Here is a 144,179-nt window from a genome sequence, read left to right as displayed (position 1 = left end):
GAGATCAACCAAGGAGAATATTTTGCTTGTTTTGCGGTGAAAACAAGGGCCATACCACCAGGATGTGCCATGTTACCATCCAAAAGCAAAAGGAGATAGCCGAAGCTGCAGCACAACAAGCTCAGCCGAAGCAGGTCATGCATACTGCTTCGTACCATGTGCCTTACATCCCAGAATACGTAGGTAACCACCCTGCAGTTTCTGTTGCTTCGGCAAGTCAACCTCAAGCTTCCTGGCAACAACCTCCACCTCCACCACCGCTGCAACAAGGCCAACAGCCAGAAGGGAGCCAATATGCTCCACACCAAAGGGATTTCAGAGAGCAGTCCGAAGCTCGTACAGTCAACAGCACCGTGCCGGAGTTAAAGCACATTTATTGACAAGTATCCTACCTTGATAGCAGTCTTTTCCATTTAGTTCTATTTTCTGTATAATAAAGAACATTTCGATTTTCATGTAATGGTTTTGTGGTTGGTCATAAGGGAAATCTATTTTCTCCGAAGGCTTAAGTTGCTGAAGCTTGAAAGTTTGCGGAGGACCTTCGAATTATTAAAAATCCTTCGAAGTAACAAAAAGTCGTTCTAAGGAACGCAGAGTAAGTTGCTGAAGTTACAAAAAGCCGTTCCAAAGGGAGCGCAGTGTAAGTTTTTTGCTCCAAAGACGTTCCTAAGGGAATGCAGAGCTTATACCGCCTAAGTAAAAGGCGAAGAAGCTCCAAAGACGTTCCTAAGGGAATGCAGAGCTTATACCGCCTAAGTAAAAGGCGAAGAAGCTCCAAAGACGTTCCTAAGGGAATGCAGAGCTTATACCGCCTAAGTAAAAGGCGAAGAAGCTCCAAAGACGTTCCTAAGGGAATGCAGAGCTTACAGCGAAGAATCAGCGCTGATACAAAAATATTGTGTGGGGATATGTGTGTATCTTTCGGAACAAATGTCATCTACGTAACATAACATCATCACATCATTTTGCATAGCATAAGCATCATACATCATGATTGCATATGGCACAAGAAGGGGACACAATATTGATCTTCGGAAGTATGCTTTGAAAGAGTGAAAATCGTGTTAAGTCACAAGGAGACACAATCTTCATCTTCGGAGTATAGCTTCGGAGAATGTTTTCACGAAGCTTGGATATTCTTCATCTGAGCACTATGGACATTGTTGTGATACATAAAAATTTTTCTTCACGAAGCATGAAAAGAAGGGAAGGTGTTTTTTCGCCGAAGGCTCAAAAGCGGTACGTATGAAAAGTTTCATGCATCGTAAAGAATTGAATAATGAACAGAGACTTGTATATTACATTCAAATGTACCAAATATTACATAAATCACACTTCAACTGTTTTTCCTAATAACACCTAGTCTTCTCTTAATACTACTTCGGCAGCCTCATTTAGAAGCTGTTCAACAACTTTATCCACGATAGTTTCGGCCATTTGTTTAATTTCGTCATCCCCTTTTGTGTGAAGGTCAACAAACGATCCAGCAGGTTCTGAGGGAAGAGAATATTTTTGCATTACTATTACAAACCACGAACAAAGTTTGAAATAAAAATTACAACACGATACAAACTATTAATTAATACCTAATTGATCTTCGGGCTCTGCGCTCTTTTCAGCAGCCTTAGCCACTTTTCTAGCATCGTGAATGCCCTTTTCACTTCTTTGAATAATTTCTCCTGCCATTTCTCGGCCACCATTATCCCAGACGTCGGTGAAAAATTTTCCACCAACTTGGCTAGCTTCGGTCGAGGGGTCTTTAATATCTTCAGCGGATAAAGTGGCTTCGGATTGCGCAAGCAGCTTAATATGATCACAACCTTTCTTCTCTAGAACAGTAGCAATTCCTCTGGCGCCCGAAAATGCGCAGATATCACCGCGGCTGCTCAGGATTTCCTCGAAAGCTTCTGCTTCATGACTAATCCATTCCAATGGACCTTCGGGATTGCCTCTGGAGAAACTTTCTTCACTAGAAAATGCGCCAACGCTGGCGAAGCTGGATTTTATCTTTTTGACGCATTCTATAGATTTAACATAGCATTTCCTCTGGGATGCACGAAGCTCCTGAGTACTTAACTCTAAATGATTAACCAACTGATCACTAAGCTCTCGTTTTGTTTCTTCAAGCGCACGTTCCTCTTTAGCTCTAGCTAGCTGTTTCTGAAGATCTTTAATCTCACGTTTTTGGGCTTCGGCCTGGATCTTTGAGGCAGCTTCGTCCTTTTTTACCTTGTCTACCAATGTAAGCAAAATTTTATCCTTTTCCAGAGCTTCGTTTCTCAGTTTAATAACTTCTGACCGAAGGTTGTTGAACGCAATTTCATAGCTCTCGTCTTCGGCACTCTTTTGTGCTCTTAATGCGTTGCTTAGGATTAAGCCCTATATATAAAGACTTGGTATAAGAATAAAATAATGAATTACGTATTGTAAATTTTTTTCAAAACGTCTAATTCCCATACCTTTAGGCTGTTATACGCAAGACTGTCCGCGAGATCCTCCTTCGTCATAGCACATAATCCAGCTTCGAGCTTCGGGAACCCCATACTTCTAGCCATCTCTCGGCAAACAGATAATTCTTTGTTATCAGGGAGGCAGTATAGGAAGTCATCCTCATTTGTCCCATTGAACACCACTGCTCCCTTTGGATATTTTAACTCTTTGGCATAGTGATTGGCTTCATAAGTCTCTTCTTCAGATAATTTTTTCCCCGAAGCATGTCGTATGATATAATCGCATGTGCTGGCAGGAGCTTCGGGGACGGCAGTGTCAATCTTCTCAACCAAAGCTGGTTCTGATGTTTTTTCGGGTTCCAAAGATTGTTCCTTGGTGGGCTCTGAAGGCCCAGCTTCAGCTTTAGCTCCAGCTTCAGCTTGTTGCTTCGAAGTTTCAGTAGACGCTTCAGCAAGTTCGACAGTCTTCTTTGGAGTTGTGCTTGAAGACATAATTGTCTCCAAGACATCTAGTACGTTCACCATTCTTTTTCTTTTTGGGGTCACCAATGGGCCCTTTTGGATTTTTCCTGTTTCAGCATTCGCTGAAGGGCTTAAGATTTCCAATATTTTTTGTCCTTCAATTCTCGATTTTTCCGCCTTCTCTGCTAAAGGCGCTTCAGATTTCTCTTCTATCTTCGGCACTGGAGCTGGTTCTGTAGCTTCAGAGGCCAGGGAAACTTCACCAATGAATTCTGGCACTGTGGCCGGCTCAATAAAGCGCGCTCGGTGGGTGAGCACCTTCATCTTTTTCCTTTGCGGCGCTGGCTCATTAGTGGCACTTGTGGTAGTTTCTATTGCAGAAGAAGTATTCTTTCTTTTGCGACCCAACACCGGATAGTGGTAGTCAGGGTAGACAAACCCGACTGCGTCAAATACCCGGTTGAGTCTTTTCTTCTTTCGGCCTCCGAAGGCTGCTGATAATGCAGTGTTCTCGGCCTTCGAATATGCCCCAAGCAGTTCGTCACTTAATGTTTCAATGCTTTTCAGCCAGTCGTCATCAGGTTCAACAAATTTATCCCCGTATTTGAATGTGTATTTTAGTCTGACCAGTCCGCCTTCGTCAGACTCCTTGATGGTCTCCTTCGGCATTTCCCACTTTCCTGCAAGTGGCCACACCCTGAAGGCGATGTGTTCTTGAATCAAGTCCCTTGTCCCAATAAAAGAGCAGACTACGCCGAAGGCTCTTTGGCATTCCTCGGCTGCTTCATCCATTTTAACCTTCGGCCTTCGAAGTCCGAAGCGTTGCCAGATGGGGCGCATAATGATACTCTTGACATCTTCTTGCGTTGATAGGTCATTCTTTACATAGAACCATTCAGTCATCCAGGCTCCGGGCCATCTCTTCCGAAAGGTCGGCACAGGGCAGCTTGACCCGGAGCGGGCAACGAAGCTGTAGCACCCAAAGTTGTTGTGATATTGTTCTTTCCCCCAGGGCTTCGTCTCATATAACAACTCATGAATGTTGCAAAAGCTTTTGGCATTTGGTTCTAAACCTTGGCTTCTCGCAGCCCAGACAAACATCCCCATTCTTATGACAGCTTCGGGAGTAATTTGATGAAGGTAGATTTGAAATGTTTTCAGAACTTCAACAACAAAGTTGCTCAGGGGGAATCGAAGCCCAGCCTTAAGAAAGCTTCGGAAGATTACGACTTCATCTTCTTCGGGGGTGGGAGAAGTTTTTTCTCCAGCATCAGCTCTCACAATAGATATATCTCGAAAATATCGGCCCCTCATATTATCAATATGACTCTGCTTAATGGAGGTTTTCCCGAAAACCGCGTGACTTGGCCGCCATGGCCGATCTTCGGACTCTTCCCCACCACTTTCTACATCGTAACTGTCGCTGTCACCAGTATCTTCAGACAAGCCTTCCAGTATCTCCTTGGTAATTTTTTCCGTGTTGGTCTCCGCCATCGCTATAAGGAACCCCAGGTTCTTCTCTTCAGAGAGACTCAGCTTCATCTCAGGACTGGCCTTTTTGTCTTCAGACATCTTCGGAAATGCTAAAAACTGTTTTCAATGCCGAAGCTTCAAAACTAAAAGCTCAGTAAATTTTTGCGCGCAAGAGATAAAAATTGAGTAAGCAGGGGCAGATGGCAAGTGTGCGTACCAAAATGAGTTTGTGGTATGATCTTATTTATACGCCCAGTGCGTTGAAAGTTGAAAGACCCACTTGTCAGTGAATGTTGCTATTCTAGCAAAGGGAAGGTGTTTTTTCGGACCTTCGGCATAAAGCCTTCGTCTAGGTCGCAATCTGAATTCGTTATTATAAACAAATTAATATTGCGAGGGGCTACTGTTGGGGACCTTCGGCATCCGAAGGTCCTCAAAAACAGGATTTAACAGTATTTCTGGAGTACAATGTGTGAGCAGGAATCCTCGGACAAGTCGGCGTTGCTGTAAACCGGATTAATACGAAGGTTGATACAGAGCCGAAGGTGTGAGCAGGAAAGCTTCGGCGTGACAGCAAAGAGTGGAACCGACTTAAAGATGAAAAGGCTATTCAGACCTCGGTAGACTACTATAGAATTATTATCAAATGTAAAGGGCATGAATGTAATTTTGTAAGGGCTGTGTCCCGTGCCTATAAATAGGTGAACAGCATCCATGTACTGTTCACGCTGACTTGGCATTCGCTTTTTGCGTCACACTTGTATTGTTATTTCCTTCCGATTGAAGGTACACTTGTGATTCAATAATATTTTTATTTATGCTCAATAATAAATGATTGTTCATGTTTTCTTTTATATTATTTATATTTTATCACCTTCGTCATTGTCTGATGAGTTTATGAAGGTATGTCCTTCATAACCTTCGTCCGCAAGTCATTATATCCTAAGGGAAATAATGCTTCGGAGGACGAAGGACATTAACGATTAACATTTTCTATGTTGCCTTGTTCTTAACTCTTGAAGTGCTTGAGAACAAGTCCCCAACAGGGCATATCTTTCAACTCCCAAGGTCGTTTAATGCAAGTAAGTACTTGTTGGAAAGCTCTCTTCGTCTACTTGCTGGTGGATCAAGAATTAATGGGAGATCAGACCCGAGGCATCTAGAAACTGCCAAGAGAGATTCATGACACCACCAGATTTCCTTTTTCTATTCATCTATTTAAGCAACTAGCAGCCGACAAAGAACTTAGGTTTTATTTGATGTAAGTTTAGCCTTTGCTACTTCCTTGTAAACGTGTGTGTCGGCTAGACCACACGGTTACTTGAAATAGGACTCCAACCCTATCAAATTCGTGAGTGTCGGCTTGTTATTTTTTCTCTTGCTTATTCTCGATTGCTTTCTTGTTAAAGGTTGTTCTTGGCACGGCAAGAGCAGCAACAACAGGAGCCAATGTAACTATCACTAAGGCGCAGCACCCTTGAGGTTGTTGTAGTCGGATAGCACAACGTCGACCTCCACCCCAAATTGTAGTCATTAGGAGACGGTGTACTTGTCGCTCAAGGCGCCAAACCATCTTGGTTGTGGTAGTCGGGCAGCCAACGTCGGCCTCCAACCAAATTTTCACCTCCATCATCTCTCATCGAAAGATCAGGCTCTCTCCCACTCGTCGGGTTTATCAAGTGGTAGCAGATTTCAGGTTGCTTGGTGAGAGATCTCCATCTTCCTTTGTTTTTATTTACCTAAAGTCCACTCTTACCAAAAAATCGATCTGGAAATTCTAAAAATATTTTGAGCCTTTGCTTTGCTACTTAGTTTTCGACTTGTTAAATTCATGGTTGCTGCATTTGTGTCGTGTTATTGGTCTAAATGTTGCATACCACTAGAGTTTCGAGTTTGTGCCACCTTATTCCAATCACCATTTTAGACCTCTAGTTGCAAACAAAAAAGAGAAAGGAAAAGGCTAGTGTACAAAAAAAACCGGACTAATCATAAAAAGCACGTAAAAAGAAAAGAGAAAAATTGTAGCAAGAATATTGGTAGATAAAGTTTACAAGTGCAACAAAACAAAAGACAGTATGTGTGCATTTATTTTATAGTATTAGATTTCATATTGCTATTCTGAGCTTTTGGTGATACCATTTGTGTAACAGCTCATGTCTCTAGTACGGTTTGGACTAGGACCGCGTATCACCGTTGTGGAACGTTTATTCAACTTGTTGTGGATAACGTGGTACTAGCTATTCCTTGAAACTATTGCTTTAGCACCCACCTATAAATCCACAAAATTTCCTACAACGTCACCAGGTTATGCTAGCATCAACTATTGTTGTTGTTCTTGTTGTTTGTCGGCACCTCCTGCATCACGTGGTAAGTACTTTGAAGGAAACGGTGACGCCTAAGAGGGGGTTGAACTAGGACTTCTAAAAACTATCTCGCTAAACTAGGCCACAAATAAATCCCTAGAGCAAAACCTATGCAAATAAATAATCTAGAATGTGCAAACTAGGTTTTGTCTGAGTGCTGCTATCTCTACCACAAAGGCATTAGTCCACAGGTTATGTTGATCATCAAACACCAAAATCACTTAGCCAAATGGCTCGGGGTCCATTTTCCTTATAATCTCCCCTTTTGGTGATTGATGACAACACAACCAAAGCAAGCAAATATAACAAACATTTTGATTAAAATACACAGTCTACTTGCTAGGATGCATGAATGTCCCCTAAAAGTGAGAATATGGACTTAAGCCTCCACCTAACTCCATAATTCACTTACTTCTTATTTTAGACCAAAGATACTTGAAAGACCAAAACCACTTGTAAGATCAAAGATTTAAAAATTTAAACTTGGTGGTGTTTGGTGTTTGATATATTTTTCAATTGGGTGGTGTTTGATATATTTTTTATTGCTTTGGTCCCTAAAATTTCTCCCCCTTTGGAATCAAACACCGAAAAGGAAGACATTAAAAGCATATAGGAAGCAAATAAAAGTCTTGCCCTCTAAAAAGATTATTCCCCCTAAAAGAGTATTCTCCCTTTTGAAAGAATATTCTCCCCCTTTGTCATAGACGAAGAAATATCCCCCTGATGGAGATCCTCTACTCAGGAAAAGCAAATGAGAAAGAGAGGTGCAAGATGTGATTTGATTAGTCTAACTCCCCCCATGCATAGTTAAAATATATATTTTAACAACATATGCATTTATAGCAACATATATAGCATAAGATATGAAATGTAGTCTAATCAAAGTCTGGAGAAGACATGTAAATGATAACAATTGTGGAATGAAACCACTTGTGGAATCAATTGAAAATTCTTGTAGATTTGCAATGGAAGCTTATTGTCTTTCTCCGGTGACTCCATTTTCCTTCAATGAGACTTACTACATATAATAAATTTGAAAACAAGTATTAGTCTCAAATATTCAGATTATAGAGTGACATCCCCCTGAAAGTGTGCATACAAGTTTTGAATACTTGTAGGAGACATGCACTTTGATTTTGATATCAAGAGGGGCAAATTATCTATAATCCGAGCTTTGGGACATATAAGTAAAAATGACACCACTTGTGGAATACCACTGGTTGGATATAAACTTTGAAGCATTAGTGTCATTTACTTAGGAATGTTAAATAAGCTATTTGTCATACTTAACTAAACATTTTAAACCATGTAGGTTTGCTCAAGAATATGAATCGAAAGCGAGCATTCCTACCATATGATTGACCTAGTATGCATGAAATTATAATCAAAAGTAAATATCACATGTAAAACTAGGCATGTAAGGTAAAAAATAGAAATAAGAAAATAGATACACATATCTAAAAACAAAGAAATGCAATAAATCTAGTTACCTTAGTCATGGGTGGGGAATTTGGGTTCAAAGTATTCACTAACCCACTTGGCAATAGACTTGATCCAATATGATGCATCCCATGATATACATCCCAATTTTGTCAAGTCTCCAATTTCCCCGAAGTCCTTCGGACTTCTCACTTCCCTCCTAGGATCCAAACCTTCTTGGTGCTTTTCATGGTTGAGATAATCTCCTTTGGCACCCAGATGATTTGGCCCCTTTTCCTTTGTTGGCCTGCTCGTTGGCCTTGATTGCTATCACCTTTCCATTCTTTTTCTTCTTGATCAAATATGGCGTAGCAGCCTTTTTGTCCACCTTGTTGATGTAGGTGTTGGAGATTTTGCTTGTTGGCTTTTGCTTGAGCTTTTGCTTATCCCTGGTCTTCACCTTGCATTGGTATGACTTGTGGCTTTCCTTGTGGCATAGCCTACAAATCATAGTTTCTCCCTCCAGAGGCTTTTTTCACTCCGCAGTGGTGTTATCCTGAGAAGGTTGGATTTGTTTGGCTTTGCCTTTCTTGTCATACAAAGCCTTGTCAAGGCGAGCCACTTCTTGCCTTAATTGCTCATTCACCTTTGCAACCTCATTCGAACATGTTTCTATAACAACATTCTCAACAAGAACTTGATTGCAGGGGTTAGAATCATCAATTAAATCAAAGTAAGAAGTAGAAGCATCTTTCTTAATGATTTCAGGTATTTCAACTAAAGATACTATAGCTTAGTAGTTAACTCATTATTGTGTATGCTAAGAATTTCCATTTTCTCTAGCAAGTTTTCAATTGCTTCTTGAGAGCTAGCTAACTTAGCCTTAAGTTTTTCGTACTTTTTAATAAGGTCATCATCAGTAGCTGAGGATGGAGCATTAGACTCTAATCGCTCAATTTTAGTTGTTAGCTCACAGTTTAAATTTGCAAATGTTTCAAATTTTTCTAGCAAACATTTATAATTATTTTGAGAGCTAATCAACTTATTTTTCAAAGTTTTAAGTTGAGCCTTTTGTTTAGTGCATACATCCTCCAAAATTTAACGGCTTCCGCAAGCTGATCTAAGGAGGGCTTTCCCTCACCTTCACCATTGTCACTACTGCTATCATCACTAGAAGATGGAATACTCATTTTACCTGTTGCCATAAGGTACTTGCGTGATGACCATGATGAGCATGATGAGGATCGGTGGCTACGTGTCCTTGGAGGTTCCTCTTTGCTTGAAGAGTCATCCCAAGTCTTGAAACTTGTAAGTGCCTTGCCTTTGCTCCTCCTGTTTGTGGGTTCATCCATATTTGGACAGTTGTCCCAGAAGTGGCCTTTTTTCGCATGCAAAGCATCCTCTCTTTCTTTGCTTTTTCGTGTTAATGTTAAAGAGAAGATCCTCGACCTGCAGAGGTACACCCATTAGATTAATTTTGCGGATCATGCCCATTACCTTTTCAACACGTCGAAATGTTTCTTTGTCCTCGAAGGATGATGTTGATGGTTGATTATCTTCATCGTCATCACTTTCTTCTTCTTCCTCTTCTTCACTTGAGGAGCTTGAAGTGGGAGCCTTCTTCTTTCTCTTGTTCTTTTCATCACATGCAAAAGCATATGGCCTTAAAGAAGTTGGCTCCTCTTGTTGACCTATTTTCGCGACATCTCAAATGCTGCAATTTTTCCAATCACAATGGTTGGGGTCATTTGACTCAAGTCCTCCATATTGTGAAGAATAGTGATGATACTCCCATATTTTTGTTATGGTAGAAGGGATATAATCTTCCTCACAATGTCCACATCAACTAGCTTATTACTGCTAATAGAATTGAGCTCATTGATGATTAGATTTAAATGAGAATACATGTCTCTAACAAGCTCATTTTCTTCATAACAAAAGAATTGTACTCATTTAAAACTAGGCAATGTTTTTGCTCACGGACATTGGATGTGCCGTCATGGAGCTCATGCAATTTTAGCCAAATCTCATTAGCAGTTTTTAATGTGAAAACTTGCATGAAAATTTCCATGCTAAGAGATTCATACAAGCAATTTTTGGCTCTAGCATTCAAATGAATTTCCTTTTCTTCACTCGTGGTGAGCTTCTCGGGGTTTTTAGGTGGTTTCATCCCGTCACGAGTGACTCTCGAAACACCTAGATCAATGGCCTCTAGGTAACAAGCCATTCTAGCACTATAATATGGGAAGTTAATGCCGTCGAAGTGTGGTGGCCTATGGGTATACATCCCCTTCCTTTAAAAAGTGTCGGCTCGATTAGTGGTGAAGCTAAAACGTTTAGCCAAACCAGCCTCTGATACCAATTGAAGGAAAATGTGACACCTAAGAGGGGGATGAATTAGGACTTCTAAAAACTATCTCGCTAAACTAGGCCACAAATAAATCCCTAGAGCAAAACCTATGCAAATAAATAATCTAGAATGTGCAAACTAGGTTTTGTCTGAGTGTTGCTATCTCTACCCCAAAGGCTAAGTTCCAATCTAAATAATCTAACCAAAAAGGAAAGATTGAAAGTTAAATACTTAATGTAAATACAGAAGGTAAAGAGCAAGGTAGAGATGCAAGCTCTCGTGGATGACGCCGGTATTTTTACCGAGATATCCGGAACCACGTAAGGTCCTGACTAATCCTCGTTGGTGCCCCTACGCAAAGGGAAGCCCACGTGAGGGCCAAGCACCACAGTCGAGTAACTCCGTAGAGAGTCGCAGGCCTTCTCCACATGTAAGTGGTGCTCCGCTTCTGGCTCATCTTGGACGCTCCCTGCCGTTTCCACTATCGAGTTTCTGGCCGAAACGTCGTGGGCCTCGTTCCCTCCGGTACATGGTGGCAGCCGTGACACAAGTGCGGTTGTCGCAAGATTCTTGCCCCACTCAATACAATTACAATGACTCGCGTAAGAGCCGAGGGGTTGTATGGGTTTTCTAAACTCACTCAACAAACTAGGATTCACCTAGAGCAAGCGCTAATGCGGTCTAACTAACCAAAGCACCTATGCTAATCACCGAGTGATTCTATTAAGGACTTGGGTGTTTGAGCACTTGGAAATGTCTACAATATGCCTTAGTATATTGCTTGGGCTCCCACACCTTCAAATCGTCAGTTGGAGGGGTATGTGGCCTCCCCTCAATTATAGTCGTTGGACAAAAAAGCTGATGCCTGTGTCCTTGGATGCACCGAACAGTCATGTTCACACCGGGCATCACTGTTCACTGTCGGGTGCCCTGGCCACGTCAGCTGACCGTTGGGGTCTATAGCAGTCGACCATTGGATCTGACCGTTACCCAGACTGTCCGGTGTACACCGGACAGTCCGGTGCTATAGCCCGAGAACGCCTAGTTGTGAGCCTCTCTGCGCAGACTGCCCGGTGTCCCACTGGACAGTCCGGTGCATACCGGACAGGTACTGTTCACTATCCGGTGTGACACCAGTGCGCTAGCTGACTGCCCACTTCATGGATTTCTTCGCTGTTTTCTTGGGCTTATTTTGTTCTTGAGTCTTGGACTTCTACGCTTCTTTTATGTCTTCTTTTGAGGTGTTGCATCCTTAGTGCCTTAGTCCAATCCTCTTCGCATCTTATGAACTATAAATACAAACACCAGCAAACACATTAGTACATAGGTTATGTTGATCATCAAACACTAAAATCACTTAGCCACATGGCCCGGGGTCCATTTTCCTTACATACTTGTTTGACCAGTTTGAGAGTGAGCGATTAAAATAATGATTCCTAGTAGTTTATAGGATCAAAGATATTTTTATGTTTGTTTCTTGTTTTTACTGAACATGGCAGGTGATATAGAGATGTTTGAGCCAACCGAACTTTATATTCAAGACATCATTCAACACATGCCTTCATATGCTAGTAAATTCGATCTTCATGCATACATTGATTGGGAGCTTAGAGTAGATAACGAATTTGATGAGCATGATCTATCTCATAAACAAAAGATTTATATTGCCTCTAATGTGTTAACTAAGCATGCATTGATGAAATGGAAACACATTTGTAGGCATAACCAACTTCCACGGCCTTGGAAAGAAATCAAACTTCATTTTAAAGATACATTCATTACTACATAGTATGTTGATCACTTACTTTCTAAATTTGGCACCTTGAAGCAAGGTGCTAGGACTGTGAAAGAATATTATCATGATTTTAAAATTTGTACCATGTTTGTTGGTTTAGATGAATGCGTGGAAGATTTAATGACTAGGTTTATGAAAGGACTCAATTCTGAAATTCAAACTATGGTCATGCATGAAGCTTATGGACACATTTCTCACTTGTTTTTGCTTGCATGCACTGAACATGTGTCACATAGTTCAAAAGGAGATTTGAACATGTGTCATTCAAAAGGAGATTGTATTATACAATTATACATGCACTGAACATGTGTCACATAGTTCCTCTGTTTTGTCTACTCTGCATGTTGAACAAGAGCACAAAGTTAAAAACTTGTTGTTGTTTTTCTATCATCTCAAGAAGAATTCTTTGTTGACCCTTGTGATAGCGAAGAGTTGTGGGATAATGATTCACTTGTATTCAGGCAACAACTAGCAAATGAACATGTTACATCTGATATTGAATCAAATATTTTGGCTAAAAAGGAACATGTCATTTGCATTGCAAATGAAACTAGAGAACTAAAGTTGCTCTCTTCTTTAAATACTTGGGGCTATATTGAGTTTGATGGTCATTGTGAGCTCGGTAATTTAGACAATATTTTATTTGCTAGATCAAATATGCCTTGTCCTTCTCATGCTATATTTTACATTGTTGGCAAGTACAACAACATAGGACAATTTTTAGAGCATAGAGTTTATATGTCATCACTATATGGTGTTTCTTCACATTGTGAAAATAAGATATAGGTATGCTCCCAAGAAGAAGAGTTCTTGTTTCCATGTAATTTAGTAGAAGTTTTAGGTTTATTTTTGAAAGACCATGATAAAGCCTTAGTCACGAACATCAATCATAATGCAAAACCAAGGATGGTTTGCTTCCAAGAAGGGGAGAATGATGAGAACATTACCAACTCAGATATGACCATGTCAATAGCTCCTGTTACAAAGGTGAAACTCTTCCCTATTGTAACTACCTTTAATATACTTAAAGAATTGAGCAGTAAAGTGTGTGTGTTTTTATTTGTAGAACTTCTTACATTGATCAGGCAATGTGTTAAGTGTACAAGGAAGGCATTGATGAACAAAGAAGTTGATTGGGGGCCAAGTAATGATATTTCCAACATCCCCAACCAGGAAACCACGTCATCAGATTTGAAGCCATACTTGGGTGAGGAGTACACACTAGAGTCAAGGAAGACTCTACTGCAAGAAGGGGAGGATGATGAGGACATCCCTGCCATTGATATAACCACAACGACAACCCTTTACAAGTTATGACTAAGCAATGACTTGTACCAGTGCACGTGAACTTAATTATCAGGTGTTGGGGACTTGTTCTCAAATGCTAAGAATTAAGAACAAGGCAACATAAAAAGTGTTAAGTGTTAAAGTCCTTCGTCCTTCGAAGCACTATGTCCCTTCGGGAAATAATGAGTTTCGGACGAAGGTCATAAGAGACATACCTTCGTAATCATAACAAGTAATGACGAAGGATTCATATAAAGCATGAAATATAATATAAGCATCATCATAGAATCATTTCTATTTTATTGACATGGAAAAATAGAAATGATTTTAGATTACAAATGTACCTTCGGTCCTGAGAGAAGATAAAAAGCACAAGCGTGACGCAAAAGTAAATGCCAAGTCAGCGTGAACAGTACGGGAGTACTGTTCATCTATTTATAGACGCGGGACGCAGCCCACGTAAAATTACATCCATGTCCACTACATTTGTTAACGGCTTATGGAAATCTGTCGAGGCCCCCGAAGTCTTTTCATCTTTAAGTCGGTTCCCCCTTCTGCCATCGCGCCGAAGCTTCCCTGCGCACAGCTTCGGCTGCACTCGACCTTCGTCTAGTTCAGGCTTCGTCCTGGCCGTGCTCCATATTCATAATTCTGGATTCGAAAATACCTGTTCACATAATCCACTCGGAAAACATTGTCAAATCATGTTTTTGAGGACCTTCGGAGGACGAAGGCCCCCAACATCAGGTTAACTCGTTCCGTGCTGTTGAAACTAATGTGGTACTAAAGTCTTGTGATCACTATATTATTCTTATGTTTTTGGGAGGTTAACCATCTTGGAGTGGAGAAGGCAACAAGGCAATAAAAGTTGTTGCACCCGAGAGGATTTCATAATTGAAGCAAATGCATGTTTAAGAGAGCATATTTTTAACTCCTAAGGTTGTTTAATGCAAATAAGCACTTGTTGGAAAGGTGTCTTTGTCTACTTTCTATTGGATCAAGAATCAATGAGGGATCACACCCGAGACATCCAGAAACGATTGAGACAACTTCGTGACTCCACCATTTCGAGGGGATTTCGTAGCTGCAACAAGTACAAGTTTAAATGGGGCATATCTTTCAACTCCCAAGCCCGTTTAATGCAAATAAATACTTGTTGGAAATCTCTCTTCGTCTACTTGCTGGTGGATCAAGAATTAATGGGAGGTCACACCCGAGGCGTCTAGGAACTGTCGAGAGAGCTTCATAACTCCATCAGATTTCCTTTTTTCTATTCATCCATTAAGCAACTAGCAGCCAACAAAGAACTTGGGTTTTGTTTGATGTAAGTTTAGCCTTTGCTACTTCCTTGTAAACGCGTGTGTTGGCTTGACCACCCGGTTACTTGAAACAGCACCCCAACCTTATCAGATTTGTGAGTGTCGACTTGTTATCTTTTTCTTGCTTGTTCTCGATTGCTAGCAGGGTCAAGGTTGTTTTTGGCTCGACAAGAGCAGCAACAACAGGAACCAGTGTAACTATCGCTAAGGCGCAGCACCCTTGTGGTTGTTGTAGTCAAATAGCGCAATGTCAACCTCCATCCCGAACTGTAGTCATCAGGAGACGTTGTACTTGTCGCTCAAGGCGCCACACCTTCTCGGTTGTGGTAGTCGGGTAGCCAACGTTAGCCTCCAACCAAATTTCCACCTCCATCGTCTCTGATTGAAAGATCAAGCTCCCTCCCACCCACCGGGTTTATCACGGCGGGAGTGTGTTCTCCTAAGCGGTGGCTGTGCGCGTTCTCCTGGGCAGTGGTTGTGTGCGGTTATGGGCAACTGGAGTCGGACACCTATGTGAGGATTAGGTTATAGAAGTTGTGTTGGCTGGTGGCTTTGATGGACCTTTAACTCATTTTCCTTTTCTTTTCTTTTTCAATTTTATAATAATAAGGAATTAGAAAGGTGATCGACTAAGGGACAAATTAGTGAAGGTGTGGAAAGTGATCAAATTCTATACTATTTGGTCTAAGTGATATTACTAATTTGTTATTTTATTATATAATTAAGGTGTCGCCTAGCTTTACGCTTTACCATTTAAAAGGTAAAAAGTGGGTCGAGCGTCTTATGTCACCTTACCACCTTAATAACTATGCTAGCAAGAAACTCGAAATAGATGTCTATATTTAGATAACCATTTAAATAAGTTGTAGGAGGGTATTTAAAAATCTTTGTTTATATCGATTAGGAAGAATATAGAGAGCCTCTTGGTGTTGCTCTTATATCGGACAAATTTTAGGCATTTGAAAAAATAATTGTTCTAGTTATAGGATTTGGTTTGTTACCAAAACTTGGGTGGTACGTGAGCCGCCCTGTGGATGGTCGGTACTAATGGGTTCTGTTCCAACAGAGTCGATCATATCATATGGTTGGTTAGACTGTCTGTGGGGGATGGATTTCCCTCGGGTCATCATGGCATGGTTACGCTTCGTGGGCCACCTACAAGGCCTCCGATGGGTCGCTCATGAGGCGCCTCATGGGCCTCAGCTAGATGCAATCGAGGACAACTGAATGAGTCACACGCTGAGCCGAGAAGATCTCCGAAAGCACGTCTTGTGCATGCAGCCACGCGCAGGCCTCGCGAGGACCAAGTGATCACCGGAAGATGTGGCACGTGTTGGTCACTTGTTCTCAATTGCTAAACACAGTTGAAAACAAGGCAATACAATGTTAAAAAGATAATTAACCTAATTATCTCTTCAAGATAACTCCTTCGAGGATGAAGGTTGAAATTTGATTAAGTGGATCATACGTAAGTGTATGGATGAATGCATAAGAGATGTAAAGAGGTTAAACATGTTAACTCATCTTAAATGTTTGATACCTTATTTCTTCCTTTTTACATAGTAATTTTACAATCGTACCTTCGGCTCTAAGAAGCAAGCTAGAACGAATGTGTTTCAGAAGGTAGATTACAAAAGCCAATTATCCAACCACCAAAAGGTACTTTATGCAGGGCATTGTTCATCTATTTATAGGGGAAAGTACAACTTCGTATAAAATTACAAATATGTCCACAAGGCTGATACATATGATTTACAGAATAACACGAGGGCAATATTGTAACACCCTGATTTTTGGGGGTATAAAATTTCTTTCTAATTATCACCCAAATTCATGTGTTACTCTTCCTTTTCTCACTCTAGGCTTTCTCTCTCTCTAGATCCTCTCTCCCTTTTTCCTTTTGATTAGAAATAGCTTAAACTAGTGGAGATTAATTATTTATTTTTGTTAAAACCTTATGAGTCATGACATGTTGCATCATGTTGAGCTTAAAATATTCTTTGAGGTGTTGCACAAGTTTGAATTTATTTGAATTTGAAACCTAGTTTGAATTTGGATTTGAAAACCCTATAGAAAAGGAAATAGAGAAGGAATTAGTAAATCCAGAGAAAAAGAAAAAGGGAAAGCAGCCCAGTCGGCCCACTAAGCACAGCCAGGCCACGCGCCCGCGTCGTCTGACAGGTGGACTCTGCCTGTCAGCGGTAGTTCTCCCTCGCGCGCGCCCTCCCTCTCTCGCTCGCTGCCCAGTGGGGCCGATCTGTCGACGCCAGTTTCCTTCGCCCGCGCGCTCCCTCTCTCTCTCTGTCTCGCGGGCCCGGATTGCCAGCCGCCGAGCCGTTGCCCCGCGCACCCCTTTCTTCTCTCTCTACGCCGTGGGCCTACCTTGTCAGTTCCGCCCCCTCCGCGCTCGTTGTGGACCGGCGCGTGCGCACTCGCGCACGTCACCGGATTTCTCGGCCACGACGCCGCCCACGCGCCTAGCTCCCTTCTTAGAGCCCGCCAGTGCCCCACGCACACCCCTCGCCTCATTTCGCTCAGCTGCACCCTCTCTCGTGCTCTGTCCATGCCGCCAGCCGCAGTCGGAGACCCGCGCCCGCGTTGCCGGCCACACAGCTCGCCGGAGACCGCTCCAAGCCTCCCCGAGCTCCGCCCCGAGGTGAGACACCCATCCCCATGCCTAATTTCCCTTATTGTGCCCTGTGTTCGGCCAATTTCGCCTTCGCCGGTGCTCGGCCGCGGCGGTCCGCCGTGCTCGCGCGGTGGCCGACCGATCTAGCCCGGTCTAGTTCACTGGAGTAGGTCCCTGTGTCACCCCTGCCTCTGCTGAAGTTAGCCTAGGCCTTAGCGCGCCTTAAGTCCCCTCCCCGTGGCCGGAATGGCTCACCAGAGTTCCTCCGGCCCGCCCGAGGCTTACTCACCACCGTTCTCCCCTCTCTGCGCGTGGATTCATGGCCCCTTCCCCGCCACTGAGTTCGCCGTGGCGCCCTCTTCCTCTCTTCTCAACTCCGGCGACCCCGGACCCCCCTAGCTCACGCCTGCCTCAACTCCGGTGACCTCACCGCCGCAGAGAGGAGCAGCGCCGCCCGCAGCCGTTCACCCCTCCCCGGTCTGATCCCCTCCGTCCGATCCTGATCGCACGGCCTGGACCGCGGGTACCGCTTCGCGCACACGCGCCCTACGCCCTTGGCCTGCCTGTCAGCGCCCAAGTCCCCTGGCACTGGGCCAACTCGGTCGCTGATGCCCCTGGCCCGCCTGTCAGCGCTCGCCTGCCCGCGCGCGCGCCCTCGGCCGCAGATCTAATCTTAGCCGTTGGTTTTAGATCTGACGGTTAGATTCACCCGATACCCCTTCACACGGTAGTTTTCTTAAAGAGACCCTCGGTTTACTGGAAATCAACCCGCCGTCCCTGGTTTTCGCGCGCAGACCCCTGTAATCTTGCAGATTTAGCCCTGGACTTTTAAATATTCACAGAATTGGCCCTAATTTCATATTTTGAATTCCCAAACTTGTTTATTTCATAACTTTTGCATATGAACTCCAAAGTTAGTGATTCAAGTTGCAAAATGTTCATAGAATTATTCTCTGTTTAAATAAAATGGTTTCACTTACTGTCTTCACACTCTAATTTTTAGGATTGAATATGAACTAATGTAGGTGTATGTTTTATTTATTTAATAAATAAATAAAGGAGAACCTTAGAGATTTAAAGCTGTTTAAGCTTGTGAAATTAATGATAGGTATTGCATGAGTTCATCTCTATTCTAAATTATAGGTCACAATAAAATAAATTGATCTATGATTATGTACTTGTAAATAACACTTAGGGAAATAATAATCTATTTTCAAATAAAGTTAATGTATGCCATAGTGATAGTCGCCTAGAGGGGGGGTGAATAGGGCGAAACTGAAATTTACAAATATAAACACAACTACAAGCCGGGTTAGCGTTAGAAATAGAAACGAGTCTGTGAGAGAGAGGGTGCAAAACAAATCGTAGGCAAATGAAGAGTGTGACACGCGGATTTGTTTTACCGAGGTTCGGTTCTCGCAAACCTACTCCCCATTGAGGAGGCCACAAAGGCCGGGTCTCTTTCAACCCTTCCCTCTCTCAAACGGTCCCTCGGACCGAGTGAGCTTTCTCTTCTCAATCACTTGGAACACAAAGTTCCTACAAGGATCACCACAAAATTGGTGTCTCTTGCCTCAATTACAAGTGAGTTTGATCGCAATGAAAGAATCAAGAAAGCATGATTGAAAAAGCCAAGCGACAAGAGCGACGAATAACACACGGATCACTTTCTCTCTCAAGTCACTAATCACTAATGATCTCTTTTCTCAATTGTGAAACTTGGAGAGATGGAGGCTTTGAATGTGTCTTGGAATGGATTGCTAGCTCTTGTATTGAATGTTGAAGGTTGGAATGCTTGGGTGTCTTGAATGGAGGTGGTTGGGGTTGTATTTATAGCCACCAACCACTTCCTAGCCGTTACTCCATTCTGCTGAGCGTGGACGGTCCGCCCGCCAGGTCCGGACAGTCCGCCCCTGTAGATCAACGGCTGAAAATGCAACGGTCAGCAGTAACGGCTATATTGCATTTAATGCGTCGTCAGATGTCAGACAGACCCAGTCGCGGACGGTCCAGTCGTGTACCCCGGACGGTCCGCGAGGCCGCTATAATTCATTCTTCCGAACCCGTCACCTTCGGGTTTTTCGGATCCTTGCCTACCGGACGGTCCGCGCCTGAGACTGGACGGTCCGAGCGAGGTCTCCGACGGTCCGCGCTTATCCTCCGGACGGTCCACAGTGCAGACTCGGATTTTTGCATTGGTTCTGTCCGAGGGTCATCCTTGTGTCGCAGACTGTCCGCCGCAAGGGCCCGGACGGTCCGCGCTTGGCCTGTTTTTCCAAAAAGCTTCTCCTGTCCGGAATAATCTACGGTATTCCAGACAGTCGATTTAGTATAGTTGTAGATGAACCTTTGGCACCTGTAGAACATATAATCTAGAGCAAACTAGTTAGTCCAATTATTTGTGTTGGGCAATTCAACCACCAAAATCAATTAGGAAGTAGGTGTAAGCCTAATTCCCTTACAATCTCCCCCTTTTTGGTGATTGATGCCAACACAAACCAAAGCAAATATAAAAGTGCATATTTGAACTAGTTTGCATAATGTAAGTGCAAAGGTTGCTTGGAATTGAGCCAATAAGAATTCTTGTATGGATTGTTTCTTTATTTTTAACATTTTGGACCACGCTTGCACCACATGTTTTGTTTTTGCAAATTATTTTTGTAAATCCTTTTCAAAATTCCTTTTGCAAATAGTCAAAGGTAAATGAATAAGATTTTTTTTGAAGCATTTACAAGACTTGAAATTTTCTCCCTTTGTTTCAAATGCTTTTTCCTTTGACTAAAAACAAAACTCCCCCTCAATCAATTCTCCTCTTAGTGTTCAAGAGGGTTTTAAGATATCAAGTTTTGAAAATACTACTTGCTCCCCCTTTAGAACACAAAGAGATACCAATTTGAAATTTACCAATTGAAAATCAATTTTTTAAAATTAGGGTGGTGGTGCGGGGTGGTGGTGCGGTCCTTTTGCTTTGGGCCAATACTTTCTCCCCCTTTGGCATGAATCGCCAAAAACGGATACTTGGAATGAAATATAGGCCCGTTCTAGCTACTATCTCCCCTTTGGCAAATAAAACATTTAAGTGAAGATTATACCAAAGATGGAGAGTGATGCGGAGCGACGGCGAAGGATGAGTAGTAGAGTGGAGTGGAAGCCTTTTTCTTCGCCGAAGACTCCAATTCCCTTTCAATATACCTATGACTTGGTTTGAAATACACTTGAAAACACATTAGTCATAGCATATATCAAAGAGACATGATCAAAGGTATATTTATAAGCTATGTGTGCAAATTAGCAAAAGAAGTTTCTGGAATCAAGAATATTGAGCTCATGCCTAAGTTTGGTAAAAGATTGTTCATCAAGTGGCTTGGTAAAGATATCGGCTAATTGATCTTTAGTGTTAATGTATGAAATCTCGATATCCCCCTTTTGTTGGTGATCCCTAAGAAAATGATACCGAATGGCTATGTGTTTAGTGCGGCTATGCTCAACGGGATTATCCGCCATGCGGATTGCACTCTCATTATCACATAGAAGAGGAACTTTGGTCAATTTGTAACCATAGTCCCGAAGGGTTTGCCTCATCCAAAGCAGTTGCGCGCAACAATGGCCTGCGGCAATGTACTCGGCTTCGGCAGTAGAAAGAGCGACCGAATTTTGCTTCTTTGAAGCCCAAGACACCAAGGATCTTCCCAAGAACTGGCAAGTCCCCGATGTGCTCTTTCTATTGATTTTGCACCCCGCCCAATCGGCATCCAAATAACCAATCAAATCAAATGTGGATCCCCGAGGGTACCAAAGCCCAAACTTAGGAGTATAAGCCAAATATCTCAAGATTCGTTTTACGGCCGTAAGGTGTGATTCCTTAGGGTCGGCTTGGAATCTTGCACACATGCAAACAGAAAGCATAATGTCCGGTCGAGATGCACATAAATAGAGTAATGAACCAATCATCGACCGATATACCTTTTGATCCACAGACTTACCTCCCGTGTCGAGGTCGAGATGCCCATTTGTTCCCATGGGTGTCTTGATGGGTTTGGCATCCTTCATTCCAAACTTGGTTAGAATGTCTTGAGTGTACTTCGTTTGGCTAATGAAGGTGCCCTCTTGGAGTTGCTTGACTTGGAATCCTAAAAAATACTTCAACTCCCCCATCATTGACATCTCGAATTTCTATGTCATGATCCTACTAAATTCTTCACAAGTAGATTCGTTAGTAGACCCAAATATGATATCATCAACATAAATTTGGCATACAAACAAATCATTGTCAAGAGTTTTAGTGAATAAGGTAGGATCGGCCTTGCCAACTTTGAAGCCATTTGCAATAAGGAAATCTCTAAGGCATTCATACCATGCTCTTGGGGCTTGCTTGAGCCCATAAAGCGCCTTAGAGAGCCTATAGACATGATTAGGATACTCACTGTCTTCAAAGCCGGGAGGTTGCTCAACATAGACCTCTTCCTTGATTGGTCCATTGAGGAAGGCACTCTTCACGTCCATTTGGTAAAGCTTGAAGCCATGGTAAGTAGCATAGGCTAATAATATGCGAATAGACTCAAGCCTAGCTACGGGTGCATAGGTTTCACCAAAATCCAAACCTTCGACTTGGGAGTATCCCTTGGCCACAAGTTGAGCTTTGTTCCTAGTCACCACACCATGCTCGTCTTGTTTGTTGCGGAAGACCCACTTGGTTCCTACAACATTTTGGTTAGGACGTGGAACTAAATGCCATACCTCGTTCCTCGTGAAGTTGTTGAGCTCCTCTTGCATCGCCATCACCCAATCCGAATCTTGAAGTGCTTCCTCTATCCTGTGTGGTTCAATAGAGGAAACAAAAGAGTAATGCTCACAAAAATGTGCAACCCGAGATCGAGTGGTTACCCCCTTATGAATGTCGCCGAGGATGGTGTCGACGGGGTGATCTCGTTGGATTGCTTGGTGGACTCTTGGGTGTGGCGGCCTTGGTTGTTCATCCTCCTTGTCTTGATCATTCGCATCTCCCCCTTGATCATTGTCGTCATCTTGAGGTGGCTCATCTCTTTGATCTTCTCCTTCATCAACTTGAGCCTCATCCTCAATTTGAGTTGGTGGAGATGCTTGCGTGGAGGAGGATTGTTGATCTTGTGCATTTGGAGGCTCTTCGGATTCCTTAGGACACACATCCCCAATGGACATGTTCCTTAGCGTGATGCACGGAGCCTCTTCAATACCTATCTCATCAAGATCAACTTGCTCTACTTGAGAGCCGTTAGTCTCATCAAACACAACGTCACAAGAAACTTCAACTTGTCCAGTGGACTTGTTAAAGACTCTATATGCCCTTGTGTTTGAATCATATCCTAGTAAAAAGCCTTCTACAGTCTTAGGAGCAAATTTAGATTTTCTTCCTCTTTTAACAAGAATAAAGCATTTGCTACCAAAGACTCTAAAATATGAAATATTGGGCTTTTTACCGGTAAGGAGTTCGTATGATGTCTTCTTGAGGATTCAGTGTAGATACAACCGGATGATGGCGTAGCAGGCAGTGTTGACCGCCTCGGCCCAAAACCGATCCGAAGTCTTGCACTCATCAAGCATGGTTCTTGCCATGTCCAATAGAGTTCTATTCTTCCTCTCCACTACACCATTTTGTTGTGGAGTGTAGGGAGAAGAGAACTCATGCTTGATGCCCTCCTCCTCAAGAAAGCCTTCAATTTGAGAGTTCTTGAACTCCGTCCCGTTGTCGCTTCTGATCTTCTTGATCCTTAAGCCGAACTCATTTTGAGCTCGTCTCAGGAATCCCTTTAAGGTCTCTTAGGTTTGAGATTTTTCCTGTAAAAAGAATACCCAAGTGAAGCGAGAATAATCATCCACTATTACGAGACAATACTTACTCCCGCCGATGCTTATGTAAGCAATCGGGCCGAATAGATCCATGTGGAGTAGCTCAAGCGGCCTGTCGGTCGTCATGATGTTCTTGTGTGGATGATGGGCACCAACTTGCTTCCCTGCTTGGCATGCGCTACAAATCCTGTCTTTCTCAAAATGAACATTTGTTAGTCCTAAAATGTGTTCTCCCTTTAGAAGCTTATGAAGATTCTTCATCCCAACATGTGCTAGTCGGCGATGCCAGAGCCAGCCCATGTTAGTCTTAGCAATTAAGCAAGTGTCGAGTTCAGCTCTATCAAAATCTACCAAGTATAGCTGACCCTCTAACACTCCCTTAAATGCTATTGAATCATCACTTCTTCTAAAGACAGTGACACCTACATCAGTAAATAGACAGTTGTAGCCCATTTGACATAGTTGCGAAACGGAAAGCAAATTGTAATCTAAAGAATCTACAAGAAAAACATTGGAAATAGTATGGTCAGGTGATATAGCAATTTTACCCAATCCTTTGACCAAACCTTGATTTCCATCCCCGAATGTGATAGCTCGTTGGGGATCTTGGTTTTTCTCATAAGAGGAGAACATTTTCTTCTCCCCTGTCATGTGGTTTGTGCACCCGCTGTCGAGTATCCAACTTGAGCCCCCGGATGCATAAACCTACAAAACAATTTTAGTTCTTGACTTTAGGTACCCAAACTGTTTTGGGTCCTTTGGCATTAGAAACAAGAACTTTGGGTACCCAAACACAAGTCTTGGAGCCCTTGTGTTTGCCCCCAACAAACTTGGCAACTACTTTGCCGGATTTGTTAGTCAACACATAAGATGCATCAAAAGTTTTAAATGAAATGTCATGATCATTTGATGCAATAGGAGTTTTCTTAGGCAACTTAGCACGGGTTGGTTGCCTAGAACTAGATGTCTCACCCTTATACATAAAAGCATGATTGGGGCCAAAGTGAGACTTCCTAGAGTGAATTCTCCTAATCTTGTCCTCGGGATAACCGACAGGGTATAAAATGTAACCCTCGTTATCCTGAGGTATGGGAGCCTTGCCCTTAACAAAATTAGATAATTTCTTAGGAGGGGCATTAAGTTTGACATTGTCCCCCTTTTGGAAAGCAATGCCATCCTTAATGCCAGGGCGTCTTCCACTATAAAGCATACTACGAGCAAATTTAAATTTTTCATTTTCTAAGTTATGCTCGGCAATTTTAGCATCTAATTTAGCTATATGATCATTTTGTTGTTTAATTAAAGCCACGTGATCATGTATAGCATCAATGTTAACATCTCTACATCTAGTACAAATAGAAGTGTGCTCAACGGTAGATGTAGAGGGTTTGCAAGACTTTAGTTCTACAACCTTAGCATGCAATATTTCATTTTTACTTCTAAGGTTGGAAATAGTAGCATTGCAAATATCAAAATCTTTAACCTTAGCAAGCAATTTTTCATTTTCATTTCTAAGGCTAGCAAGAGAAATGTTCAATTCTTCAATCCTAGCAAGCAAATCATCATTAACATCTCTAGGATTGGAAGTTGAAACATTACAAACATGAGAATCAACCTTAGCTAACAAATTAGCATTTTCATTTCTAAGGTTGTCTATCGTCTTATGGCAAGTGCTTAGCTCACTAGATAATTTTTCACATTTCTCAATTTCTAGAGCATAAGCATTTTTGACCTTAACATGCTTTTTGTTCTCCTTAATAAGGAAGTCCTCTTGAGAGTCCAAGAGATCATCCTTCTCATGAATATCACTAATCAATTCATTTAATTTTTCTTTTTGTTGCATGTTTAGGTCGGCAAAAAGGGTACGCAAATTATTTTCCTCATCACTAGCATTATCATCACTAGAGGACTCATATCTAGTGGAGGATTTAGATTTAACCTTCTTTCTTTTGCCGTCCTTTGCCATGAGGCACTTGTGGCCGACGTTGGGGAAGAGGAGTCCCTTGGTGACGGCGATGTTGGCGGCGTCCTCGTCGGAGGAGGAGTCGGTGGAGCTCTCGTCCGAGTCCCACTCCCGGCAAACATGGGCATCGCCGTCCTTCTTCTTGTAGTACCTCTTCTTTTCTCTCCTCTTTCCCTTCTTGTCGTCGCCCCTGTCACTGTCACTAGATATAGGACATTTTGCAATGAAATGACCGGGCTTACCACACTTGTAGCAAACTTTCTTGGAACGGGATTTGTAATTCTTCCCCTTCCGTTGCTTGAGGATTTGGCGAAAGCTTTTGATGATTAAAGCCATTTCCTCATTGTCGAGCTTGGAGGCGTCAATTGGTTGTCTACTCGGTGTAGACTCCTCCTTCTTCTCCTCCGTCGCCTTAAATGCCACCGGTTGCGCTTCGGACGTGGAGGGTTCGTCAAGCTCGTTGATCTTCTTTGAGCCTTTAATCATACATTCAAAGCTCACAAAATTCCCGATTACTTCCTCGGGAGTCATTAGTGTATATCTTGGGTTACCACGAATTAATTGTACTTGAGTAGGGTTAAGGAAAATAAGTGATCTCAAAATAACCTTAACCACCTCGTGGTCATCCCATTTCTTGCTCCCGAGGTTGCGCACTTGGTTTACCAAGGTTTTGAGCCGGTTGTACATATCTTGTGGCTCCTCCCCTTGGCGAAGACAGAAGCGACCGAGCTCCCCCTCGATCGTTTCCCGCTTGGTGATCTTGGTGAATTCATCACCCTCGTGCGCGGTCTTGAGTAGGTCCCAAATCTCCTTTGCATTCTTCAATCCTTGCACCTTGTTGTATTCCTCCTTGCTTAGAGAGGCGAGGAGTATGGTTGTAGATTGAGAGTTGAAGTGCTCGATTTGGGCCACTTCGTCCGTATCATAGTCTTCATCCCCTACCTGTGCTCCAAACTCAACAACATTCCATATACTTTTGTGGAGTGAGGTTAGATGAAATTTCATTAAATCACTCCACCTAGCATAATCTTCGCCATCAAAGGTTGGCGGTTTGCCTAATGGAACGGAAAGTAATGGAGTAGGTCTAGATGTACGAGGATAGTGTAAGGGGATCTTACTAAACTTCTTGCGCTCTTGGCGCTTAGAAGTTACGGACGGCGTATCGGAGTCGGAGGTCGATGTTGATGAAGTGTCGGTCTCGTAGTAGACCACTTTCCTCATCCTCTTGTGCTTGTCGCCTTTCCGATGCGACTTGTGAGAAGAAGATTTTTCCTTCTTCTCTTTGTGGTGAGAAGAGGAGGATCTTTTCTCCTTCCGTTTGGAGGAGTCCTTCTTCTTCTCCTTCCTCTTGGTGTGGGACTCTTCCGATGAAGTGCTCCCATGGCTTGTAGTGGGCTTGTCGCCGGTCTCCATCTCCCTCTTGGTGTGATCTCCCGACATCACTTCGAGCGGTTAGGCTCTAATGAAGCACCGGGCTCTGATACCAATTGATAGTCGCCTAGAGGGGGGGGGGTGAATAGGGCGAAACTGAAATTTACAAATATAAACACAACTACAAGCCGGGTTAGCGTTAGAAATAGAAACGAGTCTGTGAGAGAGAGGGTGCAAAACAAATCGTAGGCAAATGAAGAGTGTGACACGTGGATTTGTTTTACCGAGGTTCGGTTCTCGCAAACCTACTCCCCGTTGAGGAGGCCACAAAGGCCGGGTCTCTTTCAACCCTTCCCTCTCTCAAACGGTCCCTCGGACCGAGTGAGCTTTCTCTTCTCAATCACTTGGAACACAAAGTTCCTACAAGGATCACCACAAGATTGGTGTCTCTTGCCTCAATTACAAGTGAGTTTGATCGCAATGAAAGAATCAAGAAAGCACGATTGAAAAAGCCAAGTGACAAGAGCGACGAATAACACACGGATCACTTTCTCTCTCAAGTCACTAATCACTAATGATCTCTTTTCTCAATTGTGAAACTTGGAGAGATGGAGGCTTTGAATGTGTCTTGGAATGGATTGCTAGCTCTTGTATTGAATGTTGAAGGTTGGAATGCTTGGGTGTCTTGAATGGAGGTGGTTGGGGTTGTATTTATAGCCACCAACCACTTCCTAGCCGTTACTCCATTCTGCTGAGCGCGGACGGTCCGCCCGCCAGGTCCGGACGGTCCGCCCCTGTAGATCAACGGCTGAAAATGCAACGGTCAGCAGTAACGGCTATATCAACGGCTATATTGCATTTAATGCGTCGTCAGATGTCAGACAGACCCAGTCGCGGACGGTCCGGTCGTGTACCCCGGACTGTCCGCGAGGCCGCTATAAATCATTCTTCCGAACCCGTCACCTTCGAGGTTTTCGGATCCTTGCCTACCGGACGGTCCGCGCCTGAGACCGGACGGTCCGAGCGAGGTCTCCGACGGTCCGCGCTTATCCTCCGGACGGTCCACAGTGCAGACTCGGATTTTTGCATTGGTTCTGTCCGAGGGTCATCCTTGTGTCGCGGACGGTCCGCCGCAAGGGCCCGGATGGTCCGCGCTTGGCCTGTTTTTCCAAAAAGCTTCTCCTGTCCGGAATAATCTACGGTATTCCAGACAGTCGATTTAGTATAGTTGTAGATGAACCTTTGGCACCTGTAGAACATATAATCTAGAGCAAACTAGTTAGTCCAATTATTTGTGTTGGGCAATTCAACCACCAAAATCAATTAGGAAGTAGGTGTAAGCCTAATTCCCTTACACATAGTTTATGTTATACTTTGAATTCATTATCCCTTATGTAGTATTATGTCTTCTTAAGATGTGTTCCAATGTTTGTACATGTTTGGTGTGATGTTCATTTGTACTTTCCAAATGTATTGAATGCATGCTCGCTTTATTTAGACAACGAGCAGTCTGAGGTTCCTGAGTGTGTTGTTGGAGACCTCCCTGAGCAGCAACCTGGTGAAGGCAAGTGTCCTCTGACCCATTATGTCCTACATACTTTATGATTCACTGTCCCGCATTACTTTATGAAACCTAAGGATTGACTAGTCTGTATTCACTTATCCTTGTTTACCTTTTGGGGTTATCATGGTCAGCATGTTGCTACTGCCCTAACTTAATCAATGAACATGATTTGAACATTTATGATACGATACTGTTATCTTGATTATGTGGATGATCTTGTGATACCTTAGGGGGCTCAGGCCTTTTTCCTGAGTACCTCTCCGTAAGGACCTATTCGTGGAGTGACCACCCGGGATAACAGTACAACCATGAGGGTGAAATGGGACGCCCTTAGCTGATTAATTAGATGAACCTAGGGGTGTAGTTGGCTTTGCTGGAGGGCCGTCAATGGGGGTCGGGGCGTAGTGCTCGCTCTGCCAAGGTTGGGGTGCAGAGGTTCTTTCGATTTGGTTTTGTTAGTCACCCACCTTGGGGAGGTGTACTGCATTTGTACGACTGACGAAACCTAACGAGCATCTATGCACCAGGGGAGTCTTTGTAAAGGCTACGTAGTGTATCCCTGGCCATTCACCTTGGTAGTGAAGATCGGGTCTGTACAACCCAGGCTGGAAAGGGATCACGACTTGTGGGTAAAGTGTACAACCTCTACAGAGTGTTAAAAATTAGTATATCGGCCGAGCTCACGGTTAAGAGCAGCCTTGGGATCCTCTTTGATTAGAAGAACTTTGGATACTATTCTGTTGATGATTAACAATGATGTTATAAAATCTGATCTCTGGTGTTTCCTCTTTTGAGGAGGTACTTCTGGGTAATAACTGGGTTATTTACTAAAACTTGGCTCTACTACTAATAATAAATACTTGATCAACTAAAAGCAACTGCTTGACCTCAACTCCATATACAACTAGTCCACTTTAGCCAAACGGGACATTTGCTGAGTACGTTGACGTGTACTCACCCTTGCTTTACACACCACCACCACCCCAGGTTGTCCCCAGTGTACCCAATGCTCAGAAGGTGATGCTGGCAACATGGATGACTTCGAGGAGTTCCAGGAATATGACGAGTTCTAGTTCTTTCTTAGTGGCAAACCCCCAGTCAGCTGCCTGTGTAGGCTTAGCTTCTACGTTTCGTAATTCCGCACTTTGATAGTTATGTTGAACAATGGTTATGTAATAGACTCTGTGGATGTATTGGACATCTTGATGTAATCAAGTACCTTTCCGCTATTTATTTCGAGCGTTGTGTGATGATGTCCAATTATGTAATCGCTGTGTACGTGAGTTTCTGATCCTGGCACGCACATGGTTCACATTCGGTTTTCCTTCCAAAACCGGGTGTGACATAAGTGGTATCAAAGCCAGGTTGACTGTAGGACTACTAACCTAGACTAGAATGGTCACCCTAAGGACTATAGACCCCTACTCTTACCTTGACCTTAAAGTTCTTTCAAAAGTTGGTCATCTTGACGAACTCTATGTTATATACTTATCTCAAAAAGTTTTGTTTCACTTTTCTTTATGTTTGCTTTCTGGTCTCATAGTTCTACTCTTGCTCTTATGCATACGATGTCCTTTGTAGATGGCCCATATCAGGTGCACTGCACGTAAGTCTATGATTCCCTTTTTGCCTTCTCGCCTGGCGGAGCGTCCCCTACGTCGCACGGTGCCAGGTCAGTCCGGTCACCTGGAGAGACTGCATCTTTGCCTGCATGAGGAGCAGGAGCACCGACGCGAGGAGTAGGAGCAGGAGCAGCAGGACTCTTCCCCCTCGCCTCAGCGGGAGGTGGAGTCTGAGAGGCCGCTTTCCCCTGCACCTCAGCCAGAGATGCCCCCTACACCAGCTCAAGGCATCCCGGCTGCTGGAGGAGACCCTAATGGAGACGGAGACGACAACGACGCCGGTGGCAGTTCGAGTCACGACACTGAGCTTTCGGAGGAGCCGGAGTCGGAGGGATGGATCGCTAGACCCATCACTCGTGACGCCGCTCGTGGGTGTCACTTCCACGACGCTCTCGATACCCTGCTGCGTCGGGCCTTCGACCGACACACTTGGTCCATCGAGTACCATTGTGTAGTCTACCAGCATCGTCGCGAGTTATACCCGGACCAGTGGGAGGCTACTTGCTTGGTGCGCCATCGGGACGATGATCTCCGGGGTGCAGAGGCCTTCTCAGAGCACTATTCTATTACTGAGAGGGATACTGCCGAGGCAGCCATGCAAGATGCAGCACGACGGGCACTTTCTCAGTATTGCTCGTTGTTCAGCGGGGTAGCTGATGGCCTCGACCTGAAGTACTACCCTCGCCGTTCGACCGGTAGTGCTGGAGGAGTGATTGCCTCGCTAGTTGGTGACGGCAATCCCAGGTTGAACAACATGGTCAACTTGGCTGCCATGCTCAACACAGAGTTGGACCACGCCCTCGACGTGTTGGGCAAGGTTCGGGCGGAGGTTGCGGAATTGCGTGATGAGTGCGCAGCATGCCAATATCTGGATGGTGGTTCTCCCGCCCCTGTCGAGATTCAGTACCGTTACCGTTCACCGCCCTATGGTCGCTTCGACTATGGTACCCCAGACTACAGGACCCGGATATATTTGGATCCCTAGATCGACAGAGTTGGAGTCTGTAATAAGGTTTAATTCAGTGTCTTAGTCTAGTCAGTATTAGTTAGAGTTAGTTTGCTTATTTTATGTTGGATGCTTGTTATTATGGACATGTACTGAAGTCAGACCTTTGTAATGATTGTCACCAAGGTGTGGGTATCCCCTGCAACTTGGTGTAGTTATTAATAAAGTCAGTTATTTAGTTGGGTAATCCATTTATTTCCACTTTCCTCTTTATCTGAGAAGTTGTCAGTGAAGATGGTCAATTGTTCAGTTCTACGAAGATCTTCTATACATCTTTTCTTATGCTGAAAGGCTGCAAAGTCAGATTTGATATATGTGTGTGATTTCTACAGATGTCTGAGAATAGGCGCAGAGGTGCGAGGCGTGCTCAGCCTGAACAACAGGCACCCCAAGAGGAAGCAGCCCCGCAGCAGCATTTGCCACTGCCACCCCCGATGACTATTGAGCAGATGTTCTTGATGCAGACCCAAGCAGTCCAGGCAACTGGTCAGACCTTAGCAGCCATGCAGCAGGTGCAGCAGCAGCCACCACCACCTCAACCTCCAGTGCAAGTCCAAATGCCTCAAGTGCCAGAGACAAGCGGGCAGAGTTCATGAGGGGCCATCCCCAAGTCTTTGCCCACTCTGCTGATCCCATGGACGCTGAAGATTGGCTGCGTACCATGGAGCGTGAGTTGCACACTTCCCAGTGCAACGATCGTGAGATGGTGTTGTATGGTCCCCGACAGCTGAGAGGAGCAGCACAGTCTTGGTGGGAGTCTTACCTCGCCACCCATGCCAACCCTGAAGCTATCACTTGGGAGGAGTTCAGGGATAACTTCCGTCGCTACCATGTGCCTGAGGGGCTGATGATAGTGAGGAAGGAGGAGTTTCTCGCCCTGAAGCAAGGTCTCTTGTCCGTCAGTGAGTACAGGGACAAGTTTTTGCAGCTGTCGCGTTATGCCCCATAGGATGTCAACACGGATGCCAAGAGACAGTACCGCTTCTTGAGAGGATTGGTCGATCCCCTCCATTATCAGCTGATGAACCACACCTTCCCTACCTTCCAGCATCTTATCGACAGAGCAATCATGACAGAAAGGAAGCGCCGAGAGATGGAGGACTGGAAACATAAGATTGGTGGACCTCAGGTTGCGAGTAGCAGCCGCCCTCGCTACTCAGGCAACCCACCTCAGCCATTCAAGCAAGGTCACCAGCACCAGCACCAGCATCAGCGTTAGAACCAGCCGCAGCAGTACCAGAGGTAGTTTTCTCAGCAGCAGCAGTACCGTCAGAGCAACCAGCAAGGAGGAAATCAATACCAGCGCCAGAGCAACCAGGAAGCCCGTCTTCCTGCCCCAGCAACCAACTAGAACAATCAAGCAGCGCCAGCTCAAGGAGGAAGTCGTGCATGTTTCCACTGTGGTGAACAACGCCATTAGGTGAATCATTGCCCAAAGAAAGCAGCTCAGCAGCAGCCAACTCCCAATGCCCCAGTCAGGCAGAATGCAATGCAGTAAGGAGGCAACAACTGTGGGCAACCTCGTGCCCAGTATGGAAAGGTGAACCACCTGGAGGCCGACATAGTCCAGGAGACTCCAAGAGTGGCACTAGGTACGTTTTCAGTCGAGTACCATTCCGCAAATGTCTTATTTGATACTGGAGCAACACATTCTTTTATGACTGCATCATGGGTAGAATCACATAAAATACCAGTAGCACCCATGTATCCACCTATGAGAGTTAGTTCAATTGGTGGAAGGACCCAAACTGATAGATTTTGCCCTAGTGCAAAGGTTCAAATAAGGGGATAGAGTTCCCCGCTGATCTAATAGTTATGGGTAACCAAGATACAACTATAGATGTCATCCTAGGGATGAATTGGCTAACCAAGTACCAAGCCAGTCTTAGCTATGACAAGAGAACAGTGAAGTTAGTGTCCTTATCAGGAGAAGAAGTGTTAGTAGAGTTGGTCTTGTTAGGACCGAGGAAAGGGAGTTGTCACCAAGTCACCGCTCATATTGAGGAGATTAAACCATCAGAGGCTATCAGTGTAGTATCAGATTTCCCATATGTGTTTCCCGAGGAGTTACCAGGTATGCCACCTGAAAGGAAGGTTGAATTTGTCATAGAGCTTATTCCAGGCACCACCCCTATTTCCAAGAGAGCCTACCGAGTGTCCAGACCAGAGTTGGTGGAACTCAAGAAGCAGATTAATGAGTTGTCAGAGAAAGGCTACATCAGACCGAGTACCTCGCCTTGGGACGCCCTAGTGTTATTTGTGGAGAAGAAGGATGGCACAAAGAGGATGTGCATCGATTATCGAGCTTTGAATGAGGTTACTATCAAGAACAAGTACCCCCTGCCCAGAATTGAAGATTTATTCGATCAGTTGAGAGGAGCCAGTGTGTTCTTGAAGATAGATATGAGGTCAGGCTACCATCAGCTCAGAATCTGACCCTCAGACATACCGAAGACAACCTTCATCACTAAGTACAGACTATATGAGTTCACGGTCATGTCATTCGGTTTGACGAATGTGCCAGCTTACTTCATGTACCTGATGAACAGTGTGTTCATGGACTACCTCGATAAGTTTGTAGTAGTGTTCATTGATGACATTCTTATATATTCCAAGAATGAGCAAGAGCATGAGGAGCATTTGAGGAAAGTACTTCAGAGGCTACGAGATTGTCAGCTGTATGCCAAGCTTAGCAAGTGCGAGTTCTGGATCAGTGAAGTCCTATTCTTGGGTCACATTATAAACCGAGAGGGATTGGTTGTAGATCCAAAGAAGGTAACAACTATCTTGGACTAGAAAGCACCAAAAGATGTCAGAGGAATCAAGAGCTTCATCAGAATGGCCAATTATTATCGGCGGTTCATTGAAGGTTTCTCCATGATTGCTAGGCCAATGACAGCTTTGTTGGCAAAGAAGGTTGAGTTCAAATGGACCCCAGCATGCCAGAAGTCCTTTGAGACATTGAAAGAGAAGTTGACAATGACGCCAGTACTGATTTTGCTAGATGTTCACAAGCCATTCTCAGTGTATTGTGATGCTTCGTATACCGGACTGGGATGTGTGTTGATGCAGGAAGGGAGAGTAGTGGCATACTCGTCCTGACAGTTGAAGATTCATGAGAAGAATTATCCTACTCATGATCTGGAATTAGCAGCCGTGGTTCATGCATTGAAGACCTGGAGGCATTATCTTTATGGGCAGAAGTGTGATATCTACACTGACCACAAGAGTCTCAAATACATATTCACTCAATCAGAGTTAAACATGAGACAACGAAGATGGCTAGAATTGATCAAAGATTATGAGCTGGAGATTCATTATCACCCAGGCAAAGCAAATGTGGTTGTAGATGCTCTTAGTAGAAAAAGTCAAGTCAATATGTTGGCAGCTTACCCGATGCCGTATGAGCTAGCGAAGGAGTTCGACAAATTGAGTCTCGGATTTCTGAACAACACGCAAGGAGTGACAATTGAGTTGGAACCCACTCTAGAGCAAGACATCAGAAAAGGTCAGAAGGAGGATGAGAAGATCAACGAGATCCGACAGCTGATCATAGATGGGAAAGGCAAGGATTTCCGTGAAGATGCAGAAGGAGTGGTATGGTTCAAGGATAGACTGCGTGTTCCTGACATCAAACCGATCCGGGAACTGATTCTCAAGGAAGCCCATGAGACAACATACTCTATACACCCCGGTAGTGAGAAGATGTACCAAGACCTAAAGAAAAGATTCTGGTGGTACGGTATGAAAAGGGAGATAACAGAGTATGTGGCTGTATGTGACAGTTGTGAGAGGATTAAAGCAGAACATCAGAGACCTGCTGGTTTGTTGTAACCATTGCAGATTCCTCAGTGAAATGGGATGAGATCGGAATGGATTTCATAGTCGGTTTGCCCCGCACTCGTACTGGTTATGACTCCATCTGGGTAGTAGTGGACCGTTTGACAAAGGCGGCCCATTTCATACCAGTCAAGACCACCTACAACAGTGCGGTGTTAGCCGAACTATACATGTCTCGAATTGTGTGCTTGCATGGCGTTCCGAAGAAGATAGTATTAGATAGAGGCACCCAGTTCACCTCTCATTTTTGGCAGCAGTTGCATGAAGCTTTGGGCACACACTTAAAGTTCAGCTTAGCTTATCACCCGCAGACAGATGGTAAAACAGAGAGAACCAATCAAATTCTAGAGGACATGTTGAGGGCTTGTGCTTTGCAAGACAAGATAGGTTGGGACAAGAGATTACCATATGCAGAATTCTCTTACAACAACAGCTACCAAGCCAGTCTGAAGATGTCACCATTTGAAGCGCTCTATGGGAGGAATTGCAGAACTCCATTGCATTGGGACCAACCTGGTGAAAGACAGGTGTTCGGTCCAGATATTTTTCTTGAAGCCGAAGAGAACATCAGAATGGTCTGAGAGAATTTAAAGGCAGCACAGTCCAGACAGCGAAGCTATGCTGACACCAGAAGAAGGGAACTCAGTTTCGAAGTAGGAGACTATGTCTACTTGAAGGTGTCACCCATCAGAGGAACCAAAAGGTTTGGAGTCAAAGGCAAGCTAGCACCCCGATATATTGGGCCATATCAGATTCAAGCAAGACGTGGAGAAGTGGCTTATCAACTCAGCTTACCAGAGAATATGTCCGCTGTGCATGATGTGTTCCATGTGTCACAATTGAAGAAATGCTTGAGAGTGTAGAAGAGCAGTTGCTAGCAGAGGATCTTGAAGTTCAAGAAGATCTGACTTCTTTTGAGAAGCCAACTCAAATTCTGGAGACAGCAGACTGGGTCACTCGGAGAAGTACCATTAGGATGTGCAAAGTCAAATGGGGTCACCACTCAGAAGAAGAAGCAACCTGAGAAAGAGAGGATGAATTGAAAGCCAAGTACCCTAAGCTCTTTTCTAGCCAACCCTAAATCTCGAGGGCGAGATTCTTTGGAGATATAAAATTTCTTTCTAATTACAGAATAACACGAGGGCAATATTGTAACACCCTGATTTTTGGGGGTATAAAATTTCTTTCTAATTATCACCCAAATTCATGTGTTACTCTTCCTTTTCTCACTCTAGGCTTTCTCTCTCTCTAGATCCTCTCTCCCTTTTTCCTTTTGATTAGAATAGCTTAAACTAGTGGAGATTAATTATTTATTTTTGTCAAAACCTTATGAGTTATGACATGTTGCATCATGCAGAGCTTAAAATATTCTTTGAGGTGTTGCACAAGTTTGAATTTATTTGAATTTGAAACCTAGTTTGAATTTGAATTTGAAAACCGTATAGAAAAAGAAATAGAAAAGGAATTAGTAAATCCAGAGAAAAAGAAAAAGGGAAAGCAGCCCAGTCGGCCCACTAAGCCCAGCCAGGCCGCGCGCCCGCGCCGTCTGACAGGCGGACCCCGCCTGTCAGCGGCAGTTCTCCCTCGCGCGCGCCCTCCCTCTCTCGCTCTGCCCAGTGGGGCCGATCGGTCGGCACCAGTTTCCTTCGCCCGTGCGCTCCCTCTCTCTCTGTCTCACGGGCCCGGATCGCCAACTGCCGAGCCGGTGCCCCGCGTGCCCCTTTCTTCTCTCTCTGCGCCGTGGGCCTGCCTTGTCAGTTTCGCCCCCTCCGCGATCGCCGTGGACCGACGCGTGCGCACTCGCGCACGTCGCCGGATTTCTCGGCCACGACGCACGCCCACGCACCCAGCTCCCTTCTTAGAGCCTCGCCAGTGCCCCGCGCACACCCCTCGCCTTATTTCGCTCAGCTGCACCCTCTCTCGCGCTCTGCCCACGCTGCCACCCGCCGCCGAAGACCCGCGCCCACGTTCCCGGCCACCCATCTCGCTGGAGATCACTCCAAGCCTCCCCGAGCTCCGCCCTGAGGTGAGACACCTGTCCCCGTGCCCAATTTCCCTTATTGTGCCCTGTGTTTGGCCAATTTCTCCTTCGCCGGTGCTTGGCCGCGGCGGTCCGCCGTGCTCGCGTGGTGGCCGGCCGATTTAGCCTGGTCTAGTTCACCGGAGTAGGTCCCTATGTCACCCCTGCCTCTGCTGAAGTTAGCCTAGGCCTTAGCGCGCCTTAAGTTCCCTCCCCGTGGCCGGAATGGCTCACCGGAGTTGCTCCGGCCCGCCTGAGGCTTTCTCATCGCCGTTCTCCCCTCTCTGCCCGTGGATTCATGGCCCCTTCCCCACCACTGAGTTCGCTGTGGCGCCCTCTACCTCTCTGCTCAACTCCGGCGACCCCGGACCCCCCTAGCTCACGCCTGCCTCAACTCCGACGACCTCACCGCCACGGAGAGGAGTAGCACCGCCCGCAGCCGTTCACCCCTCCCCGGTCTGATCCCCTCCGTCCGATCCTGATGGCATGGCCCGGACCGCGGGTACCACTTTGCACACGCGCGCCCTACGCCCTTGGCCTGCCTGTCAGCGCCCAAGTCCCCTGGTGCTGGGCCAGCTCGGTCAGTGCGCCCCCTCGGTCGCTGACGCCGCTGCCCCGCCTGTAAGCGCTCGCCCGCCCATGCGCGCGCTCCCTCGGCCGCAGATCTAATCTTAGCTGTTGGTTTTAGATCTAACAGTGAGATTCACCTGATACCCCTTCGCGCTATAGTTTTCTTAAAGAGACCCTCGGTTTACTAGAAATCAACTCGTCGTCCATGTTTTTCGCGCGCAGACCCCTGTAATTTTGTAGATTTAGCCCTGGACTTTTAAATATTCACAGAATTGGCCCTAATTTCATATTTTGAATTCCCAAACTTGTTTATTTCATAACTTTTGCATATGAACTCCAAAGTTAGTGATTCAAGTTGCAAAATGTTCATAGAATTATTCTCTGTTTAAATAAAATGGTTTCATTTACTGTCTGCACACTCTAATTTTTAGGATTGAATATGAACTAATGTAGGTGTATGTGTTGGGGACTTGTTCTCAAATGCTATGAGTTAAGAACAAGGCAACACATAAATATTAAATGTTATTGCCCTTCGTCCTTCGAAACATTATTTCCCTTAGGATATAATGATCTTCAGACGAAGGTCATGAAGGACATACCTTCATTATCACAGTATATGTTGATAAAAGGGGAAACATATGAAATCATAAGAGATAACATGAATAATTATATGACATAATCAATTCGTTCTCATTTTATTATTATGGAGAAATAGAAATGATATGGAATTACAAAAGTACCTTCGGCTTGACAGAAGATAAAAGTACAAGAGTGACGCACGAGCAAATACCGGTCAGCGTGAACAGTACGTGGGTACTATTCATCTATTTATAGGCACAAGACGCAGCCTGTGAGAAATTACATTCATGCCCTTCACATTTATTATTGACTTATATACAAATCTATGAGGACTAGATAGCCTTTTCCCCTTTAGGTCGGTTCCTTTTTCTGCGATTGAGCCGAAGCTTCCTTGCATGTAGCTTCGGAGCAATGGCAACCTTCGTCACGATCATGCTCTTCTCATCGTATATGCTTTTATTCTGAGTCCGAAGGTACCTGTTCATAAGCCATGCTTGGAATACATTGTTAAATTACGTTTTTGAGGACCTTCGGAGGACGAAGGCCCCCAACAGTAGCCCCTCGCAGTATTAATTTATTTAGGATAACGAATTAAAACTGCGACATGGACGAAGGCCTTAAGCCGAAGGTCCGAAAAAACACCTTCCCTTTGCTAGAATAGCAACAGTCAATGATAGACGGGACCCTCCAATTTGGAGCGCGCCGAGCGTATAAATAAGAACTCACCCTGACCACATTTGGTACGCTGTTTGTGCCACTTTCTTTGTTTGCTCAATTTTATAGCTCTTGCTCACCAACACTTGCTTAGTTTTTCAAGTTTCCTGAGCTTCGATTAAAGAGACACGTTTTCGTCATTGCTGAAGGAAAAATGTCTCAAGACAAGAAGGCTGTTGCTGAGACGAAGCTAACCGAAGAGGAGAAGCTCTTTGAACAGAAGAAGGCGGCGAATCCTTATATAGCTGGGTTTTTAGAATCAATGGCAAAATCAAATACAGAGAATATTACAAAAGAGATATTGGAGGGCCTGTCTGAAGACACTGGTGACAGTGACAGCTATGATGCAGAAAGTGGGGTGAAGATTCCGAAGATCGACCGTGGAGGCCAAGCCATACAATTTTCGGAAAGTCGACAATTAAACAAAGTCATCTTGACAATATGAGGGGAAGGTACTTTCGAGATATGTCTATTGTGAGAGTTGGTGGAGACAACAACGTCCCTGCCCCTGAGGAAGATGAAGTTGTGATTTACCGAAGTTTCTTCAAGGCTGGGCTTCGGTTTCCATTGAGCAGGTTTGTAGTTGAAGTGCTAAAAACCTTCCAAATTTTCCTTCATCAACTGACCTCCGAAGCTATATTGAGGATGGGAGTCTTCGTCTGGGCGGCAAGGAGCCAAGGTATAGACCCAAGCGCAAAATGCTTCTATAGTATGCATGAACTTATGTATGAAACAAAGGCCACGGGAAAAGAACAGTATCACAACAACTTCGGTTGTTATGGATTTATTGCCCGTCCCAACTCAAGCTACCTAGTGCCAGCATTTCAGAAAAGATGGCCGGGAAATTGGATGGAAGAATGGTTTTATGTGAAGAATGATTTGGTGGCGAGGGAGGATGTTAAGGAGGTTATTATGCGCCCCATTTGGTCCAGCTTCGACCTCCGAAGGCCAAAGGTTGAGATTGACGAAGCCGCCGAAGCATGCCAAAAGGCTTTTGGTACTGTCTGCTTTTTTATTGGTACAAGGGATTTAATCCAAGAGCATATAGCTTTCAGAGTATGGCCGCTTGTAGAGAACTGGGAAATGCCGAAAGAAACTGTCACCGAGTCTAGCGAAGGTGACCTGGTTCGACTGAAATACACCTTCAGATACGGAGATAAATTCAATGAACCAAACGATAACTGGCTAAACTGCATCGATGCTACCAGTGATGAACTGCTTGGATCATACTCCAAGGCAGAAGATAATGCATTATCCACAGCCTTCAGAGGTCAAAGAAGAAAGAGATTGAACAGAGTTTTTGACGCTATTGGCTTTGTCTACCCCGACTACTGTTATCCACTACGAGGTCAGGGAAAGAAGAGTAAAACTGCTGCTTCGGCCACTCCAGTCGATCCTGCGCCGAAGGGCTAAAAGTTGAAGGTCCTTACCCATCGACCATGCTATATTGAACCGGCCGTGGTGCCTGAGTTTGGCGGGGAGACCTCTTCAGTTGCTGAACCAGAAGAGCTCATTCCTCCTACGCAGAAAGCTGAAAAGCTAGTTACAATGCCGAAGGAAGCTTCGGTTGAACATGCTGAATCAAAGACTGAGGAAGATAAAGCTGAAAAACCAAATATTGAAGAAACAAAAACGCTAGAAATTATAAGCCCTTCATTGGAAGTAACAGTGCTGAAGGCACAAAAAGGTTCCGCCGCAACTCCTAAAAGGAGAAGGATGGCGAATGTACTAGATGTGTTAGAAACAGTAAAGACTTTAAGCTCTACTCCTTCAGGGAAAATTGACGATGCTGGGCCAGCTCGGTCAGTGCACCCCCCTCGGTCGCTGACGCCCCTGGCCCGCCTGTAAGCGCTCGCCCGCCCACGCGCGCGCTCCCTCAGCCGTAGATCTAATCTTAGCCATTGGTTTTAGATCTAACAGTGAGATTCACCTGATACCCCTTCGCGCGATAGTTTTCTTAAAGAGACCCTCGGTTTACTAGAAATCAACTCGTCGTCCCTGTTTTTCGCGCTCAGACCTCTGTAATTTTGTAGATTTAGCCCTGGACTTTTAAATATTCACAGAATTGGACCTAATTTCATATTTTGAATTCCCAAACTTGTTTATTTCATAACTTTTGCATATGAACTTCAAAGTTAGTGATTCAAGTTGCAAAATGTTCATAGAATTATTCTCTGTTTAAATAAAATGGTTTCATTTACTGTCTGCACACTCTAATTTTTAGGATTGAATATGAACTAATGTAGGTGTATGTGTTGGGGACTTGTTCTCAAATGCTATGAGTTAAGAACAAGGCAACACATAAATATTAAATGTTATTGCCCTTCGTCCTTCGAAACATTATTTCCCTTAGGATATAATGATCTTCAGACGAAGGTCATGAAGGACATACCTTCATTATCACAGTATATGTTGATAAAAGGGGAAACATATGAAATCATAAGAGATAACATGAATAATTATATGACATAATCAATTCGTTCTCATTTTATTATTATGGAGAAATAGAAATGATATGGAATTACAAAAGTACCTTCGGCTTGACAGAAGATAAAAGTACAAGAGTGACGCACGAGCAAATACCAGTCAGCGTGAACAGTACGTGGGTACTATTCATCTATTTATAGGCACAGGACGCAGCCTGTGAGAAATTACATTCATGCCCTTCACATTTATTATTGACTCATATACAAATCTATGAGGACTAGATAGCCTTTTCCCCTTTAGGTCGGTTCCTTTTTCTGCGATTGAGCCGAAGCTTCCTTGCGTGTAGCTTCGGAGCAATGGCAACCTTCGTCACGATCATGGTCTTCTCATCGTATATGCTTTTATTCTGAGTCCAAAGGTACCTGTTCATAAGCCATGCTTGGAAGACATTGTTAAATTACGTTTTTGAGGACCTTTGGAGGACGAAGGCCCCCAACAATATGTTTTATTTATTTAATAAATAAATAAAGGAGAACCTTCAAGATTTAAACCTGTTTAAGCTTGTGAAATTAATGATAGGTATTACATGAGTTCATCTCTGTTATAAATTATAGGTCACAATAAAATAAATTGATCTATGATTATGTACTTGTAAATAACACTTAGGGAAATAATAATCTATTTTCAAATAAAGTTAATGTATGCCATAGTTTATGTTATACTTTGAATTCATTATCCCTTATGTAGTATTATGTCTTCTTAAGATGTGTTCCAATGTTTGTACATGTTTGGTGTGATGTTCATTTGTACTTTCCAAATGTATTAAATGCATGCTCGCTTTATTTAGACAACGAGCAGTCCGAGGTTCCTGAGTGTGTTGTTGGAGACCTCCCTGAGCAGCAACCTGGTAAAGGCAAGTGTCCTCTGACCCATTATGTCCTACATACTTTATGATTCACTGTCCCGCATTACTTTATGAAACCTAAGGATTGACTAGTCTGTATTCACTTATCCTTGTTTACCTTTTGGGGTTATCATGGTTAGCATGTTGCTACTGCCCTAACTTAATCAATGAACATGATTTGAACATTTATGATACGATATTGTTATCCTGATTATGTGGTTGATCTTGTGATACCTTAGGGGGCTCAGGCCTTTTTCCTGAGTACCTCTCCGTAAGGACCTGTTCGTGGAGTGACCACGCGGGATAACAGTACAACCATGAGGGTGGAATGGGACGCCCTTAGCTGATTAATTAGATGAACCTGGGGGTGTAGTTGGCTTTGTCGGAGGGCCGTCAATGGGGGCCGGGGTATAGTGCTCGCTCTGCTAAGGTTGGGGTGCAGAGGTTCTTTCGATTTGGTTTTGTTAGTCACCCACCTTAGGGAGGTGTACTGCGTTTGTACGACTGTCGAAACCTAACGAGCAACTATGCACCAGGGGAGTCTTTGTAAAGGCTACGTAGTGTATCCCTGGCCATTCACCGTGGTAGTCAAGATCGGGTCTGTACAACCCAGGCTGGAAAGGGATCACGACTTGTGGGTAAAGTGTACAACCTCTGCAGAGTGTTAAAAACTGGTATATCAACCGAGCTAACGCTTAAGAGTAGCCTTGGGATCCTCTTTGATTAGAAGAACTTTGGATACTAATCTGTTGATGATTAACAATGATGTTATAAAATCTGATCTCTCGTATTTCCTCTTTTGAGGAGGTACTTCTGGGTAATAACTGGGTTATTTACTAAAACTTGGCTCTACTAATAATAATAAATACTTGACCAACTAAAAGCAACTGCTTGACCTCAACTCCATATATAGCTAGTCCACTTTAGCCAAACGGGACATTTGCTGAGTACGTTGATGTGTACTCACCCTTGCTTTACACACCACCCCACACCAGGTTGTCCCCAGTGTACCCAATGCTTAGGAGGTGATGCTGGCAACATGGATGACTTCGAGGAGTTCCAGGAATATGACGAGTTCTAGTTCTTTCTTAGTGGCAAACCCCCAGTCGGCTGCCTGTGTAGGCTTAGCTTCTACGTTTCGTAATTCCGCACTTTGATAGTTATGTTGAACAATGGTTATGTAATAGACTCTATGGATGTATTGGACATCTTGATGTAATCAAGTACCTTTCCGCTATTTATTTCGAGGATTGTGTGATGATGTCCAATTATGTAATCGCTGTGTACATGAGTTTCTGATCCTGGCACGTACATGGTTCGCATTCGGTTTGCCTTCCAAAACCGGGCGTGACAAATATTGTCTTCTGCCTTCAGTGCTTTGGCACAGGATTATATGAACACCTTCTCCCGGCTTGGTCGATCCTCTGTCCTCGTTTCCTTGTTGTCATGATGAAGCTAACACCTTCATCTTTCTCTACGCCCTTGCTCCAAGGGTATTCTAGCATCGAAGCTCCTGCGACACTTAAGGACATGTTGATGATCAATGGTTAAATGTGTTTTTGAGGTCCCTTGAATGACGAAGGCCCCCGAAAGCACGCTTCTAGCAGAAGTGGGTAGATACAAGTCGCGCTCTAAGATTGTATGAGGTGATCTCTTCAACCGGCTATATAAGGATGAAGGGTACCCCTAAGAAAATGTTAGACCCTTGTACCGTGTTCGTCTCCTACCCTCTTCAACCACCTATAATCCTCAAACTTAAAGGAATACAACCACCAGAAACTCACAGGATGTAGGGTATTACACATCTAAGTGGCCCGAGCCTGTATAATATGTTGTGTTCATCGTGCCTGGCTCAAACTATTGAGCTACGACCGACTACATGTGTTTCGAGTGACAGATATATAAGAAATTCAAAACTCACAGGATTTGAGGGTGGTTTTTGAGTGACTTGTCTTGGTTTGAAGTCCCTTGTGAGAGATAGATAAGCAAATTCAAAACTAAGGGCGTAGTAGTAATTCCCCCTACATGTGTGCATGATATATCCATGTGAAGATTGCACACACATATAATATCAAAGATTTGGCGGATTTTCTTCCTACAATCATGATCATCGAGGCATACAAGAGTTATGGAATTTAAGTTCCATAGTTTAATCATGCGAGAGTCCTGAGCTGCTCTTGACCGTGAGCTCGGCTAGTATACCAGTTTTACACTCTGCAGAGGTTGTACCCTTTACCCACAAGTCATGTTACCCATCTACCAAGGGGTCATGAATCCCATACACCTCTACCAAGGAAGCGAGGCAGGGTAACACTACGATGCCTTTACAAAGTTCCACTAGCTTCCGAAAACCCACTACAGTTTATGGGAAGAGCGATTGCAAGAATCCCTCATCTGACCGCCATCGCCGCAAAATCAAACCGAGAACCTCCCTGCATGCAACTCCCCTACTGCCCTTGCCCCTTTTGGGTAAGGTAGTCTTCCACTAGCTTTCCTAATTAGTCAGCCAAGGGGTCCCATTCCTCCCTTGTGGTGGCACATGTTTCTCAATTAAGCTCCATGTTCCAATTAAAATAATATAATGATCTTGACATGAACATGAATAACACTTCTTTGCCTGGCCATCCTGCTTTTCTTGTACCAGCGCTGCACTGACCGTAGCATGGGAAGCAGCTACATACAACAACAATGGAGTTCCTGACGAAGGTGGGGTTAAGGTTGTTCGAAGGCTTTTTGCTAAATTGGTCCCCACTGGAAGACTTCAACTGACTTCAGCACTTCGAAGAATGGCAAGTTCCTTTCTGCTGATCTTGAAATAAATCTATTCAATGATGCCAGCCTTTCTGTTAACCTCTAGGCACCTTTTCATGACTTTGATGGCTCCATCTGAAGTATAGCTTCTATCTTACTTGGATTGGCTTCGACCCCCTTTGTTGATACCAAACAACCAAGAAATTTTCCCTTCTTCACTCCAAAGACACATTTTCTGGATTTAGCTTGAGACCAGCTCTTCTGAAATTAGCAAATGTTTCTTGCAAATCAGCAATGTGATTTTCTTGCTTCGTGATTTTTACTATGATACCATCAACATATGTCAGCACATTCCTGCCAATTTGGGAGTGAAGGACTTTGGCAGTCATTCTGCTGAAGCTTCCTCTAGCGTTCTTGAGCCCCTCGGGCATCCGAAGGTAACAGTAGGTTCCACTGGGGGTTATAAAGCTTGTCTTGGGTTCATCTTATTTCTTCATCCAAATTTGATGATAGCCTGAATAACAATCCAATAGACTCATTAGCTCCGAAGTAGCTGCTGCATCCACCAGAGAGTCTATTCTGGGTAAAGGGAACTCAACCTTCGGACATGGTTTATTAAGATCTGTGAAATCAATTCATATTCTTCACTTTCCATTAGCCTTCTTCGCCATTACAGTATTGGTTAGCCACTCTGAATATGTTACCTCTCTGATTACTCTGGCACTCAGAAGCCTTTTGACTTCGTTTCGTGCACCTTTGGCTTTGTCTTCGGACATCTTCCGAAGCTTCTGCCTTCTTGGCCTAATAGCGGGATCTACATTAAGTGAATGCTCGATGATGTCTCTGTTGACACCATAGAGATCATTAGCTGACCAGACAAAGACATCCTTGTTGTTGAATAAAAACTTCAACAAGATTTTTTTCTTGTTCATCAGACAGTTGTGACCCCAGCAACACCTTCTGCTCGGCTATGTCCTTGCATAAAAGCATAGGCTTCGGCTGGTCTGCTGAGGCAGCCTTATCTCTTTTATGTTTGTACTGTTGATGAGCTTCGGCTTCATCTATGTTATGGATAGCCTTTGAATCTGTCCAATTCCCTTCGGCCCTTCTAGCAGCGTCTTGACTCCCATGCACAGCTATGGGACCTTGGTCTGATGGTATCTTCATGCACAGATATGCTGGATGAAGTATTGCTTTGAAGGCGTTTAATGTTCCTCGCCCAATGATTGCATTGTAGGGATACTCCATATCAATAATGTCAAAGACAACCTGCTCTATCCTTATATTGTGAACATAGCCGAAGGTGATCGGCATAGTTATCTTGCCGAGTGCCACTATCTGCCTTCCTCCGAAGCCACAGAGGGCGTGTGTTGCATCATGTATCTTTTCATCCTGCTCTTGCATTTGCCTAAAAGCTTTCACACAGATAATGTATGTTGCACTGCCTGTGTCTACTAGGACATTGTGAACCAGGAACCCCTTGATGACACAAGATATAACCATTGCATCATTGTGAGGATAATCCTTGAGCTGAAGGTCTTCCTGGGAGAAGGTGATTGGTATATGAGACCACTTGGACTTGATGAAGGGTCCTTGCACTCCAACATGCTTTACCCTTCTTTGTGCTTCCTTCTTCTGCTTCTTATTGGCTGGTTCAGAACTTGAGCCGCCTGTGATTGGGAGCACCAGCTTCGTAGGCGAAGGTGCCACAACTTGGTTACCTTGTGAAGCCATTGTCACAGTCGTGGAAGTGAGTTCACCGGAGGTGGGCGCCAATGTTGGTCACTTGTTCTCAAATGCTGTAGATCAAGAACAAGGCAACACAATTGTTAATCATTACAGACCTTCGTCTTCTGAAGCATTATCTCCACATGGGTATAATGCTCATCAGACGAAGGTCAATAAGGACATACCTTCATCATTTAATATGTGAATAAGAATACAAAAGAATGAAGACAGTAACTGCATCTTATTAATTCATTCATATTTGTATTCCATGCAGCACATATGAATAATAACATGATTAATATTACACTAGGTGTGTGCCCGTGCATTACAACAGCACACAAATTGATGAGCCTCCAACATCTTAGGGCCTTGACGACGAACGGGGTGAGTGCAATGGTGATGGCAAAATTCGTGATTAAACAATACCCGTGTGTTACTACGACCCATAAATTGCATGACGACTATATGAATACATCGACATTGATATCTTTTGCTATACAGTGTTTCTTTCTGATTTTATATTAGATATTCGAACTCCATATCACTGTTCTAGTAGTATACCAACTAGGTCCACCGATACATAGTGTGAAATGATCCCTACAATATACGAAACATTTTTTATGCCTTAGACATCTTGTCGTTCGTAGAGTTTTTTAGGAGCTCAAAATTCAGATAGAAAATTGAGAAATCAGAAGTTACGGTCACAATAATCAATGATTAAAGAATAGCTCGGCTATGGTGAAAGCATCCCCAATTAGATCTGTTATCTTCTAGGAAGATCAGAAAGGAATGGAAGAGCACATATGCGCCAGTACAAGAAGGAACCGAGACATAAAAAATCGTCAGACTTGACTTGCTGCATCATATCCGTGTCTTCTACTTCAACTTGTACCTTTATATCACTGATGGAGATAGGATTAAATCAATAGAGGAGTTTCTGCACACCAGCAGTGTGATGGTGGCACCAACGACTGTAGCCGAACAAAAATATAAAAGACAATGTTCCGCGGGTCAAATTCCCTCATGAGAACTACACAAGCTACTATAGCACTTATACGCAGTTTCACTCTTTTGATCCAAGAATATATACGCAATTTTATTCTTGGATCAAAAGAGTGAAACTGCATATAAGTGCTATAGCAGCTCACTGGATATTGAGTATCAATCATTCAAAACAATTTTATCATTAGGTTGGCAAAAGGTTTTATACAAGCTACTCAGATCACTGGATATTGATGCCAACCTAATGCATCTAATTGAATGATTGATCTCTACTATGTTTGAGAATTCAAACCCAACCCAACCGCCTCGACCATGCGCAAGACATGGCACGTCGAATGCCACAAGGACTCAGTCCACACTCCACAGGGAGGGAGGAGGGACTGAGGGAGCAGGAGAGGCAGCCGAGAAGATCGGTTCTAGCGGTAGGCGCGAGCGAGGCGTGACCGATGGCGGCCGCGTCGCTGCTGAGCCGGGCGCGGTAGCTCCTGGTGAAGCACCCGGCCGTGGCCTCGTTCCACTGGCAGTCAGGCCGCACGGTCGACGCGACTGTGTCCTTCGCGGCCACCGTCATCTGCGGCTACCTCACCGCGGTGCTCGTCCTCCGCTGCCTCGTCCTGCCCCGCCTCCCGGCGCTACCTCTGCCGGCTCTCCACGCGGCATCCGCCGCCCACAACGCGGTTCTGCTGACGCTCTCTGCCACCATGGCTGCTGGGTGCGCGCTCTCGATGGTCGCGACAGCGCCGACGCCGTGGTGGGCATGGCCCTTTTGCTTCTCGCCGCGGGGCACCACGGAGGCGTCGGGGCCCGTCTTCTTCTGGGCGCACGTGTTCTACCTCTCCAACGTGTACGAGCTCGGCGACACGCTGCTCATCCTGCTCGCCCATCGCGTGATGAGGACATCACTTCTATACATACAATGAATGGACCGATAACATGATCACATGCACAACAACTAAATCTCCAGGTACGTTCTACCCTAGTCAATTGTGTTTCAGAGCTTACGTTTGGGGCCATGGATGTTTTGATGATTAGGAACCTTGGAGAGGACCAACAAGGACTTGGGAAAGGCCTAGGTGTTGAGGAGGAGCAGCAAGGGTGCCCACAATAGGAAGGGGATCAAGTCCGACTCGGCTGCGGCTCCATCTCGGGTTCCAGGACCAGTCTGCACTAAAATGGACGCCCAAGATGCATCCAGACTCTGATTGCGACGAACTTGATATGGTTGGAAAGACAAGGAGATTATCTAACCAACCCAACTAGTTCCACCCTAAAATTCTTCCGGAGTCAACGGGAATCGTCGAAACAAGTCAGCGTTCAGATTCTGTTTTGGTGCTGCGACACCGTCTGTTGGGTCGTTGGGCTGTGTATCGCGTCGAAGCCCATTAGGGGCGAGTCCAGGGGTCACGCACGCCCTAATACTCTATTTATTCAGCAGCCGCCGCCATGTTAGGTTTGGGTTTTGCTTAGATCAATTCTGTCATCGAACATTATCGCCGTTATCGGTTTGTGAGACCCCATCCCGTAATCAATACAATTTTGGTTGCGTTTCTTTCCTGTTCTTGCTTGTATTCTTGATTGCGCTTGCAGGGATAAGCCTTTGTGGCGAGGTCATTCGTGTGTCACGGGTGATAACCAACGGAGCCGTGGTGTAGTGATTGCGAGGAACCGTTCGCTTGGAGCCTTGGATCATCAACGTCGAGATCTCCACTCAATCAAGTTATCGTATCTCACGGAAGATCGGGCCGCGTCTACTATCAATTGGTATCAGATTTCCAAGTTGCCCGTGAGGTATAATCCTACCTTTAGATTAGTTTTGTTTCGTCCCATAGTCCACAAAAAGCCAAAAAAATTATGATCAGTTTATTCCGACCTAAAACCATCGCCTTAGCCTTTGCACAATTCAGTTTTAGAGTCCGCAGTTCTGAGTTTGTGTTCTAGTTGAGTTTGGTTGCTGGTTTAGATTTGTTTTGGTTCAGTTTGATTGTGTCCATCGCTTCCATCCTACAAAACCGACCCTATCTACAAAACAGATCCTATCTCTACAACCGACCCTATCCACAAAACAGATCCTATCTCTACAACCGACCCTATCCACAAAACAGATCCTATCTCTACAACCGAACCTATCCACAAAACAGATCCTATCTCTAAAACCGACCATATCCACAAAACAGATCCTGTATCTAAACCAACCATATCCAGAAAACAAATCCTATCTCTAAAACTGACCCTGTGCTCCATAGCCTCCGCTTTGGTTCCTGCCGATTTGTGCCTTTGAAAACCATAACTTGAGGTACCTTCCATAAAACGGGCATAACTTTTCGCTCGGTGCTCTGTTTGAGCTCAAATTTTTACAGAAGATTCCTGACTCCATACTGGGGTGATCGAAACTTTTCTCTACGGCCTGTTTGGTTCGGTCAAAAAATTCAAAAAAAAAATCGGGAAGATAATTAAAAAATTTGTTTAAGTGTTTTCAGGAATTTCCGAGATCCTTTGTGAATTTCTCTAGGCCACAATACAACTCTGTTTCGAGTGAAATTTTGTGTGCTTCCATCCTTTGTGTTTTTGGATCAGTGGTAAACAATTCAGAATATTTTGAGCTCTTTTGATGGTACTCCTTTTGAAACGTGCCTTTGATTTCTACTAGTGCTGAAAAATCTGCCCTATTTACAGAATTGCCATTCCCACTAGACACTTGTACCTCCTTTCTTGTGCTTTGGTCCAACTGTTATATTATATTTTCTAGGACAGCAACTAGGACGAGTAGTTGAAACACTTATTCAGCATTGCTATCTGTTACTGACTTGTGTGCCACATATATATATTTAGTCAGCCTTCCCATAGCTCCAATTTTCTCTCGAGCAGAACAGGTACTCCTTTGCAATCACACCCACGCTCGTTGGACAGTCACACCAATCACCGTTTGCCACCTGTAGTGCTGGTAAGAACGTTGTAAGAGCGGGGTAAGACGCTTCATAATTTGTATTCCACTACCACCTCCACCACCACCCTGAGAGATAATTGTAGGGTTCACATTGTTTGTTGCCTTTTTGACTCTGTTTTATGCTAACAATGACAGGACCAAAGAATCAAATGGACAAGGACAAGGGGCCTAAACTTAACGACGATGAGTGTGTCTCTCAAATGGAATTGAAGGAGATGATGCGCGCGATGACTGAAGCTTTTAAAAAATACTAGGACTCTGCCTCGACATCCTATGAGCAGCTTGATAGACGAGTTGCTGAACTTGTTACACGCATGGATGTACTGGAGGCTCGTCCCCCACCACCAACTCTAGCCCCAGCTCACTCTCCTGTGGGCGACGACGACGATGATGACGATGTTTATGCACCGCTGCGACAACGCCTCGCACGTAATCGACAAGGTATGGGAGGTATTGGTAGACATCGTCATCATAATCCTGAACCAGACCATGATCCATTTGCTAAGATTAAGTTTTCTATTCCACCATTCATGGGTTCTTATGATGCTAAAGCTTACTTAGACTGGGAGATGACGGTAGAACAAAAATTTAATTCCCATCTTGTTCCTGAGCAGCATAGGGTTAGACAAGCCACTAGTGAATTTAGAGATTTTGCTATCATTTGGTGGAATGAACTTGTTAACACACGTGCTGCACCACAAACATGGAATGCGTTAAAAGAGGAGATGCGAGCTCGCCTTGTTCCCCCTTCTTATAGACGTGATCTTCGAAAAAATTGCAACGCTTAGATCAGGGAGACATGTCGGTACAGGAATACTACCAAGAGCTTCAGAAAGGTATGCTATGATGTGGGGTAGTTGAGGATATGAAGGATCAAATGGTTAGTTTTATGGGGGATTGAGGTGGGAGTTTCAGGATATTGTTGATTATAAAGAATATCATTCTATACAATGCTTGTTCCATCTTTCTATGTGTAACATCACAAAAGCCATCAACTAAAAATAATGAATTTAGTTATTAAGGTAATTAGGATAATTTTTAAGTGTTTAATTGTTTATTTGCATTTTGATCATTTTCTTTGTATGCGCTTGATTGTTTATCGAATGTTTGTTATCAATCTTTTTTTAAAAAAACCTAGTAATTAATATAATAATTAAATAATATAATAGTTATTAGTCTAAAAACAAGTATTTTATTTATAAATAGTTTTGGTGCATTTTTTATGAATTTTTGAGCTATATAAAAATGTATTTCGGAATTAGAAAAAAAACAAAAAATCTCCTAACCTAACCGGCCCACCAGGGCCCAACTACCTAAAACCCTAACACCCTGCGCGCCCTGCCTTCTCCCTGAAGCAAGTCGCCGCCGCCCTGCTGTGCTTTCTCTTCCCTCCCCTATTCTCTCTCTCCCCTCGCTTCTCTCTCTCGCTCGCACAGGAGCCCCAAGCGCCGCGCCTGCAGCAACCGAGCGCGTCCGAGCCGCGCGACCCCGGCTGGCGAGCCGCCCAGGCGCCTACACCGAACCCGCCAGGACGCCGCGACTGAACTGGTGCCCTGCGCATTCCCGTGCGCACCCGACGCGCCGCCAGCGCCCGCTGAGCCCACCCCACGCTCCAACCGCGAGACACCGAGCCTGACCGCGACAATCGCGTCAGTCCAGCCGCGACCCGCGCCCAACCGAACAGCCAAGCACGCGCCCAAGGATGCAGACCCGACGGCGCGCTGCATCGACCGACCGTGACATCAACGCTCCGCGTCCGTTCTTCATCGTGTGTAATGGAGTTTAATGGAACCGTTTCTTCTCCTCCCCCTTACTCCCCTGTAACCATTGGCGCCATTGGTGGTCATGAAGTCCGACTGCGCCCCATTGAAGAGCCTGGCCGACCCTTTCTCTCCCTCCTGCTCTCTATAAAAGAGCAACAGAGCTCTCTCTCCATTCTTCCCTACCCGAGCTCGCCCCATCTCTCTAGCTCTCCTCGCTCTCCAGTGCACTGCTCGTCACCGGAGTTTATCGTTTGTCGTCGGAGTTCACCGGAGCCCGCAGTTCGTCGCCGGAGCCACGCAATCGCCATCCGCCGTTCGTGGTCGAGCCCTTCTCTTCTCCACCCGGCCGAACCCCGTAGAACTCTCTCCGTCGCACGCACGAACCCAAGGTGGATGACGACCCAAATTATTTTGTGTATTTTATAAAAGTACTTTTTGATTCGATTCATGAGTTGTATATTTTGTTTGTTGTAATATGAACACGTGTGATTCGCAATTTATGTGTATGTGCGTTGTGGAATTCTTGGTAGAGATATGCGATCGTTAGTACACCATTATATTTCATGTTAGTCGTGGCGTTGATTTTTGGATTAGAAAAATATGGCATAGATTTAGTAGTCACATGTTGGTGATAAAAACAATAGATAGGAGTTTTTGTAGTTAAATTTGGTCACAATAAACTTTAGAAACTAATTGGAGAATTATAGTCGTAGGTTCATTTTAATGGATTTAGAAAATGGTATAGAACTCATGTCATATGAATAATATAGGAATTCTAAATGATTTAGCTAATTATTTTATTAACATTTTCTTTTTATAAAGAAAGGAGAAAATATCATTAGTAGGATGGAAAATAGATTTTTGCTAGTCAAATAAACATGTTCACAAATTGAGCACTTAAATTTTAGAGTAAGCAAAATATTAGTTAATGTCAAAATAACCTCTCTTGTGTTATAAAAGTTCAATTAGTAGTTATAGGGATTTTAGAATGTTAAATTCATTTTGCTATACTAAATAATTTGAGTTAGAAATAATAAAAGCTATTAATTTATTTATTAGTATTAAAGACGATGATAATCATTTAATTTCATTGATGATATTAAAATATATTAATACTAATTAAAACTGTATTTATTGCACCCACCCATAAATTCACCATTTAGGACTCACAATAATAGCTATAATTAAATTAATAAGTATTTACGCGATTATAACGTATTTAAGATGCGATAAGTGTGATGTGTATTTATTTGTGTAATGTTGTATGTTTATGAAATGGTGCGTGTTTATTTATTGGTGTATGCTTTCTTTTTGTAAGGCGGCGTATGACGTTATTAGAAGCTGAGTTTGTGGTAGAGGAACCGAATTTGTTTGAGGACGAACCGCAGGACGCATTTGAGCAAGGCAAGTGGATTCTCCCTCTGTATATTCTTTTTGTACCCAATTATTGCATATAATAATGTTTACTTTTTGATATATTGCATAATTTGATGGGTTAACCTAATTAAGGATTTCCTAGATTTACTACATGTATTCCTTGTTTAACCTAGAAAATTATTAAGCTGCGCAAAATTTGTGCTACCGCTCAACTTAATGATTTTAATGTCACTCATTATTGGTATTAATGTTCCAAAATTGAAATTAGCAATTATGATATTAACCCGATGGTTAAAACGACATTATTTCAAATTAATTGGAACATGGAGTGACCACCCAGGATAACAGTGCAACCACGAGTGCTATCATGGCTCTGGCTTTGGTAATTAGCTTTATATGCTTAGTGCCTGACAACCTTACCTGAAATATGGGCAAGAGAGGGAGCGGTAGGTGCTGGCCGCCCACGTTAACATGGGGACGTATTCTTGTCTAAGGTACCTCACCCAGGGGGCCACCACCATCGTCTTTAGAAACCTTAGCGGGTTGCTTCGTATTAAGTGTATTTTGTGAAAGCCTCATAATGGATCCCTAGCCATTCACCTCGTCAGTGCTTAAGGGTCCGATCAACCCAGGCTAGATGGGATACATGGCTTGTGGGTAAAGTTGTACCACCTCTGCAGAGTGTAAAACTGATATATCAGCCGTGCTCCCGGTTATGAGCGACCTGGACTCCTCACATGATAATTAAACTTGAAGATGGAAATAAATCGAGATCCGATGATCTACCAATGGTTTGCTTAAGTGGTTTCACTTAAGTGTTGTTGATATACTCTTATACCTTTGTTTAATGGGAATACTTGGGATTCACACTTATTAGTAAGATAGGTGTTGTTAATAAAATGTTGACCAACTAAAATGCTTACTGCTCAACCTTAGCCTTACCTTGTTACCTTGCATTAGTTTTTCCCCCACTTGCTGAGCCCCGACCATAAGTGAGCTCACCCTTGCTTAATTTTGATCAGAAGTTTGCAGATGAAGTTATGATGCTGAACTCCATGGATGCTAGTCTAGTGATACCCCCGGTCATCTTCCTGTGGATGGATGTCCTTGCTCGCTGTACTTTGATGAATAAAGGTTAAGACATTATGTCTGTTTGAAGTGTAATATGTTAATATAATTGTTATTTACGCTTTTATGCATTGTTCTTTTGATATATTACACTTGTGACGTCAACATATGTGTGGAAATAGATCCTGGCACACATATGCTATGCACCCGGCTCTGCCCCTTAGAAACGGGTGTGACACTATGTTGGCAGAAAAAGAATTGCAGGGTCGTCAACAACGGAGGAGTAGCAGTTTCGCTCCACGCCAGCCACCGGCGCCAGCCAAGGCGTCATCATCTTCGGGCGTACAGACGTCCACATCTTCAGTTGTGCCTTCGGGTGTTGCAACAAAACCTGCTACGACCACCTCTTCCACAGGCCGCTCCTCCAACATCAAGTGCCACCGCTGCCAGGGACTTGGTCATATTTAGCGAGATTGCCCTAGCAAACGGGCATACATTGCTACTGGTGATGGTGGGTATGTTAGTGCTTCTGATGTTGAAGATTGTCGGGGACCATAATTTGGGGTACCCCCAAGACTCGTAATCTCAGCTGGTAAACCCCATCAGCACAAAGCTGCGAAGGACTGATGGGCGCGATTCAGGCCAAGGCTCCGCTCAAAGGACACGATCCCGCCTTGCCCGAGCCCGACCTCGGGCAAAGACAGCCGACCCCGGAAGATTCACGATCCCCTCAAGCAACGGACGCACCGTCGACTCGCCCGAGGCACAGCTCGAGTAGGCTTCGCGGAGAAGCAATCTTGGCCAAATCGCCACACCAACCGACCATATCGCAGGAGCATTTAATGCAAGGATCGCCTGACATCTTATCCTGACGCGCGCTCTTCAGTCGACAGGGCCGAAGTGACCGCAGTCACTTCGGCGCTCCACTGAGTCACTGACCAACCTGACAGGAATACAGCGCCGCCTGCCCTGCTTCGACTGTCGTGCCACTCGCCAGAGTGAGGTTGACAGCGGCTAAGTCCAGCCTCGGGCGACATAGGAAGCTCCACCTCGCCCGACCCCAGGGTTTGGCCCCCGTCTCGGCCTCGGAAGATGGACTTCGCCTCGCCCGACCCCAGGGCTCGGACTCAACCTCGGCCTCGGAGGAATCGCCACCTCGCCCAAACTCGGGCCCGGACCGGCCATGTTGCCAGGGGGGCCATCATTACCCTGCCCCTAGCTAGCTCAGGCTACGGGGAACAAGACCGGCGTCCCATCTGGCTCGCCCCCAGCAAACAAGTAATGATGACACCTCGCACGCTCCATGACGACGGCAGCTCCCAGCCCCTTACGTCAGCAAGGAGACGTCAGCAAGGATCCGACAGCCCCGACAGCTGTACTTCCGCAGGGCTCCAGCTCTCCTCCGCCGGCCATGACATCACATGAACAGGGCAGCAACACCTCTCCGACAGCCACGATGGCATGTACATAGGGCACTAGCTCCTCTCTGCTAGACACATTAGCACATTGCTAAACCCCCATTGTACACCTGGGCCCTCTCCTTACGTCTATAAAAGGAAGGTCCAGGGCTCTCGTACAGAAGGTTGGTCGCGCGGGAGAACGGGCTGACGCATAAGGCTCTCGCTCTCTCTCTCTCCCACGTGAATGCTTGTAACCCCCTACTGCAAGCGCTTCCGCCCTGGGCGCAGGACAACACGAAGGCCGCAGGTTCCCCTTTGCTGTTTTCCCCCTCTGTGTTCCGTCTCGCGCCGACCCATCTGGGCTGGGACACGCAGCGACAATTTACTCGTCGGTCCAGGGACCCCCCGGGGTCGAAACACCAACAGTTGGCGTGCCAGGTAGGGGCCTGCTGCGTGTTGACGAACAGCTTCCCGTCAAGCTCCAGATGGGTAGTCTCCAGCAACCTTTCCAACCCGGGACGATGCTCCGTTTCGGTAGTCTTGAGTTCATGTCCCTCGACGGCAGCTACGACAAGATACTCCTTCCTCCACCGCGCGACAGCGACAATGGCGGCTGTCAGCCCGCCCGCCGGCGGCGGAGTCAACGACGTCTTCCCCACATGGCGGAAGAACAACATCCGGGTTTGTCCCGTCACCTCCCCAACCGACGGAGGAGGAGGCGGGGCAACCATGGCCAAGCAGGAGGCGGCACCTCGTCGGCTGTCGAGCAAGTCGACGACGCCGGTGCCCCAGCGGGGGACACGTCGGGCTTCGACCTTGCGTCTGAGACGAGGGACGAGCGTCGTTTCCCCGCAACACGCCAACCCCAAGCAGACGAACGACGCCAGCACGCTCGCGAAGGACTTGCTGGGCGTCGCCCTCGTACCTGAGACAACGATGCAGTCCACCCCTGATGCGACTTCGTCACCGCCCGTCGACCAAGAGGTACCGACCGATTCCCATCTCGTGCCTTTTGGATTCAGCTTCGACCCGCCAAGCGACCTCGCTTCGGTGGAAGCTTTCATAGAGGCATGTACCAACCCTCCAGGGTACCATATGCGGTCACCCTGGGACAGACTGACGACCGTCTTGACCTATGAACCCTCGGGTTCCGAGGAAGATGACGAGCCCGACTTTTGTTGGGATTTCTTCGGGCTCGGTAACCCCAGTGTCATGCGGGACTTCATGACCGCATGCGACTACTGCCTCTCCGATTGTTCCGATGGTAGCCACAGCTTCGGCGACGAGGACTGCGGCCCGAGTCGTGAATGTTTTCACGTCGATCTAGGGGGTCTCGGCGAAGGCAACCATCTTGGTATGCCGGAGAGCGGTGATCCCCCTAGGCCTGTGCCTCACGTTGACATCCTTCGGGAGCTAGCTGTGGTCCCAGTCCTTGCGGGGGGTCAGGACGCACAGCTCGAGCAAATCCGCGAGATGCAGGCCAGGCTCGACGAGGGAGCAGGAACACTTGAGCAGTTCCGGCGGAACATCGAGCAGGAATGGGCAGACCAAGCTCCGGCCGGAGAAGCGCGTCATCTACCCTAGGGCATCCAGCACCGCATTGCCGACGACGTCAGGGCAAGGCCGCCACCGGCTTCCAGTGGGGTCGGCCAGAACCTGGCTGCAGCAGCAATACTACTCCGCGCGATGCCAGAACCATCGACCACCGAAGGGCGGCGTATCCAGGGAGAGCTCAAGAATCTCCTGGAGGATGCCGCGGTCTGACGGGCCGAAAGCTCTGCCTCCCGAAGGCAGGGGTACCCCTCGGAGCATCGTGCCGCGACTTCTCGATTCGTGCGGGAAGCCTCGGACCACACCGGGCGCACGCGCAACACGGCGCCTGCGGCCCCGGGTCGCCTCGGCAACGAGCACCACCACCGCAACCGTCGAGGCCACCTCGACGAGAGGGTGCGCCGAGGCTACCACCCCAGGCGTGGGGGACGCTACGACAGCGGGGAGGATCGGAGCCCCTCGCCCGAACCACCCGGTCCGCAGGCTTTCAGCCGGGCCATACGACGGGCGCCGTTCCCGACCCGGTTCCGAACCCCGACTACCATCACAAAGTACTCTAGGGAGACGAGGCCGGAACTGTGGCTCGCGGACTACCGACCGGCCTGCCAGCTGGGTGGAACGGACGATGACAACCTCATCATCCGCAACCTCCCCCTATTCCTCTCCGACACCGCTCGAGCCTGGCTGGAGCATCTGCCTCCGGGGCAGATCTCCAACTGGGATGACCTGGTCCAAGCCTTCGCCGGCAACTTCCAGGGCACGTACGTGCGCCCTGGGAACTCCTGGGATCTCCGAAGCTGCCGCCAGCAGCCGGGAGAGTCTCTCCAGGACTACATCCGGCGATTCTCGAAGCAACGCACCGAGCTGCCCAACGTCACCGACTCAGACGTCATCGGCGCGTTCCTCGTCGGCACACCTGCCGCGACCTGGTGAGCAAGCTGGGTCGCAAGACCCCCACCAGGGCGAGCGAGCTGATGGACTTCGCCACCAAGTTCACCTCTGGCCAGGAGGCGGTTGAGGCCATCTTCCGAAAGGACAAGCAGCCCTAGGGCCGCCAGCCGGAAGACGTCCCCGAGGCGTCCGCTCAGCGCGACACCAAGAAGAAGAACAAGAAGAAGTCGCGAGCGAAACGCGACGCCACCGACGCGGACCTTGTCATCGCCGCTGAGTACAAGAACCCTCGGAAACCTCTTGGAGGTGCCAATCTCTTCGATAAGATGCTCAAGGAGCCGTGCCCCTATCATTAGGGGCCCGTCAAGCACACCCTTGAGGAGTGCGTCATGCTTCGGCGCCACTTTCACAAGGCCGGGCCACCGGCGGAAGGTGGCAGGGCCCACAACAACGACAAGAAGGAGGATCGCAAGGCAGAGGAGTTCCCCGAGGTCCATGACTGCTTCATGATCTACGGTCGGCACCGCAAGCAAGAGCGTCGGGAGGTCTGCTCGGTAAAGGTGGCGGCGCCAGTCTACCTAGACTAGCTCGACAAGCCCATCACCTTCGACCAGGGCGACCACCCCGACCGCGTACCGAGCCCGGGGAAATATCCGCTCGTTGTCGACCCCGTCATCGGCAACGTCAGGCTCACCAAGGTCCTCATGGACGGAGGCAGCAGCCTCAACATCATCTACGCCGAGACCCTCGGGCTCCTGCAGATCGATCTGTCCTCGATCCGGGCCGGCGCGGCGCCTTTTCACGGGATCATCCCCGGGAAATGTGTCCAACCCCTCGGACAACTCGATCTACCCGTCTGCTTCGGGACTCCCTCCAACTTCCGAAGGGAAACCCTCACGTTTGAGGTGGTCGGGTTCCGAGGAACCTACCACGCAGTACTGGGGAGGCCATGCTACGCCAAGTCCATGGCCGTCCCTGTAACACCCCTGGTGTTACTGTAACTAAAACTTGAGCATAACATCATAAGCATTGGCATTGCATATGTTTGACACACCTAGAGTGCATTTACTAGGTAAAAATTTCAAACAAGTTGTATTGTTATAACACTTTGCAAATAGAACCCTAGATAGGGAACTTAACCCTAAATAGGGATTAAAGGGGTAAAACCTAACCCAAGTTGAGGAAACCTAAAAGCTTTAGGGGAAAAGTCATAAAATGACCCCAGGAATAAACTTGAATCACCTTTATACCCCTAAGGTACCAAAAACCCTAATTGGAACCCTCGAAAACCCTAAAACTAAAACCTAGGGGCTTATGTGCAAAATTGATGCACATTTAGACTAAAGTGCAAAAACCAAGTTAATAAAGTATCTTAAGTCACTTGGTTCACTAAGGTCTGAATTTGGAAGCCAAACCCTAAGATTTGGATTCATTTGCAAAAAGGCCCCTAGTTGTGATTTCAGCCTAAGTCTGAATTTCAGATTGATGAGCTCAACTTTGGAGCCTTGCAACTTTTAAAATATAGGGTTTTTGCCCTAGGGCACCACATTAAAATTGTAGACCAAACTAAGGAGAACAACTTTGCTTAAAGGTGTGAGCATAGTTATTAAGAAAATATTAGAGATAATCAAGCCTGAAGTCAGGCTGTCAGGCTAATACTGTCTGAATTTCAGACTAACAGTGACTTGGATCCAAGTTTAAAAGCCAATTCAATTCCGATGCAGTGCGAGTTTAAGCATGATTCCTGTAACAAATTTGTAGCTGGTATGTAGCATTACAACTTTGATGCAGAGACTTGGGGATGTTTCCATAGTAAATTTAAAGAAAATTTGATCTAAACTTGCTCTGTCAGGCGTTCTGAAGATCCTCTTCATGGTACAGTAGCCTGACTGCATCTGTTTCAGTAACCCTCACCACCGACGATACCCCGCCGCGATTCACGTCAACGGCGTCCAGATTCGTGCTCTGGTAGATGGATAACGTCGCAGGGTAAGGGAATCTTCACCACAGGTGAGCTGGGCTCCACTCCGGTGACCCCCCCCCCCCGTGCTTCCCCCTCTACCCTACGACTGGAGCAGATAAGCTCACCGGTGACCGCCGCCTTCCGGCCATGCGCCGCGTGGCTCAACCTTTCCACCGCGTCGCCGTAACTCCCCACTGTTGTCTAATCAACGCTGGTGAGGTTGCCACGGCATGGGACACCAATTCACGCGCGCCAGTATTCTTCTCCACCTCCGACCGCCGTGCGTCTCGTCCAAATTCGCGGACACCGCCCGTTCTCCCTATAAATTGAGCCCGTGACTAGCTCCGCAAGGTCATCAGCTACCCAGCCACCAAGAATTGCTAGCAATCGATCACCGGTGTGCCCTAATTCCTTGTTTCCCCCAAATCCTTTCTCCGCCACCGTGAAGATCCGTTCGTCGCGGCCAGCTCAACTCAGGTAGTTCAAGCTGCACCGTTGCCTGTTCTAGCATCCCTAGGCTCTCCTCATGCTCCCTGACCCCTTTGATTGAACTAAGCCGCCATGGATCATCGGGAACACCTTCATCCATCCGCAATGTTCACGGCCGCCGTGGCCAGAGCAAGCCATTGGGCCATAGATGGAACTTGGTTAGGGGAAATGCTCGGGCTAGGTCCAATTTGATGTCCGCCGCTCGGGAACCCTAGCCATTGCCCCGTTCGGCCGGTGCAGGCACTCGCCGGAGTTCGGCTAGGCGTGAACGCCGTCAAGGACCTTCCCCTGTGAAGGATTAGAAACCTGAGGGTGTTTCTGTAATCCGTCAGCGACACAGTGAATAGTAATAGAATCCAGTTAAGATTAGCCAAAACCCCAGGGCCCTTTCTGCAAAGATGCCAACGAGGGCGCGCCTTTCCCCTCTGGACTGGGCCGCTGGGCTGAAATCAGCCCAGTACTATTCACCAGTTTTTCCTTTTCTTTTTATTCCAGAGCTAAAACAATTATAGAAAATGGTAGAAAAATCCTAAAATTGTGAAACCAATTTTCCTAGACTTCTTATTTTCCCTAGAATTTAATAAAAATAGTTTTATGATTTTTAGAGGAAATAAGGAATTTTAAGGCATTTAAAGTAGTTTAAAGTAGTAGTTCTGGATTTTTAGAAAACATATAGTAATTCCAAAAATATCCAAACTTTTTATAGGAGTTCTATACATTATTTAGAGGCCTTGGGTAAAATTTGGGTTGATTTGAACCTTGTTTGATAACTAGAACCCAAAACCCTCACCCCCTGCCCTTTGAACTCCTTTACTGACTCCGGAAACCCTATGTTCTCGGAGTTCCGTGAAGGAAAGTTGTATTCAAGACTTAGTTAATAAATCTTTATTATCTTTGCACTCTCATGAGCATTACATGGCATTCATTCTTATATATATACCTATATGGTTATATTTAGAAAACGAAGAAGAGATCGAAGTGACCGAAGAGAAGACACCACCACCTTCAGACTCTCAGGCCGGAAACTGTTTCTACTCGATATCTGCGGGACCGAGCCTGACTCACCTACTAACGAAGGCAAGCCCCGGTGCATTTGCCACCTCCTTGTGTTTTAAAAAATCTTTTCTCACTTGCTTGATGCATTAGGTGATAGGAGTTGATTGCTGAAACAATTCCTGCATTACCTTCCTTGAATTTGATTACCTTCCTTGAACACCCGATTTACAAAAGATTTTTGCTGCTTAGCCTTGCTCTAGAAAAACAAAAGGTTTTGTTTTTACAAAAGATGATTGGCAAAAGTGGGAGGGTTGTTTTCAAAAATAAAATTTGATGGTGGATCCATCAGGGCCCTGATGGGTTCAACATCGGAAAAGATGTACCTCTGCTTGGTACCAAGCTTTGGGTTTTAAATGATTAAGCTGAGACCGGGCGGGTGACTTGCACGAGAAGAGAGTCTCGGTGTAGTCTCTCCGTCTGAGTCGATTAAGGACCGTGTCGATGTAGGCTTGATGACCGAGGACCCTTTAACTGGTCACATGCCTCGTCATGGGTAAGCCTTGCCTCGGGCAGACTAAGGCCAGAATAAGATAACACGAAATGGGCGTGGAGAGGTGGCGAGAGTAGCGTGTACCCTCCGTGGCAAGAGGCTGGACGGTGGTGTATCTGTGCTCTCGGTTTGCGTGAACCTGATCTGGTCTTAAGAACCCCGGTGGCGGGTTGACATATGCAAGGGTTAAGTGCTACATATGTCGTGTGATTGGAGATCCTCAGCTGAGTATAATCGATTCGGATCGCCGTACCTTCGCGGTTATGAAGACTTGGTCACTGCCCTATACGTAGAAATCCACTGAAGATGATGGTTTTGTTAAGAAATTGCCTAGTGCAGGACAAGTGATTGAACTAGGGTAGAAAGAACTCTAGTTGCAGGTAAATTTTACTTAACTTGATAAATAAAACTGGATTTTTAAGGATCCACTTTAGTAAGCATTTCTGCAAAACAGAGTCTTTGATTATTGAAAAGCCTTACCTTGACTCCCTTAAGCCAACATACCCTTGAGAGTCTTTTCTTTAGTCGGGTAAGACTTGCTGAGTAATTCCATACTCAGGGTTTATCCCTCTGTTGTTTTTAGGTGAGGAAGCGACAAACTTTTGTTGCTTTTGCTCCAAGGTGGTTCCCAAGGAAGAAAAACAAGAGTGAAGCCGCGGGAGGACTTGGTCCTCCATATAGAACTTTTGTTTATAAACTATCGGGAGAAGTTTTTGCCTCCCTTGGTATTGTAATAATATTACTCTGCACTCCTAGGATAACTCTGGTCTGTAATAAGTAACTTGATCTTACTTTTTAAATAAATGTAAGTTATGTAATCGCTTCCGCATTTCTATATCTCCGATGTTCTGTAATGTCTGCAAGACAGGTGAAACGTTCCTGGAAAGGTGAGAAAAGAAGATACCGAACTTGTCAAGTGATTTAGGAACATCTACAGGGTTGTCTGATGTCTGTTGGACAAGGACAACTGTAAGTGGGCCTAATTACTTGGGAGGTTCTGTCACAGCTGGTATCGGAGCGTATCCTTCTTTGCAGATATTATGAGGCATCTTCAAAAGGATTTTCTAAAAGTCTTACCTAGAAACTCTCTTCCTTTCTTACCTAAGTATTCTGAAGAGTCTACCTTAAAGACCAGGTAGTAAGAGTGCAACATATAGAAGGTGTGAATCAACTAAGGTTGATTTTGTAATTATACATGCATCATGCTAAGAACTATACTAATAAGATTTCCCCCTTAGAGAAATGCTGTCGCGCACCAGAAAGACCGCATGCAAATCTACTAGACCCATTGGCGTACCCCGCCATTAACTTGTCCCAAGACATGAAGAAAGTAGCAGTGGTAGCAACGATCCTATCGGGGATCTGGAAGCACAAGTCGAACTGCTTCAATCAGAACTCCGTCACAAGAATGATCTATGGGTCGCGGATGCAGTCATCCGCTACTTGCAAGACCAACTCGCGAAACGAGATTTAGCGCTCGATTGGACGGTTAACTCTCGTCTACTCGCCTTGGCTAAGGAAGCCAAAGCTCGAGCCCGCGTGGAGGAGCTTAGCTCATCCATGTATAACTTGCAGGTCTGTTATAATACACTACATGAAGAAGTTCATGTGTTGTATTCACAACTGCACCCGAACGTCCCTGCGAATCCTGTCGGGATGGAAGCCGGACCTTCCCATGTAGCGGGAGAAGCCCTTGATGGTGCACTAGACCTTTTCAGGCCCCTCCCTCTATAGAGTTGGTTGACGAATGGTCTTCTACGCCCAACAATAAAGCTACCAAAAGTGAAAAGAAGCGGCTTACCAAGTGCCCGTAACATTGGCCGGACAGGACTTCCCTACTAATATGATTGTTCTGAAAGGCCAAGACATAGATGTCATCTTGGGCATGAACTGGTTAGCCCAGCATAAAGCAATTCTCAACCCTGATCTGAGAACCATCAGGTTGAGTTATGGCCAATAGAGAGTTGGTGACTTGATTTCCTAAACCCAAGATTAGGTTATATTCGTATTTAGTGAACCGTGATCCGACCCAAAGTTGAATTTCTTGCTATCATTCCATGACCACACCCATACAAATAAATGCCTAGATAATTTCTTTGTCGGACCTAAAATGTACCTGGACTTCAAACAAGGATCTCAAGTCGTGTCTCCTTTTAGCACCATTCTCCTGTTCAGCTGATGCAGGTTGAAGTCTCTAGTGTATTTGGCCTCTCCTCGCGGATTGCCATGTTGCTTTAGTAACCCAACCTAGGAAAGACATGTCCGACCATTTCCTTGAATTTGATGCCTTTGGTTCCTTCATATCTATAGAAGGCATACCAACTTAATCCTTGACCTTGTGATCTCTATGATGGGCATAGAAATATGCCTGGGGCTGAATTAACAGTCTCCCATCATACTTCTTTCATCAAGTTTAGATTATGGCCATGCCTTGGGCCATGATCTATTTGGCTCTCTACTTGTAACCATTTTTACAGGTGGAGTAATTCTTTGTATATTGTCACCCATGCCCAATCCATTAGTGTCACGCGAGATTTCTTATTGGTTACGTCTGGCAATGGTGTTATGACTAAAACCGATGGCACCACGATGAAACCGAGGGCCTCCTATGGATGCACACACATGGTTGCGCTACTTGGCATCCGTTGGTATCACCGTTAATAGTCATAATACATTATTAGACTATATCGATATGTTATCTTTGCGCAAATTTTTCTTATCACGTGAGATTCATTATCGGTGCCAGTTTTGTAATGGTGTCATGGTTAAGGACTTATGGTACCGCGGCGAGACTGAGAGCCTCCTATGAATGTGCACACAGGATTTTGCTGCTTGGCGCATGCCGGTATCGAGGTCTCTAGTCATGATCCATTATGGAATTACACTGATGTGTTATCTTCCATTGACCTTTCCTTGAAACAATTTCTATGTTGTTTGTGAAGAGATCAAACAACATTTGTCATTTCCGTTGGATCAAAAGGGCATACCACTTTCATGTGTGGTCTTATTTCTTTTGATCTTGGTAGTGACTACTCATACAAGTTCCCTTTGCATCCTTTGTGTAAAGGTGAAGCTTTGGAGTTTTTTTTAGTGTTGGAAAACAACTGATTAGCTCTCAAAATAGAGATCTATTTCCCCTGCTGCTGAAATGCAGGAGTTTGTTCATTCGCTCTCTTATTTAATCCATGTATTCCCTAACCAAGTGGATAATTCATCTCGCATGAGAAAAACAGATGAACAACTTGACCAAATAGATTTTTACCCACATACATAACCTCTTATTAGCAAATGTGAACTCTCAACCCTTGGCTTACCGATGGTACTGAGAAGATTTGCTTAATGTTAAAAGTAGTTCAACAAGTTGGTTTTGACTAACTTGTAACTGCCCGATGAACGAAGGCTGAGTTTAGAGATCGTATTATCGAGTTGTCTAAACTCACTTTAGTTCAACCCACCCTAAAGAAAGTACTTACCAAAATCAAATTATGTCGACCAGTAAATTATCGCTCTAGTCGTGCCTCGACCGCCTCACGCGTGCTTTTCCTGCGTGTGTGATCATGCCGATCCATGACTAGTGCCGGATAAAATGGACTGGATGCAAAGTTCGCATCTACAGACCCCTCCGCTGGTGATTTTTCTTGAATCTATATCACCTTTCGTGGACTTGGATTCCCTGGCTAACACGAGTTGACCGTGATGTTATTCGACATTCACACCCGTCGCGTGTGCTATGAACTTACTGCAACCACTTGTTGGTAAACCTCTTTCTGTGTGTTTTACCAAAGATGGTGCATCTGATTCTATTTGGGTAAAGTTGCATAATTGCCGCCCAACAGACTCAGATAGTACAATGTCATCAGAAGAAGCAAATTGCACACATGGAACCTTATTTGTTCTTCTGTCTGACATCGTTTTTATTGGTGGACGAAAATGAAGAATGAAATTGCACGTTATGTGGCTAGATGTGACACTTGTAAACGTGTCAAGGCCATATACATGAAGACTGCTGGTCCATTACAATCTTTACCTATCCCAACATGGAAATGGGAAGATATTAGTATGGACTTTATTGTGTGCTTACCCAGGACTACAAAAGGGTATGATTCTATCTGGGTTATAATTGATCGGCTTACGAAAATTGCTTATTTTCTGCCATACAAGACAGATCACCCAGTTACTGTCTATGCCCAATTATACATTGCCCGTATTCTCAGTTTGCATGGTATTCCAAAGACGATAGTGTCAGATTGTGGATCACAATTCGTGTCCAAATTTTGGGAAGAACTTCATAAATCCCTGGATACTAAATTGCTCCACAGCTCCGCCTATCATCCTCAAATCAGTGGGCAGACCGAGAGGGTGAACCAAATACTTGAAGATATGCTACGGGCATGTGTTCTGGAATTCCCACAAAAATGGGATGAATGTTTGCCGTTAGCGGAATTTTCATATAATAATAGCTATCAAGAAAGTATCAAGATGACACCCTTTGAAGTTTTATATGGACGACGATGTCGTACTCCGCTAAATTGGTCTGAACCTGGGGAAAGGTACTTCTTTAGGCCTGATATGGTGAAGGAGGCCGAGGAAAAGGTTCAGAAAATTATTTATAATATGAAGAAAGCACAAGCTCGTCAGAAGGGTTATGCAGACAAACGGCGAATGCCCTTGTATTTTCATGAAGGGGACTATGTCTACCTGAAGGTTTCACCAATGAAGGGAGTATCGCGTTTCGGGGTTAAAGGGAAGCTTGCACCTAGGTACATTGGTCCATTCCTGGTACTTGAGCAATGTGGACCAGTGGCGTATCGACTGCAGCTCCCCGAAATTTTGTCTGCTATACATAATGTGTTCCATGTGTCACAATTGAAGAAGTGTCTTCAGGTTCCCGATCGAACCATTGAAGTAACAGATGTTGTCCTTGAACCGGACTTGACATATTCTGAGCACCCTATTCGAGTCCTGGATCAAAAGGACAGGATTACCCGAAGAAAAACTCTCAAGTTCTATAAGATACAGTGGAACCAACATTCTGAAGAAGAGGCTACATGAGAAACTCAAGACTTTTTAGATAAGAATTTCCCAGGCTTTTTAGCCTCATGTAATTTGTAAAGTATATTTAGTGTTGTAATAAAGAAGTGACCCCCACACCACCCCCTGCCTTGTACCAGAAATAAGGAAATAAAAATGTGACACATTTCCTTTTCCATTACTTACCCTAGGACTTTTAATCTCGGGACGAGATTCTTTTATGGGGGAAAGGATGTAACACCCCTGGTGTTACTGTAACTAAAACTTGAGCATAACATCATAAGCATTGGCATTGCATATGTTTGACACACCTAGAGTGCATTTACTAGGTAAAAATTTCAAACAAGTTGTATTGTTATAACACTTTGCAAATAGAACCCTGGATAGGGAACTTAACCCTAAATAGGGATTAAAGGGGTAAAACCTAACCCAAGTTGAGGAAACCTAAAAGCTTTAGGGGAAAGTCATAAAATGACCCCAAAAATAAACTTGAATCACCTTTATACCCCTAAGGTACCAAAAACCCTAATTGGAACCCTCGAAAACCCTAAAACTAAAACCTAGGGGCTTATGTGCAAATGTGATGCACATTTGGACTAAAGTGCAAAAACCAAGTTAATAAAGTATCTTAAGTCACTTGGTTCACTAAGGTGTGAATTTGGAAGCCAAACCCTAAGATTTGGATTCATTTGCAAAAAGGCCCCTAGTTGTGATTTCAGCCTAAGTCTGAATTTCAGATTGATGAGCTCAACTTTGGAGCCTTGCAACTTTTAAAATATAGGGTTTTTGCCCTAGGGCACCACATCAAAATTGTAGACCAAACTAAGGAGAACAACTTTGCTTAAAGGTGTGAGCATAGTTGTTAAGAAAATATTAGAGATAATCAAGCCTGAAGTCAGGCTGTCAGGCTAATACTGTCTGAATTTCAGACTAACAGTGACTTGGATCCAAGTTTAAAAGCCAATTCAATTCCGATCCAGTGCGAGTTTAAGCATGATTCCTGTAACAAATTTGTAGCTGGTATGTAGCATTACAACTTTGAAGCAGAGACTTGGGGATGTTTCCATAGAAAATTTAAAGAAAATTTGATCTAAACTTGCTCTGTCAGGCGTTCTGAAGATCCTCTTCATGGTACAGTAGCCTGACTGCATCTGTTTCAGTAACCCTCACTGCCGACGATTCCCCGCCGCGATTCGCGTCAACGGCGTCCAGATTCGTGCTCTGGTAGACGGATAACGTCGCAGGGTAAGCGAATCTTCACCGCCGGTGAGCTGGGCTCCACTCCGGTGACCCCCCCCCCCCCCCCGCGTGCTTCCCCCTCTACCCTACGACTGGAGCAGATAAGCTCACCGGTGACCGCCGCGTCGCCGTAACTCCCCACTGCTGTCTAATCAACGCCGGTGAGGTTGCCACGGCATGGGACACCAATTCACGCGCGCCAGTATTCTTCTCCACCTCCGACCGCCGCGCGTCTCGTCCAAATTCGCGGCCACCGCCCGTTCTCCCTATAAATTGAGCCCGTGACTAGCTCCGCAAGGTCATCAGCTACCCAGCCACCAAGAATTGCTAGCAATCGATCACCGGTGTGCCCGAATTCCTTGTTTCCCCCAAATCCTTTCTCCGCCACCGTGAAGATCCGTTTGTCGCGGCCAGCTCAACTCAGGTAGTTCAAGCTGCACCGTTGCCTGTTCTAGCGTCCCTAGGCTCTCCTCATGCTCCCTGACCCCTTTGATTGAACTAAGCCGCCATGGATCACCGGGAACACCTTCATCCATCCGCGATGTTCACGGTCGCTGTGGCCAGAGCAAGCCATTGGGCCATAGATGGAACTTGGTTAGGGGAAATGCTCGGGCTAGGTCCAATTTGATGTCCGCCGCTCGGGAACCCTAGCCGTTGCCCCGTTCGGCCGGTGCAGGCACTCGCCGGAGTTCGGCTAGGCGTGAACGCCGTCGAGGACCTTCCCCTATGAAGGATTAGAAACCTGAGGGTGTTTCTGTAATCCGTCAGCGACACAGTGAATAGTAATAGAATCCAGTTAAGATTAGCCAAAACCCCAGGGCCCTTTCTGCAAAGATGCCAGCGCAGGCGCGCCTTCCCCCTCTGGACTGGGCCGCTGGGCTGAAATTAGCCCAGTACTATTCACCAGTTTTTCCTTTTCTTTTTATTCCAGAGCTAAAACAATTATAGAAAATGGTAGAAAAATCCTAAAATTGTGAAACCAATTTTCCTAGACTTCTTATTTTCCCTAGAATTTAATAAAAATAGTTTTATGATTTTTAGAGGAAATAAGGAATTTTAAGGCATTTAAAGTAGTTTAAAGTAGTAGTTCTGGATTTTTAGAAAACATATAGTAATTCCAAAAATATCCAAACTTTTTATAGGAGTTCTATACATTATTTAGAGGCCTTGGGTAAAATTTGGGTTGATTTGAACCTTGTTTGATAACTAGAACCCAAAACCCTCACCCCCTGCCCTTTGAACTCCTTTACTGACTCCAGAAACCCTATGTTCTCGGAGTTCCGTGAAGGAAAGTTGTATTCAAGACTTAGTTAATAAATCTTTAATATCTTTGCACTCTCATGAGCATTACATGGCATTCATTCTTATATATATACCTATATGGTTATATTTAGAAAACGAAGAAGAGATCGAAATGACCGAAGAGAAGACACCACCACCTTCGGACTCTCAGGCCGGAAACTGTTTCTACTTCGATATCTGCGGGACCGAGCCTGACTCACCTACTAACGTAGGCAAGCCCCGATGCATTTGCCACCTCCTTGTGTTTTAAAAATCTTTTCTCACTTGCTTGATGCATTAGGTGATAGGAGTTGATTACTGAAACAATTCCTGCATTACCTTCCTTGAATTTGATTACCTTCCTTGAACACTCGTTTTACAAAAGATTTTTGCTGCTTAGCCTTGCTCTAGAAAAACAAAAGGTTTTGTTTTTACAAAAGATGATTGGCAAAAGTGGGAGGGTTGTTTTCAAAAATAAAATTTGATGGTGGATCCATCAGGGCCCTGATGGGTTCAACATCAGAAAAGATGTACCTCTGCCAGGTACCAAGCTTTGGGTTTTAAATGATTAAGCTGAGACCGGGCGGGTGACTTGCACGAGAAGAGAGTCTCGGTGTAGTGTCTCCGTCTGAGTCGATTAAGGACCGTGTCGATGTAGGCTTGATGACCGAGGACCCTTTAACTGGTCACATGCCTCGTCATGGGTAAGCCTTGCCTCGGGCAGACTAAGGCCAGAATAAGATAACACGAAATGGGCGTGGAGCGGTGGCGAGAGTAGCATGTACCCTCCGTGGCAAGAGGCTGGACGGTGGTGTATCTGTGCTCTCGGTTTGCGTGAACCTGATCTGGTCTTAAGAACCCCGGTGGCGGGTTGACATATGCAAGGGTTAAGTGCTACATATGTCGTGTGATTGGAGATCCTCAGCTGAGTATAATCGATTCGGATCGCCGTACCTTCGCGGTTATGAAGACTTGGTCACTGCCCTATACATAGAAATCCACTGAAGATGATGGTTTTGTTAAGAAATTGCCTAGTGCAGGACAAGTGATTGAACTAGGGTAGAAAGAACTCTAGTTGCAGGTAAATTTTACTTAACTTGATAAATAAAACTGGATTTTTAAGGATCCACTTTAGTAAGCATTTCTGCAAAACAGAGTCTTTGATTATTGAAAAGCCTTACCTTGACTCCCTTAAGCCAACATACCCTTGAGAGTCTTTTCTTTAGTCAGGTAAGACTTGCTGAGTAATTCCATACTCAGGGTTTATCCCTCCGTTGTTTTTAGGTGAGGAAGCGACAAACTTTTGTTGCTTTTGCTCCAAGGTGGTTCCCAAGGAAGAAAAACAAGAGTGAAGCCACGGGAGGACTTGGTCCTCCATATAGAACTTTTGTTTATAAACTATCGGGAGAAGTTTTTGCCTCCCTTGGTATTGTAATAATATTACTCTGCACTCCTAGGATAACTCTGGTCTGTAATAAGTAACTTGATCTTACTTTTTAAATAAATGTAAGTTATGTAATCGCTTCCGCATTTCTATATCTCCGATGTTCTGTAATGTCTGCAAGACGGGTGAAACGTTCCTGGAAAGGTGAGAAAAGAAGATATCGAACTTGTCAAGTGATTTAGGAACATCTACAGGGTTGTCTGATGTCTGTTGGACAAGGACAACTGTAAGTGGGCCTAATTACTTGGGAGGTTCTGTCACAGCCCCCAACTACACCTACCTCAAGCTCAAAATGTCGGGCCCCAACGGGGTCATCACCGTTGGCCCCACGTACCGACACGCGTACGAATGCGAGGTGGAGTGCATGGAGTACGCCGAGGCCCTCATCGCCGACCTAGAGAGCCTCTCCCAGGAGGCGCCAGACGTGAAGTGCCACGCCGGCAACTTCGAGCCAGCAGAGACGGTTAAGTCCGTCCCTCTCGACCCCAGCAACGACGCCTCCAAGCAGATCCGGATCGGCTCCGAGCTCAACCCCAAATAGGAAGCAATGCTCGTCGACTTTCTCTGCGCGAACGCCGAAGTTTTCGCGTGGAGTCCCTCGGACATGCCTGGCATACCGAGGGATGTCGCCGAGCACTCGCTGGATATCCGAACTGGATCCCGACCCGTGAAGCAGCCTCTGCGCCGATTCGACGAAGAAAAGCGCAGAGCCATAGGTGAGGAGATCCACAAACTGATGGCTGCAGGGTTCATCAAAGAGGTATTCCATCCTGAATGACTTGCCAACCCTGTGCTTGTAAGAAAGAAGGGAGGGAAATGGCGGATGTGTGTAGACTACACTAGTCTAAACAAAGCATGTCCGAAGGTTCCCTACCCTCTGCCTCGCATCGATCAAATCGTGGATTCCACTGCTGGGTGCGAAACCCTGTCATTCCTCGACGCCTACTCAGGGTATCACCAAATCAAGATGAAAGAGTCCGACCAGCTCGCGACTTCTTTCATCACACCTTTTGGCATGTACTGCTACGTTACTATGCCATTTGGTTTGAGGAATGCGGGTGCGACATACCAAAGGTGCATGAACCACGTGTTTGGCGAACACATTGGTCGGACCATCGAGGCTTACGTCGATGACATCGTAGTCAAGACGAGGAAAGCCTCCGACCACCTCTCCGACCTTGAAACGACATTCAAGTGTCTCAAGGCGAAAGGCGTAAAACTCAATCCCGAGAAGTGCGTCTTCGGAGTCCCCCGAGGCATGCTCTTGGGGTTCATCGTCTCCGAGCGGGGCATCGAGGCCAACCCGGAGAAAATCGCGGCCATCACTAACATGGGGCCCATCAAGGACTTGAAAGGCGTACAGAGGGTCATGGGATGCCTTGCGGCTCTGAGCCGCTTCATCTCGCGCCTCGGCGAAAGAGGCCTACCTCTGTACCGCCTCTTAAGAAAGACCGAGTGCTTCACTTGGACCCCCGAGGCCGAGGAAGCCCTCGGGAACCTGAAGGCGCTCCTTACGAACGCACCCATCCTAGTGCCTCCCGCTGCCGGAGAAGCCCTCTTGATCTACGTCGCCGCTACCACTCAGGTGGTCAGCGCCGCGATCGTGGTCGAAAGACGAGAAGAAGGGCATGCATTGCCCGTCCAGAGGCCGGTCTACTTCATCAGTGAGGTACTGTCCGAGACCAAGATCCGCTACCCACAAATTCAGAAGTTGTTGTATGCGGTGATTCTGACGCGGCGGAAGTTGCGACACTACTTCGAGTCTCATCCGGTGACTGTGGTGTCATCCTTCCCCCTGGGGGAGATCATCCAGTGCCGAGAGGCCTCGGGTAGGATTGCAAAGTGGGCGGTGGAAATCATGGGCGAGACAATCTCGTTCTCCCCTCGGAAGGCCATCAAGTCCCAAGTCTTGGCGAACTTTGTGGCTGAATGGGTCGACACCCAGCTCCCGACAGCTCTGATCCAACCGGAACTCTAGACCATGTTTTTCGACGGGTCGCTGATGAAAACAGGGGCAGGCGCGGGCCTGCTCTTCATCTCGCCCCTCGGGAAGCACCTCCGCTACGTGCTGCGCCTCCATTTCCCGGTGTCCAACAACGTGGCTGAGTACGAGGCTCTGGTCAACGGGTTGCGCATCGCCATCGAGCTAGGGGTCCGATGCCTCGACGCTCGCGGTGACTCACAGCCTGTCATCGACCAAGTCGTGAAGAACTCCCACTGTCGTGACCCGAAGATGGAAGCCTACCGCGACGAGGTTTGGCGCCTGGAGGACAAGTTCTACGGGCTCGAGGTCAACCACGTCGCCCGGCGGTACAACGAGACTACAGACGAGCTAGCGAAGATAGCTTCGGCGCGAACAATGGTTCCCCCGAACGTCTTCTCCCAGGACCTACATCAACCCTCAGTCAAGACAAACAACACGCCCGAGCCCAAGAAGGCCTCGGCCCGGCCCGAGGCACCCTCGGCCCCGCCCGAGGCACCCTCGGCTACCGAGGGTGAGGCTCTGCACATCGAGGAAGAGCAGAATGGGGTCACGCCTAATCGAAACTGGCAGACCCCGTACCTGCAATATCTCCACCGAGGAGAGCTACCCCTCGACAGAGCCGAAGCTCGGCGATTGGCGCGGCGCGCCCAGTCATTCGTCTTGCTGGGTGACGGGAAGGAGCTCTACCACCGCAGCCCCTCCGGCATCCTCCAGCGATGCATATCCATCGCCGAAGGCCAGGAGCTCTTACAAGAAATACACTCGGGGGCTTGCGGTCATCACGCAGCGCCTCGAGCCCTTGTTGGAAACGCTTTCCGACAAGGTTTCTACTGGCCGACCGTGGTGGCCGACGCCACTAGAATTGTTCGCACCTGCCAAGGGTGTCAATTCTACGCAAGGCAGACGCACCTACCCGCTCAGGCTCTGCAAACAATACCCATCACCTGGTCGTTTGCTGTGTGGGGTCTGGACCTCGTCGGTCCCTTGCAGAAGGCACCCGGGGGCTACACGCACCTACTGGTCACCATCGACAAATTCTCCAAGTGGATCGAGGTCCGACCCCTAAACAGCATCAGGTCCGAACAGGTGGTGGCATTCTTCACCAACATCATCCATCGCTTCGGGGTCTCGAACTCCATCATCACCGACAACGGCACCCAGTTCACTGGCAGAAAGTTCCTGGACTTCTGCGGAGACCACCACATCCGGGTGGACTGGGCCGCCGTGGCACACCCCATGACGAATGGGCAGGTAGAACGTGCCAACGGCATGATTCTGCAAGGACTCAAGCCGAGGATCTACAACGACCTCCACAAGTTCGGTAGGCGATGGATGAAGGAACTCCCCTTGGTGGTCTGGAGCCTGAGGACGACGCCAAGTCAAGCCATGGGTTTCACGTCGTTCTTTCTAGTCTATGGAGCCGAGGCCATCTTGCCCACAGACTTAGAATACGGTTCCCCAAGGACGAGGGCCTACGACGACCGACGCAACCAGACCAACCGAGAAGACTCACTGGACCAGCTGGAAGAGGCTCGGGACGTGGCCTTACTACACTCGGCGCGGTATCAGTAGTCCCTGCGACGCTACCACGCCCGAGGGCTTCGGTCCCGAGACCTCCAGGTGGGCGACTTGGTGCTTCGACTACGACAAGACGCCCGAGGGTGGCACAAGCTCACGCCTCCCTGGGAAGGGCCATTCGTCATCGCCAAGGTTTTAAAGCCCGGGACGTACAAGCTGGCCAACAGTCAAGGTGAGGTCTACAGCAACGCTTGGAACATCCGACAGCTACGTCGCTTCTACCCTTAAGATGTTTTCAAGTCGTTCATATACCTCGTTTACATATGAAGTCTAACCATCAAGGAAGGGTCAGCCTTGCCTCGGCAAAGCCCGACCCTCCCTCGGAGGCTAGAAGGGGGGAACCCCCTCCGCGTCAAAATTTTCCTCGGAAAAAGTCTTTCTGCCAGAATATCTTTCGTGCTTTTCGACTAATTCGGTAGTGGGATCATGAAAACGACGGAGTACACGTAAGCAGGAAAGGCCGACCGAGCCGAGGGACTCCTACGCCTCCGGGATACGGATACCTCACTCATCACCTTCTGCGAGAAGTAACTCACGTTCGGATGAGCGATCCTGCTGACCGAACAAGCCTTAACGCTCAAAAGGCTTTCTGCCGAAACGGTTTTTCGGGTTTTCTCAGCTACGTCGATAATAGAATCCCGCGGACGAGGAAGAGTACACGTAAGCGGCAAGGCCGACCGAGCCGAGGGATTCCTACGCCTCCGGGATACGGATACCTCACTCATCACCTTCCGTGAGAAGTAACTCTAGCTCGGATAAACGATTCTGCTACAGACGAGCAAGCCCTGATACTCGAAACAAGAGGAAAAGAAACGCAGCTTTACAACGCGACGACAGTATGTTTGGGCCTCGGCGGTCGCAAAAAATATATGCATACTACAGGCGAACCGATCCTGCAGGCTCAGACGTCGATGGAGGGGGAGCAGCAGCACCCTCGGCGTCAACTCCACCTTCGGCGAAGTCCGACCGAGCCTCGGACGGCAACACGGGCGAAGGATCTCTGCTCCGAAGGACGACGTCAGCACCACGCCCGGGCCATCGCCGCCAGGGTCTCCTCCAGGAACCCGGCCCGAGCAGACGGCTCGGCCGGCCGCCCCGAAGCCTCAGCCAGCTGTCCCCCGAGGACACCAGCCCGGCTCGTGGCCTCGACAACTCGACTCCGACGTTGGTCCCGCCAGTGGACGACCCGGCCAAGCCCCGGCCGATGAAGCTTCCTTTTTCGAGCCAACTCCGCCTCTGTCCACGCTGACACCGCTGCCCTCAGCCCCGGCTCACCGCAGAGCGGCCGAGGGTTTCTTAGACTAAGCAAGTGAAGCCTCGGGCGGCAAGGCCGACTGAGCCGAGGGATTCCTACGCCTCCGGGATACGAATACCTCACTCGTCACCTTCCGCACAGAGCAACTCACATTTGGTCAAGCGGTTCGGCTAGCCGACAGGCGAGTTCTAGTGCTCAAAATGAGGAAAGGACACGGTATTACACCCAAAAATACCTACATGTTCAGGCCCCGACAGCCACAATGAACAAACACCGGCACTCAAGGTGCCATTACAAACGGAACTCCGGTTCCACTCCCGCAGGTACGAACAACCCCCCACATTGGAGGGCCTGTGGGGCGACAAAACCCCTGGTGGCTCGCCGACGCTGTGGCAGAACCTCCCAAGTTATTGGGCCCACATGCACTTGTCCTTGTCTCAAAGACCTCAGACGTCTATGCATGTGCACCAGATAACTTAACAGGATCTGTCCGAGTGCCCCAAGGACCTCGGATAAACCACTAACAACCAAGATCGCAAGATTAAGTAAACACAAATCACACACCAACATTTTTGCAGCGGAAATCTTATTACCAAATTTTACAAGTTACATCAAGTTTACAGTGTACAAGATTGGAGTGATTACAAAGGTGATTCAAAGAAATATACTTTGAAATATTATAAATTATTTATAAGTTTGAAATATATGCTAGCTTAAGTGACCATCCTCAATAAGAAGTATAGAAGAGTTACTGAGACTTATAAGAAGGCCGAGCCCACTGGCACTTAGCACCATCCACAGCAACACGCTTCTATTTTCGGTTCTTCCTCCTGCTTGGGAACCACCTTTGCACAAAAGTGGCAAAGCTCCACAGGCTCTTCACCTAAAACAACATGGGACAAAGCCCTGAGTACGAAGTGTACTTTCGCAAGTCTTACCCGACTAAGGAAAAAGACTCTCAAGGATATGCTGGATTTAGGAATCAAGGAGAGGCTTTTAGCAAGAATCAACTTAGATACTTTTGCAGAAAAAGCTTACTAAAGTGAGTCCTTACTTTCAATATTTTAATGCCAGATTAAATATTAATAGACTCTGTTTGCACCTAGTCTAATTTCACCATCTCATCAATACAACATCATTTTTACTCGTAATGTTTACATCCTGACTTAGGTTGCAGGTCGGAGATCAAGTCTCCACTCTCCGGGGATATAACGGCGATCCGAATCGATTTACTCAGCTGAGGATTTCTAACCACACGACATATGTAGCACTTAACCCTTGCATATGTCAACCGTTCCCACAGATCCTCCACAACGTGAACCGGTCCGCGCTACCCGGGAGCACAGTACTCCTCCATCCAGCCTCTAGCCAGGAGGGTACACGCTACTCCCACCATCTCCCACGCCCAGTGCGCGGTTGTCTTTTCACGTATGGAATAGCCGGGTTCAAGCTTACCCTGTCCCATTTTCAGGGCATGTGGCTAGTTAAGATAGTCCTTGATCAACAGGCCTACATACGCATCCAATCCTTAATTAACCTGGGCGGAGCATCACCTGTTCCTAGCCCAAGTCCCGATTTAAGTACTTCCATCCTTAGGAGTGTTTGTGCTCCCCAGGATGAAAAGAGCATTATAGGGAACTTTGCAGTAAGATCCCACCATGCTCCCAATGAAAATATTCTTGCAGGTAGAAATCATCCTTCCTCAGGATAAACCTGAGCTAGGCATAAGTGCAAAGGACAAACTCTATCTGCTTATAAGCAAGGCTAAGCATTTTTTGTAAATTATTGTCGGCGTTTCGAGACCGGGGGGTCCCTAAGCCGACGAGTGAATGTCGCCGAGTGCCCCAGCCCAGATGGGTCGACGCGATGCCGAGCGCGAAGGGGGAAGTGAGGTGGCCGGAGACAGGCGTGAGAGAGGTGGAAATCCCGTGGCCTCGTGTTCGTCCCGCACCCAGGTCGGGTGCGCTTGCAGTAGGGGGTTACAAGCGTCCATGCGGGAGAGGGAGCGAGCGGCTCCAAGCGAGCGCCTGTTCTCGTCCTCGTCCCCGCGCGGCCAACCCTCTCTAAGAGGGCCCTGGTCCTTCCTTTTATAGGCGTAAGGAGAGGATCCAGGTGTACAATGGGGGGTATAGCAGACTGCTACGTGTCTAGCGGAGGAGAGCTAGCGCCCTAAGTACATGTCGTCGTGACAGCCGGAGAGATTTTGGCACCCAGCTGGTGTGATGTCGTGGCCGTCGGAGGAGTGTTGGAGCCTGGTGGAGGGACAGCTGTCGGAGCTGTTGAGTCCTTGCTGACGTCCTCTTGCTTCCGTAAGGGGGCTGAGAGCCGCCGTCGTCATAGAGTACGCAGGGCGCCATCATTGCCTATCTGGCGGAGCGAGCCAGATGGGACGCCGGTCTTGTTCCCCGTGGCCCGAGTCAGCTCGGGGTAGGGTGATGATGGCGCCTCCTGTTGACGTGGCTGGTCTGCGCCCTAGGTTGGGCGATGTGGAAGCTCCTCCGAAGCCGAGGTTGAGTCTGTCTTCCGTGGCCGAGGTCGAGTCCGAGCCCCCTGGTTCGGGCGAGGCGGAGACCGTCGGCTGAGGCCAGGGCGGAGTCCGAGCCCTGGGGTCAGTCGGAGCAGAGTTCGTCGTCTTCTGGGGCTGAGCACAAGTCCGAGCCCTGGGTCGGGCGGAGCGGAGTTCGTCGTCTTCCGGGGCTGAGCTCGAGTCCGAGCCCTGGATCGGGTGGAGCGGAGTTTGCCGTCTTCTGGGGCTTAGCCCGAGTCCGAGCCCTGGGTCGGGCGGAGCGGAGTTCGCCGTCTTCCGGGGCTTAGCCCGAGTTCGAGCCCTGGGTCGGGCGGAGCGGAGTTCGCCGTCTTCCGGGGCTTAGCCCGAGTCCGAGCCCTGGGTCGGGCGGAGCGGAGTTCGCTGTCTTCCGGGGCTTAGCCCGAGTCCGAGCCCTGGGTCAGGCGGAGCGGAGTTCGCCGTCTTCCGGGGCTTAGCCCGAGTCCGAGCCCTGGGTTGGGCGGAGCGGAGTTCGCCGTCTTCCGGGGCTTAGCCCGAGTCCGAGCCCTGAGTCGGGCGAAGCGGAGCTTCCTATGGTTCCTGTGGCCGGGCCTGACTGCCTGTCAGCCTCACTGTGTCAAGTGGCACCGCAGTCGGAGCGGCGCAGGCGGCGCTGTCTTTCTGTCAGACCGGCCAGTGGAGCGGCGAAGTGACGGCGGTCACTTCGGCTCTGTCGGCTGGGGGGCGCGCGTCAGGATAAAGGTGTCAGGCCACCTTTGCATTAAATGCTCCTGCGATTCGGTCGGTCGGTGCGGCGATTTGGTCAGGGTTGCTTCTTGGCGAAGACAGGGCCTCGGGCGAGCCGGAAATATGTTCGCCGCTGGAGGGGGGGCCTCGGGCGAGACGGAGATCCTTCGGGGTCGGCTGCCCTTGTCCGAGGCTAGGCTCGGGCGAGGCGTGATCGAGTCCCTCGAATGGACTGATCCCTGACTTAATCGTACCCATCAGGCCTTTGCAGCTTTATGCTGATGGGGGTTACCAGCTGAGAATTAGGAGCCTTGAGGGTACCCCTAATTATGGTCCCCGACAGTAGCCCCCGAGCCTCGAAGGGAGTGTTAGCACTCGCTTAGAGGCTTTCGTCGCACTTTTTTGCAAGGGGACCAGCCTTTCTCGGTTGTGTTTTGTGCCAGCGGGAGCGCGCGAGCGCACTCGCCGGGTGTAGCCCCCGAGGCCTCGGAGGAGTGGTTTGACTCCTCCGAGGTCTTAATGCCTCGCGCAATGCTTCGGCTGGTCTGGTCGTTCCCTCATGCGAGCTGGCCGTAGCCCGGGTGTACAGTCGGGTCCCAAGTTCTTGGGCTGGTATGTTGACGCTGTCAACGGTGTGGCCGGAGCTGGGTTTGCGAGAGCAGCCCCCGAGCCTCTGCACAGGGCGAGAGGGCGATCAGGGACAGACTCGACTTTCTTATATACGCCCTTGCGTCGCCTTTCCGCAAGGAGGAGGGGGGAAGCGCCATGTTGCCCTCGGTGGGCGCCGAACATGGTGTCTCCGGTGAGCTGCAGGCGGGTAATCCGAGTGGACGTCCGTGCCCCGTTCGTTAGGGGTCGGCTAGGGGCCCAGAGGCGCGCCCAAAAGTACCTGCGGGTCCGGTCCCCTGGCGACGGGGTCCGAGGGCTCGATGCCTCCCTCCGATGGGATTCCGTTACAAGATCGTTCCCGCTGGTCTCGGAAATGCCCTAGGGTACCTCGGGAGCGCAGCCCGAGCCTTGGTTATGTATCGAACGTACCCATGGTCATCCCTCGCTCTGTGTCTGAGGCGGCTGTGAACCCTTCGGGGGCCAGCCTTCGAACCCCTGATCAGTAGTGGGCGCGGAGCCCGAGTAGCCTGAGGCGGCCGTTGAACCCTTCCGAGGGGCCGGCCTTCGAACCTCTGACCAGTAGTGGGTGTGGAGCCCACGCGCTCTGAGGCGGCTGTTGAACCCTTCCGAGGGGCCAGCCTTCGAACCTCTGATCAGTAGGGAGGCTCGGAGCCTGGTTCCTTCACGGGGAAGGATCCTTTTCGGGGTATCCCCCTTTCTCGGTCCCTGTTGCAAGAGAGAGAAAGAGGAAAAAAGGAAAAGGATACGAAATCGAATCGACACGGCGTACCTTTTCTGACGCAGTCATTATGGCGAAGGCGAAGCGTCGCCCGCTTCTCCTGCTAGAGGCGCCGCCTGTCCCGCCGCGGAGTTAATGCGACGGGGCGTGTGGTTTGCGGGGCGGCCGTTGCGCGCGCGCGAGTCGCGAGCCGTTCGAGGAACGGCTGTTTTGCTTCGTGTTTTTGAATCCCGCGGCCGGTCCGGGCGGAGCGTTGAAACGGTCTCGCTTTGGTCTTTATATACTCGGGGGAGGGTCTGGCGATGGTTCTTTGCTCTGCTTCCTGTCTCCCTCTTAGGTTTTCGCGACCCGAGAGACTTAGCTAGAGAAAAGGAAACTGCCCACCCTGTCCTTTGTGCCGCCACCCCCTCTGCTAGGTGATGGCCGACCGGGTGACCATCATGTCGCCGCGCGACCCATGGCCTTTCTCCACAGTGACGATGGGCGATCTGGAGGATCTTGTTGCTGAGGGTTTACTTCGCCCTCTCTCTGATGAGAGGCGGCCGGAATGGATTCCCCCCGTGAGTGGAGCCGCTTCGTCCCCACCACTGGGGTACATCGTGAGCTTCGTCTCCTTCCACGAGCAGGGATTCGGGGTGCCGGCGAGCCGCTTTATGCGGGCGATCCTACACCATTACGGGGTGGAGTTGCACAACCTCAGCCCCAACTCCATCTCACAGGCCGCCATCTTCGTAGCGGTGTGCGATGGGTTCTTGGGGATCGCCCCCCACTGGGACTTGTGGACCCATCTCTTTTTCGCGGAGCTTTTCGCTTCGCCGACGGGGAGAGAAGGGTCCGCGCGGCAGTGCGGGCCGGCGGCTGCATCCTCCAGCTGAGGCAGTCGCGGGCGTCACTGTATATTCCCGCCATCCTTGCGTCCTCGAACAAAGGGTGGCAGCGCCGGTGGTTCTACCTCCAGAATGACGGCGAGTTGCTCCCGCCGTTCTCCTAGCGAGTAGTCACCGTCGCCGCCGATGCTTGGCGCCACGGGACCCCGCACGAAAGATAGAAGAACCTGGAGCCCCTTCTCAAGGCCTTGGAGGCGTTGCAGAAAGGGGGTCTCACCGCCGCGGGAGTGATTGCCGCCATCCACCGCCGGAGGGTGCTTCCCTTGGCGGAGCGTCGGTTGCCGCTTTGGGAGATGACACCGGAGGCTGATTTGGAGGGCTCGCGGATGTCCTCGGATCCTCTTCCCTTCGACGTCCTCCATGGGCGGGTGGCCGTCGCGTTGGGGAAACCGGACCTCAGCGCCTTCTCCCAGCCTTCGATGCGCCCCGACCAAGGGTGCGTGACTCTGGTGAGTGTCCGCTCCTTCCTTCCTCTTGCATCGGGTTGCTCCTGGTTCTTATGGTTGGGATTTCCCTCCGTCTTCAGGAGGTGGGGTGGCACAAGCCTTCCCTGCCACGGGTCCCGCAGGATGCGGTGGACCAAGCAGCGCGGCGGGTCGCTGCGGAGGAGAAGAAGAAAAAGAAGGACGCGGAGAAGGCCCGGGCCCGCGAGCGGATGCGGGCTCGAGACGCCTTGGAAAAGCTTCGTCGTCGGCAGGAGAGGGAGGGGCTCCCGAGGGAGCCGTCGCCGGAAACGCCTGATGACGACGACGATGATGAAGATGATGACGAGGAAGACGACATGGCAGCCCGCCTTGGCCTCAGCCCTGGCTTGAGGTTAGGCCAGGAGCCGTCAGGCCAGCCCCCGAGCGGGCTGATGCCGTCAGTCCCCGGAGTCGGGACGCCGGGGTCCTGGCCCGAGGAGAGGGGGCAATCCGAGAGGGTACTTGACCTCTCGGCTGGGAGAGTTGAGGCGGCCCCGAGGAGCCAGGTCGAGGCGTCTGCTCCCCGAGAGCCGTCGCCCACGCCGGCACCGCGGGAGAGCGACCCTCAGGTCGCGGTGGCAGTGCCTGGGCAGTCCGCGCCCCGGGCGTTCAAAGCGCCCAAAGTAAGGGTGGTGCCGAAGCTGCCGGCGGAGCAGACCTCGGCGGCGCCTTCGGGGGTCGAGATCCGAGAGACCTCCCCCCAGGCACGGTTGATCATGGCCCGGAGCGGGTAAGTATCTTGGAACGTCTTTGTCCTGGCTTTTCATTCGTATGCCTCGGCCGTGATTTTTCTTTTCCCCTCAGCAAGCGAAGCCATGGCCTGACCGATCTGGCTCCCCGAAAGGCCCTTAAGACAGCGTCAGCTTGCGCGGCCGGCGCCGCTCCGGGCCTTGCCGTTCAGCTGACCTTTTTGCAAGGTGCTCCACAGCAGGGAGCTCAGGTGGCGCCAGTCGCCGTGGAGCGAGTTCCCGAGGCCGGCTCTTCTGCCGAGGCGGCCATCGTGCTAGGGGAGGCGGCTGATGCGGACGTGGCCCCGGCCCCACCGGACGTGCCGACGGTGCTGGCACCTGTCGCTACTGAAACCGCCGCCGTCCCAGTCGGGGAGCGACCGGTCGCTGCCGACGCAGAGACGGCTGAGGCGTCGGCGCTTGGTGCCTCGGAGGAGGGGGGCGTGGAGACGCGACCCGTCCCGCCGGGCGGCAGCCTTGTCGCTGTGCGGCGGAGCTCCGAGGGTCGGCGCCAGTTGCTCCGGTTCCGGACCCGTGAGGCCTCGGATCCCGTCTTCGTTCTCGACGATGAACGGGAGGACCAGTCCTGGGACGAGCTCCGCGAGTGTGCCGAAGCAACGGTGGGGTCGCTCCGGTCGTCGCTGGAGGTTTTCTGCAGGGACGTCCCAAAAATCCTCCAGGTAACGGTTTCAGGCATACCTTTTCTCTTTTGTGACCAAGGCGTCTCTCGTGACGCCTCGCTTCCTTCCTTCAGGATCTGACGGATCTGAGCGCCGCCAAGTCGTCGTTCATCCGCCGCGAGGTCGACGTCTGGGGCTCGCTGCGATCCCTGAGGACCTCGCTCGCCGGGGCTACTGCACGCCTCTCTCAGCAGGGTGCCGAGGCGGCGGACCTTCGGTTGCTCTGCACCGATCTGAGAGCCGAGGCGGCAACGGCACGCGCGGAGGCGGCTGCGGCGCGCGCAGAAGTGCAACGACAGCAGTCGGAGTTCGACCGGATCGTCAATGAGCGGGACCAATCTCGGGGCCGGGCTGCCGAGGCTGAAAGCCGGGCTGAAGCCCTTGCAGCCGACCTAGCCGTAGCCCAGGTCGCAGCCTCGGAGCAGCGTGCCCGAGCCGGAGGTACGCCTTGGCCATCTTCGGTTTTTGTTTCTGCTTGTTTCCTTCGCTTGTGTTTGAGATCTTTCTTCTGGCTGTTCGCAGAGCTCGAGTCCGCCCTTGATGAGTCCGCCAAGGCGCTTGCCGAGGCGCTTGCCGGGGCGGCCGAGCAGAGGGAGGCCGACCACGTGGCCATGTCCGAGGCCGTCTCGGACTTTTGTCGGGTCCTTGGCTCCGGCGACGTCCCCTCAGGAAGCTCCCCTCAAAGTCGCCTGCAGGTCTTGGGCGATCATGTGCGCGGCAGACTCCGCGAGGCGCTACACCACGGCGTCAGGCGGGCCTTCGCCGTGCTCGCTTCCCACTACGTTGTGGACCTGGAGCGGGTCAGCGAGGGGTATTGCCTTCCTGACAAAGATGAAGCCGCCCTGGCAGAAGTCCAGAGGCTTGATGCGGCCGCCGCGGGTCCGAGCGCAGTGCTGGCGTCCACCTTTGAGGCAGAGATCCTCCCACCTGCGTCGTCGTCCGAAGCCGGGATGGACTTTGCCGAGGTCGGGGACGAAGCCGAAGGCGCGGCTCCTTCCCGGGGCGACGCCTAACTCTGTCGGAGCAGTTTCTGTTGGATGCGCGTGTGTCTTTCTGCGGCCGCTGGGGCCTGAACACTTTGTTACCGTTGCACGAAGTCGTACTCCTTTCCCTTTCATTTTGCGTGTCCGGCCCCGCCTGTCAGTAGCAGGGTGGATTCCCCAAGTAGGGGTCACTTTTCGTGGCGGGTGACGAGTGAGGTGTCCGTAACACGGAGGCGTAGGAGTCCCTCGGCTCAGTCGGCCTTGCCACTTACATGCACCCGCGTTCGCTCCTTGGGGTCCTGCTTCTGACATAGCCGGGGGAACGCAAAGGTCTTTTCGATTGAAAATTTTGACGCAGAGGGGTTCCCCCCTTTTTAGCCCCCGAGGGAGGGTCGGGTTCTGCAGAGGCAGGGCTGACCCTTCCTTGACGACTAAAACTTGCACGGGGGCAAGGTAAGGGGACAACTCGAAAGCATCTTAAGGGTAGAAGCAACGTAGCTGTTAGACGTTCGAAGTGTTGGTGTAGACTTCGCCTTGACCGTCGGCCAGTTCGTTTGTCCCGGGCTTCAGAGCTCTGGCGATGACAAGCGGCCCTTCCCAGAGGTGCGTGTAGCCCCCGGGTGTCTTCAATCAAGGGCTCGGGGCGCTGCATGATGGCTGCGATCTTCTCCGGGTTGGCTTCGATGCCCCGCTTGGAGACAATGAGCCCCAAGAGCATGCCTCGGGGCATCCCGAAGACACACTTTTCGGGATTGAGCTTGACGCCTTTCGCCTTGAGACATCGGGATGTCACTTTAAGGTCGGAAAGGAGGTCGGAGGCTTTCCTCATCTTAACTGCGATGTCATCGACGTAGGCCTCGACCGTGCGGCCAATGTGTTCGCCGAACACATGGTTCATGCACCGCTGGTACGTCGCGCCCGCATTCCTCAAGCCGAACGGCATGGTGACATAGCAGCACATGCCAAAGGGTGTGATGAAAGGAGTCACGAGTTGGTCGGACTCTTTCATCCTGATTTGGTGATACCCTGAGTAGGCATCGAGGAAAGACAGGGTTTCGCACCCAGCAGTGGAATCCACGATTTGATCGATGCGAGGCAGAGGGTAGGGAACCTTCGGACATGCCCTGTTTAGACCACTGTAGTCTACACACATCCGTCATTTCCCCCCTTTCTTTCTCACAAGCACAGGGTTGGCAAGCCATTCGAGATGGAATACCTCTTTGATGAACCCTGCCGCCATTAGCTTGTGGATCTCCTCGCCTATGGCTCTGCGCTTCTCCTCGTCGAATCGGCGCAGAGGCTGCTTGACGGGTCAGGCTCCGGCTCGGATGTCCAGCGAGTGCTCGGCGACATCCCTCGGTATGCCGGGCATGTCCGAGGGACTCCACGCGAAGACGTCGGCGTTCGCGCGGAGAAAGTCGACGAGCACTGCTTCCTATTTGGGATCGAGCCCGGAGCCGATCCGGATCTGCTTGGAGGTGTCGCCGCTGAGGTCGAGGGGGACGGGCTTAACCGTCTCCGCTGGCTCAAAGTTGCCGGCATGACGCTTTACGTCTGGCACCTCCTTAGAGAGGCTCTCCAGGTCGGCGATGAGGGCCTCGGACTCGGCGAGGGCCTCGGCGTACTCCATGCACTCCACGTCGCATTCGAATGCGTGTTTGTACGTGGGGCCGACGGTGATGACCCCGTTGGGGCCCGGCATCTTGAGCTTCAGGTAGGTGTAGTTGGGGACGACCATGAACTTCGCGTAGCATGGTCTTCCCAGTACCGCGTGGTAGGTTCCTCGGAACCCGACCACCTCGAACGTCAGGGTCTCCCTTCGGAAGTTGGAGGGTGTTCCGAAGCAGACGGGAAGGTCGAGTTGTCTGAGGAGCTGGACGCGCTTCCCGGGAATGATCCCATGGAAGGGCGCAGCGCCTGCCCGGACGGAGGACAGATCGGCACCCAGGAGCCCGAGGGTCTCGGCGTAGATGATGTTGAGACTGCTGTCTCCGTCCATGAGGACCTTGGTGAGCCTGACGTCGCCGATGATGGGGTCGACGACGAGCGGGTATTTCCCCGGGCTCGGCACATGGTCGGGGTGGTCGGCTTGGTCGAAGGTGATGGGCCTGTCGGACCAGTCTAGGTAGACTGGCGCCGCCACCTTTACCGAACAGACCTCCCGGCGCTCTTGCTTGCGGTGCCGAGCCGAGGCATTCGCCGCTTGCCCACCGTAGATCATGAAGCAGTCGCGGACCTCGGGGAACTCTCCTGCTTGGTGATCTTCCTTCTTATCATCATCGTGGGCCCTCCCACCCTCCGCGGGTGGCCCGGCCCTGTGGAAGTGGCGCCGAAGCACGACGCACTCCTCAAGGGTGTGCTTGACGGGCCCCTGGTGATAGGGGCACGACTCCTTGAGCATCTTGTCGAAGAGGTTGGCACCTCCGGGGGGTTTCCGAGGGTTATTGTACTCGACGACAGCGACAAGGTCCGCGTCGGCGGCGTCGCGTTTCGCTTGCGACTTCTTCTTGCCCTTCTTCTTGGCGCCGCGCTGAGTTGACGCCTCGGGGGCATCTTCCGATGGGCGGCCCTGGGGCTGCTTGTCCTTCCGGAAGATAGCCTCGACCGCCTCCTGGCCGGAGGCGAACTTGGTGGCGATGTCCATCAGCTCGCTCGCCCTGGTGGGGGTCTTGCGACCCAACTTGCTCACCAGGTCGCGGCAGGTGGTGCCAGCGAGGAACGCGCCGATGACATCCGAGTCGGTGATGTTGGGCAGCTCGGTGCGCTGCTTCGAGAATCGCCGGATGTAGTCCCGGAGAGACTCTCCCAGCTGCTGTCGGCAGCTTCGGAGGTCCCAGGAATTCCCGGGGCGCACGTACGTGCCCTGGAAATTGCCGGCGAAAGCTTGGACTAGGTCGTCCCAGTTGGAGATCTGCCCCAGAGGCAGGTGCTCCAACCAGGCGTGGGCGGTGTCGGAGAGAAACAGGGGGAAGTTACGGATGATGAGGTTGTCATCGTCCGTTCCACCCAGTTGGCAGGCCAGACGGTAGTCCGCGAGCCACAGTTCCGGTCTCGTCTCCCCCGAGTACTTTGTGATAGTAGTCGGGGGTCGGAACCGGGTCGGGAATGGCGCCCGTCGTATGGCCCGGCTGAAGGCCTGCGGACCGGGTGGTTCGGGCGAGGGGCTCTGATCCTCTCCGCTGTCGTAGCGTCCCCCACGCCTGGGGTGGTAGCCTCGGCGCACCCTCTCGTCGAGGTGGGCCCAACGGTCGTGGTGATGGTGCTCGTTGCCGAGGCGACCCGGGGCCGCAGGCGCTGTGTTGCGCGTGCGCTCGGTGTAGACCGAGGCTTCCCGCACGAATCGGGAAGTTGCGGCATGAGGTTCCGAGGGGTATCCCTGCCTTCGGGAGGCGGAGCTCTCGGCCCGTCGGACCGCGGCGCCTTCCAGGAGATTCTTGAGCTCTCCCTCGATTCGCCGCCCCTCGGTGGTTGATGGCTCCGGCATCGCGCGGAGGAGCATTGCTGCTGCAGCCAGGTTCTGGCCGACCCCACTAGATGCGGGTGGCGGCCAGACCCTGACGTCGTCGGCGACGCGGTGCTGAAAGCCCTGGGGTAGATGACGTATTTCTCCGGCTGGAGGTTGGGCCACCCATGCCTGCCCGACGTCCCGGCGGATCGGCTCAAGCGTTCCTGCTTCCTCGTCGAGCCTGGCCTGCACCCCGCGGATTTGCTCGAGCTGTGGGTCATGGCCCCCCGCCTGAACGGGGACCACAGCTAGCTCCCGTGGGATGTCAACGCGAGGCACCGGCCTAGGGAGATCACCATCCTCCGACATGCCGAGATGGTTGCCTTCGGAGGGACCCCCTAGATCGACGTGGAAACATTCGCGGCTTGGGCCGCAGCCCTCGTCGCCGAGGCTACGGCCACCGTCGGAACAATCGGAAAGGCAGTAGTCGCATGCGGTCAGGAAGTCCCGCATGGTACTGGGGTTGCCAAGTCCGGAGAAGTCCCAACAGAAGTTGGGCTCGTCGTCTTCCTCGGACCCAGAGGGCCCGTAGGTCGAGACGTCTGTCAGCCGGTCCCAAGGTGACCGCATACGAAACCCCAGAGGGTTTGGACTCGCCTCAACGAGAGCGCCCGCCAAAGCGAAGCCGCTAGGCGGGTCGAGGCTAAATCTGAAAGACGTGGGATGGGAATCCGTCGGTACCTCTTGGTCGACGGACGGTGATGAAGTCACGTCGGGGACTGACTGCATCGTCGTCTCAGGTCCGAGGGTGACGTCCAGTAAGCCTTTCGCGAGCGTGCTGGCGTCGTCCGCTTGCTCGGGATTGGTGTGTCGCGGGGAGATAGTGCTCGTCTTCGTCTCAAGCACGAGGTCGATGCCCGATGCGCCCCGCGTTGAGGTGTCGGCGCTATCGACTCGCTCGACAATCGACGAGGCGTCGCCCCCTACTCGGCCTTGGTTGCCCCGCCTTCCCATTCGTCGGCGGGGAAGAGGGCGGGGCGAGCTCGATGGTTGTTCTTCCACCACGCGGGGAAGACGTCGTCGATTCCGCCGCCGGCGGGCGGGCTGTCGGCCGCCATTGTCGCTGTCGTCCGGCAGTGGAAGGAGTATCATGTCGTAGCCGCCGTCGAGGGACATGAACTCAAGGCTCCCGAAACGGAGCACCGCCCCGGGTCGGAGAGGTTGCTGGAGACTGCCCATCTGGAGCTTTGACGGGAAGCTGTTCGTCAACACGCAGCAGGCCCCTACCTGGCGTGCCAACTGTCGGCGTTTCGAGACCGGGGGGTCCCTAAGCCGACGAGTGAATGTCGTCGCGTGCCCCAGCCCAGATGGGTCGACGCGAGGCCGAGCGCGAAGGGGGGAAGTGAGGTGGTCGGAGACAGGCGTGAGAGAGGTGGAAATCCCGCGGCCTTTGTGTTCGTCCCGCGCCCAGGTCGGGTGCGCTTGCAGTAGGGGGTTACAAGCGTCCACGCGGGAGAGGGAGCGAGCGGCTCCAAGCGAGCGCCTGTTCTCGTCCTCGTCCCCGCGCGGCCAACCCTCTCTAAGAGGGCCCTGGTCCTTCCTTTTATAGGCGTAAGGAGAGGATCCAGGTGTACAATGGGGGGTATAGCAGAGTGCTACGTGTCTAGCGGAGGAGAGCTAGCGCCCTAAGTACATGCCGTCGTGGCAGCCGGAGAGATTTTGGCACCCAGCTGGTGTGATGTCGTGGTCGTCGGAGGAGTGCTGGAGCCTGGTGGAGGGACAGCTGTTGGAGCTGTTGAGTCCTTGCTGACGTCCTATTGCTTCCGTAAGGGGGCTGAGAGCCGCCGTCGTCACAGAGTACGCGGGGCGCCATCATTGCCTATCTAGCGGAGCGAGCCAAATGGGACGCCGGTCTTGTTCCCCGTGGCCCGAGTCAGCTCGGGGTAGGGTGATGATGGCGCCTCCTGTTGACGTGGCTGGTCTGCGCCCTAGGTTGGGCGATGTGGAAGCTCCTCCGAAGCTGAGGTCGAGTCTGTCTTCCGTGGTCGAGGTCGAGTCCGAGCCCCTGGTTCGGGCGAGGCGGAGACCGTCGGCTGAGGCCAGGGCGGAGTCCGAGCCCTGGGTCGGGCGGAGCGGAGTTCGTCGTCTTCCGGGGCTGAGCTTGAGTCCGAGCCCTAGATCGGGTGGAGCGGAGTTCGCCGTCTTCCGGGGCTTAGCCCGAGTCCGAGCCCTGGGTCGGGCGGAGCGGAGTTCGCCGTCTTCCGGGGCTTAGCCCGAGTCCGAGCCCTGGGTCGGGCGGAGCGGAGTTCGCCGTCTTCCGGGGCTTAGCCCGAGTCCGAGCCCTGGGTCGGGCGGAGCGGAGTTCGCCGTCTTCCGGGGCTTAGCCCGAGTCCGAGCCCTGGGTCGGGCGAAGCGGAGCTTCCTATGGTGCCTGCGGTCGGGCCTGACTGCCTGTCAGCCTCACTGTGTCAAGTGGCACCGCAGTCGGAGCGGCGCAGGCGGCGCTGTCTTTCTGTCAGACCGGCCAGTGGAGCGGCAAAGTGACGGCGGTCACTTCGGCTCTGTCGGCTGGGGGGCGCGCGTCAGGATAAAGGTGTCAGGCCACCTTTGCATTAAATGCTCCTGCGATTCGGTCGGTCGGTGCGGCGATTTGGTCAGGGTTGCTTCTTGGCGAAGACAGGGCCTCGGGCGAGCCGGAAATATGTTCGCCGCTGGAGGGGGGGCCTCGGGCGAGACGGAGATCCTCCGGGGTCGGCTGCCCTTGTCCGAGGCTAGGCACGGGCGAGGCGTGATCGAGTCCCTCGAATGGACTGAACCCTGACTTAATCGTACCCATCAGGCCTTTGCAGCTATATGCTGATGGGGGTTACCAGCTGAGAATTAGGAGCCTTCAGGGTACCCCTAATTATGGTCCCCGACAATTATTTTTTTTATACTTCACTAGAAGTATCTATAAAAGGGATGGATATCAAGGTAGCCAATGCATCAAAGGGTTTTCAAGCAACTCCTATAAACTTAATGCACATTCACTAGACTTAAAGTGTGTAAAAATAATTTAAAAATACAAGGAAGGGATTGTATGCACCGGGGATTGCCTGGAATAAACACTACGTTAGTGTTTGTTAGACGACGTCCACTTGACGATCATCCTTGTCCTAACACTTGATTAGGTGGGTTCGTCCATCAACACCACCATGCGGAGTAGTCCGCGCTTGGGGTCGACTTGGCTTGTCTTCCGCATCGCTCGATTAATTAACGTACCTCATGAGATGCACGATGCACATGTATGAGCACGAGTATACGAGTATAATTTAGATAATCTACACTAAAAAGGATGAAACACTTAAAATCAAGCATTAAGCACCATGGATATCACAGCAGGGCATCGACTATATTCATTAACCAAATTACATGTTACACTAGAAAATCTATTTTTTCCTAGTTTTTTATTAACTCTTTAAACTATGTATCTTAATTACTTGATTTACCTATTTATCTAAATCGAACATCACAATATATATATGCTAAATTAATAAAAATTGTCGCGACCTACATATCTATCAATCCATTTATTAAAACAAAATAAAAGGAGTAGCGAATCAACTTACCTAAAACCACCTTGGAATTCGCTGAAACGATGACGAGACAAAGACCTCCAGGATCGAGCGTGACAGGTAGCTTCCGAGTTCAACGCAACTAGCGCGCAATTGGAAGATAAATCGTCGGGGTCGACGAGAAGGTCGCGAACGCGACGTGAATTGACGACGAAGAATAAGGAGGTTGCTGGCTTCGACTTCAGCACCAAATCTCCTTCCAAAATTATAATCGGCTCGAACTTCACAAGGAAAATGATGAGACCCTGGTTGAGACTGTACGACGATCAACTGGCAGGCGGTGTACTAGAGCTTTCGTTCCTTAATCCTTTATCAGCTGTGACTCTTTTTCCAATCATCACATACACAGGAGAGCAGCGCAAGTACCATGGCAAAGTGACGGATCGACGAAGTCGCTGCTCACGGCGCGGCGTCGAAGCACGGCAACGTTGCATCAACTAGCAACAACAAACGATGTTATGCCAACGGCAGAGCAGAAAACGACACTGGCAGGGAGCGCGTTCCACGCGCGGCTGGAGAAGCCAAGCGGCAAGCGCCATGACCAGGGCGAGTTCGGACTTCGGACACCAGCGCACGTAGCGTCTTCATTGCGGCCATCGCGCGCACGCAGGAGCTGTCACCGGCGAGGGAGGATGCAGGGGCGCTACCGAGAAGCAGAGGCCGAGGAGGAGCGCGGTCAGGCGACCACACGACGCTCGATTAGAGAAGCTTGGGGCGCGACGGTTGGAGCAGGAAATGGCCGGCGTTGAGGGCAGAGCCGAGCAGGGAGGGAGCTCAAAGCCGAGCTCGACGTTGGGGGCGAGCTCACGACGGCCATGGCAACGGGCAGAGGGAGGAGCGCCGGCGAGGTCGGGGAAAGCAGCGACCGGCGCGGTTGGGAAAAGGCAGGGCGCCGGCGAGGAGAACCAAGGAGGCGGGGGCGAGCAGGGAAGGAGAGGAGGGAGCGGCTGAGCTGGGCGGGAAGAACCTCAGGGCGCGACTGAGGAAGCACCGAGCAGAGGATGGCTGCGCGCGTGGGGAAGAAGATCTAGGTGCGCGCCAACAGAGAAACAAGAGGGAGATCGAGCAGATGATTTGCTGCGCAAAGAAGAAGAACACACGGCTGGAGATAAGGATTGCTTAGCGCTGAAAATATCCAGAGAGCAGATGACTTGCTGCGCAAAGAAGAAGAACGCACGGCTGAAGATAAGGATTGCTGAGCGCTGCCGACGCGTTTTCCACGGGCTGCGCGACGATTGGAGAAGGCGAGCAGAGAGAGATGAGCGCCGGACTGGAGCTTGGTCGCTGGAGAAAAAGATCAGCCGGCGACTGAAAAAAAAAATCTTAGGAGGATGAGGATGAGGATGAACGAGAGCTGGTGACGGACGGTAAAAATCAGAGGAAGAATGGCTGCAGAAAAATCAACGGACAAGGCAGGTGAGCGGCGTAGGAGAAGATTTTTCTCAGTTTTTTTCTCAATTTCTATTCTTTCTTTATAACAGAAATCGCAGATATTTCGAAAATTAAGATTTTTAGATCGGGACGAGACATAATCAGAACAAATCAGAATGATGTTAACAACAGTATTTCAAACTGTGTTTCCTTCTATTCGAAATCAAGTAATTTTATCCGCGTCAGAGTACCTGGTTCCACAGTCAGGATAATTTACCAGTGAATCGAAGCTCAATTATGGATTCCCGTACACGATTTCACGGTGGATAGTAGGAACCGAATTATTTAATACTTGTTTATATCCGAAGATTCGGATCCAGGCGAGAACAACAGACCGAAATAAACTGATTTCGGACTGATAATTTGTTCTACGTGATTCGACCAAAATTAGCCAAAATCAGATCCGCAAATGCATACGCGATTTCGTCGCCAAACAGCGTGCCGAAGAATAAATTGAATTATATCCTCGCACACGATTTCACTCGGACGACGTACGATTCGGATTATTTTGCACCGGGTATTTTAGTCGTCGAGTTCAAATTAATCTGTCTGGGATAAAAAGGCGTAAAAGGAGGTCGAGCTTCTGAATTCGGATTCGCGTGACGATGAATTTTAATTAATCATCGGACGCGCCGATTTTCGGAACGACTATGTTCCGAACAACACGAAAATTTAGGAGGAGACCAAATAGATAAAAACGATGTCGAACTCGCGACAAACGAAACAGATGCGATATTAAAATCGCGATAGAGGAAAATGGTTAAAATTTAGCATCCGCTTTATCCACTGATATTGCGTGCTTAAGTCCATACTCGTTGTCGAGCGGAATATAAACACCAGGTGTGTTATATCCCTCCCCCCTTAAAAGAATCTCATCTCGAGATTCGGAACGAAAGACTTCTAAGAATAGAGAATATTGTAACCCACGTCCATATCAGCGGTAATCATAAGACAGTTTCAAGCACAGGCGAGTGTCTCAGGATAGGGTTTCTCTAGTGGACATATCATGTATCGGCGTAAGCCAATTTAGCAATGTCCATTAGTAGAGACAATATCTCCATGTGTGCAGTTTGCTTTTTCTGATGACACTGTACTATCTGAGTCTGTTGAGCGAGCGGTAAATACTCGATTTTATCCAAACAGAATCAGATGCAACCTCTTAGGTAAAACACACAGAAAGAGGTTTACCAACAAGTGGTCACAATAAATTCATATCACACGAGATGGGTGTGAATGTCGAATAACATCACAGTTGACCCGTGGCTAGCCAGAGAATCCAATCTCAAGGAAATGATAGAGACTCAAAAAATTACCAGCGAAGGGATCTATAGATGCGGACTTTGCAACCAGTCCATTCTATCGAGCACTAGGCATGGCTTGACTTGATCACATATGCTGGGAAAAACACACGTGAGGCGATCGAGGCATGACTAGAGCGATAATTAGGTGACTATCAGTCGACTTTAACTTGATCTTTGTAAGAACTTTCTTAGGATGGGTTGAACCAAAGTGAGTTTAGGCAACTCGACAAAACGATCTTTAAACTCAACCTTTGTTCATTGGGCAGTTACAAGTTAGTAAAACCAACTTGTTGAACTACTTTTGACATTGAGTAGGTCCTCTCAGTACCATTGGTAAGCCAAGGGTTGAGAGTCCACATTTGCTACCAAAAGGTCATGCATTTGGGTAAAAATCCATTTGGTCATGTTGTTCATCCGTTTTTTTCATGCGAGATGAATTGACTTGGTCCAGGAATACATGGATTAAATAAGAGAGCGAATGAACAAACTTCTGCATCTCAGCAGCAAGGGGAAACAGATCTCCATTTTGAGAGCTAATCAGTTGTTTCTCAACACTAAAAAGCTCCAAGGCTTCACCTTTACACAAAGGATGTAAAGGGAACTTGTATAAGTAAGATCAAAAGAAAAGAGACCATACATGAAAGTGGTATGCCCTTTTGGTCCAACAGAGATGATAGATGTTGCTTGGTCACTTCGGCAAACAACACTGAACTCGTTTCGATGAGTAGATCTACGGAAGGTAACATATTAGTGTAATTCCACAATGGACCATGACCAGAGACCTTGATACCAGCATCCGACGAGTAGCACAATCTTGTGTGCGCATTCACAGGAGGCTCTCAGTTTCGCAGCGGCACCATAAGTCATTAATCATAACACCATTACTGAACAGCACCAATAATGAATCTCACGTAGCAAAAACAGATTGTGCCAAGATAACACATTGATATAGTCTCATAATGGATTACAACTACTAACAGTGATACTCGCGCGTGCCGAGCAGCACGACCATGTGTGCGCACACACAGAAGGCCCTCGGTTTCGTCACGGCACCACCAGTTTTAGTCATAACACCATTACCAGACATAACTAATAAGAAATCTCGCACAACACAAATAGACTGGGCAAGGGTGATAATATACAAAGAGATACTCCACCTGTATGAATGGTTACAAGTAGAGAGCCAAATAGATCATGGCCCGATGAAATGAACAAGGCATGGCCATAACCTAAACTGGGTGGTGAGGGAGTACGATGGGAGACTGTAACTTCAGCCCCAAGCATATTTCTATGCCCATCGCAGAGATCACAAGGTCAAGGATTAAGTTGATATGCCTTCGATAAACATGAGGAAACCAAAGGCATCAAATCAAGAAAATGGTTGGACTTGCTTTTCCTAGGTTAGGTTGATAAAACAACATTGCAATCTTCAAGAACAGGCAAACTAGAATAGAGACATCAGCTTGCACCAACTGAATAAGGATATGGTTTAGGATGGAGACATGACTCGAGATTCTTGTTTCAAGTTCGGGTACACTTTAGGTCGAACAAAGAAATTATCTAGGCATTTATTTTTATGTGTTTGGTCATGGAGTGATAATGGAAAAATCAACTTTGGGTCATGGTTCCCTAAATAGGAACATGGCCTAATTTTGGGTTTAAGCAAACAAACTACACAAAACCTAGGACTTACAAGAACCTAGGAACTCAAGCACTGGTTACTGGAATAAAGATGAGGGAAGCATTTTGGGTGTATAGGTGACAAACATAATGCAACAATCAGGATGCATGCTCGTCTTATTCGTCCTCACTGAGTTTTTGCCAACATAATGTGGCAATAACGTTCTATATCGGTGGCATACTTACGACTCTCACGGTATTTTGCTAGTCGTCAGCTACACATACGTTTTCGAGGTTAATGTACCTCCAGAAAAAGCCATCACAGCCCAATTTCCAATGATGCAGTTCACACATGACAGTTTATCACAGTTTATACTCCATATATTGCTATATGGAGGCCAGCTCATCATTAAGCGTCGAGCCACGCATAGGGCGTTGTTGCCACACTTTAACCATAGGGCAACTCATTATGGTAACTCAACTCCTTACCTGAGCGTAGGTGCGTCGTTACAAGTACATTACACTTCTCAGTATTCCCATGTCTGTATACCCATACACATCCATGGGGTACCAAATTCCCAGAAAAGTAAATACTCCACATCGCAGCCTTCATATATACATATGTGAAACATGTATATAATCAAGCGCTTTTTACACTCTTCCCTAGACCGACGTTTGTTCAGTCATGCTCTCACATCTCACCTTACCTTGAGCGTCGATCCATTCAGAACTGAATGGCCTCAAAAATAACAATACACATGTATGCAATACCCACCCGGTTATGGGTTATGGTTTTTAACTAAGCCACCTGATAATCCTTAGTTTAGGGCTTAACAGAGGATGTCGCTAGCATTATAGTTTTTCAAAATTGTTTTTCAAAGCCAAACAATGTGTTTAGTTGAAAATAGGTTTTTCGAAACCAAAACTTTTGTTTTAAAAATACGTATGTGACCGTATATACTTAATCCTGCTCCGGTACCAGCTGTGGCAGAACCTCCCAAGTTATTGGGCCCACATGCACCTGTCCTTGTCTCAAAGACCTCAGACGGCTATGCATGTGCACCAAATAACTTAACAGGATCTGTCCGAGTGCCCCAAGGACCTCGGATGAACCACTAACAACCAAGATCGCAAGATTAAGTAAACACAAATCACACACCAACATTTTTGCAGCGGAAATCTTATTACCAAATTTTACAAGTTACATCAAGTTTACATTGTACAAGATTGGAGTGATTACAAAGGTGATTCAAAGAAATATACTTTGAAATATTATAAATTATTTATAAGTTTGAAATATATGCTAGCTTAAGTGACCATCCTCAATAAGAAGTATAGAAGAGTTACTAAGACTTATAAGAAGGCCGAGCCCACCGGCACTTACCACCATCCACAGCAACACACTTCTATTTTCGGTTCTTCCTCCTGCTTGGGAACCACCTTTGCACAAAAGTGGCAAAGCTCCGTAGGCTCTTCACCTAAAACAACATGGGACAAAGCCCTGAGTACGAAGTGTACTTTCGCAAGTCTTACCCGACTAAGGAAAAAGACTCTCAAGGATATGCTGGATTTAGGAATCTAGCAAGAATCAACTTAGATACTTTTGCAGAAAAAGCTTACTAAAGTAAGTCCTTACTTTCAATATTTTAATGCCAGATTAAATATTAATAGACTCTGTTTGCACCTAGTCTAATTTCACCATCTCATCAATACAACATCATTTTTACTCGTAATGTTTACATCCTGACTTAGGTTGCAGGTCGGAGATCAAGTCTCCACTCTCCGGGGATATAACGGCGATCCGAATCGATTTACTCAGCTGAGGATTTCTAACCACACGACATATGTAGCACTTAACCCTTGCATATGTCAACCGTTCCCACAGATCCTCCACAACGTGAACCGGTCCGTGCTACCCGGGAGCACAGTACTCCTCCATCCAGCCTCTAGCCAGGAGGGTACACGCTACTCCCACCATCTCCCACGCCCAGTGCGCGATTGTCTTTTCACGTATGGAATAGCCGGGTTCAAGCTTACCCTGTCCCATTTCCAGGGCATGTGGCTAGTTAAGATAGTCCTTGATCAACAGGCCTACATACGCATCCAATCCTTAATTAACCTGGGCGGAGCATCACCTGTTCCTAGCCCAAGTCCCGATTTAAGTACTTCCATCCTTAGGAGTGTTTGTGCTCCCCAGGATGAAAAGAGCATTATAGGGAACTTTGCAGTAAGATCCCACCATGCTCCCAATGAAAATATTCTTGCAGGTAGAAATCATCCTTCCTCACGATAAACCTGAGCTAGGCATAAGTGCAAAGGACAAACTCTATCTGCTTATAAGCAGGGCTAAGCATTTTTTGTAATTTTTTTTGATACTTCACCAGAAGTATCTATAAAAGGGATGGATATCAAGGTAGCCAATGCATCAAAGGGTTTTCAAGCAACTCCTATAAACTTAATGCACATTCACTAGACTTAAAGTGTGTAAAAATAATTTAAAAATACAAAGAAGGGGTTGCATGCACCGGGGCTTGCCTGGAATAAACACTATGTTAGTGTTTGTTAGACGACGTCCACTTGACGATCATCCTTGTCCTAACACTTGATTAGGTGGGTTCGTCCATCAGCACCACCATGCGGAGTAGTCCGCACTTGGGGTCGACTTGGCTTGTCTTCCGCATCGCTCGATTAATTAACGTACCTCATGAGATGCACGATGCACATGTATGAGCACGAGTATACGAGTATAACTTAGATAATCTACACTAAAAAGGATGAAACACTTAAAATCAAGCATTAAGCACCATGGATATCACAACAGGGCATCGACTATATTCATTAACCAAATTACATGTTACACTAGAAAATCTATTTTTTATTCCTAGTTTTTTATTAACTCTTTAAACTATGTATCTTAATTACTTGATTTACCTATTTATCTAAATCGAACATCACAATATACATATGCTAAATTAATAAAAATTGTCGCGACCTACATATCTATCAATCCATTTATTAAAATAAAATAAAAGGAGTAGCGAATCAACTTACCTAAAACCAGCTTGGAATTCGCTGAAACGACGACGAGACAAAGACCTCCAGGATCGAGCGTGATAGGTAGCTTCCGAGTTCAACGCAACTAGCGCGCAATTGGAAGATAAATCGTTGGGGTCGACGAGCAGGTCGCGGACGCGACGTGAATTGACGACGAAGAATAAGGAGGTTGCTGGCTTCGACTTCAGCATCAAATCTCCTTCCAAAATTATAATCGGCTCGAACTTTACAAGGAAAATGATGAGACCCTGGTTCAGACTGTACGACGATCAGCTGACAGGCGGTGCACTAGAGCTTTCGTTCCTTAATCCTTTATCAGCTGTGACTCTTTTTCCAATCATCACATACGCCGGAGAGCAGCGCAAGTACCATGGCAAAGTGACGGATCGACGAAGTCGCTGCTCACGGCGCGGCGTCGAAGGACGGCAACGTTGCATCAACTAGCAACAACAAACGATGTTATGCCAACGGCAGAGCAGAAAACGACACTGGCAGGGAGCGCGTTCCACGCGCGGCTGGAGAAGCCAAGCGCCATGACCAGGGCGAGTTCGGACACCAGCGCACGTAGCGTCTTCATTGCGGCCATCGCGCGCACGCAGGAGCTGTCACCGGCGAGGGAGGATGCAGGGGCGCGACCGAGAAGCAGAGGCCGAGGAGGAGCGCGGTCAGGCGACCACACGACGCTCGATTAGAGAAGCTTGGGGCGCGACGGTTGGAGCAGGAAATGGCCGGCGTTGAGGGCAGAGCCGAGCAGGGAGGGAGCTCAAAGCCGAGCTCGACGTTGGGGGCGAGCTCACGACGGCCATGGCAACGGGCAGAGGGAGGAGCGCCGGCGAGGTCGGGGAAAGCAGCGACCGGCGCGGTTGGGAAAAGGCAGGGCGCCGGCGAGGAGAACCAAGGAGCCGGGGGCGAGCAGGGAAGGAGAGGAGGGAGCGGCTGAGCTGGGCGGGAAGAACCTCAGGGCGCGACTGAGGAAGCACCGAGCAGAGGATGGCTGCGCGCGTGGGGAAGAAGATCTAGGCGCGCGCCAACAGAGAAACAAGAGGGAGATCGAGCAGATGATTTGCTGCGCAAAGAAGAAGAACACACGGCTGGAGATAAGGATTGCTTAGCGCTGAAAATATCCAGAGAGCAGATGACTTGCTGCGCAAAGAAGAAGAACGCACGGATGAAGATAATGATTGCTGAGCGCTGCCGACGCGTTTTCCACGGGCTGCGCGACGATTGGAGAAGGCGAGCAGAGAGAGATGAGCGCCGGACTGGAGCTTGGTCGCTGGAGAAAAAGATCAGCCGGCGACTGCAAAAAAAAAAAAAAAATCTTAGGAGGATGAGGATGAACGAGAGTGGCTGCAGAAAAATCAACGGACAAGGCAGGTGAGCAGCGTAGGAGAAGATTTTTCTCAGTTTTTTTCTCAATTTCTATTCTTTCTTTATAACGGAAATCGCAGATATTTCGAAAATTAAGATTTTTAGATCGGGACGAGACATAATCAGAACAAATCAGAATGATGTTAATAACAGTATTTCAGACTGTGTTTCCTTCGATTCGAAATCAAGTAATTTTATCCGCGTCAGAGTACCTGTTTCCACAGTCAGGATAATTTACGAGTGAATCGAAGCTCAATTATGGATTCCCGTACGCGATTTCACGGTGGATAGTAGGAACCGAATTATTTAATACTTGTTTATATCCGAAGATTCGGATCCAGGCGAGAACAACAGACCGAAATAAACTGATTTCGGACTGATAATTTGTTCTACGTGATTCGACCGAAATTAGCCGAAACCAGATCCGCAAATGCATACGCGATTTCGTCGCCAAACAGCGTGCCGAAGAATAAATTGAATTATATCCTCGCACACGATTTCACTCAGACGACGTACGATTCGGATTATTTTGCACCGGGTATTTTAGTGGTCGAGTTCAAATTAATCTGTCTGGGATAAAAAGGCGTAAAAGGAGGTCGAGCTTCTGAATTCGGATTCGCGCGACGATGAATTTTAATTAATCATCGGACGCGCCGATTTTCGGAACGACTATGTTCCGAACAACACGAAAATTTAGGAGGAGCCCGAATAGATAAAAACGATGTCGAACTCGCGACAAACAAAACAGATGCGATATTAAAATCGCGATAGAGGAAAATGGTTAAAATTTAGCATCTGCTTTATCCACTGATATTGCGTGCTTAAGTCCATACTCGTTGTCGAGCGGAATATAAACACCAGGTGTGTTACAGACGCCCGCTCCAGTAGCAGCGACAACGACCTCCGCTCCGAGTGGCCAAACAGCAGCAGCGATGACCTCAGGGTGGACGCTGCTGCGACGAGCTCCTCGCCCACGTCCCCACTCGAGGGGCGAGGACAAGCTATCAAAGCCAAAGAGCCGGAGGCCCGGAGCGCGGATGGTGGCGGCGATCTCGTCGGCAACGAGGACTTCTTCAGCCGCCACCACCTCAACGTCGACGACGGCAGCCATCTGCCCACCGGCAGATCCCCACTCGGATCCTCCCGGACAGGAGAGCACCGACCTCCGCGCAAGGGGCGTCGTACCGGAGCAAAGGCAGGACAGCCCAAGAACACGAACGCCGCCCTAGCAGCGCGCGATGTCTTGGGCGGCCCTCCGGTGCGCGCGGCGCGGCGACCGCTCGTACGGCGGGAGGGGGCACCGGGAGCTGAGCCAGAGCCAGCTGAGCCAGCGAGCCCAACGCGCTGAAGCTGACGACGCTCACGGCCGACCAGCCCCGCATTGTCGGAGTCTGCCCCTTCCGCTAGGCCAGTGAGCACCCTCTCCCCTGAATGCTGAAGGAGAGGGTGACCCACGAACCCGTGCGGGAGGTAGAGCTCCGGCTCAGCCCACCCTCCGCCCCAGCAAGGATGATGAAGATCCTTGAAGCTGAGGGCGGGGCAGAGGCCGCAGCCCGGCTCGCTTCTCCCCACCATCGAACTTGTGGTCACCGTCTTGGGTGACCACCGGCGAGGGGATGCAGCCGGGCTGCCTGATGAAAATCCTTGAAGCCGAGCGACGGCTGAAAGGTACCAACTTCCGCGAAGTTGCGTTCCTCCAACGACAGCAAGACGAAAGCGACGCGAGCGCTCCCCATCCGGGGGCTCGGAAGGTGGAAGGACGCGATACATGGAGTGCGAAGACATGGTTGCCATCCAAGGGGGTCACCCTCCTTTTAAAGGCGACTCTCCCCACTTGCGTCCTCAGCCGGCGCGGACTGAGTCTTCTCCAACACGCTCCAAGGTCCTCCCCCTACGACACGGGGGCTGGGTCCCACGCATCATGCAAGCTGGCCCAGGACAGAAGAAGCCAAACCGCCGCGCGCAGAGCGCACAACAGCCCAGCAGTTACAAGCATTCCTCCACTATCGCCCGGACCAGCGGGTGAAAGGGCGGACCGCCATGCAGGCGGCATGCAACCGCACCAAGGGGGCGCACCCTTTCGACTTCAACGCGTCCAACATGGAGGCCCAGGCCCACACGTCATGTAACCGGCACGCCGGTTACTACGTGCGAGAAACTGCACCACCACTCGCGCCAGTACCGCGCCTCCTTGACTGCGGAACCGGTGCCGTGACTCGAGGCGACCCTGCGCATGACCCGACAGTGCCAACCGAGCACATCGGTCACGGGTCAGTCAGCCGCGGGAGAAGGCGCGATGGTCAATACGGCCAGAAATGAGCCGGCAGTAATGGCGGTGGCAGGCGGGCGGAAGCAGTAGTCAAGTCGTCAGCAAGCTCACGCCCCCTCCTGGGACAGCGAGAGAACCCTCTCCCACGGCGTGAAGACGACACGCCCGTGTTCCGTTCCTCGAACGGCTCGCGCACGCACAACGGCTGCCCCGCGAACCACTCGTCCCATCGCATTAACTCTGCGGCGGGACAGGCGGCACCTTTGGCAGGCAAAGTAGGCGACGCTTCACCTCCGCCATAATGACCGCGTCAAAAAAAGGTGCGCCACGTCATTCGATTTCGTATCCTTTTCCACTTCCTCTTTCTCTCTCTTGCCAAGGGACCGGGAAAGGGGATACTCCGAAAGGGATCCTTCTCCGCAAAGGAAGCGGGCCCCGAGCCCCCCTACTGATCAGAGGTTCGAAAGCTAGCCCCTCGGAAGGGTTCAACGGCCGTCTCAGAGCACTCGGGCTCCGCGCCCACTACTGGTCAGAGGTTCGAAGGCTGGCCCCTCGGAAGGGTTCAACGGCTGCCTCAGGCCACTCGGGCTCCGCGCCCACTACTGATCAGGGGTTCGTAGGCTGGCCCCCGAAGGGTTCGACAGCCGCCTCAGAGCACGCAGAGCGAGGGATGACCCTGGGTACGTTCGATACATAACCAAGGCTCGGGCTACGCTCCCGAGGTACCCTAGGACATTTCCGAGACCGACGCGAACGATTTTGTAACGGAATCCCACCAGAGGGAGGCATCGAGCCCTCGGACCCCGTCAAAAGGGGACCGGGTCCGGCGAATCACCCACAGGTACTTTTGGAGCGCGCCTCCGGGCCACTAGCCGACCCCTAACGAATGGGGCACGGACGTCCACTCGGATTACCCGTTAGCAACTCACTGGAGACACCATGTTCGGCGCCCTCCGAGGGCAACATGGCGCTTTCCCCCCTCCTCCTTGCGGAAAGGCGACGCAGGGGCATATGAAAAAAGCCGAGTCTGTCCTTGACCGTCCTCTCGCTTTGTGCAGAGGCTCGGGGGCTGCTCTCGTAAACCCGGCTCCGGCCAAACCGTTGACAGCGTCAACATACCAGCCCGAGAACTTGGGACCTGACTAAGCACCCGGGCAACGACCAGTTCGCATGAGGGAACAACCAAACCGGCCGAGCCATCACGAAAGGCACTAAGACCTCGAAGGAGTCAAAACACTCCTCCCAGGCCTCGGGGGCTACACCCGCGGGTGCGCTCGCGCGCACCCACCGGAACGAAATGCAACCGAGAAAGGTCGGTCCCCTTGCAAAAAAGTGCGACAAAAGCCTCCAAGCGAGTGCCAACACTCCCTTTGAGGCTCGGGGGCTACTGTCGGGGACCATAATTAGGGGTACCCCCAAGACTCCTAATCTCAGCTGGTAAACCCCATCAGCACAAAGCTGCGAAGGCCTGATGGGCGCGATTCAAGCCAAGGCTCCGCTCAAAGGACACGATCCCGCCTCGCCCGAGCCCGACCTCGGGCAAAGACAGCCGACCCCGGAAGATTCACGCCTCGCCCGAGGATCCCCTCAAGCAACGGACGCACCGTCGACTCGCCCGAGGCACAGCTCGGGTAGTGTGGGGGATAGATATCCCCTGGGTCCACTAAAGAAGTAAAAGGCCTCACGAAGGGCCCAATAATTCGTAAGGTCATTCTTTCGTGGGCCTAGGGAAGGGCAACCAATAAAGAAGACGTGGGACTGATTAGTGCAAGCACAGGCGGCCCACAACGTCGAACGAATGAATCACAAACAGAGACCCGGCTTTCCCGCGCTGAAGCCCCCATGCAACGGAGCCATGCGAGGATAAGTCGGTGGAGGTTACGTAAGGATAAACTCAAGAGGTTCACTATCTTTCAGCTACTTGTTGTTATCGTATCACATGTAATGCTCCACGGCCGAGTATATAAGGCCTAGGGGGCACCCCTTCAGATCGATCGACCCTGTTCTACTTAGCCACCCACAAAAACTCTCTGCGCCCTCTATCCAGAGAATCCTCTTGTAACCACGCTCATATACTCACCAGGACGTAGGGTGTTACGCACTTCTAAGCGGCCCGAACCTGCAAATCTTGTCCATTGTCCTCCGTGCGATCGGCACGAACCATTTTGCTACAGTCGTCGACACCGTCCTACTCCTAAAAACACCTTGAGGGGCAACCCCGGGTGTGCGGTCGGACCCAAAACACCGACAGCTGGCGCGCCAGGTAGGGGGTGTGTCGACGATCCAAGCTAGCTCAATGGCTGTCACCTTCCACAGCAAGATCACCATGCGTCCCGGATCCACATTCTGCTTCGGGACAATCTCATCCGTGGCGGACGGAGAAGGAATTCTACACCGCCTCGCGGATCTGCCGGAACAGAAATCTCCTCCAACAAACTCCGAAAATGCTGGAAAAACCCTACCTCCGGTTCTTCGGAACAAGATCGTCTCCGGGGAGGCTGGAGCTAGAGTCTCGCTGACCCGGAAGACTCCGCTGTCTACTTCCCCGACGAAAGAATGGACACAGGTCATGAGAAGGAAGGAGATCAGGGAGAAGCCAGTCGTTCTTCCCGTTCCTCCAACCTCAAAGGAGAACGGAAAGAGAGTCGCCGCGGCAGCAACACCGTTCTACCCCGACGTCCTCTTCATCGGGAGGGCAGAGTCGCCCGCCGTCTCCGATGATGAACCGACCGCGCCCGGAGAAGAACCACCTCAGCGAGAATCCCGCCGACGAAGGAACCGACGCAGGAACGTTCGACGACATCACGCAGCTGGAGAACGGGATCCGGAGCAACCCGTCTCGCGAGACGAGGTCTCAGAGATAGGAGAAACTCCGGAAGAACGCGTCTTCAGGGAACGAAGGAACTCCCGACGACGTGATCGCCGTCGGACTCAGGAGCAAGCCGAGCAAGACGCAAGGCAACGACGCGAGAATCCGCTCTTCGGGCGCAACTTGAACCCTGACTTCGCCCGAGCTATGAACACGCCGAGCGAGGTCGGAGGCGTTCTAGCCCGGATAGCTGACGGACTTCCTCGGACCCCCGACGCCGAGGGATACCGGTGCCTGTTCACTCAGGCAGCCAACCATCTTCTACCGCTCGCTCACCCGCCGAACGATCTGCGACACGCCATCAACAGTCGCCGAGACGCGCGAAGCTCTATCAATGCTTCGCGCGAACGGCGGCACGAGAACGAAATTCGCCGTCGGGAGGAGTATGATCGAGATCATGGCTTCCCGACTCAAAGCCAGGCCACCCGAACTGAGTCGGCAACAGCTTCAACTGGTGGAACCACCCGGGGACGGTCGAGGAACCACCACCGCCACTCCCCTCCCCGGGACAGACGACATCCTCGACGACAGGAGGACACGTGCGGAGTATCTGCCCTTACTCCGCGCCTTAGGGCCATCCAATGGCCTCCCAACTTCAAGGTATCCAACGTCGACAAATATGAACCTAAGCAGGATCCAGGGGGCTGGTTGGCCGTCTACACCACCGCTGCTCGGGCTGCCGGGGCATCTGAGGACGTCATGACTGCGTATCTGCCCATCGTCCTCGGGCAAGACGCGCTGCAGTGGCTACGACATCTACCCCGACACTGCATCGACGACTGGGGAGACTTCAGTCGACGTTTCACCGCCAACTTCCAGTCTCTCTCCGACAAGCCAGCGCAACCATGGGACCTCAAATCCATCAAGCGCCGAGGGGATGAGACTCTCCGGTCATACCTTAAAAGGTTCCAGACCATGAGAAACCGCATCCCCGAGGTCACGGAGGCGGCCGTGATCGAGGACTTCTACAGAGGATCTAACGACTCGGTTTTCGTCCGAGCCATACTGCAAAAGGCGCCGACTACCTCCGAGGAGCTGTTCCGGGAAGCCGACCTCTACATCACCGCTGACGAGCGGGCTCAGGACCTCATCGGAGGAGCAAAGCCCACACCGGCGGCACCACGACGCGACGCGAACCAGCCGCCCGACAAGCGCTGGGAGAAGAGGCCTCGCGAAGAGGTACACGCCGCCGGACCACCCGCCTCTCGTGCCCGAGGAGGACCTCGTGGAGGCGAACGCACGCTGGACGACATCCTCGACGCCCAGTGCCCGTACCACAAGGATATGCGCCACACTCTCCGCAACTGTCGGGATTTCAAGCACTCCGCCGGGCATGGCCGACCCTTCCAACCTCTACCACCTCCTCCGCCGAGGGGAGGACCAGATGAACCATGACAGCCCCATCAGCCGGAGGAGGGGGGAGGAGGAGCATTCCCGCGCGTTGACAGGGAGGTCAACGTCATCTTCGGTGGACATGGGTCGCAGGAGAACAAGAGACAACAAAAGCTCAACGATCGCCAGATACTGGTGGCGACCACCGGCCCTCCCGCCCCGTACCGGTGGTCGGAGCACCCAATCACGTTCACTCGGGAGGATCAATGGCTCAACTTCGACCACCCGGGCAAATATCCGCTCCTTGTCGATCCGGTGATCCGAGAGAGTCGGGTGAAGAAGGTGTTAGTGGACGGGGGGAGCAGCATCAACGTCACCTTCCCCCGTACACTCCAAGGCTTGGGAGTTCACCTCAAAGAGCTCCACGAGTCAGACACCCCTTTCTTCGGCATCGTGCCGACGGAAGGGGAATACCCGCTGGGCCACATCTACATGCCGGTCACCTTCGGGACTCCGGATAACTACAGAACCGAGTTCCTGAGGTTCGAGGTGGCGAACTTCGACTGCGGGTACAACGCCATCATCGGGAGGCCAGGGCTGGCCAAGTTCATGGCCATCCCACACTATACGTACATGATACTGAAGATGCCAGGACCACAAGGAATCATAACTGTGCGTGCCGACTTCCAAGGCGCCGCAGAATGTTTCCGAGTGGCCATCCAAGCAGCCCTCACCACCAAACCGTCAACGGTTCCTTCTACACCGGCGAACTCTAAGCCTGAAGAAGACCTCGCCGTGCCGGCAAACGAAGCTCAGGCCGCGACCTCTATGCGGCCGACTGAGGACACCAAGCGGATCAACCTGGGGTTCGCTGATGAGCGCAAGACGACCATCATCAGCTCCAGTTTGAGCGACAAATAGGAAAGCGCGCTCGTCCAGTTCCTGCAAGATAACCGAGACGTATTCGCATGGCAACCTGCGGATATGCCGGGAGTCCCGAGGGAATTGGCCGAGCACAAATTGAAAGTCTATCCTCAGGCGAGGCCGATCCGGCAAAAGCTGCGTCGTTTTACGCCCGACAAGAGAGAGGCCATTCGTACCGAGTTAGCTCGCTTGGTCGCGGCCGGATTTATTAGAGAAGTATTACACCCCGAGTGGTTAGCCAACCCTGTTCTTGTACTCAAAAAGAATAAAGTGGATTGGCGCATGTGCGTCGACTATACTGATCTCAACAAACACTGTCCGAAGGATCCCTTCGGGCTCCCGAGGATAGATCAGGTGGTGGATTCCACCGCTGGATGTTCGATGCTGTCTTTCTTAGATTGCTATTCCGGGTATCATCAGATTAGTTTGGCAAAAGAAGACGAGGAAAAAACGGCGTTCATCACCCCGTTTGGTGCTTTCTGTTATACCTCCATGCCGTTCGGCCTCAAAAACGCTGGAGCGACTTATCAGAGAGCTATTCAAACATGCTTAGCCGATCACTGGGGCAAGCGTGTGGAGGCTTACGTAGACGACGTGGTGATTAAAACGGAGAGTCCAGAAAACATCATTGAAGATTTACAGCTGGTTTTCAATAGCCTAAGAAGATATAGATGGAAGCTCAATCCTGAGAAATGCGTCTTCGGGGTACCAGCAGGAAAGTTACTCGGATTTATTGTCAGCCACAGGGGAATTGAAGCTAATCCAGATAAGATTGAAGCTATCATGAAGATGGAGGCTCCTCGATCGCAAAAGAAGGTTCAGCGACTCACTGGATGTATGGCAGCCCTGAGCAGATTCATATCCAGGCTGGGAGAAAAAGGTTTGCCATTTTATAAACTGCTGAAGAAGGTGGATAAGTTTCAATGGACTTCAGAAGCACAAGAAGCTCTAGACGCACTGAAGAAATTCCTGACAACACCACCAGTATTGAAACCGCCCCGGCGAGCTACGCCGACTCAGCCAGCTGAAGATTTGCTGCTATATATCTCTTGCACGACTCACGTGGTAAGCACTGCGTTGGTAGTCGAGCGAGTGGAAGAAGGGCATGCCTACCCAGTACAACATCCCGTCTACTTCATCAGTGAGGTTCTAGGCCCATCGAAGAAAAAGTATCCTCAAGTTCAGAAGCTATTATATGCAGTACTTCTAACTGCCCGCAAGCTGCGCCACTACTTTGACGACCACAAAGTCATAGTAGTTACTGGTTTTCCAATAGGGGACATTCTTCATAACAGGGAAGCCATTGGCCGAATAGCCAAGTGGGCTTGCGAGTTGGGGTCCCATGATATCGAGTTCCGACCTCGCACTGCCATCAAAACTCAAGCACTGGTCGACTTCGTATCAGAGTGGACAGAACAGCAAGTGCCGGATAGTCCAGAAACCGCAGAAGTATGGCGAATGTATTTTGATGGCTCGCTGAAGCTGCAGGGAGCAGGAGCAGGAATTCTCTTCACTGCACCTGGAGGCGAACACCTCAAGTACGCTCTCCAATTGCTATTCCCGGCCTCTAACAACGCAGCCGAGTATGAAGCTTTGATACACGGATTAAACATCGCCATATCGCTGGGTGTCAAGAGACTGATGGTGTACGGAGATTCTCTGGTAGTCATCAGTCAGATAAACAAGGAATGTGATTGTTCAAGTGATTCAATGGGAAGATACTGCGCCGCCGTCCGAAAGCTAGAAGATAAATTCGAAGGTCTGGAGTTCCATCATATAGAAAGAGATCGGAACACGGCGGCTGATGTACTGTCCAAGCTCGGATCCGGTCGGACTCAAGTCCCGCCCAGGGTCTTCGTGCAAGAAATCCTTCAGCCGAGCATCTCGACGGATCAAATAGAAGAGTGCAACATCATAGATCAACCCGAGTCAGACTCTGATGACTGGAGGCAACCGATTATTAAGTATATCAAGAATGAAGAAGAACCAGATGACAAGAACTCGGCAGAGCGCATTGCCAGACAATCAGCTCACTATACACTCATTGGGGAGATATTATACAGGAGGGGCGCGTCAGGCGTCCTCATGAAGTGCGTTCTCCCATCCACCGGGAAGCAACTTCTGGAGGAAGTCCATGCTGGGCAGTGCGGAGTACATGCAGCATCCAGAACATTAGTCGGGAAGGTTTTCAGGTCAGGATTCTATTGGCCGACGGCGAAGAATGATGCAGCCGAGCTAGTTCAGAGATGCGAAGCTTGCCAATACCTGTCAAAACAACAGCACATGCCAGCACAGCAGCTACAAACCATACCAGTAACTTGGCCTTTCGCATGCTGGGGATTGGACATGATTGGACCTTTCAAGAAAGCTCAAGGAGGATACACCCATGTATTGGTGGCAATTGACAAGTTCACTAAATGGATAGAGTTTCAGCCCATTGCCTCCTTAACCTCTGCTAAAGCCGTGGAGTTCATACAAAGCATAATATTCAGATTTGGGATACCGAACAATATCATCACTGACTTGGGATCCAACTTCACCAGTTCAGAATTCTTTGACTTCTGCGAGCAAAAAAGCATTCAGATCAAGTATGCATCTGTAGCCCATCCGAGAGCCAACGGGCAGGTTGAGCGAGCCAACAGAATGATATTGGAGGCACTTAGAAAAAGGGTCTTTGATAAAAATGAAAAATTCGCAGGAAAATGGATAAGAGAATTGCCTTATGTTGTTTGGAGCTTGAGAACTCAACCTAGTCGGGCCCTGCATGGAAACACTCCTTTCTTTATGGTCTATGGGTCGGAGGCAGTGCTACCCGCTGATCTCAAGTTTGGGGCGCCAAGATTGATCTTCGAAAGCATAGCAGAAGCCGAAGCCACTAGGCTGGAGGATATTGACGTACTCGAGGAAGAACGACTGAATACGGTGATTCAATCAGCACGATACCAGCAGACTCTAAGGCGCTACCATGACAAAGCTGTGCGGCAACGTTTCTTTTCGATGGGAGACCTCGTCCTCCGCCGAATTCTAACGGGGGAGGGACGGCACAAGTTATCACCCTTATGGGAAGGACCTTTCATAGTGGCAGAAGTCACTCGTCCCGGATCATATCGCCTCACCCAAATGGATGGCACGGAAGTTGGGAACTCCTGGAACATAGAGCACCTCCGAAAGTTCTACCCCTAGCTGTATTTCAAAACAGCCAAAGCGACCATGTATTCTGTATAATGGAAATACGTCATCAATAAAGAGAGACTTCAAAGATACTTGGCTCATTTATGATTGACTCGCACGCTTACTTAACTCGGGGTGACCACTATGCCCCACAAACGGAGCAATCGGCTTAAGTCGGCAACGACTTAAGGCGGTGCAACATGCTCACGCTTACTTAACTCGGGGTGACCACTATGCCCCACAAACGGAGCAATCGGCTTAAGTCGGCAACGACTTAAGGCGGTGCAACATGCTCACGCTTACTTAACTCGGGGTGACCACTATGCCCTACAAACGGAGCAATCGACTTAAGTCGGCAACGACTTAAGGCGGTGCAACATGCTCACGCTTACTTAACTCGGGGCGACCACTATGCCCTACGAACGGAGCAATCGACTTAAGTCGGCAACGACTTAAGGCGGTGCGACATGCTCACGCTTACTTAACTCGGGGTGACCACTATGCCCCACAAACGGAGCAATCGGCTTAAGTCGGCAACGACTTAAGGCGGTGCAACATGCTCACGCTTACTTAACTCGGGGCGACCATTATGCCCTACGAACGGAGCAATCGACTTAAGTCGGCAACGACTTAAGGCGGTGCGACATGCTCACGCTTACTTAACTCGGGGTGACCACTATGCCCTACAAACGGAGCAATCGACTTAAGTCGGCAACGACTTAAGGCGGTGCAACATGCTCACGCTTACTTAACTCGGGGTGACCACTATGCCCTACAAACGGAGCAATCGACTTAAGTCGGCAACGACTTAAGGCGGTGTAACATGCTTACGCTTACTTTACCTAGGGCGATCACTAAACCCTACTAACGGAAGTTACCGGCTAAAAGTCATTGACGGCTTAAACCGGTATAGCATACTCGCGCTTATGCAGTTCAGGGGATGATTTCCATATCCCACAAACAAACTTCACAATCATCATGCAGCGTTACCACAAACTTGCAAACTAATAAATTCTGATACGACAAGAAAAGAAATCATAACATTCGGATGATAAGCTGATGTCCTCTAAATGAATGCTTGCTCATACTAACCGCGTGCTCGCGGCACGCAAAGTGTTTCTCTATTTTCCAATATCTTTCTCAGGAACGACCGATGAAGAAGGGCGAATCGAAGAATCAGGGGCGGCACGCACATCAGCTTTTATATCTTCAGGAACTACCACTCCGGGCCTCCTCATCAAGATTCGCCCCGCTCGAATAGCCTTGTCCATGGCTTTATCGCGCTGGGTTTTGAGAGTAGCAGCAGTCTCTTCAGCGGTTTTAGCGGCCAGCTGAGCAGTTTCTAACTCCCGGGCAATGGTTTTCTTGGAAGCTCGGAGTTCCTTGATGGTGGCATCCTTTGCTGATAGCAACTGTGTAAGGCGGGCCACTTTGTCCGAAGATTCTTGCAGTTGACGGCGCTGATTGTCAAGCTCCTCCATCGTAAAACGGTGGCTCCTCTCCAAGATGGTCAGCGAGTTACTGGAATCTCGGTACAATCTGTCCAAGTTGTCGCGAGAAGCAGCAAGGATACGTTTTTCTTCCTACAAGCAAAAATCAAACTCGTTCAGAATCCAAGAGCACGATAAGGCGAAGCACAGGTTCGTAAGCTACCTTCTCAGAGTCAAGCTGAGCATGAAGAGAAGAACTCAGAGCGCTGGCATCATCCAAAGCCGCAGAGACCTGACTCAACTCGATCTGACTTTGAGAATACTTCTCCTCGAAGTCAGCGCATCGTCGAGCCATTTCAGCTTGATCTTGAGAGTGTTTTTCTTCAAGAACTGTGATCTGCCGAGTCATCCCTATCAAGAGGTATTCAAACAAAGTGAGGTCAGAAGGTAAAACAACCTACGGGCAAGAACAAAGAAGAAGAAGAAAGGACACTGACCAGCATTGGTGGCCTCCAACTCGGATACACGACCCCGAAGCAACACCGGATTCCAACGCTCAAGAGATGAAGCCACCTCCGGGATGGAAGCACCCTGCGATTTCAGCTGGCCGACCATTCCATCCACCAAAGCCTGATAAGAAGAGCGGATGAGCATAATGGCAACAATTCATGCAACATAAAGATCAAACTAAAGCACAGCACAGCACCTGGAGGTTGGAGAAAAGCGAAGGGATCCCCCAGTCAGGAGAAATCAGCTGATGACCAGGTGCCAGACCACCACTCGAAGCAGCTTGCAGCAGACCGGCAGGAACGAGCTCAGTACATTCAGCAGAGCTTAACGCCAGACCAGTGGGGATGCTGCCCTCCAAAGCGACCCCCTGATCTGGAGTTTGAGCCACCATCATGCCGCCAGAGTGTGGAGGTGAACCCACATGAACATCCATGGAAGTGCAGGAGGGAGACCTCGCTCGGACACCCTCGGGGGCTGGGTCAAGGTTGGCACTGCCCACTTGAGCCGGGTCACCCCCGGCAACACCCTCGGGGGCTGGGTAGTGGCCTACGCTCCTCACCTGAGCTGAGTCCTCCCCGGCGACACCCTCGGGGGCTGGGCACATGTCAGCACTATTCAAAGGATCCCAGCTCTCTGCCGTGACCACCTCTAAGGTCGACGGGCCTTCAGCTACTACCACAGGATCAGGACGATCCAAGTCATCATCCCGGCCCTCGAGATCGTGCTCTAAGGTCGACGAGGCACGGGACGACCTCAACCCAGCATCTGGCACGGCTGCACAAGTTTCTGTCGCATCAGCGTCTGCAGGTTCCAACAGCAAGTTCTCAGGGACCATATCCTCTAGAGCTCGATCAAAATTGGCCATGGACAGTTCTTGCAGACCAATAAGAGCAGACAAAGCAGGAGAAGGAACCCCACTACTACCACCGCTAGCGACGAACTGCCGACTGTTTTTCCGAGTTAATGGAGTTTCATTCTCTTCCTCCTCATCTTCCACAGCAACAGCACAAACAGCATCCTCATTGGGGTCAGCAGCAGGCGGAGCACACCCATTGGGTTCAATGTCAGCAAGGCCAGTTGCAGTCATTTCTTCAGCAGCAGGAGCTAAGGTGCTGGCATCCTCATCAAAGCTAGACACTCGCCGGAGGCGTCTTCTTTTCTTCTTCTGCTCATCAGCAGAAGGCTCGGGCTGACTGGTTCGGCTGGGACGCCTCGGGCGAGTACTGACAGGCTTCGAGACATCCAAGGTCACATCAACCTCTGGAAGCGGCACCACCGCCAATGTACCATCAGGAACAGTATCAGATGAATCCTCAGCTAGCAGATCGAGCATGTCATTTATGTCTGCGTCACTAGGGTTCAGGGGCACTTCAAAATAAATCTGCCGTTCATCATCAGGTATCTCCCCGAGCGAAGCAACTAAGGAACGGACCTCCTCAGCAGAAGGTCGCACTCTAAGACCCAAATTGCTATCTGTCACGGGCGGATTGGACACAAAAAGAGTGAAATCTTTGGGAGAAGGCAGGTTCCAAGCCGAGTATGCCACTGGAGCTCCAACGTTTGAAACTTTACCCCTGAGGATCATCTCGAGTCGGCTCACCAAATCAACAGAAGGAATTCTCCTATTAGTAACTCGGGTTGAGTCGGCCAGCCCTCGGTAAAGATATGCCGGATGGGCCCTGCCCTTCAGCGGCTGAATATTCTTGAAAACAAAATCTGTGACCACGGCTTCGGCAGTCAGACCTCTCTCTTTCAGTAATCCAACTTCAGTAAGCAACACGCCCGCCTCGGCTACTTCTTGGTCCGTGGGAGATTCAGTCCAACTCGGAGTACGAACGTCTGCTTGTCTCCCTGAGCGGGAAGGTAGAGAATTTCCATAATTATCCATTATAAACCACTCCAGACGCCAACCTTTAATGCTGTCTTTGAGGGGTATCTCGAGATACTCGGTCTTCCGCCCCCGGCGCATCTCTAAACTGGCACCCCCGACCAATTGATGTTGCCCCCCGGCCATCCCAGGACGGCAGTGATACAGATACTTCCACAAGCCAAAATGCGGCAGCACGCCAAGATAAGCTTCGCAAAGGTGAACGAAAATAGAGATTTGGAGAATGGAGTTAGGGTTCAAGTGAGTCAGGTTGATGTGATAAAAATCAAGGATACCACGGAAAAAAGGAGATATGGGAAGGCCGAGGCCGCGAAGAAGGAAAGGAGTGTACACCACTGACTCGTGGGTATCTTCGGTTGGGACAGTGGTCCCGTGGCAAGAACGCCAAGAATAGAGTTCCCGTGGAGGGAGAACCCCGATGGAGACAAGGCGGAGAAGCTCAACTTCAGAAATCACAGACATATGGTTACCTGCGAAGGGTAACTGACTGTTGGGATCGATGGCGGGGATCACTGCAGCAGACGAGTTCGCGGTCTTCCTCTTGGGCGCCATCTTGCTTCTCGCCGGCGAAACAGAGCAGGAGGCGAGTGGCAGAGAAGCCTCAGATGCGGAAATGCAAGAACTAGGGCACGGAAAGCAAAGGCGGCTGAAAGCGCGACTCTTAAGGGATATTCTTGAGCCAGATACCTTTTCAAAAGTGCCCAGTCACCACCCGGCGGTCATCTCCGAAATCCTAGCATGCCACTTGGATATCTAACAGTTATTTCCAAGAAAGCCGATGAGCCACCTCATCACTCGGCCATTTTCCTCAAAGTAACTTGAGAAGCTGGCTATCACTCGGCGCTGCCTCTAAAACGCCGACCACGTGTTCAATCGCTCGGCATTACTTCTAAAATGCCGACGCCGACCTTCAATCACTCGGCGCTGCCTCTAAAACGCCGACCACGTGTTCAATCGCTCGGCATTACTTCTAAAATGCCGACGCCGACCTTCAATCGCTCGGCGCTGCCTCTAAAACGCCGACCACGTGTTCAATCGCTCGGCATTACTTCTAAAATGCCGACGCCGACCTTCAATCACTCGGCGCTGCCTCTAAAACGCCGATCACGTGTTCAATCGCTCGGCATTACTTCTAAAATGCCGATGCCGACCTTCAAATCACTTGGCGCTGCCTCTAAAACGCCGACCACGTGTTCAAACGCTCAGCATTACTTCTAAAATGCTGACGCCGATATTCTATCACTCGGCGTTATTTCTAAAATGCCGGCCCTGTATTTTGTCGCTTGGCATTACCTCTAAAATGCCGATGCCGACCTTCTATCATTCGGTATTGCCTCTAAAACGCTGGTCTTGTGTTCGATTGCTCAGTGCTACTTCTAAAACGCTGATGTCAATCTTCACGTCGCTCGACGCTGTTTCTACTATATCAAAAGAATCAGTTCAACATTCAGCAAAAGCAGTGGCAAGTCATCAAAGAAAGGGGATAAACGATATACTTCATTAAAGGGAAGCTGACGAGCTTACAAACCAACTCCTTATGAGTTGGTACTTCCCTAATTCTACTCTACATTACTACTACTACTAAACTACAATATACTACTCTACATTACCACTACTACTAAATTACACTAATTACTACTACGTTATTCTAGCTATACTAAACTATACTAATATCTAAGAAAACCAGTGGCGTCTAGCCACTGGCCCTGCCCCTGCCGCCGCCGCCGCCCTTGGTGCTGCCCCTGCTGCTGCCCTTGGTGCTGCCCCTGCTGTCGCCCTTGGTGCTGTCCCTGCCGCCGTCGCCGCCGCCCCTGCCACTGTCGTCGCCGTCGTCATCGTCGTCGTCGTCGTCGTCGTCTTCACCCTCGTCGCCGCCGTCCGAGTCCTCCTCATCCGAGGAGTACTCCGACTCATCCGAGCCTTCGAGCCCGGCGCGCTCGACAGCTCGGATGTACGTCCAGACCTCCGCGGCTATCCCCTGGGAGTCGTCCGAGTCATCAGACGACGCCGGGGGAGAGACGGGAGCCGGAGACCCCTCGGGCTCGGAGGAGAACTCCTCCTCCGAGTATTCCGAGTCACCAAACTCCTCCGATGGAGGAGTCGGTTCACGCTTGCGCTTGTTGTTCTTGCCCATGGTTGAAGCTTTGGGAGAGAAGAAAGGGAAGAGGCAGTAAGGAGCAGCGAAGAGATGTGAAGAAACCAGAGAAGCAAAGGGGTTATTTATAGAAGGGAAAGGCAACCGCTCACTTCTAACCGCGGTCATTGAACAGTCGCAAGGCATTCAATAAGCACTTCCACCCACCCGAAGACACGTCAGACGGTGGACGCCGTTTCATGCAACACTACACCTCTTCAGTTTCGCGGAGAAGCAACCTTGGCCAAATTGCCACACCAACCGACCATATCGCAGGAGCATTTAATGCAAGGATCGCCTGACATATTATCCTGACGCGCGCTCTTCAGTCGACAGGGCCAAAGTGACCGCAGTCACTTTGCCGCTCCACTGACCGACCTGACAGGAATACAGCGTCGCCTGCCCTGCTCCGACTGCCGTGCCACTCGCTAGAGTGAGGTCGACAGCGGCTAAGTCCAGCCTCGGGCGACATAGGAAGCTCCACCTCTTCCGACCCCAGGGTTCCTCCCCCGTCTTGGCCTCGGAAGATGGACTTCGCCTCGCCCGACCCCAGGGCTCGGACTCAACCTCGACCTCGGAGGAATCGCCACCTCGCCCAAACTCGGGCCCGGACCGACCACGTCGCCAGGGGGGCCATCATTACCCTGCCCCTAGCTAGCTCAGGCTACGGGGAACAAGACCGGCGTCCTATCTGGCTCGCCCCAGTAAACAAGTAATGATGACACCCCACACGCTCCATGACGACGGCAGCTCCCAGCCCCTTACGTCAGCAAGGAGACGTCAGCAAGGATCCGACAGCCCCGACAGCTGTACTTCCGCAAGGCTCCAGCTCTCCTCCGACGGCCACGACATCACATGAACAGGGCAGCAACACCTCTCCGACAGCCACGACGGCATGTACATAGGGCACTAGCTCCTCTCTGCTAGACACGTTAGCACATTGCTACACCCCCCATTGTACACCTGGGCCCTCTCCTTACGTCTATAAAAGGAAGGTCCCGGGCTCTCGTACAGAAGGTTGGTCACGCGGGAGAACGGGCCGACGCATAAGTCTCTCGCTCTCTCTCTCTCTCCCACGCGAACGCTTGTAACCCCCTACTGCAAGCGCATCCGCCCTGGGCGCAGGACAACACGAAGGCCGCGGGTTCCCTTTTGCTGTTTTCCCCCTCTGTGTTCCGTCTCGCGCCGACCCATCTGGGCTGGGACACGCAGCGACAATTTACTCGTCGGTCCAGGGACCCCCCGGGGTCGAAACGCCGACAAAGATGAAGATACTGTTGGAGCTAACATTGCAGAGACTTATGATGGTGATGAAGAGGTTCTTGGTACAACAGCGACCGAGACCTATAAGGCCTTGATTGTGCAACGAGCTTTGAGTACCACGGCTAGTGACGACGATAACAGACAGCGCCACAACCTTTTCAACATGTTCCTCATCGTCAAGGACTGCCGTGTACATACCATCATTGACGGTGGTAGCTGCAACAACTTGGTGAACGTTGAGGTGGTCAAGAAGCTTGGCTTGACCACACGAGAGCATCCCCACTCTTATCACATTCAATGGTTTAACAACAGCGGTAAGTTCAAGGTAACAAAAACAGCAAGGGTGCATTTTTCTATTGGCTCTTACCATGACTTTGCTGATTTCGATGTGGTGACTATGGATGCTTGCTCTCTTTTACTGGGATGTCCTTGGGAGTTTGATACTGATGCTATTCACCATGGTAGATCTAATAAATATACTTTCATGCATAAGGGAAAGAAAATTGTGTTGCTTCCTATGACTCCCACTGAGATTGTCCACTTTGAACATGAGAAAAAGACTAATGCTAAGCAAAAAGGTGTTTTGAACTCTGAAAATCAGCAACCTATTAAGTTAAAAACTCCTACTTTGCTAGCCACTAAATCTGATCTTGATGAGTTACATGCCTCTCTTGGACTTTGCTATGCCTTAGTGTGCAAAAATGCTTTCTATTCCATTGATGATACATCTATTGTCTTGCCACATGCTATTGCTAACCTTTTGCAAGAGTATATGGATGTGTTTCCCTCTGAGATACCCCCTGGATTTCCACCTGTGCGAGGCATTGAGCACAAGATTGATTTAATTCCAAGGGCGAGCTTGCCCAACCGTGCTGCCTACAGGACCAACCCCAAGGAGACTAAGGAGATTCAGCGCCAGGTCCAGGACCTTCTGGACCGCGGGTACATTCGTGAGAGCCTTAGTCCTTGTTCTGTTCCTGTTCTTTTGGTTCCTAAGAAAGATGGCACTTGGCGCATGTGTGTTGATTGTAGAGCCATTAATAACATCACAATTCGGTACAGATATCCTATTCCTAGATTGGATGACATGCTTGATGAATTAAGTGGTTCTATTGTTTTCTCTAAATTTGACTTGCGTAGTGGATACCACCAGATTCGTATGTCTTTAGGTGATGAATGGAAAACTGCATTTAAAACTAAGTTCGGTCTTTATGAGTGGTTAGTCATGCCTTTTGGGTTAACTAATGCGCCTAGCACTTTCATGCGATTGATGAACGAGGTTTTACGTGCTTTCATTGATAAATTTGTGGTGGTATATTTTGATGATATTCTTATCTATAGTAAGTCTCATGATGATCATATTGAACATTTACGTGTTGTTTTTTATGTTTTGCGTGATGCACGTTTATTTGGTAACCTTGAGAAGTGCACCTTCAACACCGATTGTGTGTCTTTTCTTGGATATGTTGTGACATCGCAGGGGATTGAGATGGATGAGGCAAAAATTGTTGCCATCACGAGCTGGCCACTTCCAACCAAGGTCACGCAGGTTCGAAGTTTTCTTGGTCTTGCAGGATTCTACAGGTGATTTGTGCGGGATTTCAGCACCATTGTAGCACCTCTCCACGAGTTGACAAAGAATGGAGTGCCGTTTTGTTGGGGACCATCACAACAACAAGCTTTTGATGCCCTCAAGTCGAAGCTCACACAAGCACCACTGCTGCAACTTCCTGATTTTGACAAGACATTCGAGCTCGAGTGTGATGCGAGCGGCATTGGGATTGGAGGAGTGCTCATTCAAGGAGGTAAACCTGTTGCTTTCTTTAGTGAAAAATTGCATGGTCCAACTCTGAATTATTCTACATATGACAAAGAATTATATGCTTTAGTACGAGTTTTACAAACTTGGCAACATTATCTATGGTCTAAAGAATTTGTCATACATTCGGATCATGAATCTTTGAAGTATCTTAAGGGACAATCTAATCTAAACACATGACATGCTAAATGGATTGAATTCATAGAATCATTTCCTTACATTATTAAGCATAAAAAGGAAAGGATAATGTAATTGCTGATGCCTTATCTAGACGTTATACTATGTTGTCCCAACTTAATCATAAAATATTTGGTTTGGAGACTATAAAGGAATTATATGCTGCTGATTTGGACTTTAAAGATGATTTTGAAAATTGCAGAGAGGGAAGAACGTGGCAAAAATTTATGCTGCGTGAAGGCCTTCTCTACCGTGCTAACAAGTTGTGTGTTCCAGCTAGCTCCGCTCGTCTTCTACTCTTGCTGGAAGCACATGGAGGTGGCTTCATGGGACATTTTGGTGTTAAGAAGACCGAGGATGTGTTGTTTACTCATTTCTATTGGCCTCGAATGTGGTGTGATGTTGAGTGCTACGTCTCTCGTTGCACCACGTGCAATAAAGCTAAGTCCCGACTTAACCCCCATGGTCTTTATTTGCCTCTTCATGTTCCTCGTGCACCTTGGGAGGATATTTCTATGGATTTTGTTTTGGGATTGCCTAGAACAAAGAGGGGGAGTGATAGTATTTTTGTCATTGTCGATCGTTTTTCAAAGATGGCACATTTTATACCCTGTCACAAAACTGATAATGCTTCACATATTGCTGATTTGTTCTTCACTGAGATTGTGCGTTTGCATGGTGTGCCAAATACTATTGTTTCTGATTGGGATGCTAAGTTTTTAAGTCATTTTTGGAGAACTTTGTGGTTTAAATTGGGAACAAAGTTGTTGTTTTCTACTACTTGTCATCCCCAAACTGACGGGCAAACAGAGGTTGTTAATCGCACTTTATCTACCATGTTGCGGGCTATTTTGAAGGATAATTTGAGGTTGTGGGAGGAATGTTTGCCACATATTGAGTTTGCTTATAACAGATCGATTCATTCCACAACCAAGCTTAGTCCATTTATGGTAGTTTATGGTTTTAATCCTCATGCCCCAATTGATTTGCTACCTTTACCACCTTCTAAAATAGTGAACTTGGATGCTACACAACGTTCTGAATTCATTCTTAAGTTACATGAAACAACTAAGTTGCAAATTGAAAAGATGAATGAAAAGTATCGTATTGCTGCTAATAAAGGCAGGAAGGAAATGAAATTGGAACCTGGTGACTTGGTGTGGGTTCTTTTGAGAAAGGATAGGTTTCCTGATTTGAGAAAGTCTAAACTTATGCCACAAGCTATAGGTCCTTATAAAGTTCTTGCAAAAATTAATGATAATGCATATACACTTGAGTTGCTGCCAAATTTTGGGGTTAGTCCCACTTTTAACATTTCAGATTTGAAGCCATATATGGGTGACGAAGATGAGACCGAGTTGAGGATGACTCCAATTCAAGAGGAGGAGGATGATGAGGACATCACTTCTATACATACAATGAATGGACCGATAACACGATCACGTGCACGACAGCTAAATCTCCAGGTACGTTCTACCCTAGTCAATTGTGTTTCAGAGCTTACGCTTGGGACCATGGATGTTTTGATGATTAGGAACCTTGGAGAGGACCAGCAAGGACTTGGGAAAGGCCTAGGTGTTGAGGAGGAGCAGCAAGGGCACCCACAACAGGAAGGAGATCAAGTCCGACTCGGCTGCGGCTCCATCTCGGGTTCCAGGACCAGTCTGCACTAAAATGGACGCCCAAGATGCATCCGGACTCTGATTGCGACAGACTTAATATGGTTGGAAAGATAAGGAGATTATCTAACCAACCCAACTGGTTCCACCCTAAAATTCGTCCGGAGTCAACGGGAATCGTCGAAACAAGTCAGCATTTAGATTCTGTTTTGGTGCTGCGACACCGTCTGTTGGGCCGTTGGGCCGTGTATCGCGTCGAAGCCCATTAGGGGCGAGTCCAGGGGTCACGCACGCCCTAATACTCTATTTATTCAGCAGCCGCCGCCATGTTAGGTTTGGGTTTTGCTTAGATCAATTCTGTCATCGAACAGTATCGCCGTTATCGGTTTGTGAGACCCCATCCCGTAATCAATACAATTTTGGTTGCGTTTCTTTCATGTTCTTGCTTGTGTTCTTGATTGCGCTTGCAGGGATAAGCCTTTGTGGCAAGGTCATTCATGTGTCACGGGTGATAACCAATGAAGCTGTGGTGTAGTGATTGCGAGGAACCGTTCGCTCGAAGCCTTGGATCATCAACGTCGAGATCTCCACTCAATCAAGTTATCGTATCTCACGGAAGATCGGGCCGCGTCTACTATCATCGCGCTTCTAGATTTCCCTCAGGCCTGGCGCCTTCACCGAGGAAGAGGAACGTCTGGTCCGAGCAATGGATGCGGAAGTCGTCAAAGCCAGCGCGCGTCATGTCGGCCCAAAGCGCGGCGCCGCGCTTCCAGATGCGGTAGGTGTCAGAGGGCGCGATGCGGCCGATGAACAGGATGACGGAGGACTCAAAGTGGAAGGAGATCTCCATGTAGAAGTCATGGATGCGGGAGATTAGGAGGCAGAGAAGGAGGGGCGACGGATGGAGGAGGAGACATGAGGTGAAGGGCAAGCAGTAGTGCACCGGCACCGCTTCGCTAGCGTGGGAGGGAGATGGACCTACAGGTGGGATTCTGTGGAGGGTGGAGGTGGGCACCTCCTCACCTTGCTCGAAGGCGATCCTAGCACCATGGCGTCGGGGGTGGCGCGAGTGGACGAGGACAAGAGGAGGAGGCAGAGGAGGAGAGCGAAGGTCGCAACCATTGCGGGGTGTGAAAAGGTCGACGGGGACAGGCCACCAAACACAGATCTGTCTTGACCCAAGAGACGATGGCACGAGGTGTGTGTGGGGGAGGGTGCGGAGCGGTTTTGCAGGGGTGGGGGGAAAGACGCGGCGGCGAAGATCGCGGGCGAGGCGGGGCATGCGAGTCCACCAGACAGGCTCGCGAGGGCGTGTGCAGGCGTTGGTGTCACGGAGCTCAGGCGGATTTTTTGGCATTGACTGCGCGGGGCTGGCGGGGCACCTGGCAGAGACATGGTGAAGCAACTGGTGGACGCCTACAATACCAACTTAAGGTGTAGTAGAGATTGATACCTTTGGCTTGCTCGAAGGTGAAGACGCGAGAGAGTGATTACAATTCAGCGTGAACAGAACGGGGTTACTGTTCATCTATTTATAGGCATGTGACGCAGCCTGGGTGAAATTACATTCATGACCCCTCAATATTTATCTATAGTCAACCTAGATTATCAAGGTCTATCAGGTCTTTTCTTCTTCTGCTTGACTTGAACCAAAACCGATGGTAGCTTCGACATTTGTCAACGTTGCTTTAACGCGTGGCCTTCATCTTGAGAACCTTCGGCAAAGGAAGGGAAGACTTCTGTATCATTTTGCCGAAGGTATTTGTGTCTTGAGGACCTTCGGCGGGAAAGAAGACCTCCAATAGACACTAAAATCTGAATCTTAGTCATCTTATCGAAATGCATATTGCAACAACTCCTGATCTAACACCTTTGTCTTAACTTTCCTCGAGGACGAGCAAAGGTCTAAGCTTGAGGTGTTGACGGCCATTATTTCATGATCATGACCATCAACTAATCATAAGGATGAAGAAAACTTAATGGAAAAGTGAATAATATTACTACTAAGTGAGTACCACAAGCTATGTTGAAGTATTTGGATGTAGTTGATAAAATGTAGCAAAAAGGGAGTGAAATTAGAAAATAATTGAAGACAATGGCCAAAGTAGTGGAGGACATAGCCACCTAGTCATGTGATGGTCGCCTGACACCTCTATGGCCGACCGGACAGGGGGAGCCACCCGGCCACCCCACTTGGCCAATTCCTCTCCAATCTTGTCTTGCATATCTGTCATGATGGGAACATCACAACTTGGACGTGTTGACACATGGATGCCATGTATTTGAGCTAGAAGAATAACACCTCATCAATCCATGAGAAAAGATCTAAGGGCCAAAGAAGAATCAACCTTCTGATCTAATGGTGGATGACTCCAACTGCCAAACCGACATCAAACCGACTTGGAGAAGGCTTATGCATCACTCGATGAGGAATGGAGAGAGAAGGGTGGCCTCCCGGCCAATGACATTACCGACCCGCTAAGTGTAGGCCACCCAACCTGCCACCTATCCTCCCTTCGACTCACTTAACATCCAAAACCAAGCTATGGATCTATAAATATCCCCCAGGCTTGGGGAGGCTATAAATAGCCCCTAAAATCTCATTTGTAAAAAAAGAGAAGAAAGTTGAGAGTAGATACACCCTAGAGAGCTTCCTCTTTTCATTTTAGTAGTATAGGTTAGTTCTTAGGAGTTAGAGTGAGTCTGAGCTTTGCCTCAGGAGTTCTAGTTCTGGATTTCTCTTTTGTAGTCTTTGGATATATATCTTCTATATCATTGACTATTAAGTGAAGTCCAGTTATCTTGTGTTTTAGTGTGAGCACTACCTTTGTTCTACTTAAAGTATTACACTCAAGTATTACTTTACTTTACCTTTACTTCTTGGTTATTGTTGTGGTAGTTTAGGAGCACTTTAACTCAAAGCTTAGGATTGAGTTATTAATTGGTTATCAAGTCTTATCTGGCTTGCTGGTGTTATAAGCCACACCAACTCCTAGTCGCTAGGCTGGTTAGCTCCGACTCTTTGATCTAGGAGGAGCTTCAGTGTTCAAGCTTTGCTTGGCCACTATTATAATGTGTTATCCTATCCACACAGCTACGATTAGTAGCCCCTCTTGGTGATAGTGAGAGTGTGCTTGTGTATCCTGACCCTATCATACAGTAGGCTCGTTGGTGATATCTGGCTTCATTTTAGTGTTCTTCCTATCTTCCCTAGGAACCCTTGGATACTATAGAATTTAGCTCAACGCAAGTTCTTTCTTGTATTTGATATTCAACTGATTAACCATGAATAATCCTTTGCAGCATAGTAAAAGTAATAGTTTTTTTCTTTACTCCTCGTTGTCCTCCCAGACAACTTTACCTTACTATAGACACAGGTCCCTATCTATTCCTTTCTCATATACCTACCCTTTTTATTGCATTTAGCCCTGTCCATTCACTAGTGTGTATACTTGTCGAAGTTTACACTTCAATTTAAGTTTGAGTTGGTTAGTTTACCCCTAGCCTATCACTTCCCAATGAAAAATACCATACCTAGAATACTCCCGATGAAGGGCTACAATTGGTCTCTATGCGCTTGTGGAGTAAAATCCAGTTGGCATAAGAACCACCAACACAGTGTCAAAGTGTTTTCTATAAACCACATTAGCTTGCGGTTAAGTGTGTCACTTAGGCCTATATGCGATGCATACAAATCCATACAACTAATGGCACCAGATGACTGAATTATTCAATTAAACTCCCATCTTAATAATACAACCATTTATCCTAAACCTAATCATGAACTTTATTACATCATGATCGGTAAAATAAAATGCCTTAGCTTATACATTTGTCTTAAGCCTTTGCATTTCTATTTAATCCTTCCTTTTATCATGTTGAGCACTTGATCAACCCTTATGTACATCACCATCCTTTCCATGGTCGTGATCCTTGCTCAAACTTAGGTATGGACTTAACCTATCTTATACACAACACTTAGAGTAGATGTTAGACCACTAGTTATCTCAATTACCAAAACCACATAGGGAGCTTTCAGATAGAGACCATCTTCACATCTATCACAAAGCAGAACCTTCCTCCTGCCCAGATCCTTTATAAAAAATGATAAGGAAAATATTCAAGAGAGACATAGTTGTTTTCAAAAATTAATGGACAAAAACTACGTTCTTTTTAGCATGAGTAACATGTAAGATATCATTGAGATGCTAGGTTTTCATAGGGGTATTAATAACATCTTGACCAATGTTGGTAATGTTCATACCTGCCCTACTCGCTGTGATGATCTGATCTATGACCTTATACTTGTTCTACATCGTCGGCTTGTCTAGACCAGACATGATGTGATCAGTGGCAGCCATGATGAGCTACCAGTTGGTGACAACACCGTAGCCATGAGTGGCCACAACAGTAGTCTTGGTGCAAAAGGAGCAACTTTCGTCCAAGCGATACCAACAATCTAAGCAACATGCACTACTTTTCCATAGACTTGGCAAATTTTGTTAGTTCGTGGGGTTTGTGGTTATCCACTCGGCGAGGACAAAGACACACCTTGATGGTCTTGACCACTGGGATGACCACCATGCCCTCTACATCATCCATGGACACAATCATGGTTGTTTCCTTCATGCCCTCGACCAACAACATTAGTAGAAGCTTGACGATCTCCATAAAGTAGATTCATCCTAGTGTTGAAGCTGAAAAGCTAGGAGGTGGCTTCAGCCACATTGACCTATTCAACAAGGGTCAGTAAAGTAGAGACCATTAGATTATACTCTTCATCAAGTCCTACCAGGGTGTACAAAATGAGTTCTTCCACATCTATGTTTTGTTTTCATACGTCATCTCATCTAAAAGAGTCTTCATCTTTGTAAAATATTCTAGCATAGTCATGTTGTATTTTCTAGTTGTTAACAAGGCGATCCTTGTTTTCATAGTCCTTGCCCTAGACTGTGATGCATAGTTCTTCTATAGCTCAAACTACACCACTTAGGGGTCTTGTAGGCTAAAACTTGAATCATGACTTCTTGAGTCATGGAGGTCATGAGGGAACCAAGGATGTGTTGCTCAAGCATCGCCCATTGGGTATACTCTGGATTGTGTTCCCACTAACAAATCATCACTTTTCTTGGTGTTGATCTTCTTATGGTGCTACATCTGAGGAAAGGTAGACATATAATTATGCACCCTTGAGGATAGGTAGAACTTGCACCTTCCAAAGAGCGGAGTTATTCTTGGTAAGCCTCCCTGCGATATATTGCCCTAAGAGGAACATTAGCACAATAGAGCTTGAGTTAGACACCATGAAGACTTGTTGTTTCCATCAGCTACGGTTCTTAAGGTGGGTGGAGGACTTGGCTCTGATTACAATGTAAGAGAAAAGAACACCATGTTTAAGTTGGTTGCCCTGACCTATTAGGCATAGGGTGTTGAGTATATATAGGGATGGATACTATGATCATGATTATAGCATGACAGGGATTCTAACTTAGGTGGCTCCTATTCTAACTATACTATCACTGGGATATATCAAACTAATTCTTTTCTATCTTTAATCAGACCTAGATAAGATCTTCCTCTATTATAGGACAACCATGTGGACCCATGATCCGATATGGTCATAGTAGGATATATATATATATGCACATCCTATTATAACAGATTATACAATAGAGGTCAAGTATATCATAGCGTCAAAAAACTGCTAAGAAGGCTATTCGGATTAGAAAGTTTGTTTTTGAGTTGACTGTGGTTATGAGTTCTTTGGACCTTTATTGTGATAATAACGGTGTCATTGCGTAGGCCAAAAATCCATATCACACCAAAAATCCAAACACATACTTTGGTGTTGTCACCTGATTCACGAGACCATTAATAGAGGTAATGTGAAGATTTGCAAAGTGCACATGTGTATAATAAATATTGCTGATCCATTGACAAAGCCTCTTCTATGACCAAAACATGAGGCACACATGAGTGCAATCGGTATCAGAGACCTACATGATTGATGTTAGTGTAAGTGAAAGATAATTGTATAAATGTCTTATGTTTATGAGTGTTGAATAAAGTGTTATTCAGCCCCTTGAATTATCATTATTATATTGATTGGCGAGTACATGAGTTGTTCATGGAACTCTATGTTTTGTAGTGCTATTCAAAATATCACTAGTCTTATGTCATTATGTGGGATAATAATGATTTTTATTGTAGTCTTTTGTCATTATGTGGGATAATAATGATTTTTTATTGACTAGCACATGTATTAAATAATGAACATGTTTCATAGGTCATTGATATAGAGATATCAAATCAATAATGTGGGCACATGATAAAATTTATGATGTTGGATTGACCCACTCCGAGACGTTATTGTGATTGTTATGTTAAATATATGCCATCAAACGTTCTTAAGTGGTATATCTGCTGGATACTTATATATAAGTTCGTCATTATTTCTCACTATATATAGAGATGCATTTTAGGGCTATCGAATGCTACTTTGTAAATGGGTAGTTATAAAAGTAGTTTTTAGATGTACCATAAAACATAGGATGAGTTATGAACGGGTAAGATGTAGTTTGTCCCTTCTACATAACGGGAGAGATATCTTAGACTTCTCGATATGGTTGGATTAAGAAAGTGTACAATCATGCTAATATGATTAAAGAGCCAATCATGATGTGACTAATATACATTAGTCACAAGTTGTAATCTACTACAATATCGAGTGAAGTGTTTGTTGAGCTATCACAAAGATGGTATAAATCTTGTCTTGAGTTCGATCGATATCATATGACAAGGATCAAGACGTGTGCATATCAAGATCTGTGTATCAAGATCTGGTTGACATGATCTTTATGTGTATGCATTATTCAATGTGTGGTTAGGTGCATTTATGACTAATGACTCAAAATGATTTTCGATCACGATGATCCACATATGAACCTAACATGTCACATAGCTAAGGGCAAAACTGAGAAAAAAACACGACTAAGGATAAAAATGAGGACACCAGCAAAACTAAGGGCACCACCTTAAAAATCCGTAAAAATAAATTATTCATTGTAGAAGATTGTTTGAACCGCCAATCACATGTTATTTGTTGTCGTTGCATAATGGAAGCAAACAAAAATGAAATGGTCCTTAACGATTGACCTTGTAACACATTGGTTTGAAACTAAAGTATAACGAGGGAAAAAACAAAAGAAGAGAATATGGTCGTTGACTCATCATGAATAGTAACGTTTTGATATGTTTTTTTATTGTTAGAGTAACTTTAATAGGCTCTGTATATTCTTTCTAATTGTGATAAATAGAGATGCAGTATATCCTTCCTAATTGCTAGGAATAGAGATTTGAGAAAAAAAATATTCCTCACTTTAGATGGTTATCTAAATTAATCATCTCCTATCTTGAATTTTTTGTTAGATGACGATGAAAAATAAGAATTAATATTTATAGTGTAAACAAGATACATAAAAAACTGTTGGAGAGTAAAAATATGTAGAAAACAAATTTTATGTAACTAACTTCCTAAATCTTGATTTAGAATGTAAAATTAACTCTTGTACATGCAGGGGTGGATATTGGGCCTGGGGCTACCTGGGTCGTGGTCCGGGTCGTAGCCTAAAAACAATTTTATATATGTAGACTGTAGTAGAGATTTTGACCCATAAAAAACCCTAACAGGTCTCCTATCTGCTTTCTGCGTCCAACGTCCGTGTCACTGTGCGAGGGCGCCAGCTGCCAGCTGCCTAGCCGCAAGGTGCTACCGCGCTAGCAGGCGAGGAGAGCAGGCTAGCAGCAGTAGTGCAGTACGACAGCGCAGTCCGCAGCCGCAGGTAGGGCTGCACCACAGTTCGGGAAAAAATGGCTAAGATTTATTCTGCAGACTTCTCTCAATATGATCTCTTGATCCTTAAAGACCAACTCGATATATTTATTGTTGATGTGAGGGGTAATTCTGATTTTGCAAATTGTGAAGACCTTGGTAATCTGGCTATTAAGATGGTGCAAACCGAGAGACACCTAGTTTTTGCATTGGTTTATCGTCTCATTGAATTAGCCTTAATTTTGCTTGTTGCAACTGCCACGGTTGAAAGAGTCTTCTCAGCTATGAAAATCATCAAGACAGAACTGAGAAATAAGATGGGAAATGATTGGTTGAATCATAGAATGGTATGCTATATAGTAAGAGACATCTTTGCAAGTATTCAAAGTGATGATATTTTATACCATTTTCAAGAATTGAAGAGTCGAATGAAAAAGCTAGCTCCACAAAGTTCAAGTGGTATATTTTTGTACTCACTTATACATTTTTGCATTCATTAGTTATATTGTCATGTTGTATCTCTTATTTTATACAAATATTGAACTTGTAATGTGTAGGTTCAAATTCACGTGCTATTATTGATGAAGTTATTAGATGCGGGGAAGGACCAAATCGTCTCTAATTAGGTACTTTTATATTTTTAATCAAGTTTATTGTATTTTTAGATGCTGAATTGAAGTAAAAACTATCTTAGTGTATGTTTGTGGTATATTTAGTTTTAATGGTATAATTAGCCACACAATATATTAGGGGTGTTTAAAGTAATCTTTAAATTTTATATAATGGTGACGTGAATTTTATATAGCTTCGCAGCTGTGTACATGCTTTAACGCAGAATTATTAGTATGGCGCCGCGCGGCAAGGCAACAGATCGAGCGCGAGCGCATCATCTGGTAGAGTCGATTTGGCGCCAAGAAGTGGGCGGGAGCGTTGTGCCCGCCGTTTTCTCCGGTATCCTCTCCTCTCCCGTCCCGTCAATCCGGTCTCGGCGTCTCGCCTTTCATCATCATTACGTCTGCTAAACAAAGCAAAGGCCCCGAGCTACCGACCACCGTCCCGCCACTCCTCCAGCGCCACGGGGAAGATGAGCGCGCGAGAAAAGGCTACTCCTACTAGTCCTACTAGGAGCAGTATTCCCCTCCCCTCCCCCCGGCCCGGCCGACATGCGCCGCACGTTCGTCCCTCGCTTAAATTAGGCGGGGCCGCCGCCCTCCCTCCTTTTTTAGTTTTCCCGCGGGCCGGCCGGGTCCATCGCCTCGCCTAATTCAACCCCATCTCGGCCGTCGTGCGCGACATGCTCTCTCCATCCCGTCCCGCCCACCGCTGCTCCCTTGCCTGAGCTGCCGCCCGCCGCCGTCGCCGTGGGACCGATCGGTAGTAATCGGTCCAGAGCGCGGTGCAGCGAGCGGGAGCGAGGGAGGCGTCGTCGGCCGTCCTTCGTGCCCCGCGTTCGTTCTTGGAATTGGTCCGCGCGCGTCCTCATCAGCTGCGGGAGTCAGGGTGGCGCCTCGTGAGGCGGCGCGGCGGTGCAAGACCGCCGAGTGCCGCGCGCCCAGGCCTTGCGCGCCAAGCTCGAGGCGGCGGGCTGGGTGATGGTGCGCTTCCTCCGGCGCGGACACAGCCTTCACAAGACCGGATCGCACAACAGCAACCAGCAGCAGCAGCTGCTGCGAGAGCGCTACCTCGACAGGAGCGGCAGCGACACGGGCGAGATGTATAGCAATGGCGCCGGCGGCACCCCGCCCCTTGCCAACAGCCAGGCGGCAGCGGCCGGGGCGGCGCGGTTGCGCCAGGGCCGCGACGGGCCGCTCTCAGGTACACTACACCACGCCGCGCGCATGCCAGCTCCTGTTCATCCCCCCGATTTCATTCACTGTTACTTGCAGAGCTGGACGTGATGAAGGAGAAGTTCGCCAAGCTCCTGCTGGGCGAGGACATGTCCGGCACCGGCAAGGGCGTGCCGTCCGCGCTCGCGCTGTCCAACGCCGTCACCAACCTCGCGGCGTCCGTCTTTGGCGAGCACCGCAAGCTGGAGCCCATGGCGCCCGACACCAAGGAGCGCTGGAAGAGGGAGGTGGGATGGCTGCTCTCCGTCACCGACCACATCGTCGAGTTCGTGCCCACGCGCCACACCTCGGAGAACGGAATCACGATGGAGGTGACCACATCGTCGTTTGCGTGCGCGCGTTTGGCAGTTTCTCGTGATGCATGTGTGCGCCTGCCTGCCCCAGCCGGTGGTGACGTCGTATCGTACGTGCAATTTCTTGATTTGGCAGATCATGTCCACGGCGCAGCGGCGCGACCTCGCCATGAACATCCCCGCGCTGCGGAAGCTCGACGCCATGCTCCTCGTGAGTGCTCGATCGATCTGTCTTTTGTTTTTTCTGTTTTTGCAATGATCGAATGGTTGGACGGATCGATCTTGCTCGCCGCAGGGCTACATGGACAACTTCGCGGACCAGACCGAGTTCTGGTACGAGAAGGGCGGGGACAACAAGCGCGACGACGACAAGTGGTGGATGCCGACGGTGAAGGTGCCGTCGGAGGGGCTGTCGGACGTGACCCGCAAGTGGCTGCAGTACCAGAAGGAGTGCGTGAACCAGGTGCTCAAGGCGGCCATGGCCATCAACGCCCAGGTGCTTGTGGAGATGGAGATCCCGGAGGTGTACATTGAGTCGCTGCCAAAGGCAAACTTTCTCCTCAGCTTGACATTGGATCGATCAATTCAGTCGGTATTGAGATCTGTATTGACATGATGATGGGTGCATGACGCATGCCAACAACACATGTACTGAACAGAAAGGGAAGACGAGCCTAGGCGACGCCATCTACCGTAGCATCACCGAGGACACGTTCGACCCGGTGGAGTTCTTGGCCGGGATGGACCTTTCGACGGAGCACAAGGTGCTGGACCTCAAGAACCGCATCGAGGCCTCCACCGTGATCTGGAAGCGCAAGATGCAGACCAACAAGGACTCCAAGTCCTCGTGGAGCTCCATCGTCAGCTTCGAGAAGCGCGAGCAGTTCGAGGAGCGCGCCGAGACCATCCTCCACCTCCTCAAGCTCCAGTTCCCGGGGACGCCGCAGTCGCAGCTCGACATCTCCAAGATCCAGTACAACAGGGTATATATAATATCCTCAAACATACCGATCGATATTACTGATGTATGGATAATAAGGGCATCGAGACATCCATGATCCAGGACGTCGGGTACGCCCTCCTGGAGAGCTACTCGCGCGTGCTGGAGAGCCTGGCGTACAGCGTCATGTCCCGCATCGAGGACGTGCTGAGCGCGGACGCGGCGGCACAGAACCTGACGGCGACCGAGGCGGCGCGGCGGGTGCTGGAGTCGGCGGACCTGCTCGCGCCGCGGAAGCTGGACGCCAAGGAGGAGCTGGAGAAGCTGAACGAGGCCCCGGCGTCGATGACGCTCTTCGACTTCATGGGCTGGCACTTCGACCAGGACGAGCTGATGAAGCGCAGGGAGGACGGCACGCTGGACGCCGACGGCGAGGCCATGCTCCTCAAGAAGGCGCCCAGCGTGGCGCCCAAGAAGTTCTCCTACGTCGACAGCCTCTCCTCCGGCGGCATGAGGAGCCCCTCTGCGCGCCACTGATAATAATATATGATCGTCGTCGCGCCACTGAACTAACAGCAGCTCAGTCATCGTCTACGATCCAACAGCACCATGGATCGTCGATCGTCCACTCACGAGAAGGAGAGACGTCAATGGGAGAGGAGACGACGGCTCCTCCCATCCGATCCGACCCAATCGATCCTTGCTTACGTCGTGTACATAGCTGAGGCGCATGAAGCACGTGCGCACCCATTAGTGATCCATGTTCTCTCCTCTCTTACTGGTTTCTTTCTTGTCCTTGCCTCTACGTTCTAGAAGATTCTAGATGAGGGGAAGAAGAGGGCCAGGTGATCTCATCCACGCACTACGCACTCAAGAGTTGCCGCTGTGCGTAGCTACTGCTTAATATTTCTAGTAAGTAGTTTGGACATGGCTCTCTCAAGTCTCAAGAGCGGTTCTGGGGTATATGTATCGAACTCGCAAGTCAGGAAAAAACAACATGTATATTCTTTGTTTCGTTTCAAGATAATCATTTTTTCCTAGACTCAGGTTTTCTAGTTTCGTGGATAATACATATGTCCTCACATACCACGCCAACAACAATATTTTCACCTGTACTTCTCACGATCATTGCAGAGAATGAAACGCCACGACACCAATGTGCTAGCACCATGGTCACGTCGGACATATATACTACGGTTTTTTAAGGTGGTGTTCTTACTGACACGTGTATATATGTGGCGACATGTGATTGGCGGTTCAAACAATCTTCTATGGTACAAAATTTATTTTTATGTTTCAGATGCATTTGACACGTATATGGGTCTCATGTAGATAAAATCTACTCCCTCCGTCCACGAACGTTGGACGTTTTGGCCCAGCTAACAATTCCACCAGCGTTTGACGCTAACGGAGCCGAGGCGTCTACTACCCAAGACTGCTTCCCTCGGCCAGTCCGTTCCAATTCCCCACACGAAGCCAACTCTGGATAAAAGCTCCTCGCGTTCGCCTCTTCCCTACGCCGCCGCCTCCCTCACTTCTCCACAAAATCGCCACCTCTTCCCAGTCCCAGGACCAGGAGACGGACGGCGAGCAGCGACGTTCGGTCCTCCAGCTCGGACGGCGAGCAGCGACGCTCGGCGCTTTCGCATGGACGACGAACAGGGGAGCAGCAACGCTCGGTCCTCCAGCTCGGAGTCCGATCCGAGTTGGGCGTTTCGGTCTCCGGCGGCTGTCGCAGCAAGGAAAGCTCGGGGAGGTCGTCGTCGTGCTGCCCGCAAGGCTCCCCGCAACCCCATCCGCCACCACATCCTCTACTACCCATACATCAGAAAGGGGCAACGCCGAGGTGCGAAGCTTTGGGATCCCGACGAGGTGGATCTGTCTGATAATACTGTGGTTGAAGAAGAGAAGGCAGATGGGGGTCAGGTTGGGGTCAAAGAAGAGGGTGGTCGTGCGGCAGCAAGTGAAGATGTGGTTCAACCGGCGTCCAAGCAAGGGGAGAAGAAAGCAGATGCGGAGGAACAAGGGGATCCAGCCGCGTCCAGCGAAGAAAGTGATGAAGCGACATCAAAGGAGAATTTTGTAGCAACCGAATTTTGTAGCAACAGTCCGAGTGGAATACTTCTTCTTTTTCCCTTGGTTGCTGTCAGCTAGTAAATGTTTATATATATCATCCCGAACTTGCTTGCTTAAATTTTTTCCTCTACTTCCTCTGCCTGCATTTGTACGGACTTTTTTTTGTCATACTGATTTTTAGATGCTGTTAAATTCTAAATTTGATGACTCAAATACTAATTGAAGTGCCTCTTCTTCTATTGGGAGGACCACCTATATGGACTTGCTGGTTTTCAAATGGGTTCAAGGGCTCATTGAGATCAGGTAAGTGTTGTCCATCGTTTTCTACATGAAAAATGGAATGAAAAAAATATCAATTGTATTTTTGCAACTGATATTTATGCTAAAACCAGTTGTACCTTGTGTTGGCTCATTGAGATCAGGTAAGTGTTGTCCATCATTTTCTACAACAAATAAATGCATTGATCAAAAAAGATAATGTTCTAAAATGATCATGCTGTTTTCAAATGGTGCAAACAATGGAATGAGCAAAAACTAATTGTACCTTGTGTTGCATGATTGTTGTGTTGCATGTTTGATTCAACGAAGTAGGTATTCACATCACCTATTCCATCTTCTGATGCAACAAGTTTCAGATTATGAAATAAGATATTCAGAAATAACAATAGATGTTCGTTGCTGGTTTATGATGAACTTACCAGGGATAGAAGAGCTAATATCTTGGGTGTCGCTTTGTGCAGCTTGATTTAGATCAGGTACGGATGTAGAATGATTTAGATCAGGTAGCAAAGGCATGGTGTCTCTTTACGCTTGGGTGGTGTTGGCGGCTTGTGGCAGGTTGCAGCAGCTTTATGTACAGGTTGTTGGGCGCCATGTCAAAGTTTTCTGATTTTGGCAAAAGCAACTGGCGCCATGTGAAACTTTTCTGAAAACTTTTCATTTTTTATGGCTAACATAGGTGCAAGTCGCTTGGCGCCAAGGAGGGATGTGGACATTTTTTGGCGCCAGAAAATGCTTCTGCAGGGGTGCAAGTCGCTTGGATACTGCTGCTGTAGATTGTAATTAGCTTTAATTGTAATTACTCCAACCTTGTAATCAAACAAAAAAACAAGGGTACATGCGTCTTTTGGTAGAGGTGCTAATCTGTCTTAGAATCTTTAGAACGCCCAACGTTCGTGGACGGAGGGAGTATTATATCTCTCCCTTCTATGATATTTTTTGTCATGTTACCAGAGTTGCTTATGTGTCATCAATGATATCACCACACGCATCTCTGTTGCTTTGTGTTCACTGGAAAACCGACGAGAAAGCTAGTGACTAGAATTGCATGGTAGAGTAGAGGTCGGGACTCGGGATGGAATGGCAGGAGGCGGCATGATATTGTGGTCGGCGGTATCACTACCAGAATCTAGCCTTTTGTTGAGTGTGATTTATCGGTCATTCGACAAGCTTGCTTTATGGAGTGTCACTTTCGACGAAATAAGACTCTCGGCACATACCTAATTTATCGAGGGCAAACACTCGGCAAAGTAAGCTTTACCGAGTGTCAAGCTCTCGGTGAAATGTGACGCTGGGCAAACACTATCGGAATTTGACTTTTTGCCGAGTGTCAAACTCTACGTCGAGTGTAATTTATCGGGCACTCGGCAAACAAACAATGACACTCGGCAAAGACACCATTTGTCGAGCGCCAAACGCTCGGCGTACACCGACGCTCGACAAAAAAGCCTTTGCCGAGCGTCAAACACTCGATGAGACGAGTACGAGCATGTGGTCGGCCCCATCAGGGGTAGGGGTAAAAACGGGCCGAACCGTTGGATACAGAATGCATAAATATTCGTTTTTAGATAAGCATTTAGATTTTTTTATAGTCAGGACAAATACAGGTAATATCTATATAGTACGACATCGAATTCAGATCGAATACGGAGCGAAGACTATCCGGTAAATATCTAGATATTCGGGTTGGATGTGGCTACCATTTTTCTTTTTCTGCGTAATATTATTATAAAATAATACCTTTTACATATGAACTTGGATGAAGATAAAGTTTATATGAAACATCATAGAGCTCCAAGAAATCTACAACTTTTTAGGACATCACATTTTTGTTTGAACACGTCTTCACATCAAAATTATTAAAATAATATCCAAATTTCTATCAAAATAACATAGTATACATGAATTCATAGCTTATTAACGTTGTAATTTTCTTATTTTTTTAAAGACAAGGTATTAGCCTCTAGTAGTTGCATAGCCTTCTGTGTATGTGTGATGATCACTAACTCTAGAATGGCTTAACAAACCTTTATTAACTGTTAAGCTATTCATGATTTTTATTAAGCCATTTAAGGGTGGGTGATCATCACCTATGGTGATGAATAGCATCTCTCTATCCATATATATATACACACACTATTCGTCATCTTAGGTGAAGCTTCACTCAACCGTAATTACTGAACTATCTTCGGTAATTACCGGTAATGATCGAGCGATACCAGAAATTACTAAGTGTTCTTCAGTAACTACTGATTGGGTGAAGCTTCGAGTAGGGTGATGAATAGCGCACACTATTTGTTACCAAGGGTGATAAACTAGTAGTCTATCACCTAGATTCGAACCAACATATCTAATCGATTGGTTCAAGTGCACCATTAACCATTATGTGTAGGTGATGGACTGTTAGGTTTATCACCTAAGGTGACAAATAGCAGATAGCTATATATACACACATATATAAATTATCTTGTGTTGTGTAGACTATTGTTTCATTTTAACCTTGTTATTATATTCGAACTATTGTGTTGAACTATCTTGTGTTGTATTTAGACTATCTTATGCCATTTAAAAACTATCTTTTGTGGGAACTATTGTGTGATTGGAATCTTGTCATTATATTCGAAATATTGTGTTTGACTATTGTATGATTGAAACTTATTGCTATATTGTCATGTTGATTTATGCTGTATGCAATGTTCGTGCATAACTGTTTTATGCATGAACTAAATTGTAGTGGATGATAAGAAATTAATGTATTATAAGACAAGTATCTGATCACTTATCTGACAAAATAATATTTGCATCTATCACTTATCTGCCGAATAAAAATATCTAGTCCATGTATCCACATCCATCACGTTTTGAGCTATCTGTATCTGATCCCAAATCTGATTGAAATACATTATTATGGTAGGATACAGGATTACCTACTGCCTATTTTCACCGCTAATCAATGGATGGGTGAAGATGACATGGAGAAGCCACAACGTGTGTTTTACCTCACTAGTAGAAAAGAGCTCTAAGTTGGCGGTATGCACAAATTTATACTGGCGATTTCAGTTACCGCGCACCAGTGAAAGTAAACAGGTGGGGTCGGCTTAACTAACCACCAGTGGAAATATATTTCCACTGGCAGTTCACTTAAATCAAGCGCCAGTGACAAAGAGCTATTTACACTAACGGTTGGCTTAAGGAACTGCCAGGCGGCTTGCTTAATAAAACCACTAGTGAAAATACACTTTTCACTCGAGGTTTGCTTAATCAAAACCCGTCAATGAAAATATCGTTTTCACCGGTGGTTGCAAAACAACCGCTAGTGAAAATGTTGATTTCCACTGACCCCTAGCACTAGCGGCACTGAAAAGCGTTAGTGCAAATAGCTCTAGGACTGCCACTATCTCTGTACCAGTACCTGGTTCCAATGTCCTATAAGTAGAAACGGTATGGATTCATTTCACGTTGATGCATGTGTGAGTCTTACCTGGCCCGCTCCAAACGACTTGCAAACGGTACGGACTTATTTCACCGTGATGAAACTGCACTACTCTCTTGATTTTTCTTTTTGTTATATCACCATTTTGTTGAGAGGTGGCACCTTGCATTTAGTACAAGCTCCGCAATTGCCTGGGGAGCAAACCTAGGCAGCCGCATTTGACACCAGACGTTTCAAATCACATTAATGCCTGGTCGAGACGTGTCTTTGAAGAAGATTGCCTATTAATACTATTGGGTGCAGGAAACGGCCGCCCGGACGGTCCGGCTCTGTGGCCGGACGGTCCACTGCCCGGACGGTTCGCGGGATGGCGCGGACAGTTCGCGGGTGCGTAGAGTCAGTTAGGGTTTCGAGTTTTTTGTAGGATTTTTTAGCTAAAACCACGAGATTAGCTCGGAAAACAATTTGTAGCGGATTCAAACATCCCCTTTAGATAGATAAAGGGCTATGACCGATTGAACCCTCCACAATCGATCAAATCAAGTCTATTTCTCGTTTTACTTATGCATTAGGAGTAGTTCTAGTTTAGTTCTAGGTTAGCCTTTCCCTACCTCAAATTCTTCGCTTCTTTTCGGCTCTACGTCGATTAGAGGTGTCTAGGGTGGCCTGCCGACCCTAGACGAAGCCTAGGATCTCTCCTCCCCGACGGGATCCCTCCCGGGAGCGAGATTCAGCCGTCGCACCTGCGCACGCGCGAACCGTCCGGCCTGACAGGCAGGGAACCCGAGCCCTGCGCCAGGTCGTAGACCGTCCGGCCCCTGGCCGCGGACCGTCCGCTCCTGTGCAGAGAGCACCGCCACAGGTTCTCAACGCAGTGATTGGCATCTGGATCGACGCCAACACACTTTTTGACGACTCCGCTAGGGATAGGTGTCTAGATCTACTAAAAATCAGGCCCTCAAATGGTCGGTTCTAAAGATCACACCGATATCTCCCCGGACAATATCCTGAAGCTGGCTGTTGAAAGTCTGACGGCTGATGAGCAACAACAATACGAGGACTACATGCGTCAAGCGAAGGAGAAATTCTTATCACAATACACAGTGGATCGCCACCAGAAAGTTGTCAAACACGGAGAGACCGATGTCGCATCTCTTCTATCTTCGCTTCAAGTCCCCAACGTAAGTAAACCCGACGACATCCAATCTATTAAACAGTATGTAGATCATCAACAAAATCAAATGAAACAACAGATTGGAGGGTTAGAAGAATCAATTAGAAAATTAACTCGTACGTTGGAGAAGTCTGTTGCTCCTAGTTTTCCATCATATAAAACTAGTAACATGATATCTATGTCTAATACATCGGCGACAAATGGGGATTCATCGCCCCAGGCATTATATGGTATGCCGATGAACTCATATCCAGGGCAAATACCACCACTGCTGTCCCTGCTTGGCAGATCAGCGCCCCTAGACATAGTCGGACCGTCCGAGCTTTTGCCCGAACAGTCCGGCCCTTACGCAGATCGTCTGGCTTTCCCTGCCGGACAGTTTGGGACCGCACCAGGGCTACCGCGTGGTGCCCCAATAATAGCGAACACAACCGGCTAGTTCGGATGTACCACTGGACAGATCGAATACGCATACGCAGAACCTACTGTCGCACACTACGCACCGAATTATTACACACCACAGCAGCAGTACGTTCCGCCCCTACATATTTAAACCACAGCACACTATACAATCACAGGCCGATCAACATTATCGGTCGGTCACAGCAAGAAGGTCGGCATAACAATGCCCGACCGAATGAACCCCATAGCCTAGGGTCCGGTGGTCTGCCACCTGGCGCAATGGAGAAAATTAGGAAAGAGATGGCTGAACTATTCTGAGATAGGCTCAGAGTTAGTGTAACTAGAGTGGGGCAATCATATCATAAGCCATATGATCACCGGTTTGACATTGTCCAATATCCATAAGGGGCAAGGATATCAGAGTTTTCTAAGTTTTCTGGTGAAAACGGAAGAAGCACACACGAACATATAGGTCAATTCCTAGCACACCTAGACGAATTGGACGATGGGGAAGCATTTCATGTTCGTTTATTTTCTTTATCCTTTACTTGTACCGCTTTTGCAAGGTACGCCACCCTACCTCCTAATTCCATTAATTCTTGGAATGGTTTAGAGAGTAAATTTCATGAATATTTCTTTTCCGGGGAATATGAATTAGGACTAGCTGATTTAGCTTCAGTCCGACAGGGACGCGAAGAATCGGTTAACGATTATATCCGGGGTTTTTTTCCTATCAATACCATAGAACCCACATGCAAATAGGTCTTGGTTCGACCCGAAGTGGCCTATAAAGGCAAAGACAAAAACACCATCATTAGCGATCCTTGCACGTCAAATATATCATAAGAAGGGATTGCTCGGAAAGCTCCAGACAGAAAGACTAACAAGTTCGAAGGCACCGGGGGACAGGCTCAACCAAGCAGCCGAGCAAAACTCCTTGACTCAAGCATCGCAAACTGTCCGACACCTGGGTGCAGACGGTCTGGCTAACTCAGTCGGACAGTCCGCCCATGGCCAGAGGCATCAGCCTCCACATAAAGCAAGGAAAGAAACACAAGGGCAAAGCACACATGGTCAGCTGGTCAAAGCCGACCCTACTTTTGATCAGTTGGTCTCCAAATATGCTAGCAAGAAGGCCGTTCTATGTGATCGGCCAACAAAGAAACCCCGTCCACCCAATAAAACAAAACGATCGAACAAAACAGCCCGAAAGGCAACATAACAAGCATCGCCTATTCATCCTGTGATGACAGGATGCTTTCCACCTGCCTACTCATCGTTGATATATTGTACTGTTCAAATATGGGATGATACGATGATGAACCCATGGTATATGCATAGTCCCTTTGTCTACTGAGGCTGGGGGGCACCTCCATTCTATTCCTTTTGATCCATTGATCAAATGGTCATGGCCAAGAAACATGCAATCTGAAACGACCTTTATGCATTGGGGCTCGATTTAATGATCACCATATTGGATTGAAAAACCGGTGACTTGCATCAGGCTTTGTTCATATGCTTTTGGTTCGTCAACCTCCACCAAAAGGCAGGGGGCATATGTTGGGTGAAGGAAATGACCGCGCGGACGGTCCGGCTCTGTGGCCGGACGGTCCACGGTCCAGACAGTCCGCGAGGGTGGCGCGGACGGTCTGCGCATGCGCAGAGTCAGTTAGGGTTTCGAGTTTCTCGCGGTATTTGTTAGCTAAAACCACGGGATTAGCTCAGAAAACAACTTATAGCGGATCTAGACCTACCTCTTTATATAGATGGAGGGCTACAGCCGATTGAACCCCCCACAATCGATCAAATCAAGTCTATTTCTCGTTTTACTTATGCATTAGGAGTAGTTCTAGTTTAGTTCTAGGTTAGCCTTTCCCTACCTCAAATTCTTCGCTTCTCTTTGGCTCTACATCGAATAGAGGTGTCTAGGGTGGCCTACCGACCATAGACGAAGCCTAGGATCTCTCCTCCTCGACGGGGTCCCTCCCGGGAGCGAGATTCAGTCGCCGTCGGCAAACTCCGCCGCCCCTGCGCACGCGCGAACCGTCTAGCCCAACAAACAGGGAACCTGAGCCCTGCGCCAGGCCGCGGACCGTCCGCGCCTGTGCAGAGAAAACCGCCGCAGGTTCTCAACACAGTGATCGGCGTCCGGATCGGCGCCAACAAATACCTTCTCTTTGTTCTAGTGTCAATTTAACCTTACTGATATATATATATATATATGTTGGGGACTTGTCCTTAAATGCTATGAATTAAGAACAAGGCAACACAAAAATCGTTAAACGTTAAAATCCTTCGTCCTTCGAAGCATTACTTCCCTTAGGATATAATGAGTCTTGGACGAAGGTTATGAAGGACATACCTTCATCAGTACAATTAATAATGAAAAAGAATCCATACGAAGTATAATAACATAAATACTTAAATCTTATTATTAGCTCATCTCTATTTTTATTATTATGGAAAATAGAAATGATAACAAATTACAAATGTACCTTCGGTTTGAGAGAAGCAAAAGTACAAGCGTGACGCAAAAGCAAAATGTCTAGTCAGCGTGAATAGTACGGGAGCACTGTTCATCTATTTATAGGCACGAGACGCAGCCCATGTAAAATTACACCCATGCCCTTTACATTTGCTAATAACTCTATAATAATCCTTCGAGGTCTAAATAGCCTTTTCCCCTTTAAGTCGGTTCCCTTTTCTGTTATCATGCCGAAGCTCCCCTGCGCATAGCTTCGGCTCTGCGCCATCCTTCGTATTCTTTTTGCTTCTTCACACTGTAGTTTTGACCTAAGTCCGAAGGTACCTGTTCATGTATCATACTCCAGAAACATTGTTAAATCATATTTTTGAGGACCTTCGGAAGCCGAAGGCCCCCAACAGTAGCCCCTCGCAATATTAATTTGTTAGAATGATAAATTCAGATTGCGATATGGACGAAGGCCTTAAGCCGAAGGTCCGAAAAAACACCTTCCCTTTGCTAGAATAGCATCAGTCAATAACAAGCGGGCCCCTCCCATTTGCAATGCACTGGGCGTATAAATAAGAGCACATCGCGAGCACATCTGGCACGTTTTCTTGCCATCTACTCTTGCTTACTCAACTTTTAGCTCTTTGCGCACCAACACTTGCTTGGCTTTTTAGGTTTTTTAAGCTTCGACTTTGAGAGCAGTTTTTTAGCATTTCCGAAGATGTCTGAAGATAAAAAAGTGTTGCCGAAACAAGGATGAGTCTTTCTGAGGAGAAGAATCTTGGGTTTCTTGAATCAATAGCAAAGACAAATACAGAGAAGATCACTAAGGGAATTTTAGATGGTTTATCTGAAGACACTGGTGATAGTGACAGTTATGATGTGGAAAGTGGAGGTGAGGACTCCGAAGATCGACCGTGGCGACCAAGTCACACAGTCTTCGGAAAATCAACTATTAAGCAGAGTCACCTTGACAATATGAGGGGGAGATATTTTCGAGATATATCTACTGTGAGGGCAGATGACTGGGAGAAGATTGTACCTACTCCCGAAGATAATGAAGTCGTGATCTTCCGAAGCTTCTTCAAGGCTGGGATTCGGTTCCCTCTAAGCAGTTTCGTGGTTGAGGTTTTGAAGATATTCCAGATTTTTCTTCACCAGATTACTCCTGAAGCCATTATAAGGATGGGAGTCTTCGTATGGGCTGTGAGGAGTCAGAACTTGGAGTCGAATGCTAAAAGTTTCTGTAGCATGCACGAGCTTCTATATGAGACGAAGCCCTGGGGTAAAGAGAAATATCACAACAACTTTGGCTGCTATAGCTTCGTTGCCCGCTCTGGGTCAAGCTGCCCTGTGCCCACCTTCTGGAAGCGATGGCCCGGGGATTGGATGAAGGAATGGTTCTATGTGAAAAATGATTTAAAGGCACGAGAGGATATTAAGAAGATTATCATGCGCCCTATCTGGCAACGCTTCGGCCTCCGGAAGCCGAAGGTGGAAATTGATGAAGCAGCCGAAGAATGCCGAAAGGCCTTCGACATAGTCTGCTCGTTCATCGGGACAAGGGACTTAATTCAAGAGCATGTGGCCTACAGGATATGGCCATTGGTAGCCAACTGGGAGATGCCAAAGG

The 144,179-nt window shown here is 48.3% G+C and overlaps 1 protein-coding gene, 1 long non-coding RNA gene and 1 pseudogene across 2 annotated transcripts; 2 read left to right on the top strand and 1 right to left on the bottom strand.

The window, feature by feature from the left end:
- The first annotated feature begins 47,880 nt into the window (after positions 1 to 47,880).
- Positions 47,881 to 120,417, top strand: LOC103628481 (elongation of fatty acids protein 3-like; annotated as a pseudogene).
- A 10,080-nt stretch (positions 120,418 to 130,497) lies between these two features.
- LOC103626931 (rop guanine nucleotide exchange factor 10) lies at positions 130,498 to 133,755 on the top strand. The gene is made up of 6 exons (XM_008647293.4): positions 130,498 to 131,444; positions 131,516 to 131,787; positions 131,906 to 131,980; positions 132,065 to 132,316; positions 132,429 to 132,752; positions 132,833 to 133,755. The coding sequence occupies exons 1-6, from the start codon at positions 131,222 to 131,224 to the stop codon at positions 133,244 to 133,246; spliced, it is 1,560 nt and encodes a 519-aa protein (XP_008645515.1). The 5' UTR covers positions 130,498 to 131,221; the 3' UTR covers positions 133,247 to 133,755.
- On the bottom strand, positions 132,323 to 135,565 carry LOC111589345 (uncharacterized). Its single transcript, XR_002748354.2, has 3 exons — positions 135,484 to 135,565; positions 135,330 to 135,401; positions 132,323 to 135,228 (listed from the first exon to the last, which is right to left on the bottom strand). It is a non-coding gene; the product is annotated as an uncharacterized lncRNA (long non-coding RNA).
- Between the last annotated feature and the right edge of the window lie 8,614 nt (positions 135,566 to 144,179).

This window comes from Zea mays, chromosome 5 (genome assembly GCF_902167145.1).
Source record: "Zea mays cultivar B73 chromosome 5, Zm-B73-REFERENCE-NAM-5.0, whole genome shotgun sequence".
NCBI lineage: Eukaryota > Viridiplantae > Streptophyta > Magnoliopsida > Poales > Poaceae > Zea > Zea mays.
The sequence above is the reverse complement of the archived record's forward strand: the minus strand, read 5'-3'. Positions and strand labels throughout refer to the sequence as shown.

Bases quoted from the DNA above. Each gene is read 5' to 3' on its own strand.
- LOC103626931 (XM_008647293.4), top strand. From the start codon at position 131,222: ATGGTGCGCTTCCTCCGGCGCGGACACAGCCTTCACAAGACCGGATCG. The intron at 131,788-131,905 runs GTGACCACATCG...TTGATTTGGCAG, and splicing joins AGAACGGAATCACGATGGAG to ATCATGTCCACGGCGCAGCG. The intron at 131,981-132,064 runs GTGAGTGCTCGA...TGCTCGCCGCAG, and splicing joins AGCTCGACGCCATGCTCCTC to GGCTACATGGACAACTTCGC.